Source organism: Panulirus ornatus, chromosome 56 (assembly GCF_036320965.1).
Source record: "Panulirus ornatus isolate Po-2019 chromosome 56, ASM3632096v1, whole genome shotgun sequence".
In the NCBI taxonomy this organism is placed as follows: Eukaryota; Metazoa; Arthropoda; class Malacostraca; order Decapoda; family Palinuridae; genus Panulirus; species Panulirus ornatus.
In genome coordinates this window covers 34430636-34565623 of record NC_092279.1, presented here as the reverse complement: position 1 = coordinate 34565623, position 134988 = coordinate 34430636, and the positions used below count along the sequence as shown (strand labels likewise).

The 134988-nt window shown below is 39.9% G+C and overlaps 1 protein-coding gene across 1 annotated transcript; it reads right to left on the bottom strand.

Annotated features, from left to right (window-relative positions):
- Nucleotides 1–17719: 17719 nt before the first annotated feature.
- Nucleotides 17720–106622, bottom strand: LOC139765807 (probable glutamate receptor). Its single transcript, XM_071693599.1, has 10 exons — nucleotides 106581–106622; nucleotides 87531–87634; nucleotides 86949–87039; nucleotides 71086–71244; nucleotides 70594–70741; nucleotides 69992–70209; nucleotides 54063–54214; nucleotides 53644–53754; nucleotides 24719–24879; nucleotides 17720–17787 (listed from the first exon to the last, which is right to left on the bottom strand). Exons 1-10 carry the CDS (start codon nucleotides 106620–106622, stop codon nucleotides 17720–17722), a joined length of 1254 nt encoding a protein of 417 aa, XP_071549700.1.
- Between the last annotated feature and the right edge of the window lie 28366 nt (nucleotides 106623–134988).

Here is a 134988-nt window from a genome sequence, read left to right as displayed (position 1 = left end):
GAGAAGGCATATGATAGAGTTCAAAGAGATGCTCTGTGGAAGGTATTAAGAATATATGGTGTGGGAGGCAAGTTGTTAGAAGCAATGAAAAGTTTTTATCGAGGATGTAGGGCATGTGTACGTGTAGTAAGAGAGGATATTGATTGGTTCTCAGTGAATGTAGGTTTGCGGCAGGGGTGTGTGATGTCTCCATGGTTGTTTAATTTGTTTATGGATGGGGTTGTTAGGGAGGTGAATGCAAGAGTTTTGGAAAGAGGGGCAAGTATGAAGTCTGTTGGGGATGAGAGAGCTTGGGAAGTGAGTCAGTTGTTGTTCGCTGATGATACAGCGCTGGTGGCTGATTCATGTGAGAAACTGCAGAAGCTGGTGACTGAGTTTGGTAAAGTATGTGAAAGAAGAAAGTTAAGAGTAAATGTGAATAAGAGCAAGGTTATTAGGTACAGTAGGGTTGAGGGTTAAGTCAATTGGGAGGTAAGTTTGAATGGAGAAAAACTGGAGGAAGTAAAGTGTTTTACATATCTGGGAGTGGATCTGGCAGCGGATGGAGCCTTGGAAGCGGAAGTGAATCATAGGGTGGGGGAGGGAGCGAAAGTTCTGGGAGCCTTGAAAAATGTGTGGAAGTCGAGAACATTATCTCGGAAAGCAAAAACGGGTATGTTTGAAGGATAGTGGTTCCAACAAAGTTGTATGGTTGCGAGGCGTGGGCTATGGATAGAGATGTTCGCAGGAGGGTGGATGTGCTGGAAATGAGATGTTTGAGGACAATGTGTGGTGTGTGGTGGTTTGATCAAGTAAGTAATGTAAGGGTAAGAGAGATGTGTGGAAATAAAAAGAGCGTGGTTGAGAGAGCAGAAGAGGGTGTTTTGAAATGGTTTTGGCACATGGAGAGAATGAGTGAGGAAAGATTGACCAAGAGGATATAAGTGTCGGAGGTGGAGGAACGAGGAGAAGTGGGAGACCAAACTGGAGGTGGAAAGATGGAGTGAAAAAGATTTTGAGTGATCGGGGCCTGAAAATGCAGGAGGGTGAATTTCGGGCAAGGAATAGAGTGAATTGGATCGATGTGGTATACCGGGGTTAACGTGCTGTCAGTGGATTGAATCAGGGCATGTGAAGCGTCTGGTGTAAACCATGGAAAGTTTTGTGGGGCCTGGATGTGCAAAGGGAGCTGTGGTTTCGGGCATTATTGCATGACAGCTGGAGACTGAGTGTGAACGAATGGGGCCTTTATTATCTTTTCCTAGCGCTACCTCGCACACATGAGGGAGGATGGGGATGGTATTCCATGTGTGGCGAGGTGGCGATAGGAATGAATAAAGGCAGACAGTGTGAATTGTGTGCATGGGTAGATATGTATGTGTCTGTGTGTGTATATATATGTTTACATTGAGATGTATAGGTATGTATATTTGCGTGTGTGGACGTGTGTGTATATACATGTGTATGGGGGTGGGTTGGGCCATTTCTTTCTTCTGTTTCCTTGCGCTACCTCGCAAATGCGGGAGACAGCGAAAAAGCAAAATAAACAAATAAATAAATAAATATATATATATATATATATATATATATATATATATATATATATATATATATATATATATATATATATATATATATATATATATATATATTGGAAGGGATCACAATTTTGCGCGTGATCAAGATATTCCTATGAGTCCACGGGGAAAATGAAACACGAAAAGTTCCCAAGTGCACTTTCGTGTAATAATCACATCATTAGGGGAGACACAAGAGAGAAATATATCAGTCAGTTGATATACATCGAAGCGAAGAAGCTAGGACGCCATTGGGTAAACATCTGATTCTCCAAAACATACAACGAGCGTTCATAAACTTATCATTTTACAAATCTTATCAACAGTAAAGTTATCTAATTTGTACAGACCATCACTAATATTAAGATTATAATTCTTTGTTTCTTTAATAATAGAAGATTCAATGATATTTCTCTTGGTAATAGAGTTAGAGTTAACAACTGAGATGGCGTTACTCCAGTCAGTAGAATGATCATAGTTTTTAACATGATTAAACAAGGCATTTGATTCTTGTCCCGTTCTTATACTATATTTATGTTGCTTAAGTCTAACAGAAAGATCCTTTCCAGTCTGACCAACATAAAATTTATCACAGTTTCCACAAGGAACTTTATAGATGCTATGAAGAGAATTTTCTGGTGAATTCCTGATTAAGATATTCTTTATAGTATTATTGTTGCTAAAGGGAACATTTATATTATAGGATTTAAGCAACATGGGAAGAAAGTGAAATTTTTATTAAAAGGGAGAACTAGAAGATTCTTGGTGTCAATGGAGGTTTGGGCTCAACTCTATAAAATGATTTCTTTTCTAACTTAAGGGATTTATCACTGAAAGATCTAGGGTACTTTAACTTAGATCCAATAGAATATATCTTCTCAAACTGATCATTAATAAACTCTGGACTACAAATATCTAATGTCCTTAGGAACATAGATTGAAATGATGATAATTTAACTCTGTCATGTTGAGATGAGTAATAATGGATGTATGAGCATATGAGCATACATTGGTGGGTTTTCTGTATATGCTAAACTTAAACTTGTTTCCTTGTCTATGGATCATGCAATCTAAAAATGGTAACATACCATCATTTTCATTTTCTACAGTAAATTCGATTAAAGGTACTAAATTGTTAAGGGGAGAAATATTTGTAAATTTTCATTTGTTGGCCAAACACAAAGTACATCATCTACATACCTAAACCAAATTGCATTAGAAGGTAAGATATCCTTTTGATTCAAAAAAATTCCATATAAAGATTACTTAGTACAGTTGAAAGAGTGTTACCCATTGCCATACCATATTTTTGAGCATAATAATCTCCATTAAATTGAAATACACAGTCTTTTATACACAATTTTATCAGTTCAATGAAATTATACTTTCAAACAGGTAAATGAATATCATCCAAGACATCAAATAAATATTCTAAAAGGTCATCAACTGGAACTTTAGTGAAAAGTGAGGGAACATCAAAGCTAACTAGTTTGAAATCAAAATTAATATTGATATTGTTTAGCTTGTTGACTAAATCTACATTGTTCATGATATTAGAATTTGATACCTTACCCAGTAAAGGGCTTAATAAGGAAACTAACCATTTTGAAAATTTATATGTGATGGAGCCTGCTGAACTCACTATAGGTCTAGCTGGAAAATTTTGTTTATGTGTTTTGATAAGTCCATACATATATGGCAATGAAGGGGATAAAGATGACAATTTTTTTATAAGAGAAATGTTACCTTTCAACAACAACTTCATTTCTTTATTGAAGTGAGAATTAACTGCTTCTAAGGGATTTTTACTAAGTTTAGAATATGTTGTGTTATCATTTAGAAGATCATTCATTTTAGATAAATAGTTACTTTTGTCTAAAATCACAACAGTGTTAGCCTTATCTGCTTTAGTAATATGTATATCCTTTTCTTCTTTTTTTAAGGTGTTAATAGCTCTTATGAGTCTTTTAGGGCAATTAGCTTCCACTGGTTTTGACGAACTGGCATACACTAAACCCTTGCAAATATTAACATCATCATTACTTAAATTACTGTATTTTTCTAAATTACAAAAAGACTTTGTGACATCAACACAGCTGGCTTCTCTGTTAGAGCACACAAAACTTAAACCATAGCCTAATGCACACAAGGAATCTTTAGCTAGTTGTTTGTTAGACAGGTTTACCACAAAAGATGGGTTTGTGTTCTTGGTCCAGTCGTTGTTTTCAATAAGATGGTCCAACTTACGATTTAGTGACACTTGTAGCCTATTGCGTTCTTTCCTTAATTCATCATAGCAATAGTTCAACATCCGGTTCTTCCAGTGTGTCGGTATTGTCATTTGAAAGGCACGTTTCTTCTCTCTTGAAATGCGAAAAGCCTCCTCCATTTCAAGTTTCTTTAATTCAATATTTTTCTTTAAAATAATATTTTGAAATTGGTCAAATGGTCGACCAGACAGCTGCAACAAACGTTGAGGTAGGACATATCTTGGCATCACTTGTTCATCAAGGCATTTCCTAAGGAATCCAAATCGAAACTTCAGTTGGTGAGCCTTGATTAGCGATTTGGAGAAAGCAGTAACGAAAGGAAAAAGTCCAGGACAGCTTGTAGAGAAGTAATAGAAGAGCCGTGTTGAATCCATGTTCGAAAGGATCACAATTTTGCTCGTGATCAAGATATTCCTATGAGTCCACGGGGAAAATGAAACACGAAAAGTTCCCAAGTGCACTTTCGTGTAATAATCACAACATCAGGGGAGACACAAGAGAGGAATATAACAGTCAGTTGATATACATCGAAGAGACGAAACTAGGACGCCATTTGGTAAACATGTGATTGTCCAAAACATACAATGAGCGTTCATAAACTTATCATTTTACAAACCTTTCAACAATAAAGTTATCTAATTTGTACAGACCATCACTAATATTAAGATTATAATTCTTTGTTTCTTTAATAATAGAAGATTCAATGATATTTCTCTTGGTAATAGAGTTAGAGTTAACAACTGAGATGGTGTTACTCCAGTCAATACAATGATCATAGTTTTTAACATGATTAAACAAGGCATTTGATTCTTGTCCCGTTCTTATACTATATTTATGTTGCTTAAGTCTAACAGAGAGATCCTTACCAGTCTGACCAACATAAAATTTATCACAGTTTCCACAAGGAACTTTATAGATGCAACCAAGAGAATTTTCTGGCGAATTCCTGATTAAGATAATCTTTATAGTATCATTGTTGCCAAAGGCAACATTTACATTAAAGGATTTAAGCAACATGGGAAGCAAAGTGAAATTATTATTAAAAGATCTGTCCTACCTCAACGTTTGTTGCAGCTGTCTGGTCGACCATTTGACCAATTTCAAAATATCATTTTAAAGAAAAATATTGAATTAAAGAAATGAAATGTAGGCCTACCTACACCCACCTACATACACATGTATATAACACATCCACACCCCTGCCGCAAACCTACATTCATTGAGAACCAATCACTTTCCTATCTTCCTACACGTACACATTGGTTACATTCTCGATAAAACCTTTTCACTGCTTGTAACAACTTGCTTCCCACACCATATATTCTTAATACATTTCACTAAGCATCTCTATCAACTCTATCCTATGCCTTCTCCAGATCCATAAATGCTACATACAAATCCATTTGCTTTTCTAAGTATTTCTCACATCCATTCTTCAAAGGAAACTCCTGATCCACACATCCTCTACCACTTCTGAAACCACACTGCTCTTCCCCAATCTGATGCTAAGTAAATGCCTTCATCCTCTCAATCAATACCGTCCGATATAATTTCCCAGAAATGCTCAACAAACTTACACTTCTGTAATTTGAGCACTTTGTACAATGGCAGTATGCAGGCATTCCGCCAATCATCAGGCACGTCACCATGAGTCATACATACATTAAATAACCTTACCAACCAGTAAACAATATAATCACCTGCTTGTATAATAAATTCAATTCTAATACCACCCAAACCTACTCTCTTACCGGCTTTCGTCTTCCGGAAAGCTTTTACTACCTCTTCTCTGTTTACCAAATCATTCTCCCTAACCCTCTCACTTTGCACACCGCCTCGACCAAAACATCCTATATTTGCCACTCTATCATCAAACACATTCAACAAACTTCAAAATCTCACTCCATCTTCTCACATCACCACTACTTGTTATCACCTCCCATTAGCCCCTTTCACTGAAGTTCCCATTTGTTCCCTTGTCTTACGGACTTTATTTACCTCCTTCAAAAACATCTTTTTATTTTCCCTAAAATTCAATGATACTCTCTCAACACAACACTCAGTTGCCCTCTTTTTCATCTCTTGCACCTTTTTCTTGACCTCATGACTCTGTCTTTACACATCTCCCAGTCATTTGCATTGAATCCCTGCAAAAATCGTCCAAATGCCTCTCTCTTTTCTTTAACTAATAATCTTAATCCTTCATCCCAGTACTCACTACCCTTTCTAATCTGCCCACCTCCCTCGCTTCTCATGCCACAAGCATCTCTTGCACAAGCCATCACTGCTTCCTTAAATACATCCCATTACTCTCCCACTCCCCTTCCGTCCTTTGCTCTCACCTTTTTGCATTCTGTATTCAGTCTCTCCTGGTACTTTCTCACACAAGTCTCCTTCCCAAGCTCACTTGCTCTCACCACTCTCTCCACACCAACATTCTCTCTTCTTTTCTGAAAACTCTACAAATCTTCACCTTCGCCTCCACAAGATAATGATCAGACATCCCTCCAGTTGCACCTCTCAGCACATTAACATCGAAAAGTCTTTCTTTCGCCCCCCTATCAATTAACACGTAATCCAATAACCTCTCTGGCCATCTTTCCCACTTACATGCGTACACTTATGTATATCTCTCTTTTTAAACCAGGTATTCCCAATCACCAGTCCTTTTTCAGCACATAAATCTACAAGCTCTTCACCATTTCCATTTACAACACTGAACACCCCATGTACACCAATTATTCCTTCAAGTGCCGCATTACTCACCTTTGCATTCAAATCGCCCATCAACATATCCAGGTCTCGTGCATCAAAACTACTAACACACTCACTCAGCTGCTCCCCAAACACTTGCCTCTCATGATGTTTCTTCTCATGCCTAGGCGCATTTGCACCAATAATCACACATCTCTCTCCATCCAATTTCAGTTTCACTCATATCAATACAGAGTTTACTTTCTTACACTCAATCACATACTCCCACCACTCCTGTTTAAAGAGTAGTGCTACTCCTTCCCTTGCTCTTGTCCTCTCACTAACCCCTGACTTTACTCCCAAGACATTCCCAAATTTCTCTTTCCCTTTACCCTTGAGCTTCGTTTCACTCATAGCCAAAACATCCAGGTTCCTTTCCTCAAACCTCCAATAGACAGGATCAGACCCGAGACCTCTGAGTAGCGGGCGGGAGCACTACAGTTAAGCTATGAGTACCCATATAAAAGGAAATGACTATTCGAATAGTGTGTAATCGAATACCTTTCGTCTCACGCTGGTGAACAACGGGGTCTCCATTGGTCATGTCCCATATGAGAGTAAAAGAGAGTTTAGGTTGCTAATGTTCTGAGAGGGGCAGGTGGAGGGATGTTTGATCATTATCTTGTGGTGTTATAGGTAAATATTTCTAGAGGTTTTCATAAAAGAAAGAAAGTGATTGGAAGAAGAAAGTGCTGACTATAAGTGAGGTTGGAAAGGAGACTTGTGTGAAGAGAAATTGAGTGTACAACGGTAAAAGGTGACAGCAAATGACTTGACTGGAGTGGTTGAGGAATGAGAGTTTTAGGGAAGCTGTGATGGCTTGTGCAGAAGATTCATGATGGGAAAGTTAGGCAGATTAGAAAGTGCAGTGAGTGGTGGGGTGAAGAAGTAACATTGTTGGAACCCTACTGTACCTAATAACCTTGATCTTATTCACATTTACTCTCAGCTTTCTTCTTTCACACCCTTTACCAAACTCAGTCACCAGCTTCTGCAGTTTCTCACACGAATCAGCCACCAACGCTGTATCATCAGCGAACAACAACTGACTCACTTCCCAAGCTCTCTCATCCACAACAGACTGCATACTTGCCCCTCTTTCCAAAACTCTTGCATTCACCTCCCTAACAACCCCATCCATGAACAAATTAAACAACCATGGAGACATCACACACCCCTGCCGCAAACCAACATTATCTGAGAACCAATCACTTTCCTCTTTCCCTACATGCACACATGCCTTACATCCTCGATGAAAACTTTTCACTGCCTCGAACAACCTGTGTCCCACACCATATATTCTTAATACCTTCCACCGAGCATCTCTATCAACTCTATCATATGCCTTCTCCAGATCCATAAATACTACATACAAATCCATTTGCTTTTCTAAGTATTCCTCAAATACATTTTTCAAAGCAAACACCTGATCCACACATCATCTATCACTTCTGAAACCACACTGCTCTTCCCCAATCTGATTCTTTATACATGCCTTCACCCACTTAATCATTACCCTCCCATATAATTTCCCAGGAATACTAAAAAAAGTTATACCTCTGTAATTTGAGGACTCACTTTTATCCCCTTTGCCTATGTACAATTCCATTATGCAAGAATTCCGCCAATCCTCAGGCAACTCACCATCAGTCATATATACATCAAATAACCTTACCAACCAGTCAACAATACAGTCATCCACTTTTTCAATAAATTCCACTGCAATACCATCCAAACCCCCTGTCTTGCCGGCTTTCATCTGCCGCAAACCTTTTACTACCTCTTCTCGGTTTACCAAATCATTCTCCCTAACCCTCTCACTTTGTACACCACTTCGACCAAAACACTCTATATCTTCCATTCTATCATCAAACAAATTCAACAAGCCTTCAAAATTCTCACTCCATCTCTTTTTCACATCACCACTGCTTTTTATCACCTCCCCATTTGCCCCCTTCACTGAAGTTCCCATTTGTTTCCTTGCCTTACTTACTCCATCCAAAACATCTTTTCATCCTCCCTAAAATTTAATGATATTCTCCATCCCAGTGCTCTTTTACCCTCTTTCTCAAATCTTGCACCTTTCTCTTGACCTCCTGCGTCATTCTTTTATACATCTCCGAGTCATTTGCATTATTTCCATGCAAAGTTCGTCAAAATGACTGTCGCTTCTCTTTCACTAATAATTTTACTTCATCCCATCACTCACGACCCTTTCTAATCTGCCCACCTCCCATGATTCTCATGCCACAAGCATCTTTTGCGCAAGCCATCACTGCCTCCCTGAATAAATCCAATTCCTCCCACACTGCCCTTACGTCCTTTGTTCTCACCTTTTTCCATTCTGTACTCATTCTTTCCTGGTACTTTCTCACACTTGTCTCCTTCCTAAGCTCACTTACTCTCACCACTCTCTTCATCCCAGCACTCTGTCTTCTTTTCTGAAAACCTCTACAAATGTTCACCTTCGCCACCAAAAGATTATGATCAGACGTCACTACAGTTGCACCTTACAGCACATTAACATTTAAAAGTGTCTCTTTCGCGCGCCTATCAATTAGCACGTAATCCAATAACGCTCTCTGGCCATCTCTCCTACTTGCATTAGTATACATATGTATATATATATATATATATATATATATATATATATATATATATATATATATATATATATATATATATATATATATATATATATATATATATATATATATATATATATATATATATTTTCCCTGGGGATAGGGGAGAAAGAATACTTCCCACGTATCCCCTGCGTGTCGTAGAAGGCGACTAAAAGGGAAGGGAGCGGGGGGCTGGAAATCCTCCCCTCTCGTTTTTTTTTTTTTTTTTTTTTTTTTTTTTTTTTTTTTTTTTTTTTTTTTTTTCCAAAAGAAGGAACAGAGAAGAGGGCCAGGTGAGGATATTCCCTCAAAGGCCCAGTCCTCTGTTCTTAACGCTACCTCGCTATCGCGGGAAATGGCGAATAGTATGAAAAAAAAAAAAAAAAAAAAATATATATATATATATATATATATATATATATATATATATATATATATATATATATATATATATATATATATATATATATATGTATATATATATATATATATATATATATATATATATATATATATATATATATATATATATATATATATATATATATATATATATATATTTTTTTTTTTTTTTTTTTATACTTTGTCGCTGTCTCCCGCGTTTGCGAGGTAGCGCAAGGAAACAGACGAAAGAAATGGCCCAACCCCCCCCCCCACATACACATGTACATACACACGTCCACACACGCAAATATACATACCTACACAGCTTTCCATGGTTTACCCCAGACGCTTCACATGCCTTGATTCAATCCACTGACAGCACGTCAACCCCTGTATACCACATGACTCCAATTCACTCTATTCCTTGCCCTCCTTTCACCCTCCTGCATGTTCAGGCCCCGATCACACAAAATCTTTTTCACTCCATCTTTCCACCTCCAATTTGGTCTCCCTCTTCTCCTCGTTCCCTCCACCTCCGACACATATATCCTCTTGGTCAATCTCTCCTCACTCATTCTCTCCATGTGCCCAAACCATTTCAAAACACCCTCTTCTGCTCTCTCAACCACGCTCTTTTTATTTCCACACATCTCTCTTACCCTTACGTTACTTACTCGATCAAACCACCTCACACCACACATTGTCCTCAAACATCTCATTTCCAGCACATCCATCCTCCTGCGCACATCTCTATCCATAGCCCACGCCTCGCAACCATACAACATTGTTGGAACCACTATTCCCTCAAACATACCCATTTTCGCTTTCCGAGATAATGTTCTCGACTTCCACACATTTTTCAAGGCTCCCAAAATTTTCGCCCCCTCCCCCACCCTATGATCCACTTCCGCTTCCATGGTTCCATCCGCTGACAGATCCACTCCCAGATATCTAAAACACTTCACTTCCTCCAGTTTTTCTCCATTCAAACTCACCTCCCAATTGACTTGACCCTCACCCCTACTGTACCTAATAACCTTGCTCTTATTCACATTTACTCTCAACTTTCTTCTTCCACACACTTTACCAAACTCAGTCACCAGCTTCTGCAGTTTCTCACATGAATCAGCCACCAGCGCTGTATCATCAGCGAACAACAACTGACTCACTTCCCAAGCTCTCTCATCCCCAACAGACTTCATACTTGCCCCTCTTTCCAGGACTCTTGCATTTACCTCCCTTACAACCCCATCCATAAACAAATTAAACAACCATGGAGACATCACACACCCCTGCCGCAAACCTACATTCACTGAGAACCAATCACTTTCCTCTCTTCCTACACGTACACATGCCTTACATCCTCGATAAAAACTTTTCACTGCTTCTAACAACTTGCCTCCCACACCATATATTCTTAATACCTTCCACAGAGCATCTCTATCAACTCTATCATATGCCTTCTCCAGATCCATAAATGCTACATACAAATCCATTTGCTTTTCTAAGTATTTCTCACATACATTCTTCAAAGCAAACACCTGATCCACACATCCTCTACCACTTCTGAAACCGCACTGCTCTTCCCCAATCTGATGCTCTGTACATGCCTTCACCCTCTCGATCAATACCCTCCCATATAATTTACCAGGAATACTCAACAAACTTATACCTCTGTAATTTGAGCACTCACTCTTATCCCCTTTGCCTTTGTACAATGGCACTATGCACGCATTCCGCCAATCCTCAAGCACCTCACCATGAGTCATACATACATTAAATAACCTTACCAACCAGTCAACAATACAGTCACCCCCTTTTTTAATAAATTCCACTGCAATACCATCCAAACCTGCTGCCTTGCCGGCTTTCATCTTCCGCAAAGCTTTTACTACCTCTTCTCTGTTTACCAAATCATTTTCCCTAACCCTCTCACTTTGCACACCACCTCGACCAAAACACCCTATATCTGCCACTCTGTCATCAGACACATTCAACAAACCTTCAAAATACTCATTCCATCTCCTTCTCACATCACCGCTACTTGTTATCACCTCCCCATTTGCGCCCTTCACTGAAGTTCCCATTTGCTCCCTTGTCTTACGCACCCTATTTACCTCCTTCCAGAACATCTTTTTATTCTCCCTAAAATTTACTGATAGTCTCTCACCCCAACTCTCATTTGCCCTTTTTTTCACCTCTTGCACCTTTCTCTTGACCTCCTGTCTCTTTCTTTTATACTTCTCCCACTCAATTGCATTTTTTTTTCCCTGCAAAAATCGTCCAAATGCCTCTCTCTTCTCTTTCACTAATACTCTTACTTCTTCATCCCACCACTCACTACCCTTTCTAAACAGCCCACCTCCCACTCTTCTCATGCCACAAGCATCTTTTGCGCAATCCATCACTGATTCCCTAAATACATCCCATTCCTCCCCCACTCCCCTTACTTCCATTGTTCTCACCTTTTTCCATTCTGTACACAGTCTCTCCTGGTACTTCCCCACACAGGTCTCCTTCCCAAGCTCACTTACTCTCACCACCTTCTTCACCCCAACATTCACTCCTCTTTTCTGAAAACCCATACTAATCTTCACCTTAGCCTCCACAAGATAATGATCAGACATCCCTCCAGTTGCACCTCTCAGCACATTAACATCCAAAAGTCTCTCTTTCGCGCGCCTGTCAATTAACACGTAATCCAATAACGCTCTCTGGCCATCTCTCCTACTTACATAAGTATACTTATGTATATCTCGCTTTTTAAACTAGGTATTCCCAATCATCAGTCCTTTTTCAGCACATAAATCTACAAGCTCTTCACCATATATATATATATATATATATATATATATATATATATATATATATATATATATATATATATATATATATATATATACTTCCCACGTATTCCCTGCGTGTCGTAGAAGGCGACTAAAAGGGGAGGGAGCGGGGGGCTGGAAATCCTCCCCTCTCACTTTTTTTTTTTTTTTTTTTTCCAAAAGAGGGAACAGAGAAGGGGCCCAGGTGAGGATATTCCCTCAAGGGCCCAGTCCTCTGTTCTCAACGCTACCTCGCTAATGCGGGAGATGGCGAATAGTATGAAAGAAAGAAAGAATATATATATATATATATATATATATATATATATATATATATATATATATATATATTTATTTATTTATTTTGCTTTGTCGCTGTTTCCCGCGTTTGCGAGGTAGCGCAAAGAAACAGACGCAAGAAATGGCCCAACCCACCCCCATACACACACATATACATACACGTCCACACCCGCAAATATACATGCCTATACATCTCAATGTACACATATATATACACAAACAGACATATACATATATACACATGTACATACTTCATACGTTCTGCCTTTATTTATTCTCATCGCCACCTCGCCACACATAGAATAAAATCCCCCTCCCCCATCCTGTGTGCGAGGTAGCGCTAGGAAAAGACAACAAAGGCCACATTCGTTCACTCTCAGTTTCTAGCTGTCATGTAATAGTGCCCGAAATCACAGCTCCCTTTCCACATCCAGGCCCGACAGAACATTCCATGGTTCACCCCAGACGCTTCAAATGCCCTGATTCAATCCATTGACAGCGCGTAGACCCCGGTATACGACATCGATCCAATTCACTCTCTTCCTTGCCCGCCTTTCACCCTCCTGCGTGTTCAGGCCCCGATCACTCAAAATCTTTTTCACTCCATCTTTCCACCTCCAATTTGGTCTCCCACTTCTCCTCGTTCCCTCCACCTCCGACACATATATCCTCTTGGTCAATCTTTCCTCACTCATTCTCTCCATATGCCCAAACCATTTCAAAACACCCTCTTCTGCTCTCTCAACCACGCTCTTTCTATTTCCACACATCTCTCTTACCCTTACATCACTTACTCGATCAAACCACCTCACACCATATATTGTCCTCAAACATCTCATTTCCAGCACATCCACCCTCCTGCGCACAACTCTATCCATAGGAACCACTATTCCTTCAAACATACCCAATTTTGCTTTCCGGGATAATGTTCTCGACTTCCAAACATTCTTCAAGGCTCCCAGAATTCTCGCACCCTCCCCCACCCTATCATTCACTTCCGCTTTCATGGTTCCATCCACTGCCAGAGCCACTCCCAGATATCTAAAACACTTTACTTCCTCCAGTTTTTCTCCATTCCAACTTACCTCCCAATTGACTTGACCCTCATCCCTACTGTAACTAATAACCTTGCTCTTATTCATATTTTCTCTCAAATTTTTTCTTTCACACCCTTTACCAAACTCAGTCACCAGCTTCTGCAGTTTCTCACATGAATCAACCACCAGCGATGTATCATCAGCGAACAACAACTGACTCACTTCCCAAGCTCTCTCATCCCCAACAGACTCCATACTTGCCCCTCTTTCCAAAACTCTTGCATTCACCTCCCTAACAACCCCATCCATAAACTAATTAAACAACCATGGAGACATCACATATCCCTGGAGCAAACCTACATTCACTGAGAACCAATCACTTTCCTCTCTTCCTACACGTACACATGCCTTACATCCACGATAAAAACTTTTCCTGCTTCTAACAACTTGCCTCCCACACCATATATTCTTAATACCTTCCACAGAGCATCTCTATCAACTCTATCATCTGCCTTTTCCAGATCCATAAATGCTACATACAAATCCATTTGCTTTTCTAAGTATTTCTCACATATATTCTTCAAAGGAAACACCTTATCCACACATCCTCAACCACTTCTGAACCACACTGCTCTTCCCCAACCTGATTCTCTGTACATGCCTTCACCCTCTCAATCAATACCCTCCCACATAATTTACCATGAATGTTCAACAAACTTATCCCTCTGTAATTTGAGCACTCACTCTTATCCCCTTTGCCTTTATACAAAGGCACTATGCAAGCATTCCGACAATCCTCAGGCACCTCACCATGTAACATACATACTTTGAATAACCTTACCAACCAGTCAACAGTACAGTCACCCCACTGCAATACCAACCAAACCTTCTGAATTGCCGGCTTTCATCTTCCGCAAAGCTTTTACTACCTCTTCTCTGTTTACCAAATCATTTCCTTTAACACTCTCACTTTGCACACCATCTCGACCAAAACACCCTATATCTGCTACTCATCAAACACATTCAACAAACCTTCAAAATACTCACTACATCTCTCTCACATCACCACTACTTGTTTTCACGTCCCAATTAGCCCCCTTCATTGAAGTTTTTCACCTCTTGCACCTTTCTCTTGTTTGAAGGAGTAGTAGTTCCAACAATGTTGTATGGCTGCAAGGCGTGGGCTATGGATTGAGTTATTGCGCAGGAAGGTAGATGTGCTGGAAATGAGATGTTTGAGGACAATATGTGGTGTGAGGTGGTTTGATCGAGTAAGTAATGTAAGGGTAAGAGACATGTGTGGAAACAAAAAAATTGTGGTTGAGAGAGCAGAAGAGGGTGTTTTGAAATGGTTTGTTCACATGGAGAGAATGAGTGAGAAAGATTGACCAAGAGGATATATGTGTCAGAGGTGGAGGGAACGAGAAGTGGGAGACCAAATTGGAGGTGGAAAGATGGAGTGAAAAAGATTTTGAGGGATCGGGTCCTGAACATGCAGGAGGGTGTAAGGCGTGCAAGGAATAGAGTGAATTGGAGCGATGTGGTATACCGGGGTCGACGTGCTGTTAATGGATTGAACCAGGGCATATGAAGCGTCTGGGGTAAACCATGGAAAGTTCTGTGGGGCCTCGATGTGGAAAGGGAGCTGTGGTTTCGTTGCATTATTACATGACAGCTAGAGACTGAGTGTGAACGAACGGGGCCTTTGTTGTCTTTTCCTAGCGCTACCTCGCACACAAGAGGGGGGCGGGGGCTGTTATTCCATGTGTTGCTAGGTGGCGATGGGAATAGATAAGGGCAGACAGTATGAATTATGTACATGTGTACATATGTATATGTCTGTGTGTGTATATATATGTATTCATTGGGACGTATAGGTATGTATATTTGCGTGTGTGGACGTGTATGTATATACATGTGTATGTGGGTGGGTTGGGCCATTCTTTCGTCTGTTTTTTTGTGTTACCTGGCTAACGCGGGAGACAGCGACAAAGCAAAATAAATGATATATATATATATATATATATATATATATATATATATATATATATATATATATATATATATATATATATATATATATATATATATATATATATATATATATATGTATTCCCTGGGGATAGGGGAGAAAGAATACTTCCCATGTATTCCCTACGTGTCGTAGAAGGCGACTAAAAGGGAAAGGAGCGGGGGGCTGGAAATCCTCCCCTCTCGTTTTTTTCTTTTAATTCTCCAAAAGAAGGAACGGAGAAGAGGTCCAGGTGAGGATATTCCCTCAAAGGCCCAGTCCTCGGTTCTTAACGCTACCTCGCTATCGCGGGAAATGGCGAATAGTATGAAAAAAAAAAAAATATATATATATATATATATATATATATATATATATATATATATATATATATATATATATATTTATATTTTTTATTATTATACTTTGTCGCTGTCTCCCGCGTTTGCGAGGAAGCGCAAGGAAACAGACGAAAGAAATGGCCCAACCCACCCCATACACATGTATATACATACGTCCACACACGCAAATATACATACCTACACAGCTTTCCATGGCTTACCCCAGACGCTTCACATGCCTTGATTCAATCCACTGACAGCACGTCAACCCCGGTTTACCACATCGCTCCAATTCACTCTATTCCTTGCCCTCCTTTCACCCTCCTGCATGTTCAGGCCCCGATCACACAAAATCTTTTTCACTCCATCTTTCCACCTCCAATTTGGTCTCCCTCTTCTCCTTGTTCCCTCCACCCCCGACACATATATCCTCTTGGTCAATCTTTCCTCACTCATCCTCTCCATGTGCCCAAACCACTTCAAAACACCCTCTTCTGCTCTCTCAACCACGCTCTTTTTATTTCCACACATCTCTCTTACCCTTACGTTACTCACTCCATCAAACCACCTCACACCACACATTGTCCTCAAACATCTCATTTCCAGCACATCCATCCTCCTGCGCACAACTCTATCCATAGCCCACGCCTCGCAACCATACAACATTGTTGGAACCACTATTCTTTCAAACATACCCATTTTTGCTTTCCGAGATAATGTTCTCGACTTCCACACATTCTTCAAGGCCCCCAGAATTTTCACCCCCTCCCCCACCCTATGATCCACTTCCGCTTCCATGGTTCCATCCGCTGCCAGATCCACTCCCAGATATCTAAAACACTTCACTTCCTCCAGTTTTTCTCCATTCAAACTCACCTCCCAATTGACTTGACCCTAAACCCTACTGTACCTAATAACCTTGCTCTTATTCACATTTACTCTTAACTTTCTTCTTCCACACACTTTACCAAACTCAGTCACCAGCTTCTGCAGTTTCTCACATGAATCAGCCACCAGCGCTGTATCATCAGCGAACAACAACTGACTCACTTCCCAAGTTCTCTCATCCCCAACAGACTTCATACTTGCCCCTCTTTCCAAAACTCTTGCATTTACCTCCCTAACAACCCCATCCATAAACAAATTAAACAACCATGGAGACATCACACACCCCTGCCGCAAACCTACATTCATATATATATATATATATATATATATATATATATATATATATATATATATATATATATATATATATATATATATATATATATATATATATATATATATATATATATATATATATATATATATATATATATATATATATATATATATATATATATATATATATATATATATATATATATATATATATATATATATATATATATATATATATATATATGTATATATATATATATATATATATATATATATATATATATATATATACATATATATATATATATATATATATATATATATATATATATATATATATATATATATATATATATATATATATATATGTATATATATATATATATATATATATATATATATAAGAGAGAGAGAGAGAGAGAGAGATGCAGTGAAAAAGATTTGACTATTCTAGTTACCTGTAGACATCCAGGACAACAGAAGCTCAACTAGGAAGATCAGTAAGCCTGCTACCATTCCTGGAAGACAAGGCATACGTAAGGTAATTTTTTGTTTGAGGAAAACTAAATTTATTATCACTGACAATGATATTATTCCACATGTTGTGATCATCACTCATGCTAATGTTATGACTATTCTTCCCTACTCTATCTAGTTCATTCAGCACTTTATCTTTTCGAAGTAGCATATCACTATTTTACTATCAGTTTTCATTTTCATTATGCAAAACCTTCTTTTACTACTACTACAATTACTTTCGTTGGTTGTCATTCCTCCCAGCTGTCAGACGTGCCTATATATACATATATATATATATATATATATGTATATATATATATATATATATATATATATATATATATATATATATATATATATATATATATATATATATATATATATATATATATATATATATGTATAGGTATGTGTGATGTCTCCATGGTTGTTTAATTTGTTTATGGATGGGGTTGTTTGGGAGGTGAATGCAAGAGTTTTAGAAAGAGGGGCAAGCAGGAAGTCTGTTGTGGATGAGGGAGCTTGGGAAGTGAGTCAGTTGTTGTTCGCTGATGATACAGCGCTAGTGACTGATTCATGTGAGAAACTGCAGAAGCTGGTGACTGAGTTTGGTAAAGTGTGTGAAAGAAGAAAGTTAAGAGTAAATGTGAATAAGAGCAAGGTTATTAGGTACAGTAGGGTTGAGGGTCAAGTCAATAGGGAGGTAAGTTTGAATGAAGAAAAAATGGAGGAAGTAAAGTGTTTTAGATATCTGGGAGTGGATCTGGCAGCGAATGGAACCATGGAAGCGGAAGTGAATCACAGGGTGGGGGAGGGGGCGAAAATCCTGGGAGCCTTGAAGAATGTGTGGAAGTCGAGAACATTATCTCGGAAAGCAAAAATGGGTATGTTTGAAGGAATAGTGGTTCCAACAATGTTGTATGGTTGCGAGGCGTGGGCTATAGATAGAGTTGTGCGCAGGAGGGTGGATGTGCTGGACTTGAGATGTTTGAGGACAATGTGTGGTGTGAGGTGGTTTGATCGAGTAAGTAATGTAAGGGTAAGAGAGATGTGTGGAAATAAAAAGAGCGTGGTTGAGAGAGCAGAGGAGGGTGTTTTGAAATGGTTTGGGCACATGGAGAGAATGAGTGAGGAAAGATTGACCAAGAGGATATATGTGTCGGAGGTGGAGGGAACGAAGAGAAGTGGGAGACCAAATTAGAGGTGGAAAGATGGAGTGAAAAAGATTTTATGTGATCGGGGCCTGAACATGCAGGAGGGTGAAAGGAGGGCAAGGAATAGAGTGAATTGGATCGATGTGGTATACCGGGGTTGACGTGCTGTCAGAGGATTGAATCAGGGCATGTGAAGCGTCTGGGGTAAACCATGGAAAGTTGTGTGGGGCCTGGATGTGGAAAGGGAGCTGTGGTTTCGAGCATTATTGCATGACAGCTAGAGACTGAGTGTGAACGAATGGGGCCTTTGTTTTCTTTTCCTAGAGCTACCCCGCACACATGAGGGGGGAGGGGATGGTAATTCCATGTGTGGCGAGGTTGCGATGGGAATGAATAAAGGCAGACAGTGTGAATTGTGTGCATGGTATATATGTATGTGTCTCAGTGTGTATATATATGTGTACATTGATATGTATATGTATGTATATTTGCGTGTGTGGACGTGTATGTATATATATTGTGTATGTATATACATACGTGTATGTATATACGTTGTTGGGCCATTTCTTTCGTCTGTTTCCTTGCGCTACCTCGCAAACGAGGGAGACAGCGACAAAGCAAAATAAAGAAAATAATAATGAATATATATATATATATATATATATATATATATATATATATATATATATATAGATATATATATATATATATATATATATATATATATATATATTTGTAGCACGCTAATCTAGACCTGATATGATATCCCTTTGTTGTGATTTTTCAGTGCTTTATCACTGGATTTTATGGAGATTTTAAGTGTTTAGATATTTGTGTATCATATTGCAGTGCTGATAATTGCTATGAATCTTGATGTAAAAGGAAGATAAAGATATTCAAACGCGTATGTTTAAGAAACATTGCGAGGATTTTCAGGGAACTTGGAAGTCTCTATGGCGTAACGTACACGGTAGTACTTTGTCTCTGATGTTATCACTCCATCTTTTGAAACTGAACTTTCCACCCTTTTTTTTTAAGATTTTAGTGTATTACCTTTTCATATTGAAAAGTGCTGTGTATTGTGACGTGAAAAATAGAAAAAGAAAGTATACATCTTTAGGCCACTTGAGCTGAGAGAACACGACACCGTAGAGGAAACACGGGATCCTGAAGCATAAGGAGCTTGGTCTGTGTTCATAAAGTCGAGGGTTCAGTGACCATATTTCAAAACTTTTACTAATCCTTATTTTAGTTTTCACAGAACGTTTGTTTACTGTTTCAGTAGTCCAGCAGTTCAATAAAGTTTTGAGTGTAGTGGAAGGTTTGGCTTTAATTTTACAATAATCTTGTGATGCCTTTTATTTGCAGGTTCTTCGTGGAATGACGGACCTAGTGGAAAAGCTGGCTGTATCTGTTGATACAACAACCTTTATAACCTCCAGGGTAGATATCTCTCAGGTATGTGCATCAGTGAGTGAGCCAGAACATCATGAAGCAGCTCTGTGGATGTTGAGACACCCTACAGTAATCCTTCTTCTGTCACCTAGGAAAGCCGATCCCTCCAGGAAGTGAGACGAAGTGCGTGAATCCACAGACATTGATCTTTGTTACCAATATTTACAAAAGAAGTGGTTTCAGGCCCTGGGTAATGATGAGGACCGCGAGTACGAAGTGAGGCTCATCGGCGAAGGAAATCTTTCCTAGGAACCTTTCACGTCGCAAAAGTTATTTTCCTCAGGGTTTGGGGTAGATAACGTGGCCAAAGCTGTAGAGGAGGTTTGTGGTGGCACTAATGATGATGCATTTGTTATTTGTCATGTAGGTACTTAAAATGTACTGACGAAAAGATCGGAGGAGCTGTTAGGGAAATACCTTAAACTTATTCGACGTTTTCGAGGTAAGATTTACATTATAGAATATTCTGTTCATCAAATAATAGATTGATGAACCTCTATTTCAGGAAGGAGCTGAGTACATACACTTGTGGCAAGCATTTCTACACGCGGTCTGAGATGTTTATGAAGGACCCATTACACCTGAATTGAAAGGGAGCTTCGCGCTTTGGTAGGCTCCTTAGTGAGTCAACATGTGCGTTTTGGTAAAAAAATAACGCAGCCCCTATAGAGCACTCATTCCCCTTCATAAGTGCCCTTCGAAATAGGCCTCAATACTATTCAAATATAATTTCATGTTAATGCTGGCAGTATATGCAAAAGAGAAAAAAAAAAGGTCAAAAGACAGGAGCACTAGAAGGATATTATGATGTGCGTGCTATTTCCGAATCTTGGTTAGATGTTGATAAACAGAGATTTCATTTCCGAATATGTAATTCCAGGTTTTACTTTGTTTAATAGAGGAATGATATAGTATATGGTTGTGTCATGGCTCTTTGTTAACACTCATTTTAATCCCGTACTGCAAATGTTGTCGCCGTTGACAATGCCAACTTCATTTTTATAGATATCAAAACGTAAACTCGTAAGGAAGGAAAACAATGACTTATTTATTGGCCCTCTGCACATATATCACGAATAAGTGAGAAAATTTTTAAGCAGTTTGTAGAAGTGTGCAATGCACAGGATTGTATCATAGGAGATTTTAACATACAGGTATCTTGTTAGCTCCGGGTACGATTCTACCTAAATCTACTTGATAGCGCCCTAATCCAATTAGTCAAGAGACTTGTTTGCGACGAGAAAATATGAGATTTAGTTCCGACTATAAATGAAGCTCTCTTTTACAATGCTGAAGGGGGACAAAAAACTTGGTACAATTGGCAAAACGGCAGTCACGTAAAATACCCACTTTCAAACCTGCAAATTTTAGATATCTTCGCATTCCTTTTGACAGGCAGTTCTGATATGATATGGTCAATGAGAACGACATGAACATGACTTGCAAGAGCTTCAGTAAGTTTTGTTTTCGCAGAACTTTCAGAGCAGTAGAAGAAAGGTATGTGTCAATGCTTAGTAGATGGTCTATTTCTATAACAAAGCCAAGGTGGAGGAGAGGTGAAATGAAGAAGTACCTTCTGTCGAAGGATGTAGTTCAAAAGAAACTCATCGAATTTACAAAAAAAATATGACTAAGTCATGGGAAAGTAAGATTGCTTGAACAACCTAAGTAATTGTCAGTATGAAGTTCCCAATGTAAAAAATAGCAAAGAAACCCTAAGGAGGTTTTTAGTTATGTAAGAAGGAAGAGAATCATTACCGAGTCAATTGGTACATCAGTTTTGGAAAGCGGTGATATGGTTGAACGGAAGGAAGCTATGGCGAAATTCTGAAATTACTTTTTGCCTCTGTATTACGACCGAAGATATAACTCGTCCTAAATCCAACTTCAGCAATAAACAAAATGAAAATGAACAAAACGACAAGCCCTGGAAAGCTATATCCGAGGACAATGAAATAAGTGAAAAATGAGATAGTTGATCCCTTGACTGCTCATTTCAATAAGTCACTTATGGGATAAGTTCCCGGTGTACGGAAATTTGCCAGTGCGACACCGACGTTCAAGAAAGATAATAATTCACTGCCTATAATTCTCGTTTGTTGTAGGAACGCTTAAACTAGACAAAATGTAAACTATTTAAAGGATCACTGCTTCATAAACGATTATCAGCATGGCTTTCATCACTTATGTGTGACAAATCGTCTTTACCTTTTTCTTTATGATAGAATTAGCATGTATGATGAAAATAAAGCAGTTGATGTCATCTATCAAGGTTTTTAAAAAGTATTCAATAAGGTTCCGTGTTAAAGGTACCAGCAAAATTGCCTCATTGTACTGATGGGGTCGTTCTTCCATGGATAGGAAATGGTTAACTGGCCGTAAAGTGTTGTGATCAATGCCAAGCCTCGAAATGATTAAACTTAAGAAGTGGTATACCACAAGAAATGGTCTTGGGACCATTTCCCTTTCTCATATATATTGATGATGTTTTTAGATATCAATATAGGGAGATGATTTCAAGCTGGGAAATAAATCTAGAAATCAACTTGAACGTCTGCAGCTTCAAAGTGACATATATACAAACTGATGGACTGGGCCAAAAAGTGGCAAATGAAGTCATTATCGAAAAGTGCAAAGTTTTACATATTGATAGTACAAACGAAAAGGTAAGCTACAGAATGAATTCAGTCGAACTGCAATAAATGAATGAGGATAAAGACTTGGGCATAATAATCTACGGTGACCTAAAACCAAGTAAGTAGTGAATGGAAGCAGCGAAAAGAGCAGACAAAAGCTGGCTTCATTGGTTCGTCCCCATCTAGAATATTATGCTCAGTTTTGGTTACCCTAGCTGAAGGAAGACACCGAGAGAATGTATAGGGTATGACGTCGAGGTACCAAAATGATTCCCAGGATAGTTAAAGGCTTTGATAATCTTCATTCAACAAACGATTTTACTCGTAATAATGGATACAAAGTCATGGGTATAGTACGTTTTCTTCATATGGAAAGTTTTACCAGTTCGAGTGGTAGAAAGTGCTATAGATACGTTTTGATAACAAATATGATTAATATTTCGCTCCTTAGTCACAGTGACAGTTTGCTGGTTATTCTCCTTTCAATATCAGTATATCAGACAAATTTTACCACAGTAATCTATGAGTTTCTAATATATCCCATTATCACTGGCAGCCTTGAAGGGACCCAGTGGCCTATTACTGTTCGAATTCCTTTATATATTAATACTACTGCTGCTGCTACTACTACTACTACTACTACTACTACTACTACTACTACTACTACTACTACTACTACTACTACTACTACTACTACTACTATTGTTGTCCTTACTCCTACGAATACTACTGCTAACACTACTGACAATATTAATATTACTACTAAGACTACTATTGCCACTAATACTAGTACGAGTACTACTACAACAACTTCTATTATTACCATTATTACCAGTGCTACCATTACTACGACTACTACTACCTACTACTACTACTTTAGATTAAACTACCATCTCTACCCTTGCTATTGAAAACACTACTAGCTACATCCTTACCATTTGTACCGAAATTGATTACATTCCAGACACTACAAGCAATCTTACTTTTGATATCAGTACTACTATATCTACAAGACAAACAACCACATTTTGAAAGCGCACTCTTACTAGAGTTGCTGATATCTTTACTGCTCGTACTATAGATTCTACCTCCATAACTACCACTCTTATCAATACGATCACTTGACTGTTGATACCAATATCAATATTAATACTCGCATTATTGCTACTAATACTACTACCATTATCAATACAGTAACAACTACTGGCATAACTACTTTCGCTGATACAGCTGTTAGTATTCTTAATATCATGACCAATGGTGCTGCTGTTACTGCTACTGTCAATTTACTGTCATGAATATTGTCACTTCGGTAATCATTACGTCAGCAGTCGCCAATGTCTGCGTTATCAATACAACTCCAAGTTATACTTGCAGTGACAATGGGTTTGGTCTTAGAATTACATCGATCACCTCAAGCTGTTCAAGTTTTGTCATTTGTCGTTACATCTTGACATTCATTGCCGTAATGACCCTTGAAGCCGCTTAACGTAAAGCCACGGTGCGCCACTCTTGGCAGAACTAATGAACTAACTGGAATAATAGTGATCTGTATATGTCATATATCTAACCACTGAATCTGAAAACATATTTGAAATTTTGATCATAACAAAAATTTGCTGCTCCTGTACAAGGAAAGTAAGCGTGACCCAGGAAGTCTGACATAAGACGCCGACTGTGCCTACCTCCTGCCAGCACCAGGAGTGGACCAGTCAAGGCCTCAGTGTTGAGAGGCGAGATGCCCTCCCTGCGGTCAGAGCTGGGAGGACGGAGACACTGGCTGGTGTTTGTGATTTGTGCCCTGATCCACTTGTCCAAAATGCCTGACTCTTTGACGATGCGGATGCTGGAAGATAATGGAGAGCACTGAGAGGTTAAAGTATCCACCGATATGGGAAGACAAGACAAAATGTTTTCAGAGGAAATCAAATTCTGTCTAATTTCGAGTGTTGGAACGGTGACTCTTTGGACTCGTCCTCTGATGATCATCATGAGTTTGTGGAAGATCATGATAATGATAATTCTTGTTCTTCCCTTAAAGAATCAATGAGTCATATTTCAATATCAAAATCAAGTGTTCGTCAAAAAAATTATTCATGACATAACAAGAATGGACACAAAATGTATGCACCGTACTTTCTATTGAATACAGAATATAATTTGGAAGTAGCGTTCAAAAGCGGAAATTAATGAGAAAAAAAAATATACATATATATATATATATATATATATATATATATATATATATATATATATATATATATATATATATATATATATATATATATATATATATATATATATGCTAGAGACTAAGTATGAACGAAGGTGGCCCTTTTTTTTTTTGTTTGTTTTCCTGGTGCTACCTCGCTGAAGCGGGGGGTGTGATGCTATTTACTGTGTGGCGGTGTAGCGAGAGGAATGGATGAAGGCAAGCAAGCATGAATATGTACAGGTATATGTATGTATATGTCTATGTATGTATATGTGCGTGTATGGACGTTTATATATATATATATATATATATATATATATATATATATATATATATATATATATATATATATATATATATATATATATATATATATATATATATATATATATATGTATATATATATATATATGTGTATATATATATATATATATATATATATATATATATATATATATATATATATATATATATATATATATATATATATATATATATATATATATAATGTTATCCCTGGGGATAGGGGAGAAAGAATACTTCCCACGTATTCCCTGCGTGTCGTAGAAGGCGACTAAAAGGGAAGGGAGCGGGGGGCTGGAAATCCTCCCCTCTCAATTTTTTTTAATTTTCCAAAAGAAGGAACAGAGAAGGGGGCCAAGTGAGGATATTCCCTCAATGGCCCAGTTCTCTGTTCTTAACGCTACCTCGCTGACGCGGGAAATGGCGAATAGTTTGAAAAAAAAAAAAAAAAAATATATATATATATATATATATATATATATATATATATATATATATATATATATATATATATATATATATATAGGGGATAGGGGATTAAGAATACTTCCCACGTATTCCCTGCGTGTCGTAGAAGGCGACTAAAAGGGGAGGGAGCGTGGGGCTGGAAATCCTCCCCTCTCGGATTTTTTTAAATTTTCCAAAAGAAGGAACAGAGAATTGGGCAAGGTGAGGGTATTCCCTCAAAGGCCCAGTCCTCTGGTCTTAACGCTACCTCGCTAATGCGGAAAATCGCTACCTCGCCACACATGGAATAACAACCCCCTCCCCCTTCAAGTGTGCGAGTTAGCGCTAGGAAAAGACAACAAAGGTCACATGCGTTCACATTCAGTCCCTAGCTGTCATGTAATAATGCACCGAAACCACAGCTCCCTTTCCACATCCAGCCCCCAGAGAACTTTCCATAGTTTACCCCAGACGCTTTACATGCCCTGGTTCAATCCATTGACACCACGTCGACCCCGGTATACCACATCGTTCCAATTCACTCTATTCCTTGCACGCTTTCCACCCTCCTGCATGTTCAGGACCCTATCACTCAAAATCTTTTTCACTCCAGCTTTCCACCTCCAATTTGGTCTCCCACTTCTCCTCTTACCCTCCATCTCTTACACATATATCCTCTTGGTCAATCTTTCCTCACTCATTCTCTCCATGTGACCAAACCATTTCAAAACACCCTCTTCTGCTCTCTCAAAAACACTCTTTTTATTTCCACCAAATATTGTCCTGAAACATCTCATTTCCAGCACATCCACCCTCCTGCGCATAAGTCTATCCATAGCCCAAGCCTCGCAACCATACACCATTCTTGGAACAACTATTCCTTCAAACAAACCCATTTTTGCTTTCCGAGATAATGTTCTCGAGCTTCCACACATTCTTCAAGGACCCTAGAATTTTCACCCCCTCCCCCACCCTATGATTCACTTCCGCTTCCATGGTTCAATCCGCTGCTAAATCCACTCCCAGATATCTAAAACACTTTACTTCCTCCAGTTTTTCTCCTTTCAAACTTACCTCCCAGTTGACTTGACCCTCAACCCTACTGTACCTAATAACCTTCCTCTTATTCACATTTACTCTCAACTTTCCTCTTTGACACACTTTGTCAAACTCAGTCACCAGCTTCTGCAGTTTCTCACATGAATCAGCCACCAGCGCTGTATCATCAGCGAACAACAACTGACTCACTTCCCAAGCTCTCTCATCCACAACAGACTGCATACTTGCCCCCCCCCCTTCCAAAACTCTTGCATTCACCTACCGAACAACCCCATCCATAAACAAATTAAACAACCATGGAGACATCACACACCCCTGCCGCAAACCTACATTCACTGAAAACTAATCACTTTCCTGTCTTCCTACACGTACACATAACTTACATCCTCGATAAAAACTTTTCACTGCTTCTATCAACATGCCTCCCACACCACATATTCTTAATACCTTCCACAGAGCATCTCTATCAATTCTATCATATGCATTCTCCAGATCCATAAATGCTACATACAAATCCATTTGCTTTTCTAAGTATTTCTCACATACATTCTTCAAAGCAAACACCTGATCCACACATCATCTTCCACTTCTGAAACCACACTGCTCTTCCCCGATCTGATGCTCTGTACATGCCTTCACCCTCTCGATCAATAGCCTCCCATATAATTTCCCAGGAATACTCAACAAACTTATGCCTCTGTAATTTGAGCACTCAATCTTGTCCCCTTTGCCTTTGTACAATGGCACTATGCAAGCATTCCCCCAGTCCTCAGGCACCTCACCATGAATCATACATACATTAAATAGCCTTACCAATCAGTCAACAGTAGAGTCACCCCCTTTTTTAATAAATTCCACTGCAGTACCATCCAAACCCGTTGCCTTACCGGCTTTCATCTTCCGCAAAGCTTTTACTACCTCTTCTCTGTTTACAAGATCATTTTCCCTAACCCTCTCACTTTGCACAACACCTCGACCAAAACACCTACATCTGCCACTCTATCATCAAACACATTCAACAGACCTTGAAAATACTCACTCCATCTCCCTCTCACATCACCACTACTTGTTTTCACCTCCCCATTTACCCCCTTCACTGAAGTTCCTATTTGCTCCCTTTTCTTACGCACTTTATCTACCTCCTTCGGAAACATTTTTTTTATTCTCCCTAAAACTTAATGATACTCTGTCACCCCAACTCTCATTTGCCCTCTTTTTCACCTCTTGCAGCTTTCTCTTGACCTCCTGCCTCTTTCTTTTATATATCTCCCACTCATTTGCATTATTTCCCTTTAAAAATCGTCCAAATGCCTCTCTCTTCTCTTTCACCAATTATCTTACTTCTTCATCCCACCACTCACCACCCTTTCTAATCACACCACCTCCCACGCTTTTCATGCCACAAGCATCTTTTGTGCAAGCCATCACTGCTTCCCTAAATACATCCCATTCCTCCCCCACTCCCCTTACGTCCTTTGTTCTCACCTTTTTCCATTCTGTACTTAGTCTCTCCTGGTACTTCCTGACACAAGTCTCCTTCCCAAGCTCAGTTACCCTCACCACTCTCTTCACCTCAACATTCTCTCTTCTTTTCTGAAAACCCCTACAAATCTTCACCTTCGCCTCCACAAGATTATGATCAGACATCCCTGCATTTGCACCTCTCAGCACATTAACATCCAAAAGTCTCTCTTTTGCGCGCCTATCAATTAACACGTAATCCAATAACGTTCTCTGGCCATCTCTCCTACTTACATACGTATACTTATGTATATCTCCCTTTTTAAACCAGGTATTCCCAATCACCAGTCCTTTTTCAGCACATAAATCTATAATCTCTTCACCATTTATATTCACAACACCGAACACCCCAATTATTCCCTCAACTGCCGCATTACTCATCTTTGCATTCAAATCACCCATCACTATAACCCGGTCTCGTGCATCAAAACCACTAACACACTCATTCAGCTGCTCCCAAAACACTTGCCTCTCATTATCTTTCTTCTCATGCTCAGGTGCATATGCACCAATGATCACCCATCTTTCTCCATCAACTTACAGTTTTACCCATATCAATCTAGAATTTACTTTCTTACACTCTATCACATCCTTCCACCACTCCTGTTTCAAGAGTAGTGCTACTCCTTCCCTTGCTCTTGTCCTCTCACTAACCCCTGACTTTACTCCCAAGACATTCCTAAGACATATATAAATACATATATATATATATATATATATATATATATATATATATGTTCTTAACGCTACCTCGCTGAGGCGGGAAATGGCGAATAGTATGAAAAAAAAAAAAAAAAATATATATATATATATATATATATATATATATATATATATATATATATATATATATATATATATATATATATATATATATATATATATATATATATATGTTGAATGAGAGTAGGGGTGAGAGAGTATCATTAAATTTTAGGGAGGATAGAAAGATGTTCTGGAAGGAGGTAAATAAAGTGCGTAAGACAAGGGAGGAAATGGGAACTTCAGTGAAGGGTACTAATGGGGAGGTTATAACAAGTAGTGGTGATGTGAGAAGGAGGTGGAGTGAGTATTTTGAAGGTTTGTTGAATGTGTTTGATGATAGAGTGGCAGATATAGGGTGTCTTGGTTGAGGTGGTGTGCAAAGTGAGAGGGTTAGGGAAAATGATTTTATAAACAGAGAAGAGGTAGCAAAATCTTTGCGGAAGATGAAAGCCTACAAGGCAGCAGGTTTGGATGGTATTGCAGTGGAATTATTAAAAAAGGTGGTGACTGTATTGTTGACTGGTTGGTAAGGTTATTTAATGTATGTATGACTCATGGTGAGGTGCCTGAGGATTGGCGGAACGCGTGCATAGTGCCATTGTACAAAGGCAAAGGGGATAAGAGTGAGTGCTCAAATTACAGAGGCATACGTTTGTTGAGTATTCCTGGTAAATTGTATGGGAGGGTATTGACTGAGAGGGTGAAAGCATGTACAGAGCATAATGTTGGGGAAGAGCAGTGTGATTTCAGAAGTGGTAGAGGATGTGTGGATCAGGTGTTTGCTTTGAAGAATGTATGTGAGAAATACTTAGAAAAGCAAATGGATTTGTATGTAGCATTTATGGATCTGAAGAAGGCATATGATAGAGTTGATAGAGATGCGCTGTGGAAGGTATTAAGAATATATGGTGTGGGAGGCAAGTTGTTAGAAGCAGTGAAAAGTTTTTATCGAGGATGTAAGGCATGTGTACGTGTAGGAAGAGAGGAAAGTGATTGGTTCTCAGTGAATGTAGGTTTGCGGCAGGGGTGTTTGATGTCTCCATGGTTGTTTAATTTGTTTATGGATAGGGTTGTTAGGGTGGTGAATGCAAGAGTTTTGGAGAGAGGGGCAAGTATGAAGTCTGATGGGGATGAGAGAGCTTGGGAAGTGAGTCAGTTGTTGTTCGCTGTTGATACAGCGCTGGTGGCTGGTTCATATGGGAAACTGCAGAAGCTGGTGACTGAGTTATTTGGTACAGTAGGGTTATTAGGTACAGTAGGGTTGAGGGTCAAGTCAACTGGGAGGTAAGTTTGAATGGAGAAAAACTGGAGGAAGTAAAGTGTGTTAGATATCTGGGAGTGGATCTGTCAGCGGATGGAACCATGGAAGCGGAAGTGAATCATAGGGTGGGGGAGGGGGCAAAAATCCTGGGAGCATTGAAGAATGTGTGGAAGTCGAGAACATTATCTCGGAAAGCAAAAATGGGTATGTTTGAAGGAATAGTCGTTCCAACAATGTTGTATGGTTGCGAGGCGTGGGCTATGGATGGAGTTGTGCGCAGGAGGGTGCATGCGCTGGAAATGAGATTTTTGAGGACAATGTGTGGTGTGAGGTGGTTTGATCGAGTAAGTTATGTAAGGGTAAGAGAGATGTGTGGCAATAAAAAGAACGTGGTTGAGAGAGCAGAAGAGGGTGTTTTGAAATGGTTTGGGCACATGGAGAGAATGAGTGAGGAAAGATTGACCAAGAGGATATATGTGTCGGAGGTGAAGGAACGAGGAGAAGTGGGAGACTAAATTGGAGGTGGAAAGATGGAGTGAAAAAGATTTTGAGTGATCGGGGCCTGAACATGCAGGAGGGTGAAAGGCGGGCAAGGAATAGAGTGAATTGGATCGATGTGGTATACCGGGGTTGACGTGCTGTCAGTGGATTGAATCAGGGCATGTGAAGCGTTTGGGTAAACCATGGAAAGTTGTGTGGGGCCTGGATGTGGAAAGGGAGCTGTGGTTTCGGGCATCATTGCATGACAGCTGGAGACTGAGTGTGAGCGAATGGTGCCTTTGTTATCTTTTCGTAGCGCTACCTCGCACACATGAAAGGGGAGGGGGATGGTATTCCATGTGTGGCGAGGTGGCGATAGGAATGAATAAAGGCAGACAGTGTGAATTGTGTGCATGGGTATATATGTATGTGTTTGTGTGTGTATATATATGTGTACATTGAGATGCATAGGTACGTATATATGCGTGTGTGGACGTGTGTGTATATACATGTGTATGGGGGTGGGTTGGGCCATTTCTTTCTTCTGTTTCCTTGCGTTACCTCGCAAATGTGGGAGACGGCGACAAAGCAAAATGAATTAATAAATAAATAAATATATAAATAAATAAATATATATATATATATGTATATATATATATATATATATATATATATATATATATATATATATATATATATATATATATATATATATATATATATATATATATATATATATATATATATACATTACCTCCCATTTCACTTGTTCCTCAACCCTACTCTACCTCATAACCTTGCTCTTATTAACATTTACTTTCAGGTTTCTTCTTTAACATACTTTACCAAACTCAGTCACCAGCTTCTGCAGTTTCTCACCCGAATCATCCACCAGCGCTGTATCATCAGCGAACAACAAATATCTTACCTCCCAAGCCCTCTTATCCACAACCGACTGCATGGTTGCCCATGTCTACAAAACTCTTTCATTCACCTCCCTGACAACCTAATCCATAAACAGATCAAACAATCATGGAGCCATCACGCACCCGTGCAGCAAACCAACATTCAATGAGAACCAGTCACTTTCCCTTCTTCCTACTCGTACACATGCCTTACATCCGCGATAAAAACTTTTCACTGCTCCTAACAACTTGCCTCCCACACCATATATTCTTAATACCTTCCACAGAGCATCTCTATCAGCTCTATCATATACCTTCTCCAGATTCAAGAATGTTACATACAAATTCATTTTTTCTTCTAAGTATTTGTCACATGCATTCTTCAAAGGAAACACTTGATCCACACATCCTCTACCACTTCTGAAACCACACTGTTCTTCCCCAGTCTGATGTTCTATTCATGCCTTCACCCTCTCAATCAATAGCCTTCCATACAATTTCCCAGGAATAATCAACAAACTTATACCTCTGTAATTTGAACACTCACCTTTATTCCCTTTGCCTTTGTACAGTGGCACTATGCACGCATTCCACCAATCCTCAGGCACTTCATCATGAGCCATACATACATTGAATATCCTAACCAACCAGTCAACAACACACACACACACACACACATATATGCATATATATATATATATATATATATATATATATATATATATATATATATATATATATATATATATATATATATATATATATATATATATATATATATATATATATATATATATGAAGTAAGATTGCTATTGAAACAGATGAGAGAGGCGTTTGGACGATTTTTGCAGGGAAATAGTGCAAATGACTGGGAGATGTATAAAAGAAAGAGGCAGGAGTTCAAGATAAAGGTGTATTAAGGGGAAAAGAGGGCAAGAGAGAGTTGGGGTGAGAAAGTATGGTAAATCTTAGGGAGAATAAAAAGTTGCTTTAAAAGGAGGTAAATAAAGTGCGTAAGACAAGAGAAGAAATGGGAACATCGGTGAAGAGGCTAATGGGTAGGTAATAACAAGCAGTGGTGAAGTGAGGAGATCGAGTGAGTATTTTGAAATCTTGTTGAATGTGTGTAATGATGGAGTGGTAGATATAGGGTGTTTTGGTCAAGGTTGTGTGCGAAGTGAGGGGGGGTCAGGGAGAATGGTTTGGTAAACAGAGAAGAGGTAGTGAAAGATTTGCGGAAGATAAAATCCGTCGAGGTAGCGAGTTTGGATAGTACTGCAATGGTATTCATTAGAAAAGGGGATGATTGTGTTGTTGACATTTTGGTGAGGATATTCAATGTATGTATGGCTCATGGTGAAGTGCCTGATGATCAGCGGAATGCGTGCATAGTGCCATTGTACAAGGGCAAAGCTGATAAAGGTGAGTGCTCAAATTACAGAATTATATGTTTGTTGAGTATTCCTGGCAAATTGTATGGGAGGGTATTGACTGAGAGGGTGAAAGCATGTACAGAGCATAATATTGGGGAAGAGCAGTGTGATTTCAGAAGTGGTGGAGGATGTGTGGATCAGGTGTTTGCTTTGAAGAATGTATGTGAGAAATACTTAGAAAAGCAAATGGATTTGTATGTAGCATTTATGGATCTGAAGAAGGCATATGATAGAGTTGATAGAGATGCGCTGTGGAAGGTATTAAGAATATATGGTGTGGGAGGCAAGTTGTTAGAAGCAGTGAAAAGTTTTTATCGAGGATGTAAGGCATGTGTACGTGTAGGAAGAGAGGAAAGTGATTGGTTCTCAGTGAATGTAGGTTTGCGGCAGGGGTGTTTGATGTCTCCATGGTTGTTTAATTTGTTTATGGATAGGGTTGTTAGGGTGGTGAATGCAAGAGTTTTGGAGAGAGGGGCAAGTATGAAGTCTGATGGGATGAGAGAGCTTGGGAAGTGAGTCAGTTGTTGTTCGCTGTTGATACAGCGCTGGTGGCTGGTTCATATGGGAAACTGCAGAAGCTGGTGACTGAGTTATTTGGTACAGTAGGGTTATTAGGTACAGTAGGGTTGAGGGTCAAGTCAATTGGGAGGTAAGTTTGAATGGAGAAAAACTGGAGGAAGTAAAGTGTGTTAGATATCTGGAGTGGATCTGTCAGCGGATGGAACCATGGAAGCGGAAGTGAATCATAGGGTGGGGGAGGGGGCAAAAATCCTGGGAGCATTGAAGAATGTGTGGAAGTCGAGAACATTATCTCGGAAAGCAAAAATGGGTATGTTTGAAGGAATAGTCGTTCCAACAATGTTGTATGGTTGCGAGGCGTGGGCTATGGATGGAGTTGTGCGCAGGAGGGTGCATGCGCTGGAAATGAGATTTTTGAGGACAATGTGTGGTGTGAGGTGGTTTGATCGAGTAAGTTATGTAAGGGTAAGAGAGATGTGTGGCAATAAAAAGAACGTGGTTGAGAGAGCAGAAGAGGGTGTTTTGAAATTGTTTGGGCACATGGAGAGAATGAGTGAGGAAAGATTGACCAAGAGGATATAATGTGTCGGAGGTGAAGGAACGAGGAGAAGTGGGAGACTAAATTGGAGGTGGAAAGATGGAGTGAAAAAGGTTTTGAGTGATCGGGCCTGAACATGCAGGAGGGTGAAAGGCGGGCAAGGAAAAGAGTGAATTGGATCGATGTGGTATACCGGGGTTGACGTGCTGTCAGTGGATTGAATCAGGGCATGTGAAGCGTTTGGGTAAACCATGGAAAGTTGTGTGGGGCCTGGATGTGGAAAGGGAGCTGTGGTTTCGGGCATCATTGCATGACAGCTGGAGACTGAGTGTGAGCGAATGGTGCCTTTGTTATCTTTTCGTAGCGCTACCTCGCACACATGAAAGGGGAGGGGGATGGTATTCCATGTGTGGCGAGGTGGCGATAGGAATGAATAAAGGCAGACAGTGTGAATTGTGTGCATGGGTATATATGTATGTGTTTGTGTGTGTATATATATGTGTACATTGAGATGCATAGGTACGTATATATGCGTGTGTGGACGTGTGTGTATATACATGTGTATGGGGTGGGTTGGGCCATTTCTTTCTTCTGTTTCCTTGCGTTACCTCGCAAATGTGGGAGACGGCGACAAAGCAAAATGAATTAATAAATAAATAAATATATAAATAAATAAATATATATATATATATGTATATATATATATATATATATATATATATATATATATATATATATATATATATATATATATATATATATATATATATATATATATATATATATATATATATATATATACATTACCTCCCATTTCACTTGTTCCTCAACCCTACTCTACCTCATAACCTTGCTCTTATTAACATTTACTTTCAGGTTTCTTCTTTAACATACTTTACCAAACTCAGTCACCAGCTTCTGCAGTTTCTCACCCGAATCATCCACCAGCGCTGTATCATCAGCGAACAACAAATATCTTACCTCCCAAGCCCTCTTATCCACAACCGACTGCATGGTTGCCCATGTCTACAAAACTCTTTCATTCACCTCCCTGACAACCTAATCCATAAACAGATCAAACAATCATGGAGCCATCACGCACCCGTGCAGCAAACCAACAGTCAATGAGAACCAGTCACTTTCCCTTCTTCCTACTCGTACACATGCCTTACATCCGCGATAAAAACTTTTCACTGCTCCTAACAACTTGCCTCCCACACCATATATTCTTAATACCTTCCACAGAGCATCTCTATCAGCTCTATCATATACCTTCTCCAGATTCAAGAATGTTACATACAAATTCATTTTTTCTTCTAAGTATTTGTCACATGCATTCTTCAAAGGAAACACTTGATCCACACATCCTCTACCACTTCTGAAACCACACTGTTCTTCCCCAGTCTGATGTTCTATTCATGCCTTCACCCTCTCAATCAATAGCCTTCCATACAATTTCCCAGGAATAATCAACAAACTTATACCTCTGTAATTTGAACACTCACCTTTATTCCCTTTGCCTTTGTACAGTGGCACTATGCACGCATTCCACCAATCCTCAGGCACTTCATCATGAGCCATACATACATTGAATATCCTAACCAACCAGTCAACAACACACACACACACACACATATATGCATATATATATATATATATATATATATATATATATATATATATATATATATATATATATATATATATATATATATATATATATATATATATATATATATATATATATATATATATGAAGTAAGATTGCTATTGAAACAGATGAGAGAGGCGTTTGGACGATTTTTGCAGGGAAATAGTGCAAATGACTGGGAGATGTATAAAAGAAAGAGGCAGGAGTTCAAGATAAAGGTGTATTAAGGGGAAAAGAGGGCAAGAGAGAGTTGGGGTGAGAAAGTATGGTAAATCTTAGGGAGAATAAAAAGTTGCTTTAGAAGGAGGTAAATAAAGTGCGTAAGACAAGAGAAGAAATGGGAACATCGGTGAAGAGGCTAATGGGTAGGTAATAACAAGCAGTGGTGAAGTGAGGAGATCGAGTGAGTATTTTGAAATCTTGTTGAATGTGTGTAATGATGGAGTGGTAGATATAGGGTGTTTTGGTCAAGGTTGTGTGCGAAGTGAGGGGGGTCAGGGAGAATGGTTTGGTAAACAGAGAAGAGAAAGTGAAAGATTTGCGGAAGATAAAATCCGTCGAGGTAGCGAGTTTGGATAGTATTGCAATGGTATTCATTAGAAAAGGGGATGATTGTGTTGTTGACATTTTGGTGAGGATATTCAATGTATGTATGGCTCATGGTGAAGTGCCTGATGATCAGCGGAATGCGTGCATAGTGCCATTGTACAAGGGCAAAGCTGATAAAGGTGAGTGCTCAAATTACAGAATTATATGTTTGTTGAGTATTCCTGGCAAATTGTATGAGAGGGTAGTGATTGAGAGGGTGAAGGTATGTACAGAGCATCAGATTTGGGAAAGTAGTGTGGTTTAAGAAGTTGTAGACGATGTATGGATCAGGTGTTTCATTTGAAAAATGTATCTGAGAAGTACTTAGAAAAACAGGTGGATTTGTATGCAGCATTTATGGATCTGGAGAAGGTATATGTTAGAGTTAATAGAGATGTTCTGTGTAAGGTATCAAGAGTATATGGTGTAGGAGGCAAGTTCCAACAAGTAGTAAAAAAATCTTGTCGAGGATTTAATGCATTTGTACGAGTATGGTAAGAGGAAAGTGATTGGTTCCCAGTGAATGTCAGTTTGTGGATGGGGTGGTTAGGTAGGTGAATGCAAATGTTTTGGAGAGAAGGGTAAGTATGCAGTCTGTTGTGGATGAGAGAGCTTGGGAATTGAGTCGGTCGTTGTTCGCTGATGATACAGCACTATTGGCTGATTCGGGTGAGAAACTGCAGAAGCTGGTTAATGAGTTTGGTAAATTATATGCAAGAAGAAAGCTGAGAGTAAATGTGAGTAAGAGCAAGGTTATTAGGTTCAGTAGAGTTGAAGGACAAGTAAATTGGGAGGTAAATTTGAACAGAAAAAAACTGGAGAAAGTGAAGTGTTTTAGAAACTTGGGAATGGATTTATCAGAAGATGGAATCAAGGAAGCGAAAGCGTGTCACAGGGACGGGGAGGGGGTGAAGGTTTTGGAAGCGTTGAAGAATTTGTGGAAGCCGAGACCGTTGTCTCGGAAAGCAAAAATAGGTATGTTTGAAGGAATAGTGGTTCAAACAGTGTTATATGGACGCGAGACATGGGATATAGGTAGGGTTGTGCGGAGGAGGGTGGATGTGTTGGAAACGAAATGTTTGAGGACAATATATGGGATGAGGTTTGATCAAGTAAATAATGAGAGGGTAAGAGAGATGTGTGGCAATATAAAGAGTGTTGTTGAGAGAGCAGAAGAGGGTGTATGGAAATTGTTTGTTCACATAGAAAGAATGAGTGAAGAAAATTTAACAAAGAGAATATATATATGTCAGAGGTGGAGGGAACGAGAAGTGGGAAACCAAATTGGAGGTGGAAAGATGGAGTGAAAATGGTTTTCAGCGATCGGGTCCTGAACATGCAGGAGGTTGGAAGGCGTGTCAGGAATAGAGTGAATTGGAATTATGTCGTACACCGGGATCGATGTGCAGTCAATGGACTGAACCAGGGCATGCAAAGCGTCTAGGGGTAAACTATGGAAATTATTTGGGTACCTAGGTGTGGAAAGGGAGGCGTGGGCGTGTATGTATGTACAACTGTATGTGGGTGTGTTAGGTCCATCATTTTATCTGTTTTCTTGCGCTACCTCACTATCGCAGGATATATTCATATATATATATACATATATTTTTTTTTCTTTTTTTTTTATACTTTGTCGCTGTCTCCCGCGTTTGCGAGGTAGCGCAAGGAAACAGACGAAAGAAATGGCCCAACCCCCCCCCCATACACATGTACATACACACGTCCACACACGCAAATATACATACCTACACAGCTTTCCATGGCTTACCCCAGACGCTTCACATGCCTTGATTCAATCCACTGACAGCACGTCAACCCCTGTATACCACATCGCTCCAATTTACTCTATTCCTTGCCCTCCTTTCACCCTCCTGCATGTTCAGGCCCCGATCACACAAAATCTTTTTCACTCCATCTTTCCACCTCCAATTTGGTCTCCCTCTTCTCCTCGTTCCCTCCACCTCCGACACATATATCCTCTTGGTCAATCTTTCCTCACTCATTCTCTCCATGTGCCCAAACCATTTCAAAACACCCTCTTCTGCTCTCTCAACCACGCTCTTTTTATTTCCACACATCTCTCTTACCCTTACGTTACTTACTCGATCAAACCACCTCACACCACACATTGTCCTCAAACATCTCATTTCCAGCACATCCATCCTCCTGCGCACAACTCTATCCATAGCCCACGCCTCGCAACCATACAGCATTGTTGGAACCACTATTCCTTCAAACATACCCATTTTTGCTTTCCGAGATAATGTTCTCGACTTCCACACATTTTTCAAGGCTCCCAAAATTTTCGCCCCCTCCCCCACCCTATGATCCACTTCCGCTTCCATGGTTCCATCCGCTGACAGATCCACTCCCAGATATCTAAAACACTTCACTTCCTCCAGTTTTTCTCCATTTAAACTCACCTCCCAATTGACTTGACCCTCAACCCTACTGTACCTAATAACCTTGCTCTTATTCACATTTACTCTTAACTTAAAGGTGAGTAATGTGGCAGTTGAGGGAATACTTGGTATGCATGGGGTGTTCAGTGTTGTAAATGGGAATGGTGAAGAGCTTGTAGATTTATGTGCTGAAAAAGGACTGATGATTGGGAATACCTGGTTTAAAAAGCGAGATATACATAAGTATACTTATGTAAGTAGGAGAGATGGCCAGAGAGCGTTATTGGATTACGTGTTAATTGACAGGCGTGCGAAAGAGAGACTTTTGGATGTTAATGTGCTGAGAGGTGCAACTGGAGGGATGTCTGATCATTATCTTCTGGAGGCTAAGGTGAAGATTAGTATGGGTTTTCAGAAAAGAGGAGTGAATGTTGGGGTGAAGAAGGTGGTGAGAGTAAGTGAGCTTGGGAAGGAGACCTGTGTGGGGAAGTACCAGGAGAGACTGTGTACAGAATGGAAAAAGGTGAGAACAATGGAAGTAAGGGGAGTGGGGGAGGAATGGGATGTGTTTAGGGAATCAGTGATGGATTGCGCAAAAGATGCTTGTGGCATGAGAAGAGTGGGAGGTGGGCTGTTTAGAAAGGGTAGTGAGTGGTGGGATGAAGAAGTAAGAGTATTAGTGAAAGAGAAGAGAGAGGCATTTGGACGATTTTTGCAGGGAAAAAATGCAATTGAGTGGGAGAAGTATAAAAGAAAGAGACAGGAGGTCAAGAGAAAGGTGCAAGAGGTGAAAAAAAGGGCAAATGAGAGTTGGGGTGAGAGACTATCAGTAAATTTTAGGGAGAATAAAAAGATGTTCTGGAAGGAGGTAAATAGGGTGCGTAAGACAAGGGAGCAAATGGGAACTTCAGTGAAGGGCGTAAATGGGGAGGTGATAACAAGTAGTGGTGATGTGAGAAGGAGATGGAATGAGTATTTTGAAGGTTTGTTGAATGTGTCTGATGACAGAGTGGCAGATATAGGGTGTTTTGGTCGAGGTGGTGTGCAAAGTGAGAGGGTTAGGGAAAATGATTTGGTAAACAGAGAAGAGGTAGTAAAAGCTTTGCGGAAGATGAAAGCCGGCAAGGCAGCAGGATTGGATGGTATTGCAGTGGAATTTATTAAAAAAGGGGGTGACTGTATTGTTGACTGGTTGGTAAGGTTATTTAATGTATGTATGACTCATGGTGAGGTGCCTGAGGATTGGCGGAATGCGTGCATAGTGCCATTGTACAAAGGCAAAGGGGATAAGAGTGAGTGCTCAAATTACAGAGGTATAAGTTTGTTGAGTATTCCTGGTAAATTATATGGGAGGGTATTGATTGAGAGGGTGAAGGCATGTACAGAGCATCAGATTGGGGAAGAGCAGTGCGGTTTCAGAAGTGGTAGAGGATGTGTGGATCAGGTGTTTGCTTTGAAGAATGTATGTGAGAAATACTTAGAAAAGCAAATGGATTTTTATGTAGCATTTATGGATCTGGAGAAGGCATATGATAGAGTTGATAGAGATGCTCTGTGGAAGGTATTAAGAATATATGGTGTGGGAGGCAAGTTGTTAGAAGCAGTGAAAAGTTTTTATCGAGGATGTAAGGCATGTGTACGTGTAGGAAGAGAGGAAAGTGATTGGTTCTCAGTGAATGTAGGTTTGCGGCAGGGGTGTGTGATGTCTCCATGGTTGTTTAATTTGTTTATGGATGGGGTTGTTAGGGAGGTAAATGCAAGAGTTTTGGAAAGAGGGGCAAGTATGAAGTCTGTTGGGGATGAGAGAGCTTGGGAAGTGAGTCAGTTGTTGTTCGCTGATGATACAGCGCTGGTGGCTGATTCATGTGAGAAACTGCAGAAGCTGGTGACTGAGTTTGGATATATATATATATATATATATATATATATATATATATATATATATATATATATATATATATATATATATATATATATATATATATATATATATATATATATATATATATATATCTATATATCTTTTCTTTTATACTATTAGCCACTTCTCGCATTAGCGTGGTAGCGTTAAGAACAGAGGAATGGACCTTTGAGGGAATATCCTCACCTGGCCTCCTTCTCTGTTCATTCTTTTGGAAAATTGAAAAAAAGAATGTTAGGAGAGGATTTCCAACCCCCCGCTCCCTTCCCTTTTAGTCGCCTTCTACGACACGCAGGGAATACGTTGGAAGTATTCCTTCTCCCCTTTCCCTATGGATAACATATGTATATATATATATATACATATATATATATATATATATATATATATATATATATATATATATATATATATATATATATATATATATATATATATGAGTAATGTGGCAGTTCAGGGAATAAATTGGTATACATGGGGTGTTCAGTGTTGTAAATGGAAATGGTGAAGAGCTTGTAGATTTATGTGCTGAGAAAGGACTGGTGATTGGGAATACCTGGTTTAAAAAACGAGACATACATAAGTATACGTATGTAAGTAGGAAAGATAGCCAGAGAGTGTTATTCGTTTACGTGTTAATTGACAGGCGCGCGAAAGAGAGACTTTTGGATGTTAATGTGCTGAGAGGTGCAACTGGAGGGATGTCTGATCATTATCTTGTGGAGGCTAAGGTGAAGATTTGTATGGGTTTTCAGAAAAGAAGAGTGAATGTTGGGGTGAAGAGTGTGGTGAGAGTAAGTGAGCTTGGGAAGGAGTGGGGGAGGAATAGGATGTATTTAGGGAATCAGTTATGTAGTGCGCAAAAGATGCTTGTGGCATGAGAAGCGTGGGAGGTGGGTTGATTAGAAAGGGTAGTGAGGGGTGGGATGAAGAAGTAAGATTATTAGTGAAAGAGAAGAGAGAGGCATTTGGACGATTTTTGCAGGGAAAAAATGCAATTGAGTGGACGATGTATAAAAGAAAGAGACAGGAGGTCAAGAGAAAGGTGCAAGAGGTGAAAAAGAGGGCAAATGAGAGTTGGGGTGAGAGAGTATCATTAAATTTTAGGGAGAATAAAAGATGTTCTTGAAGGAGGTAAATAAAGTGCGTAAGACAAGGGAGCAAATGGGAACTTCAGTAAAGGGGGCTAATGGGGAGGTGATAACAAGTAGTGGTGATGTGAGAAGGAGATGGAGTGAGTATTTTGAAGGTTTGTTGAATGTGTTTGATGATAGAGAGGCAGATATTGGGTGTTTTGGTCGACGTGGTGTGCAAAGTGAGAGGGTTAGGAAAAATGATTTGGTAAACAGAGAAGAGTTAGTAAAAGCTTTTCGGAAGATGAAAGCCGGCAAGGCAGCAGGTTTGGCGGATTGGCGGAATGCGTGCATAGTGCCATTGTACAAAGGCAAAGGGGATAAGCGTGAGTGCTCAAATTACAGAGGTATAAGTATGTTGAGTATTCCTGGTAAATTATATAGGAGGGTATTGATTGAGAGGGTGAAGGCATGTACAGAGCATCATATTGGGGAAGAGCAGTATGGTTTTAGAAGTGGTAGAGGATGTGTGGATCAGGTGTTTCCTTTGAGGAATGTATGTGAGAAATACTTAGAAAAGCAAATGGATTTGTATGAAGCATTTATGGATCTGGAGAAGGTATATGATAGAGTTGATAGAGATGCTCTGTGGAAGGTATTAAGAATATATGGTGTGGGAGGCAAGTTGTTAGAAGCAGTGAAAAGTTTTTATCGAGGATGTAAGGCATGTGTACGTGTAGGAAGAGAGGCAAGTGATTGGTTCTCAGTGAATGTAGGTTTGCGGCGGGTGTGTGTGATGTCTCCATGGTTGTTTACTTTGTTTATGGATGGGGTTGTTTATGAATGGGGTTGTTAGGGAGGTGAATGCAAGAGTTTTGGAAAGAGGGGCAAGTATGAAGTCTGCTGTGGATGAGAGAGCTTGGGATGTGAGTCAGTTGTTGTTCGCTGATGATACAGCGCTGGTGGCTGATTCATGTGAGAAACTGCAGAAGCTGGTGACTGAATTTGGTAAAGTGTGTGAAAGAAGAAAGTTAAGGGTAAATGTGAATAAGAGCAAGGGTATTATGTACCGTAAGGTTGAGGGTCAAGTCAATTGGGAGGTATGTTTGAATGGAGAAAAACTGGAGGAAGTAAATTGTTTTAGATATCTGGGAGTGGACCTGGCAGCGGATGGAACCATGGAAGCGGAAGTGAATCATAGGGTGGGGGAGGGGGCGAAAATCCTGGGAGCCTTGAAGAATGTGTGGAAGTCGAGAACATTATCTCGGAAAGCAAAATGGGTATGTTTGAAGGAATAGTGGTTCCAACAATGTTGTATGGTTGCGAGGCGTGGGCTATGGATAGAGTTGTGCGCAGGAAGATGGATGTGCTGGAAATGAGATGTTTGAGGACAATGTGTGGTGTGAGGTGCTTTGATCGAGTAAGTAATGTAAGGGTAAGAGAGATGTGTGGAAATAAAAAGAGCGTGGTTGAGAGAGCAGAGGAGGATGTTTTGAAATGGTTTGGGCACATGGAGAGAATGAGTGAGGAAAGATTGACCAAGAGGATATATGTGTCGGAGGTGGAGGGAACGAGGAGAAGTGGGAGACCAAATTCGAGGTGGAAAGATGGAGTGGAAAAGATTTTGAGTGATCGGGGCCTGAACATGCAGGAGGGTGAAAGGCGGGCAAGGAATAGAGTGACTTGGATCGATGTGTTATACCGGGGTTGACGTGCCGTCGGTGGATTGAATCAGGGCATGTGAAGCGTCTGGGGTAAACCATGGAAACTTGTGTGGGGCCTGGATGTGGAAAGGGAGCTGTGGTTTCGGGCATTATTGCATGACAGCTAGAGACAGTGTGAACGAATGGGGTCTTTGTTGTCTTTTCCTAGCGCTAACTCGCACACATGAGGGGGGAGGGGGATGGTATTCCATGTGTGGCGAGGTGGCGATGGAAATGAATAAAGGCAGACAGTGTGAATTGTGTGCATGGGTATATATGTATGTGTTTGTGTGTGTATATATATGTGTACATTGAGATGTATAGGTATGTATATTTGTGTGTGTGGACGTGTATGTATATAAATGTGTATGGGGGTGGGTTGGGGCCATTTCTTTCGTCTGTTCCCTTGCGCTACCTGGTAAACGCGGGAGACAGCGACAAAGCAAAATAAAAAAGAATTAAGAAATAAAATATATATATATATATATATATATATATATATATATATATATATATATATATATATATATATATATATATATATACAAGGTATATGTTATGGTATATATTAAGGTATTCTTTATAGTATTTTTGTTGCTAAAGGCAACATTTACGTTAAAGGATTTAAGGAACATGGGAAGCAAAGCGAAATTATTATTCAAAGGGAGAACTAAAAGAATCTTGGTGTCATTGGGAGGTTTGGGCTCAACTCTATAAACTGATTTCTTTGGTAACTTAAGATCTAAGATCTAAGATCTTAAGATCTAAGGTACTTGTACTTAGATCCAATAGAATATATCTTCTCAAACTCATCATCAATAAACTCTGGACTGCAAATATGTATTCCCCTAACGAACATGTATTGAAATGATGATGATTTAACTCTGTCATGTTGAGATGAGTAATAATGGATATATGAACATACATTTGTGGGGTTTCTGTATATGCTAAACTTAAACTTGTTTCCTTGTGTATGGATCATGCAATCTAAAAATGGTAACATACCATTATTTTCATTTTCTAAAGTAAATTTGATGGAAGGTACTAAATTGTTAAGTAAGGGGAGAAATATTTGTAAATTTTCATTTGTTTTCCAAACACAAAGAACATCATCTACATACCTAAACCAACTTGCATTAGAAGGTAAGACATCCTTTAGTAATTTTGTTTCAAAAATTTCCATGTAAAGATTACTTAGTATAGGTGAAAGAGTGGTACCCATTGCCATACGAAGTTTTTGAGCATAATAATCTGCTTTAAACTGAAATACACAGTCTTTTATGCACAATTTTATCAGTTCAATGAAATCAGACTTTGAAACAGGTAAATGAATATCATGCAAGACATCAAATAAATATTCTAAAAGGTCATCAACTGAAACTTTAGTGAAAAGTGAGGAAACATCAAAACTAACAAGTTTGAAATCAAAACTAACATTGATATTGTTTAGCTTGTTGACTAAATATAGATTGTTCATGATATTAAAATGTGATACCTCACCCACTAAAGGGCTTAATAAAGAAACTAGCCACTTTTACAATTTATATGTGATGGAGCCTACTGAACTCACTATAGGTCTTGCTGAGAAATTCTGTTTACGTGTTTTGATAAGTCCTTACATATATGGCAATGAAGGGGACAAAGATGACAAACATTTGATAAGAGAAATGTTACCTTTCAACAATGAATTTGTTGTTGAACGGTAAACCATAGAAAGTTCTGTAGGGCTTGGATGTGGAAAGGAAACTGTGGTTTCAGTGCATTATACATGACAGCTAGAGACTGAGTGTGAACGAATGTGGCCTTTTTTGTATTTTCCTAGGGCTACCTCGCGCACATGCGAGGGGAGGGGGCTGTTCTTTCATGTGTGGCGGGGTGGCGACGGAACAAATAAAGGCAGACAGTATGAATTATGTATTTGTGTATATATGCATATGTCTGTGTTTGTATATATATGTATCCGTTGAGATGTTTAGGTATGTATATTTGCGTGTGCGGACATGTATGTATATACATGTGTATGTGGGTGCGTTGGGCCATTCTTTCGTCTGCTTCCTTGCGCAACCTCGCTAACGCGGGAGACAGCGACAAATATATATATATTAGAAATATATATATATTTAAAAAGCGAGATATACATAAGTATACTTATGTAAGTAGGAGAGATGGCCAGAGAGCGTTATTGGATTACGTGTTAATTGACAGGCGTGCGAAAGAGAGACTTTTGGATGTTAATGTGCTGAGAGGTGCAACTGGAGGGATGTCTGATCATTATCTTGTGGAGGCTAAGGTGAAGATTTGTATGGGTTTTCAGAAAAGAAGAGTGAATGTTGGAGTGAAGAGGGTGGTGAGAGTAAGTGAGCTTGAGAAGGAGACCTGTGTGAGGAAGTACCAGGAGAGACTGAGTACAGAATGGAAAAAGGTGAGAACAATGGAAGTAAGGGGAGTGGGGGAGGAATGGGATGTATTTAGGGAATCAGTGATGGATTGCGCAAAAGATGCTTGTGGCATGAGAAGAGTGGGAGGTGGGTTGATTAGAAAGGGTAGTGAGTGGTGGGATGAAGAAGTAAGAGTATTAGTGAAAGAGAAGAGAGAGGCATTTGGACGATTTTTGCAGGGAAAAAATGCAATTGAGTGGGAGATGTATAAAAGAAAGAGACAGGAGGTCAAGAGAAAGGTGCAAGAGGTGAAAAAAAGGGCAAATGAGAGTTGGGGTGAGAGAGTATCATTAAATTTCAGAGAGAATAAAAAGATGTTCTAGAAGGAGGTAAATAAAGTGCGTAAGACAAGGGAGCAAATGGGAACTTCGGTGAAGGGCGCAAGTGGGGAGGTGATAACAAGTAGTGGTGATGTGAGAAGGAGATGGAGTAAGTATTTTGAAGGTTTGTTGAATGTGTTTGATGATAGAGTGGCAGATATAGGGTGTTTTGGTCGAGGTGGTGTGCAAAGTGAGAGGGTTAGGGAAAATGATTTGGTAAACAGAGAAGAGGTAGTGAAAGCTTTGCGGAAGATGAAAGCCGGCAAGGCAGCAGGTTTGGATGGTATTGCAGTGGAACTTATTAAAAAAGGGGGTGACTGTATTGTTGACTGGTTGGTAAGGTTATTTAATGTATGTATGACTCATGGTGAGGTGCCTGAGGATTGGCGGAATGCGTGCATAGTGCCATTGTACAAAGGCAAAGGGGATAAGAGTGAGTGCTCAAATTACAGAGGTATAAGTTTGTTGAGTATTCCTGGTAAATTATATGGGAGGGTATTGATTGAGAGGGAGAAGGCATGTACAGAGCATCAGATTGGGGAAGAGCAGTGTGGTTTCAGAAGTGGTAGAGGATGTGTGGATCAGGTGTTTGCTTTGAAGAATGTATGTGAGAAATACTTAGAAAAGCAAATGGATTTGTATGTAGCATTTATGGATCTGGAGAAGGCATATGATAGAGTTGATAGAGATGCTCTGTGGAAGGTATTAAGAATATATGGTGTGGGAGGAAAGTTGTTAGAAGCAGTGAAAAGTTTTTATCGAGGATGTAAGGCATGTGTACGTGTAGGAAGAGAGGAAAGTGATTGGTTCTCAGTGAATGTAGGTTTGCGTCAGGGGTGTGTGATGTCTCCATGGTTGTTTAATTTGTTTATGGATGGGGTTGTTAGGGAGGTAAATGCAAGAGTTTTGGAAAGAGGGGCAAGTATGAAGTCTGTTGGGGATGAGAGAGCTTGGGAAGTGAGTCAGTTGTTGTTCGCTGATGATACAGCGCTGGTGGCTGATTCATGTCAGAAACTGCAGAAGCTGGTGACTGAGTTTGGAAAAGTGTGTGGAAGAAGAAAGTTAAGAGTAAATGTGAATAAGAGCAAGGTTATTAGGTACAGTAGGGTTGAGGGTCAAGTCAATTGGGAGGTGAGTTTGAATGGAGAAAAACTGGAGGAAGTGAAGTGTTTTAGATATCTGGGAGTGGATCTGGCAGCGGATGGAACAATGGAAGCGGAAGTGGATCACAGGGTGGGGGAGGGGGCGAAAATCCTGGGGCCCTTGAAGAATGTGTGGAAGTCGAGAACATTATCTCGGAAAGCAAAAATGGGTATGTTTGAAGGAATAGTGGTTCCAACAATGTTGTATGGTTGCGAGGCTTTGGCTATGGATAGAGTTGTGCGCAGGAGGATGGATGTGCTGGAAATGAGATGTTTGAGGACAATGTGTGGTGTGAGGTGGTTTGATCGAGTGCGTAACGTAAGGGTAAGAGAGATGTGTGGAAATAAAAAGAGCGTGGTTGAGAGAGCAGAAGAGGGTGTTTTGAAGTGGTTTGGGCACATGGAGAGGATGAGTGAGGAAAGATTGACCAAGAGGATATATGTGTCGGAGGTGGAGGGAACAACGAGAAGAGGGAGACCAAATTGGAGGTGGAAAGATGAAGTGAAAAAGATTTTGTGTGATCGGGGCCTGAACATGCAGGAGGGTGAAAGGAGGGCAAGGAATAGAGTGAATTGGAGCAATGTGGTATACCGGGGTTGACGTGTTGTCAGTGGATTGAAGCAGGGCATGTGAAGCGTCTGGGGTAAACCATGGAAAGCTGTGTAGGTATGTATATTTGCGTGTGTGGACGTATGTATATACATGTGTATGGGGGTGGTTGGGCCATTTCTTTCGTCTGTTTCCTTGCGCTACCTCGCAAACGCGGGAGACAGCGACAAAGTATAAAAAGAAAAAAAAAAAAAAAAATATATATATATATATATATATATATATATATATATATATATATATATATATATATATATATATATATATATATATGTATACATATATTTATATTTATATTTATTTTGCTTTGTCGCTGTCTCCCGCGCCTGAGACGTAGCGCAAGGAAACAGACGAAAGAAATGGCCCAACCCACACCCACACTCATGCACACACACACACGTCCACACACGCAAACATACACACCCACACATCCCAACGTACACACATATATACATACACAGACACACACATATACACACATGCACACAATTCACACTGTCTGCCTCTACTCACCCCCATCGCCACACCGCCAAACACGGAATAACATCCCCCTCCCCCCTCACGTGCGCGAGGCAGCGCCAAGAAAAGACAACAAAGCCCCATTCGCTCACACTCAGTCTCCAGCTGTCATGGAATAATGCCCGAAACCACAGCTCCCTTTCCACATCCAGGCCCCAAACAACTTTCCATGGTTTACCACAGACGCGTCACATGCCCTGATTCAATCCATTGACAGCACGTCGACCCCGGTATACCACATCGATCCAATTCACTCTATTCCTTGGCTGCCTTTCACCCTCCTGCATGTTCAGGCCCCGATCACTCAAAATCTTTTTCACTCCAACTTTCCACCTCCAATTTGGTCTCCCACTTCTCCTCGTTCCCTCCACCTCCGACACATATATCCTCTTGGTCAATCTTTCCTCAGTCATTCTCTTCATGTTATCAAACCATTTCAAAACACCCTCTTTGCTCTCTCAACCACGCTCTTTTTATTACAACACATCTCTCTTACCCTATTATTACTTATTCGATCAAACCACCTCACACCACATATTGTCCTCAAACATATCATTTCCAGCACATCCATCCTCCTGCGCACAACTCTATCCATAGCCCACGCCTCGCAACCATACAAATTGTTGGAACCACTATTCCTTCAAACATATCCATTTTTGCTTTCCGGGATAATGTTCTCGACTTCCGCACATTCTTCAAGGCTCCCAGAATTTTCGCCCCCTCCCCGACCCTATAATTCGCTTCCGCTTCCATGGTTCCATCCGCTGCCAAATCCACTCACAGATATCTAAAACTCTTCACTTTCTCCAGTTTTTCTCCATTCAGACTTACCTCCCAACTGACTTGTACCTAATAACCTTGCTCTTATTCACATTTACTCTCAACTTTCTTCTTTCAAACACTTTACCAAACTCAGACACCAGCTTCTGCAGTTTCTCACATGAATCAGCCAAAGAGCTGTATCATCAGCGAACAACTGTCTTACTTCCCAAGCTCTCTCATCCTTAACAGACTGCATATTTGCCCCTCTTTCCAAAACCCCATCCATAAACAAACTGAATATAGATATAAGTATATGTATATTTTTTTTTTTTTGCTTTGTCGCTGTCTCCCACGTTTGCGAGGTAGCGCAAGGAAACAGACGAAAGAAATGGCCCAACCCACCCCCATACACATGTATATACATACACGTCCACACACGCAAATATACATACCTACACAGCTTTCCATGGTTTAACCCCAGACGCTTCATATGCCTTGATTCAATCCACTGACAGCACGTCAACCCCGGTATACCACATCGCTCCAATTCACTCTATTCCTTGCCCTCCTTTCACCCTCCTGCATGTTCAGGCCCCGATCACACAAAATCTTTTTCACTCCATCTTTCCACCTCCAATTTGGTCTCCCTCTTCTCCTCGTTCCCTCCACCTCCGACACATATATCCTCTTGGTCAATCTTTCCTCACTCATTCTCTCCATGTGCCCAAACCATTTCAAAACACCCTCTTCTGCTCTCTCAACCACGCTCTTTTTATTTCCACACATCTCTCTTACCCTTACGTTACTTACTCGATCAAACCACCTCACACCACACATTGTCCTCAAACATCTCATTTCCAGCACATCCATCCTCCTGCGCACAACTCTATCCATAGCCCACGCCTCGCAACCATACAACATTGTTGGAACCACTATTCCTTCAAACATACCCATTTTTGCTTTCCGAGATTATGTTCTCGACTTCCACACATTCTTCAAGGCTCCCAGAATTTTCGCCCCCTCCCCCACTCTATGATCCACTTCCGCTTCCATGGTTCCATCCGCAGCCAGATCCACTCCCAGATATCTAAAACACTTCACCTCCTCCAGTTTTTCTCCATTCAAACTCACCTCCCAATTGACTTGACCCTCAACCCTACTGTACCTAATAAACTTGCTCTTATTCACATTTACTCTTAACTTTCTTCTTTCACACACTTTACCAAACTCAGCTTCTATAGTTTCTCACATGAATCAGCCACCAGCGCTGTATCATCAGCGAACAGCAACTGACTCACTTCCCAAGCTCTCTCATCCCCAACAGACTTCATATTTGCCCCTCTTTCCAAAACTCTTGCATTCACCTCTCTAACAACCCCATCGATAAACAAATTAAACAACCATGGAGACATCACACACCCCTGCCGCAAACCTACATTCACTGAGAGCCAATCACTTTCCTCTCTTCCTACACGTACACATGCCTTACATCCTCGATAAAAACTTTTCACTGCTTCTAACAACTTGCCTCCCACACCATATATTCTTAATACCTTCCACAGAGCATCTCTATCAACTCTATCATATGCCTTCTTCAGATCCATAAATGCTACATACAAATCCATTTGCTTTTCTAAGTATTTCTCACATACATTCTTCAAAGCAAACACCTGATCCACACATCCTCTACCACTTCTGAAACCACACTGCTCTTCCCCAATCTGATACCCTGTACATGCCTTCACCCTCTCAATCAATACCCTCCCATATAATTTACCAGGAATACTCAACAAACTTATACCTCTGTAATTTGGGCACTCACTCTTATTCCCTTTGCCTTTGTACAGTGGCACTATGCACGCATTCCGCCAATCCTCAGGCACCTCACCATGAGTCATACATACATTAAATAACCTTACCAACCAGTCAACAATACAGTCACCCCCTTTTTTAATAAATTCCACTGCAATACCATCCAAACCCGCTGCCTTACCGGCTTTCATCTTCCGCAAAGCTTTTACTACCTCTTCTCTGTTTATAAAATCATTTTCCCTAACCCTCTCACTTTGCACACCACCTCGACCAAAACACCCTATATCTGCCACTCTATCATCAAACACATTCAACAAACCTTCAAAATACTCAATCCATCTCCTTCTCACATCACCACTACTTGTTATCACCTCCCCATTTGCGCCCTTCACTGAAGTTCCCATTTGCTCCCTTGTCTTACGCACTTTATTTACCTCCTTCCAGAACATCTTTTTATTCTCCCTAAAATTTACTGATAGTCTCTCACCCCAACTCTCATTTGCACTTTTATTCACCTCTTGCACCTTTCTCTTGACCTCCTGTCTCTTTCTTTTATACGTCTCCCACTCAATTGCATTTTTTCCCTGCAAAAATCGTCCAAATGCCTCTCTCTTCTCTTTCACTAATACTTTTACTTCTTCATCCCACCACTCACTACCCTTTCTAATCAACCCACCTCCCACTCTTCTCATGCCACAAGCATCCTTTGCGCAATCCATCACTGATTCCCTAAATACATCCCATTCCTCCCCCACTCCCCTTACTTCCATTGTTCTCACCTTTTTCCATTCTGTACTCAGTCTCTCCTGGTACTTCCTCACACAAGTCTCCTTCCCAAGCTCACTTACTCTCACCACCCTCTTCATCCCAACATTCACTCTTCTTTTCTGAGAACCCATACAAATCTTCACCTTAGCCTCCACAAGATAATGATCAGACATCCCTCCAGTTGCACCTCTCAGCACATTAGCATCCAAAAGTCTCTCTTTCGCGCGCCTGTCAATTAACACGTAATCCAATAACTCCAATAACGCTCTCTGGAGTTGTGGGAGTATGTGATAGAATGTAAGAAAGTAAATTCTCGATTAATATGGGTAAAACTGAAAGTTGATGGAGAGAGATGGGTGATTATTGGTGCATATGCACCTGGGCATGAGAAGAAAGATCATGAGAGGCAAGTTTTTTGGGAGCAGCTGAATGAGTGTGTTAGTGGTTTTGATGCACGAGACCGGGTTATAGTGATGGGTGATTTGAATGCAAAGTTGAGTAATGTGGCAGTTGAGGGAATAATTGGTATACATGGGGTGTTCAGTGTTGTAAATGGAAATGGTGAAGAGCTTGTGGATTTATGTGCTGAAAAAGGACTGATGATTGGGAATATCTGGTTTAAAAAGCGAGATATACATAAGTATACTTATGTAAGTAGGAGAGATGGCCAGAGAGCGTTATATATATATATATATATATATATATATATATATATATATATATATATATATATATTCTTTTTTTTTTCAAACTATTCGCCATTTCTCACGTTAGCGTGGTATCGTTAACAACAGACGACTGTTCCTTCTTACTTTTCTTTTCTTTTAATGTTTTCATTTAACCAGTAAGAGCCTTAGCAGATCGCACTGAAACATTGCTATGCCAACTGATCGTCTGTCAGCTGTCCGTTACGGGACTCCAGGACTTAGGTTTCCCCTGTTTAGGAAAAAAGATAGGGTCTTTTGTCGCAGCTCCCTCTGTGTCCCCTGAATGACCTCTTTACAGAACCAGCTCTGGAGCTGACTACTAGTCTTGTGGACCAGTAAGCGTAACCAATCTGGCTAGGATCATGCCTGGAAGCCTCCGTGCCATGGCCTGTCAACCAGGAATAAAAAAGTATGTCCTACCTTTCTGTTTCTCTCGAACTGAGGAACGATCGGTAATTTTAAGGGTAAATAAAGTAACTTATTTCAAGATGGTATGTGTATGTATGGCTTTTGTGTGTGTGTGTGTGTGTGTGTGAGTGTGTGTGTGTGTGTGTCAGAGAAAAAAATTTCAACAATTTTAAGAGATGATTACGGCATTGATGATTTATGTTATTCATTTATTCCAATAGAATCATTAGGGAGACATGAATTTGTCTGTACTAATGATCTAGTATGTTACTAAACAGCGAGAGAAAAACAGAAATAAACAGTCGCACCAGAGTAGGATGAAACTGGTCCAGAATCTTACATATGGTTAGCTTTGGAACGGTACGTCGAGTTGATCTTGAAGGCCATCGAAATGATAGCATTGCTGTAGACATTTTCACGGCTGATGTACAGATGACACTGGCCGCTTGTACTGAAAAGGATTTTGTATGTTGAGAGTGGATGAGATTACAATGAAAAAAATATTCGGTTGCAAGACAATAATGGGTTATTATCGTTTTAAATACATTAGAACCTTTGTTGATAACATTGTGCATAAACAAATTGAAAATTTTCCTATATCTCCTTTTTTAAAAATATCAAGAAGGATAGTAGATATGTAGTCATAGATGGGATCATTACGAAGGAAAAATATCATATAGGGGCAAAAGTTATACTTAGAAGATTGACAGAGGGAAACGTAAATTAAACATAAAGCCTAAATATATAGTAAGAAAATACCTAAAGTCCCAGGACATTGCCTTCTTCATGGTTGTCTTGTCACAGATGGCAGCAAATTCCCCATTAGCGATGCTCTCCCTGGATGCCCAGCAATCCTTGAAGGTGCCGGAGGAGCCAGTGAACACCTTTCTTCTCACTTCATCCTTGGAGTTCTGATAATAAGCGATGAGAGAAATTTAATGATTAAATGAGTAGCAGATGCTTTTTAATCTAAAGATATATTCCAGAAGACCATTTTCAAAATACATATCAAAATATATATATATATATATATATATATATATATATATATATATATATATATATATATATATATATATATTTTTTTTTTTTTATTATACTTTGTCGCTGTCTCCCGCGTTTGCGAGGTAGCGCAAGGAAACAGACGAAAGAAATGGCCCAACCCCCCCCATACACATGTATATACATACGTCCACACACGCAAATATACATACCTACACAGCTTTCCAAGGTTCACCCCAGACGCTTCACATGCCCTGATTCAATCCACCGACGGCACGTCAACCCCGGTATACCACATCGATCCAATTCACTCTATTCCTTGCCCTCCTTTCACCCTCCTGCATGTTCAGGCCCCGATCACACAAAATCTTCTTCACTCAATCTTTCCACCTCCAACATGGTCTCCCACTTCTCCTCGTTCCCTCCACCTCAGATACATATATCCTCTTGGTCAATCTTTCCTCACTCATTCTCTCCATGTTCCCAAACCATTTCAAAACACCCTCTTCTGCTCTCTCAACCACGCTCTTTCTATTTCCACACATGTCTCTTACCCTTACGTTACTCACTCGATCAAACCACCTCACACCACACATTGTCCTCAAACATCTCATTTCCAGCACATCCATCCTCCTGCGCACAACTCTATCCATAGCCCACGCCTCGCAACCATACAACATTGTTGGAACCACTATTCCTTCAAACATACCCATTTTTGCTTTCCGAGATAATGTTCTCGACTTCCATACATTCTTCAAGGCCCCCAGAATTTTCGCCCCCTCCCCCACCCTATGATCCACTTCCGCTTCCATGGTTCCATCCGCTGCCAGATCCACTCCCAGATATCTAAAACACTTCACTTCCTCCAGTTTTTCTCCATTCAAACTCACCTCCCAATTGACTTGACCCTCAACCCTACTGTACCTAATAACCTTGCTCTTATTCACATTTACTCTTAACTTTCTTCTTCCACACACTTTACCAAACTCAGTCACCAGCTTCTGCAGTTTCTCACATGAATCAGCCACCAGCGCTGTATCATCAGCGAACAACAACTGACTCACTTCCCAAGCTCTCTCATCCCCAACAGACTTCATACTTGCCCCTCTTTCCAAAACTCTTGCATTTACCTCCCTAACAACCCCATCCATAAACAAATTAAACAACCATGGAGACATCACACAACCCTGCCGCAAACCTACATTCACTGAGAACCAATCACTTTCCTCTCTTCCTACACGTACACATGCCTTACATCCTCGATAAAAACTTTTCACTGCTTCTAACAACTTTCCTCCCACACCATATATTCTTAATACCTTCCACAGAGCATCTCTATCAACTCTATCATATGCCTTCTCCAGATCCATAAATGCTACATACAAATCCATTTGCTTTTCTAAGTATTTCTCACATACATTCCTCAAAGCAAACACCTGATCCACATATCCTCTACCACTTCTGAAACCACACTGCTCTTCCCCAATCTGATGCTCTGTACATGCCTTCACCCTCTCTATCAATACCCTCCCATATAATTTACCAGGAATACTCAACAAACTTATACCTCTGTAATTTGAGCACTCACTCTTATCCCCTTATACAATGGCACTATGCACGCATTCCGCCAATCCTCAGGCACCTCACCATGAGTCATACATACATTAAATAACCTTACCAACCAGTCAATAATACAGTCACCCCCTTTTTTAATAAATTCCACTGCAATACCATCCAAACCTGCTGCCTTGCCGGCTTTCATCTTCCGGAAAGCTTTTACTACCTCTTCTCTGTTTACCAAATCATTTTCCCTAACCCTCTCACTTTGCACACCACCTCGACCAAAACACCTTATATCTGCCACTCTATCATCAAACCTATTCAACAAACCTTGAAAATACTCACTCCATCTCCTTCTCACATCACCACTACTTGCTATCACCTCCCCATTTGCGCCCTTCACTGAAGTTACCATTTGCTCCCTTGTCTTACGCAATTTATTTACCTCCTTCCACAACATCTTTTTATTCTCCCTAAACTTTAATGATACTCTCTCACCCCAACTCTCATTTGCCCTCTTTTTCACCTCTTGCACCTTTCTCTTGACCTCCTGTCTCTTTCTTTTATACATCTCACACTCAATTGCATTTTTTCTCTGCAAAAATCGTCCAAATGCCTCCCTCTTCTGTTTCACTAATAATCGTACTTCTTCATTCCACCACTCACTACCCTTTCTAATCAACCCACCTCTCACTGTTCTCATGCCACAAGCATCTTTTGCGCAATCCATCACTGATTCCCTAAATACATCCCATTCCTCCCCCACTCCCCTTACTTCCATTGTTCTTACCTTTTTCCATTCTGTACTCAGTCTCTCCTGGTAGTTCCTCACACAAGTCTCCTTCCCAAGCTCACTTACTCTCACCACCCTCTTCACCCCAACATTCACTCTTCTTTTCTGAGAACCCATAGAAATCTTCACCTTAGCCTCCACAAGATAATTATCAAACATCCCTCCAGTTGCACCTCTCAGCACATTAACATCCAAAAGTCTCTCTTTCGCGCGCCTGTCAATTAACACGTAATCCAATAACGCTCTCTGGCCATCTCTCCTACTTACATACGTATACCTAAGTATATCTCGCTTTTTAAACCAGGTATTCCAAATCGCCAGTCCTTTTTCAGCACATAAATCTACAAGCTCTTCACCATTTCCATTTACAACACTGAACACCCCAAAAACCTGGGGAGACACCAGAAGAAATAGCTGAAAGAGTACGGGAGGCACTGGATAAACTTATTCAGAAAAACCAGAAACTTCCAGGAGTGTGGCAGAAGAGAGCGAGGGTGGACGACCTGCTCCTGGCATAGTGACAAGATTACAAGCTGAAGCAGGATTTGGCCAGCAGGAGAAGAACCATCATAATGGAGAACCATCATAATGGAGTTGCACGGACTGTGATCCTTGCTGTGGTTACAAGAATGTTCTTCCGCCCACCAGTTATGCTACTACGTTTGTAAATCAAGAACCATTGCAACACAAACCTCGCCAGGTGGTAGAGTGTCCCGCAGTGTATCGAGACAGACTTCCCCAGAAGTAAATGTTTATAGTTGTGTTACTGGAGTGATAGTTTTCATACAAGGTGTTTTGACAAGAAAATAGTGAAATTGGAAAAAAAAAATGTAGCTCAGACACTGAAGCTTATTGATACAGTGGTTAAATTGATAAGAACTACTATTGACGTTTATGTAAATAAATTATACATTTCCCTTTTCCATAGCCAGAGGTTGAACCATTATGTGACATTCATTTTCTCATTTCATTTCAAGCTAGAAGTTTCAGTTTTCTAAATTATTTCTTACTTTTTTCATATGTATATATATGTATATGTGTGTGTGTGTGTGTGTGTGTGTGTATATGTGCGTGTGTGTGTGTATATGTATATATATGTATATTATCCCTGGGGATAGGGGTGAAAGAACACTTCCCACGCATTCCTCGCGTGTCGTAGAAGGCGACTAGAGGGGACGGGAGCGGGGGGCGAGAAATCCTCCCCTCCTTGTATTTCTTAACTTTCTAAAATAGGAAACAGAAGAAGGAGTTACGCGGGGAGTGCTCATCCTCCTCGAAGGCTCAGATTGGGGTGTCTAAATGTGTGTGGATGTAACCAAGATGTGAAAAAAGGAGAGATAGGTAGTATGTTTGAGGAAAGGAACCTGGATGTTTTGGCTCTGAGTGAAACGAAGCTCAAGGATAAAGGGGAAGAGTGGTTTGGGAATGTCTTGGGAGTAAAGTCAGGGGTTAGTGAGAGGACAAGAGCAAGGGAAGGAGTAGCAGTACTCCTGAAACAGGAGTTGTAGGAGTATGTGATAGAATGTAAGAAAGTAAATTCTCGATTAATATGGGTAAAACTGAAAGATGATGGAGAGAGATGGGTGATTATTGGTGCATATGCACCTGGGCATGAGAAGAAAGTTCATGAGAGGCAAGTGTTTTGGGAGCAGCTGAATGAGTGTGTTAGTGGTTTTGATGCACGAGACCGGGTTATAGTGATGGGTGATTTGAATGCAAAGGTGAGTAATGTGGCAGTTGAGGGAATAATTGGTAATTGGTATATATACATAAAAATATATATATATATATATATATATATATATATATATATATATATATATATATATATATATATATATATATATATATATATATATATATATATATATATATATTTATATATATATATGTTTATATATGTTGCGAGGCGTGGGCTATAAATAGAGTTGTGCGCAGGAGAGTGGATGTGCTGGAAATGAGATGTTTGATGACAATGTGTGGTGTGAGGTGGTTTGATCGAGTAAGTAATGTAAGGGTAAGAGAGATGTGTGGAAATTAAAAGAGCGTGGTTGAGGGAGCAGAAGAGAGTGTTTGGAAATGGTTGATGCACATGGAGAGAATGAGTGAAGAAAGATTGAACAAGAGGATATATGTGTCTGAGGTGGAGGGAATGAGGAGAAGTGGGAGAACAAATTGGCGGTGGAAAGATGGAGTGAAAAAGATTTTGAGTGATCGGGGCCTGAACATGCAGGAGGGTGAAAGACTGGCAAGGAATAGAGTGAATTGGATCGATATGGTATACCGGGGTCGACGTGCTATCAATGGATTGAATCAGGGCATGTGAAGCGTCTGAGGTAAACCATGGAAAGTTCTGTGGGGCCTGGATGTGGAAAGGGAGCTGTGGTTTCGGGCATTATTGCATGACAGCTAAAGACTGAGTGTGAACGAATGGGGCCTTTCTTGTCTTTTCCTAGCGCTTCCTCGCACACATGAGTGGAGAGGGGGATGTTATTCCATGTGTGGCGAGGTGGCGATGGGAATGAATAAAGGCAGACAGTGTGAAGTGTGTGCATGTCTATATATGTATGAGTCTGTGTGTGTATATATATATGTGTACATTGAGATGCATGGGTATGTATATTTGCGTGTGTGGACGTGTATGTATATACATGTGTATGGGGGTGGGTTGGGTCCATTTCTTTCGTCTATTTCCTTGCGCTACCTCGCAAACGCGGGAGACAGCGACAAAGCAAAATAATAATAAAAATATGCGTTAAGAACAGAGGACTGGGCCTCTGAGGGAATATCCTCAACTGGCCCCTTCTCTGCTCCTTCTTTTGGGAAATAGAAAAAAAAAAAAACGAGAGGGGAGGATTTCCAGCCTCCCGCTCCCTTCCCTTTTAGTCGCCTTCTACGACACTCAGGGAATACGTGGGAAGTATTCTTTCTCCCCATCCCCAGGGATAATATATATATGTATAAATATATATCTATATATATATTTTTATTTTATTATACTTTGTCGCTGTTTGCGAGGTAGCGCAAGGAAAAAGACGAAAGAAATGGCCCCCCCCCCATACACATGTATATACATACGTCCACACACGCAAATATACATACCTACACAGCTTTCCATGGTTTACCCCAGACGCTTCACATGCCTTGATTCAATCCACTGACAGCACGTCAACCCCGGTATACCACATCGCTCCAATTCACTCTATTCCTTGCCCTCCTTTCACCCTCCTGCATGTTCAGGCCCCGATCACACAAAATCTTTTTCACTCCATCTTTCCACCTCCAATTTGGTCTCCCTCTTCTCCTCGTTCCCTCCACCTCCGACACATATATCCTCTTGGTCAATCTTTCCTCACTCATTCTCTCCATGTGCCCAAACCACTTCAAAACTCCCTCTTCTGCTCTCTCAACCACGCTCTTTTTATTTCCACACATCTCTCTTACCCTTACGTTACTCACTCGATCAAACCACCTCACACCACACATTGTCCTCAAACATCTCATTTCCAGCACATCCATCCTCCTGCGCACAACTCTATCCATAGCCCACGCCTCGCAACCATACAACATTGTTGGAACCACTATTCCTTCAAACATACCCATTGTTGCTTTCCGAGATAATGTTCTCGACTTCCACACATTCTTCAAGGCCCCCAGAATTTTCGCCCCCTCCCCCACCCTATGATCCACTTCCGCTTCCATGGTTCCATCCGCTGCCAGATCCACTCCCAGATATCTAAAACACTTCACTTCCTCCAGTTTTTCTCCATTCAAACTCACCTCCCAATTGACTTGACCCTCAACCCTACTGTACCTAATAACCTTGCTCTTATTCACATTTACTCTTAACTTTCTTCTTCCACACACTTTACCAAACTCAGTCACCAGCTTCTGCAGTTTCTCACATGAATCAGCCACCAGCGCTGTATCATCAGCGAACAACAACTGACTCACTTCCCAAGCTCTCTCATCCCCAACAGACTTCATACTTGCCCCTCTTTCCAAAACTCTTGCATTTACCTCCCTAACAACCCCATCCATAAACAAATTAAACAACCATGGAGACATCACACACCCCTGCCGCAAACCTACATTCACTGAGAACCAATCACTTTCCTCTCTTCCTACACGTACACATGCCTTACATCCTCGATAAAAACTTTTCACTGCTTCTAACAACTTTCCTCCCACACCATATATTCTTAATACCTTCCACAGAGCATCTCTATCAACTCTATCATATGCCTTCTCCAGATCCATAAATGCTACATACAAATCCATTCGCTTTTCTAAGTATTTCTCACATACATTCTTCAAAGCAAACACCTGATCTACACATCCTCTACCACTTCTGAAACCACACTGCTCTTCCCCAATCTGATGCTCTGTACATGCCTTCACCCTCTCACTCAATACCCTACCATATAATTTACCAGGAATACTCAACAAACTTATACCTCTGTAATTTGAGCACTCACTCTTATCCCCTTTGCCTTTGTACAATGGCACTATGCACGCATTCCGCCAATCCTCAGGCACCTCACCATGAGTCATACATACATTAAATAACCTTACCAACCAGTCAACAATACAGTCACCCCCTTTTTTAATAAATTCCACTGCAATACCATCCAAACCTGCTGCCTTGCCGGCTTTCATCTTCCGCAAAGCTTTCACTACCTCTTCTCTGTTTACCAAATAATTTTCCCTAACCCTCTCACTTTGCACACCACCTCGACCAAAACACCCTATATCTGCCACTCTATCATCAAACACATTCAACAAACCTTCAAAATACTCACTCCATCTCCTTCTCACATCACCACTACTTGTTATCACCTCCCCATTTGCGCCCTTCACTGAAGATCCCATTTGCTCCCTTGTCTTACGCACTTTATTTACCTCCTTCCAGAACATCTTTTATTCTCCCTAAAATTTAATGATACTCTCTCAGCCCAACTCTCATTTGCCCTTTTTTTTCACCTCTTGCACCTTTCTCTTGACCTCCTGTCTCTTTCTTTTATACATCTCCCACTCAATTGCATTTTTTCCCTGCAAAATATATATATATATATATATATATATATATATATATATATATATATATATATATATATATATATATATATATATATATATATATATATATATATATATATATATATATATATATATATATATATATATACCTGAGGATAGGGGAGTAAAAATACTTCCCACGCATTCCTCACGTGTCGTAAAAGGAGACTAAAGGTGACGGGAGCGGGGGGCCAGAAACCCTCCCCTCCTTTTATTTTAACTTTCTAAAAGGGGAAACAGAAGAAGGAGTCACGCGAGGACTTCTCATCCTCCTCGAAGGCTCAGATTGGGGTGTCTAAATGTGTCAGGATGTAACGAAGATGAAGAAAAAGGAGAGATAGGTAGTATGTTTGAGGAAAGGAACCTGGATGTTTTGGCTCTGAGTGAAACGAAGTTCAAGGGTAAAGGAGAAGAGGTGTTTGGGAATGTCTTGGGAGTAAAGTCAGTGGTTAGTGAGAGGACAAGAGCAAGGGAGGGAGTAGCAGTACTCCTAAAACAGGAGTTGTGGGAGTATGTGATATTGTAAGAAAGTAAATTTTAGAATGATATGGGTAAAACTGAAAGTTGATGGAGAGAGATGGGTGATTATTGGTGCATACGCACCTAGGCATGAAAAGAAAGATCATAAGAGGCAAGTGTTTTGGGAGCAGATGAATGAGTGTGTTACTGGTTTTGGTGCACAAGACCGAGTTATAGTGATGGGTGATTTGAATGCAAAGTTGAGTAATGTGGCAGTTGAGGGAATAATTGGTATACGTGGGGTGTTCAGCGTTGTAAGTGGAAATGGTGAAGAGCTTGTAGATTTATGTGCTGAAAAAGGACTGGTGATTGGGAATACTTAGTTTAAAAAGGGAGATGTACATAAGTATACGTATGTAAGTAGGAGAGATGGCCAGAGAGCGTTAATGGATTGCATATGAATTGATAGGCGCGCGAAAGAGAGAATTTTGGACGTTAATGTGCTGAGAGGTGCAACTGGAGGGATGTATGATCATTATCTTGTGGAGGCAAATGGGAAGATTTGTAGGGGTTTTCAGAAAAGAAGAAAGAATGTTGGGGTTAAGAGAGTGGTGAGAGTAAGTGAGCTTGGGAAGGAGACTTGTGCGCGGAAGTACCAGAAGAGACTGAGTATAGAATGGAAAAAGGTGAGAACAAAGGAGGTAAGGGTAGTGGGGGAGGAATGGGATGTGTTTAGGGAAGCAGTGATGGTTTGCACAAAAGATGCTTAGGGCATCAGTAGCGTGGGGGGGGGGGGGGGGGGTTGATTAGAAAGGATAGTGAGTTGTGGGATTAAGAAGTAAGATTATTAGTAAAAGAGAGGAGAGAGGCATTTGGAAGATTTTTGCAGGAATAAAAATGCAAATGAGTGGGAGATGTATAAATGAATGAGGCAGAAGGTCAAGAGAAAGGTGCAAGAGGTGAAAAAGAGGACAAATGAGAGTTGGGGTCAGAGAGTATCATTAAATTTTAGGGAGAATAAAAAGGTGTTTTGGAAGGAGGTAAATAAAGTGCGTAACACAACGGAGCAAATGGGAACTTCAGTGAAGGGGGCTAATGGGGAGGTGATAACAAGTAGTGTTGGTTTGAGAGGGAGATGGAGTGAGTATTTTGAAGGTATGTTGAATGTGATTGATGATAGAGTGGCATATGTAGGATGTTTTGGTCGAGGTGGTGTGTAAAGTGAGAGGGTAAGGGAAAATGCTTGGTAAACAGACAAGATCTAGTAAAAGCTTTCCGGAAGATGAAAGACGGCAAGGCAGGAGGTTTGGATGGTATTGCAGTGGAATTTATTAAAAAAGGGGACGACTGTATTGTTGACTGGTTGATAAGGTTATTTAATGTATGTATGATTCATGGTGAGGTGCCTGAGTATTGGCAGAATGCTTGCATAGTGCCATTGTACAAAGGCAAAAAGGATAAAAGTGAGTGCGCAAATTACAGAGGTATAAGTTTGTTGAGTATTCCTGGGAAATTATATGGAAGGGTATTGATTAAGAAGGTGAAGGCATGTACAGAGCATCAGATTGGGGAAGAGTAGTGAGGTTTCAGAAGTGGTATAGGATGTGTGGACCAGGTGTTTGCTTTGAAGAATGTATGTGAGAAGTACTTAGAAAAGCAAATGGATTTGAATGTAGCATTTATGGATCTGGAGAAGGCATATGATGGAGTTAATAGAGATTCTCTGTGGAAGGTATCAAGAATATATGGTGTGGGAGGCAAATTTTTAAAAGCAGTGAAAAGTTTTTATCGAGGATGTAAGCCATATTTACGTGTAGGAAGAGAGGAAAGTGATTGGTTCTCAGTGAATGTAGGTTTGCGACAGGGGTGTGTGATGTGTCCATGGTTGTTTAATTTGTTTATGGATGGGGTTGTTAGGGAGGTGAATGCAAGAGTTTTGGAAAGAGGGGCAAGTATGCAGTCAGTTGGGGATGAGAGAGCTTGGGAAGTGAGTCAGTTGTTGTTCGCTGATGATACAGCACTGGTGGCTGATTCATGTGAGAAACTGCAGAAGCTGGTGACTGAGTTTGGTAAAGTGTGTGAAAGAAGAAAGCAGAGAGTAAATATCAATAAGAGCAAGGTTATTAGGTACAGTAGAGTTGATTGTCAAGTCAACTGGGAGGTAAGTTTGAATGGAGAAAACCTGGAGGAAGTAAAGTGTTTTAGATATCTGGGAGTGGATCTGGCAGCGGATGGAACCATGGAAGCGGAAGTGAATTATAGGGTGGGGGAGGGGGCGAAAATTCTGGGAGCCTTGAAGAATGTTTGGAAGTCGAGAACATTATCTCGGAAAGCAAAAATGGGTATGTTTGAAGGAATAATGGTTCCAACAATGTTGTATGGTTGCGAGGCGTGGGCTATGGATAGAGTTGTGCGCAGGAGGGTGGATGTGCTGGAAATGACATGTTTGAGGACACTATGTGGTGTGAGGTGGTTTGATCGAGTAAATAATGTAGGGGTAAGAGAGATGCGTGGAAATAAAAAGAGTTTGGTTGAGAGAGCAGAAGAGGGTGTTTTGAAATGGTTTGGTCACATAGAGAAAATGAGTGAGAAAGATTGACCAAGAGAATATATTTGTCAGAGGTGGAGGGAACGAGTAGAAGTGGGAGTCCAACTTGAAGGTGGAAAGATGGAGTGAAAAAGATTTTGAGTGATCGAGGCCTGAAAATGCAGGAGGTGAAAGTCGTGCAAGGAATAGAGTGAATTGGAACGATGTGGTATACCGGGGTCGACGTGCTGTCAATGGATTGAACCAGGGCATGTGAAGCGTCTGGGTTAAACCATTGAAAGTTGTTGGGGCCTGGATGTGGAATGGAAGCTGTGGTTTCGGTGCCTTATTACATGATAGATAGAGACAGAGTGTGAACGAATGGGGCCTTTGTTGGCTTTTCATAGTGCTACCTCGTGCACATGAGGGGGGAGGGGGCTGTTATTCCATGTGTGGCGGAGTGGCGATTTGAATAAATAAAGGCAGACAGTATCAATTATATACATGTGTATATATGTATATATCTGTGTGTGTATATATATATATATGTACATTGAAATGTATAGGTATGTATATTTGCGTGTGTGGACGTGTATGTATATACATGTGTATGTGGGTGGGTTGGGCCACTCTTTCTTCTGTTTCCTTGCGCTAACTCGCTAACGTGGGAGGCAGGGACAAAGCAAATAAACTAAAAAATAAATAAATGTATATATACTTATTCATTTATTTTTTTTTCATTTCATACTATTCGCCATTTCCCGCACTAGCGAGATAGCGTTAAGAACAGAAGACTGGACCTTTAAGGGAATACCTTCACCTAAAGCCATCCTCACTTCCTTCTTTTGGAAAATTATAAAAAAAAACGAGATGGGAGATTTTCCAGACCCCCGCTCCGTTCACTTTTAGTCGCCTTCTACGACGCGCAGGGAATACGTAGGAAGTATTCTTTCTCCCAAATCCCCTGGGATACATATATTTAGGGAAGCAATGATGACTTGCGCAAAAGATGTTTGTAGCATGAAAAGCGTGGGAGGTGGGCATTATTAGAAAGGGTAGTGACTGGTGGGATGAAGAAGTAAGATTATTAGTAAAAGAGAAGAGAGAGGCATTTACACGAGTTGGAGATGTATAAATGAGTGGGAGATGATTGGGAGATGTATAAATGAAAGAAGCAGGAGGTCAAGAGAAAGGTGCAAGAGGTGAAGAAGAGGGCAAATGAAAGTTGGGGTGTGAGAGTACCATTGAATTTTAGGGAGAATAAAAGGATGTTTGAAAGGAGTTAAATAAAGTGCGTAACACAAGGGAACAAATGGGAAATTCAGTGAAGGGGGCAAATGGGAAAGTGATAACAAGTAGTGGTGATGTGAGAAGGAGATGGAGTGAGTATTTTGAAGTTTTGTTGAATGTGTTTGATGATAGATTGGCAGATATAGGGTTTTTTGGTCGAGGTTGTGTGCGAAGTGAGAGGGATAGGGAAAATGATTTGGTAAACGGAGAAGAGGTAGTAAAAGCTTTGCGGAAGATGAAAGCCGGCAAGGCAGCGGGTTTGGATGGTATTGCCTTGGAATTTGTTAAAAAAGGGAGTGTCTGTATTGTTCACTGGTTCATAAGGTTATTTAGTGTATGTATGACTCAAGGTGAGGTGCCTTAGGATTGGCGAAATGCTTCCGTAGTGCCATTATACAAAGGCAAAGTGGATAAAAGTGAGTGCTCAATTTACAGAGGTATAAGTTTCTTGAGCATTCCTGGGATATTATATGGGAGTGTATTGATTGAGAGGGCGAAACCATATACAGAGCTTCAGACTGGAGAAGAGCAGTATGGTTTCAGAAATGGTAGAGGATGTGTGGATCAGGTGCTTGCTTTGAAGAATGTATGTGAGAAATACTTAGAAAAGAAAATGAATTTGTGTGTAGCATTTATGGATCTGGAGAAGGCATATGATAGAGTTGAAAGAGATGCTCTGTGGAAGGTATTAAGAATATATGGTGTGGGATACAAGTTGTTAGAAGCAGTGAACAGTTTTTATCGAGGATGTAAGGCATGTGTACGTGTAGGAAGAGAGGAAAGTGATTGGATCTCAGTGAATGTAGGTTTCCGGCAGGGGTGTGTGATGTCTCCGTGGTTGTTTGATTTGTTTATGGATAGGGTTGTTATGGAGGTGAATGCAAGAGTTTTGGAAAGAGGGTCAAGTATGCAGTCTGTTGGGGATGAGAGAGCTTGGGAAGTGAGTCAGTTGTTGTTCGCTGATGATACAGCGCTGGTGGCTGATTCGTGTGAGAAACTGCAAAAGCTGGTGACTGAGTTTGGTAAAGTGTGTGAAAGAAGAAAGCTGAGAATAAGTGTGAATAAAAACAAGGTTATTAGGCACAGTAGGTTGAGGGACAAGTCATTTAGGAGGTAAGTTTAAATGGAGAAAAACTGGAGGAAGTGAAGTGTTTTAGATATCTGGGAGTGGATTTGGCAGCGGGTGGATCCATGGAAGCGGAAGAAAATCATAGGGTGGGGGAGTGGGCGAAAGTTCTGGGAGCGTTGAAGAGTGTGTGGAATTCGAGAACAATATCTCGTAAAGCAAAAATGGGTATGTTTGAAGGAATAGTGGTTCCAATAATGTTATATAGTTGAGGGGCGTGGGCTATAGATAGAGTTGTGCGGAGGAGGGTGGATGTGCTGGAAATGAGATGTTTTAGGACAATATGTGGTGTGAGGTGATTTGATCGAGTAAGTAATGTAAGGGTAAGAGAGATGTGTGGAAATAAAAAGAGTGTGGTTGAGAGAGCAGAAGAGGGTGTTTTGAAATGGTTTGGCCACATGGAGAGAATGAGTGAGGAAAGATTGACCAAGAGGATATATGTGTCAGAGGTGGAGGGAACGAGTAGAAGTGGGAGACCAAATTGGAGGTGGAAAGATGGAGTGAAAAAGATTTACATATATATATATATATATATATATATATATATATATATATATATATATATATATATATATATATATATTATTATTTTTTTTATTATACTTTGTCGCTGTCTCCCGCGTTTGCGAGGTAGCGCAAGGAAACAGACGAAAGAATGGCCCAACCCACCCACATACACATGTATATACATACACGTCCACACACGCAAATACACATACCTATACATCTCAACATATACATATATATATACACACACGGACATATACATGTATACACGTGTACATAATTCATACTGTCTTCCTTTATTCATTCCCATCGCCACCTCGCCACACATAAAATAACAACCCCCTTCCCCCTCATATGTGCGAGGTAGCGCTAAGAAAAGACAACAAAGGCCACATTCTTTCACACTCAGTCTCTAGCTGCCATGTAATAATGCACCGAAACCACAGCTCCCTTTCCACATCCAGGCCCCACACAACTTTCCATGGTTTACCCCAGACGGTTCACATACCCTGGTTCAATCCATTGACAGCACGTCGACCCCGGTATACCACATCGTTCCAATGCACTCTATTCCTTGCACGCCTTTCACCCTCCTGCATGTTCAGGCCCCGATTACTCAAAATCTTTTTCACTCCATCTTTCCACCTCCAATTTGGTCTCCCACTTCTCCTCGTTCCCTCCACCTCTGAAACATATATCCTCTTGGGCAATCTTTCCGCACTCATTCTCTCCATGTGACCAAACCATTTCAAAACATCCTCTTCTGCTCTCTCAACCACACTCTTTTTATTTCCGCACATCCCTCTTACCCTATTATCACTTACTCGATCAAACCACGTCACAACACAACACCCTCCTGCGCACAACTCTATCCATAGCCCACGTCTCGCAACCATACAACATTGTTGGAACCACTGTTCCTTCAAACATACCCATTTTTGCATCCGAGATAATGTTCTTGAATACCACGCATTCTTCAACGCTCCCAGAATTTTCGCCCCCTCCCTCACCCTATGATTCACTTCCGCTTCCATAGTTCCATCCGCTGCCAGATCCACTCCCAGATATCTAAAACACTTTACTTCCTCCAGTTTTTCTCCATTCAAACTTACCTCCCAGTTGACTTGACCCTCAACCCTACTGTACCTAATAACTTTGCTCTTATTCACATTTACTCTCAACTTTCTTTTTTGACACACTTTACCAAACTCAGTCCCCAGCTTCTGCAGTTTCTCACATGAATCAGCCACCAGCGCTGTATCATCAGCGAACAACAACTGACTCACTTCCCAAGCTCTCTCATCCACAACAGACTGCATACTTGCTCCTCTTTCCAAAACTCTTGCATTCACCTCCCTAACAAACCCATCCATAAAGAAATTAAACAACTATGGAGACATCACACACCCCTGCCGCAAACCTACATTCACTGAGAACCAATGACTTTCCTCTATTTCTACACGTACACACACCTTGCATCCTCGATTAAAACTTTTCACTGCTTCTAACAACTTGCCTCCCACATCATATATTCTTAATACCTTCCACAGAGCATCTCTATCAATTCTATCATATGCCTTCTCCAGATAAATAAATGCTACATAGAAATCCATTTGCTTTTCTAAGTATTTCTCACATACATTCTTCAAAGAAACACCTGATCCACACATCCTCTACCACTTCTGAAACCATACTGCTCTTCCCCAATCTGATGCTCTGTACATGCCTTCACCCGCTCAATCAATACCCTCCCAAATAATTTACCAGGAATACTCAACAAATTTATACCTCTGTAATTTGAGCACTCACTCTTATCCCATTTGCCTTTGTACAATTGCACTATGCAAGCATTCCGCCAATCCTCTTGCACTATGCAAGCATTCCGCCAATTCTCAGGCACCTCGCCATGAATCAAACATACATTAAAAAACCTTACCAACCAGTTAACAATATAATCACCCCCTTTTTTATATGGTATACGTAGAATATATATATATAGAAAATATGCAGAAAATGGATGACCTTTTGTCATTTTAGTCAAGCAAATATATCATAAACGCACAATAGTTCATAGAAAATACACTCTATGATTGCTTCATTTTGAGTTACTTAATAAACAATTCAGTTCTGCGTACTGTGTGTTTGTTACGTAAGAGCTTCTCTTTTATAAAGGAACTTATCTGTTATAGATACTTACTCGCTTCAAAAGCAGTCTCACGATAGTGTGCACGGCTCATAATCTTTAAGGTACTCACCTCGTATACCATCTAATGACTACGTCTTGTGGGGTGCTTACGAGTGTAATAATTTACTGCGAGTTTTATCTTTATATAAGCTGATCTTACCTGGAAGTACTCAAACATCATTGAATCAACCTCAAGGCGCCATGGCAGGCTCGACTGAGACACCATGTCCTCCAGGGAGTCGATGGGGATGGTGACGCGAGGAACCGTCAACATGGCTGTCAGGATGCCGCTGTAGGAGGTCATGAACACTAGGGACGCCAGCAGCCACGTAGTCACTATGAGGCGACCCCCGTCCCCCTGGGGCAGCCACTCAGAAGCTGTGAGGTGGATGGAGGGTAAGCGCACCCGTGGGGACGTAGATGTCGGAGGACATTATGAATAAGGATGCTCGGTGATAACTCCTGGACAGCCATGCTCAGATTTTGGGGAGTTTATTAAGCTAATCATCTTTTTCGTTGATTATGAATCTGTTAATCTAATTAATCTTAAGACATCTCGAATTTGTTTCAGTTTTTGATATTCGAAGATCTTAGCTCTGCCTTCTCATCACACCACTCTGTTAGTATGGTCATAACATTCACTACATCTTGCTACATATTATGGCAACTCTACATCACTACAGGTGTTGACAAATGAATGTATGCGCCAGTACTTAATTCACACGGACCACTATGAGCTAGCAACATGTAATTCATATTTACTCTCTTGCGTGAGGGTTTGAAGGGCCCATAACACAGCCTTGCTGAAGATGTTCCTGGTGGGAAAGTGTTGCATTTTTCCTTCCATCCAAACAAGGAGAGTCATGGCCACAACTACACTCAGTAAACTCGCTAACGCCAGCAGCCACACCTCCACCACAAAAGAGTAATTACGCTTTAGAACCAGTGATGGGGAATGATTGTGACAACTGATGACAGTTTCCACTGCTTGCCGGTGTGAAAATAAAATCATGGTGCTATTTCCTATATGATGAAATCTAAAGAAACCGAATAAATCTGCATATCATATGTTAATTCGATCTAAGTATTTACTTTAAATGACTAGATGGTTTCACCCACAACATGATGAATGCTTGTATAACATTTATCATTGCCATTTACATTACTATGAAATTTTATTCATGTATCTCATGGTCCATCAACTCCTGCCATTGCCATGTAACTATCATATAGTTCCTGACCCATCAAACCTGCCTCCATCGTGAAAGGTTTGATAAATCCAGTGACGTCGCTTTGTAGAGTCGGCCTGACCATAAGGATGGCGTTATTCTCGCTGTAGATGGAATCAGAGAAGTCACAGACTGTCTCCCTCTGAGGCGTTACGCCGAAGGGACCAACGGCGAACTCCACCTCCTGTGAAACATAGAATGCCGACTGAATGTAGTGGTTTTAAGCTAATAAAAAGATTTTCTCACGTAAAAATCACAAATGTCGACCACTAAGAAAAATCAAAAAGACACCCTGTTGACATAAGACAGTAGAAGATATATGACCTGATAACATGAAAAACAAGAAAATAATATACTATTCTGCTAATGAAAAAGACAGAGAAACATTGTATCACCCTGATATTACAAGGGAAATGCACGTTATGTCACCCTGCTATTATAAAAGACAAAAGAAAAAAGAATTCCATGATGATATATAATATAATGTACATTATATCAACTTACAAATATAAAGCAAAAAATGTATGTATATCATCCTGCTATATAAAAGACAAAAATCAATATACCATCCTGCTGATATAAGAAAAAATAAACAATATATCAATCTGCCAATATATAACACAACAAACATTATATCACTGTACTAACATAATAAAAAAGATAATGAATATCATATCATCCTACTAACACATAAAAATATGAACATATCACCTGCTATTGTAAAATGAAATACACATCACCCCGGTAATATAAAAGGCAATCGACATTATATCATCTACTGATAGAAAAAATTAAAAAATAATATATCAACCTACTACTATAAAAGACAATATGGGTCATATCACCCTGAATACACAGAAAATATAAAAAGCAACATATCACCCTGCTAATAGATAAGACAATAAACACTACATCACCGTGGTAATTAACAGACAAGAAACTATACATCGACATGCTAATATGTAAGACAATAAACACTATATCACCGTGGTAATTAACAGAAAAGAAACAATATATCAACTTGTTAATATAAAAGGCAATAAAAATCATATAACCCTACTGATATAAAAGATGAAGAACAATATATCAACCACCTAATACATAAGACAATATCACACTATATCACCGTGGTAATTAACAGACAAGAAACAATATATCAACATGCTAATATATAAGACAATAAACACTGTATCACCGTGGTAATCAACAGAGAAGAAAAAATATATCCCCCGGCTAATATATGAGATAATAAACAATATATCACCGTGGTAATTAACAGACAAGAAACAAAATATCAACCTGCTAATATATAAGATGATAAAGACTATATCACTCTGGTAATTAACAGACATGAAACAATATATCAACCTGCTAATATAAAAGGCAATAAACATTATGTCACCCCACTGATTTAAGAGATAAAAAACAATATATCACCCTACTAATATATGAGAAAATAAACACTATATCACCGTGGTAATTAACAGACACGAAACAATATATCAACTTGCTGATATTTGAGACAATAAATACTATATCACCGTGGTAATTAACAGATAAGGAACAATATATCAACCTGGTGATATATAAGATATTAAACACTACATCACCGTTGTAATTAATAGACAAGAAACAATATATCAACCTGCTAGTATATAAGATAACAAACAATGTCCAGTGGTAATTAACAGACAAGAAACAATATATCAACCTGCTAACATATAAGATAAAAAACATTATATCACCATGGTGATTAACAGACAAGAAACAGTATATCAGTCTGCTAATATATAAGATGATAAACTATATCATCGTGGCAATTAACAGACAAGAAACAATATATCAACCAGTAAATATATAAGATAATAAACACTATATCACCGTGGTAATCAACAGACAAGAAACAATATATCAACCCGCTAATATATAAGATAATGAACATTATATCTGTTAATTATCACATTAACAGATAAGAAACACTACATGAATCTCCTAATATATAAGATAGTAAACAATATATAACCGTGGTAATTAACAGGTAAGACAAAATATATCAACCAGATAATATATAAGATAATAAACAATATATCACCGTGGAAATTAACAAACAAGAAACAATATATCACCGTGGTAATTAAAAAACAAGAAACAATATATCAACCTGCTGATATATAAGATAATAAACAATTTACCACCGTGGTCATTACCATACAAGAAACAATATATCAACCTGCTAATATATAAGATGATAAACAATATATCACCGTGGTGATTAACAGACAAGAAATATTATATTACCCTGCTAAAATATAAGATGATAAACAATATATCACTGTGGTAATTAACAGACAAGAAACAGTATATTAACCAGCTAATATAAAATATAATAAACAATTTATCACCGTGGTAATTAACAGACAAGAATCAATACATCACCGTGGTAATTAACAGCCTGCTAATGTAAAAGATAATAAACAGTATATAGATTAGGTAATATACATTACAATAATTGCTATAACACTCACTAATAAAAAAGGAAAATGAAAATGTATCATATGTTGATAAAAAAGACAAAAAAACAATATGTCACCTTGCTAATATATATGGCAAAAAAATCTATACTACCCAGATATACGAAAAAAAATCACCCTTCTAATATGAATGACAGAAAAACGAAATATGACCCAGCTAGTGAGAAAGACAAAAGAACAATATATTACCCTTCTAATAGAAAAAGAAAAAACATAATTCATACTGCAACATAACAAGAAAATTTATGTCAACCTGATAGTATAAAAAACAATAAACAATATACCAACCTACTAACCATGAAAGAAAAAACAAAATATCATTCTGGTAATATACAGGATAGAAAATATATCTGTTCACGTAAAAAAACAATGCACTATATTCCTACCAGATAATATGATAGATAAACAACATAGATCAGTCTTCTGATATAAAAGACAAAATACATTATTTCACCTTGCTAGAATATAAGTCAAATGAAAACTATATCACCATGCCAAAATTAAACAAAGTAAGGAATATGGTACCATGGTGATATGAAAAAAAATCACCCGGCTGATACAAGAGATAAGCAATATATCACCTTGCTACTAAAAGAGACAAAAAAATATGTATCATCCTCCTAATATACAAGGGAATATATATATATATATATATATATATATATATATATATATATATATATATATATATATATATTATTTTTTTTTTATTTTGCTTTGTCGCTGTCTCCCGCGTTACTAGAGGATATCTTACCTTCTAATGCAATTTGGTTTAGGTATGTAGATGATATTCTTTGTGTTTGGCTAACAAATTAGAATTTACAAATATTTCACCCCGTACTTAACAATTTGGTACCTTCCATCAAATTTACTGTAGATAATGAAAATAATGGTATGTTACAATTTTTAATTTTGCATGATCCATAGGCAAGGAAATAGTTTACCATATACTGAAAATCTATCAATGTATGCTCATATATCTGTTATTACTCATCTCAACATAACAGAGTTAAATTATCATCATTTCAATCAATGGTCCTTAGGGCATTACGTATTTGCAGTCCAGAATGTATTGATGATGATTTTGAGAAGATATATATCATTGGATCTAAGTTAAAGTACCCTAGATCTTTTTGCTAAATCTCTAAATTTAGCAAAGAAATCGTTTTATAGACTTAAGCCCAAACCTCCCAATGACACCAAGAATCTTTTAATTCACCCTTTTAATTATAATTTTACTTTATATCAAATGTTGTTTAAATCCTTTAATGTAGATGTTGCCTTCAGCAACATTAATAATATAAAGAATATCTTAATCACGAATTCATAAGAAAATCTTCCTGGGTGCATCTATAAAGTGCCATGTAGAAATTGTGATAAGTTATATGTTGGGCAGATTGGTAAGGATCTTTCTGTTAGACTTAAGCAACATAAATATAGTATAAGAATGGGACAAGAATCAAATGCCTTGTTTAATCACGTTAAAAATTATGATCATTGTATTGACTTGAGTAATGCCATCTTAGTTATCAACTCCAGCTCTATTACCACGAGAAATATCATTGAATCTTGTATTATTAGACACAAAAGAATTCTAATAACTTTATTGTTGATAAGATCTGTAAGATTTGTTTATGATACGCCCGCATGAAATGACAACATCCTCTCCCCAGCATGCAGGCGAGGTAGCGCTAGGAAAAGACAACAAAGAACACATTCGTTCTCACTCAGTCTCTAGCTGTCGTGTATAATGCACCGAAACCATAGCTCCCTTTCCACATCCAGGCCCCACAAAACTTTCCATGGTTTATCCCAAACGCTTCACATGCCCTGGTTCAATACATTGAAAACACGTCGACCCCGGTATACCACATCGTTCCAATTCACTCTATTCCTAGCACGCGTTCCACCCTCCTGCACGTTCAGGCTCCAGTCGCTCAAAATCTTTTTCATTCCATCCTTCCACCTCCAATGTGTTCTCCCACTTCTCGTTCCCTACAACTCTGACATATATATCATCTTTTCCAATCTTTCCTCACTCATTTTCTCCATGTGACCAAACCATATCAAAACACGCTCTTCTGCTCTCTCAACCACACCTTCTTTGTTACCATACATCTCTCTTACCCATTCATTACTTACTCGATCAAACCACCTTACACAACATATCTTCCTGAAACATCTCCTTTACAGCACATCCACCCTCCTCCGCACAACACTATCTATAGCCCACGCCTCGCAATCATATAACATTGTTGAAACCACTATTCCCTCAAACATACCCATTTTTGCTTTCCAAGATAAAGTCCTAGACTTCACACATTTTTCAACGCTCCCTAAACTTTCGCCCCCGCCCCCACCCTATGACTCACTTCCCCTTCCATGGATCAATCCACTGCCAAATCCACTCCCAGTATTCTAAAACACTTTACTTACTCCAGTTTTCCTCCATTCAAACTTACCTCCCAATTGACTTGACCCTCAACCCTAATTACTAATAACCTTGCTCTAATACGCATCAAGTCTCAGGATTCATCTTTCACACTCTACCAAACTCAGTCACCAGCTTCTGCAATTTCTTACCTGAATCAGCCATCTGCGCTGTATCATCAGCGAAGAACAACCGACTCACTTCCCAAACCCTCTCATCCACAACAGACTCCATGCTTGCCCCTTTCTCCAAAACTCTCGTATTCACCTCCCTAGCAACCCCATCCATGAATAAGTTAAAAAACCATGGAGACACCACACACCCCTGGGGCAAACCAACATTCACTGAGAACCATTCACTTTCCTCTCTTCATACTCGTACACATGCGTTACCTCCTCGATGAAAACTTTTCACTGCTTCTAGCAGCTTGCCTCCCACACCATATATTCTTGATACCTTCCACAAAGCATTTTTATCAACTCTATCATATGTCTCCTCCAGATCCATAAATGGTACCTACAAATCCAGTTACTTCTCTAAGTATTTCTCATATACATTCTTCAAAGTAAACAACCGATCCACACATCCTCTGAAACGTCTGAAACCACACTGCTCTTCCTCAATCTGATGCTCTGTACATGCCTTCACCCTCTCAATCAATACCTTCCCATATAGTTTCCCAGGAATGCTCAACAAACTTGTACCTATGTAATTTGAACACACACCTTTACATCCTTTGCCTTTGTACAATGCCACTATGCATGCATTCCATCAATCCTCAGGCATCTCATCATGTGTCATACATATGTTAAAGAAGTTGATAACAAGGTTACCCCCTTTTTTGATAAATTCCACTGCAATATCATCCTAACTCTATCACTTCGCATACCACCCGACCAAAACATCTTTACCTGCCATTCTATGATCTGTCACATTCAATAAACCTTCAAAATACTCACTCCATCTCCTTCTCACATCACCAGTACTTGTTATCACCTCCGCATTAGCCCCTTTCACCGATGTTCCCATTTGTTCTCTTGTCTTACGCACTATCTTTGCTTTCTTCCAAAACATCTTTTTGTTCTCCCTAAAATCTAACGATATCCTCTCCACTCCAACGCTCATTTGAACACTTTTTCACCTCTTTCACCTTTCTCTTGACGTCCATCCTCTTTCTTTTATACATCTCCCACTAATTTGCATCATTTCCCTACAAAAAACATCCAAATGCGTCTCTCTTCTCTTTCACTAAGATATTACCCTTCATCCTACCACTCACTACCCTTTCTAATCTACTCACCTGCCAAGCTTCTCATGCCACAAGCATCATTTGCGCAAGCCATCACTGCTTCCCTAAATACATCTCGTTCCACCCCAACTCCCCTAACGTCCTTTGTTTCTCACCTCTTTCCAATCTGCACTCAGTCTCTCCTGGTACTTCCTCCTAAAGTCTCCTTCCCAAGCTCACTTGCTTTCACCACTCTCTTCACCCCAACTTTCTCTCTTCTTTTCTGAAAACCTCTATAAACCTTAACCGTCGCCTCCACAAAATATTGATTAGACATCCCTCTATTTACACCTCTCAGCACTTTAACAGTCAAAAGAGTCTCTTTCAAGCGCCTATCAATTAACAGGTAATCAAATAATGCTCTATGGCCGTCTCTCCTACTTACAGAAGTATGTTTATGTATATCTCTTTTTAAACCAGATATTCTCAATTATCAGTCCTTTTTAAGCATACAAATCTACGAACTCATCATATTCTTATATATATATATATATATATATATATATATATATATATATATATATATATATATATATATATATTTTTTTTTTTTTTTTTTGCTTTCTCGCTGTCTCCCGCGTTTGCGAGGTAGCGCAAGGAAACATACGAAAGAAATGGCCCAACCCACCCCCATACACATGTATATACATACGTCCACACACGCAAATATACATACCTACACAGCTTTCCATGGTTTACCCCAGACGCTTCACATGCCCCGATTCAATCCACTGACAGCACGTCAACCCCGGTATACCACATCGCTCCAATTCACTCTATTCCTTGCCCTCCTTTCACCCTCCTGCATGTTCAGGCCCCGATCAGACAAAATCTTTTTCACTCCATCTTTCCACCTCCAATTTGGTCTCCCTCTTCTCCTCGTTCCCTCCACCTCCGACACATATATCCTCTTGGTCAATCTTTCCTCACTCATTCTCTCCATGTGCCCAAACCATTTCAAAACACCCTCTTCTGCTCTCTCAACCACGCTCTTTTTATTTCCACACATCTCTCTTACCCTTACGTTACTTACTCGATCAAACCACCTCACACCACACATTGTCCTCAAACATCTCATTTCCAGCACATCCATCCTCCTGCGCACACCTCTATCCATAGCCCACGCCTCGCAACCATACAACATTGTTGGAACCACTATTCCTTCAAACATACCCATTTTTGCTTTCCGAGATAATGTTCTCGACTTCCACACATTCTTCAAGGCTCCCAGAATTTTCGCCCCCTCCCCCACCCTATGATCCACTTCCGCTTCCATGGTTCCATCCGCTGCCAGATCCACTCCCAGATATCTAAAACACTTCACTTCCTCCAGTTTTTCTCCATTCAAACTCACCTCCCAATTGACTTGACCCTCAACCCTACTGTACCTAATAACCTTGCTCTTATTCACATTTACTCTTAACTTTCTTCTTTCACACACTTTACCAAACTCAGTCACCAGCTTCTGCAGTTTCTCACATGAATCAGCCACCAGCGCTGTATCATCAGCGAACAACAACTGACTCACTTCCCAAGCTCTCTCATCCCCAACAGACTTCATACTTGCCCCTCTTTCCAAAACTCTTGCATTCACCTCCCTAACAACCCCATCCATAAACAAATTAAACAACCATGGAGACAGCACACACCCCTGCCGCAAACCTACATTCACTGAGAACCAATCACTTTCCTCTCTTCCTACGCGTACACATGCCTTACATCCTCGATAAAAACTTTTCACTGCTTCTAACAACTTTCCTCCCACACCATATATTCTTAATACCTTCCACAGAGCATCTCTATCAACTCTATCATATGCCTTCTCCAGATCCATAAATGCTACATACAAATCCATTTGCTTTTCTAAGTCTTTCTCACATACTTTCTTCAAAGCAAACACCTGATCCACACATCCTCTACCACTTCTGAAACCACACTGCTCTTCCCCAATCTGATGCTCTGTACATGCCTTCAACCTCTCAATCAATACCCTCCCATATAATTTACCAGGAATACTCAACAAACTTATACCTCTGTAATTTGAGCACTCACTCTTATCCCCTTTGCCTTTGTACAATGGCACTATGCACGCATTTCGCCAATCCTCAGGCACCTCACCGTGTCATACATACATTAAATAACCTTACCAACCAGTCAACAATACAGTCACCCCCTTTTTTTAATAAATTCCACTGCAATACCATCCAAACCTGCTGCCTTGCCGGCTTTCATCTTCCGCAAAGCTTTTACTACCTCTTATCTGTGTACCAAATCATTTCCCTAACCCTCTCACTTTGCACACCCTCGACCAAAACACCCTATATCTGCCACTCTATCATCAAACACATTCAACAAACCTTCAAAATACTCACTCCATCTCCTCACATCACTACTACTTGTTATCACCTCCCCATTTGCGCCCTTCATTGAAGTTCCCATTTGCTCCCTTGTCTTACGCACTTTATTTACCTCTTTCCAGAACATCTTTTTATTCTCCCTAAAATTTAATGATACTCTCTCACCCCAACTCTCATTTGCCCTCTTTTTCACCTCTTGCACCTTTCTCTTGACCTCCTGCCTCTTTCTTTTATACGTCTCCCACTCAACTGCATTTTTTCCCTGCAAAAATCGTCCAAATGCCTCTCTCTTCTCTTTCACTAATACTCTTACTTCTTCATCCCACCACTCACTACCCTTTCTAATCAACCCACCTCCCACTCTTCTCATGCCACAGGCATCTTTTGCGCAATCCATCACTGATTCCCTAAATACATCCCATTCCTCCCCCACTCACATTACTTCCATTGTTCTCACCTTTTTCCATTCTGTACTCAGTCTCTCCTGGTACTTCCTCACACAAGTCTCCTTCCCAAGCTCATTTACTCTCACCACCCTCTTCACCCCAACATTCACTCTTCTTTTCTGAAAACCCATACAAATCTTCACCTTAGCCTCCACAAGATAATGATCAGACATCCCTCCAGTTGCACCTCTCAGCACATTAACATCCAAAAGTCTCTCTTTCGCGCGCCTGTCAATTAACACGTAATCCAATAACGCTCTCTGGCCATCTCTCCTACTTACATAAGTATACTTATGTATATCTCGCTTTTTAAACCAGGTACTCCCAATCATCAGTCCTTTTTCAGCACATAAATCTACAAGCTCTTCACCATTTCCATTTACAAATCTGAACACCCCATGTATACCAATTATTCCCTCAACTGCCACATTACTCACCTTTGCATTCAAATCACCCATCACTATAACTCGGTCCCGTGCATCAAAACCACTAACACACTCATTCAGCTGCTCCCAGAACACTTGCCTCTTATGATCTTTCTTCTCATGCCCAGGTGCATATGCACCAATAATCACCCATCTCTCTCCATCAACTTTCAGTTTTACCCATATTAATCGAGAATTTACTTTCTTACATTCTATCACGTACTCCCACAACTCCTGTTTCAGGAGTACTGCTACTCCTTCCCTTGCTCTTGTCCTCTCACTAACCCCTGACTTTACTCCCAAGACATTCCCAAACCACTCTTCCCCTTCACCCTTGAGCTTCGTTTCACTCAGAGCCAAAACATCCAGGTTCCTTTCCTCAAACATACTACCTATCTCTCCTTTTTTCACATCTTGGTTACATCCACACACATTTAGGCACCTCAATCTGAGCCTTCGGGGAGTATGAGCACTCTCCGCGTGACTCCTTCTTCTGTTTCCCATTTCAGAAAGTTAAAAAAATTCAAGGAGGGGAGGATTTCTGGCCCCCCGCTTCCGTCCCCTCTAGTCGCTTTCTACGACACGCGAGGAATGCGTGGGAAGTATTCTTTCACCCCTATCCCCAGGGATAATATACATATATATATATACACATACACACAAATACACACACACACGCACATATACACACACACACACATACATATATATATACATATGAAAAATGTAAGAAACAATTTAGAAAACTGAAACTTCTAGCTTGAAATGAAAAGAAAAAAATGAATGTCACATAATGGTTCAACCTCTGGCTATGGAAAAAGGAAATGTTTAATTTATTTACACAAAAGTCAGTAGTAGTTCTCATCAATTTAACCATTGTATCAATAAGCTTCAATGTCTAAGCTACATTTTTTCCAATTTCACTATTTTCTTGTCAAAGCACCATGTATGAAAACTATCACTCCAGTAACACAACTATAAACATTTACTTCCCCTTTATATATATATATATATATATATATATATATATATATATATATATATATATATATATATATATATATATATATATATATATTCTTTCTTTCTTTCAAATTATTCGCCATTTCCCGCATTAGCGAGGTAGCGTTAAGAACAGAGGACTGGGCCTTTGAGGGAATACCCTCACCTGGCCGAATTCTCTGTTCCCTCTTTTGGAAAATTAAAAAAAAAAAAAAACGAGAGGGGAGGATTTCCAGCCCCCCGCTCCCTCCCCTTTTAGTCGCCTTCTACGACACGCAGGGAATACGTGGGAAGTATTCTTTCTCCCCTATTCCCAGGGATAATATATATATATATATATATATATATATATATATATATATATATATATATATATATATATATATATATATATATATGTATATATATATATACATATATATATATATATATATATATATATATATATATATATATATATATATATATATATATATTTGATATTTATATATATATATATATATATATATATATATATATTTTTTTTTTTTGTTTTGTTTTGTCGCTGTCTCCCGCGTTTGCGAGGTAGCGCAAGGAAACAGACGAAAGAATGGCCCAACTCACCCACATACACATGTATATACATACACGTCCACACAAGCAAATATACATACCTATACATCTCAATGTATACATATATATACACACACAGACATATACATATATACACATGTGCATAATTCATACTATCTGCCCTTATTCATTTCCAACGCCACCCCGCCATATATGAAATAACAACCCACTCCCCCCTTATATGTGTGAGGTAGCGCTAGGAAAAGACAACAAAGGCCACATTCGTTCACACTCAGTCTCTAGCTGTCATGTAATAATGCACCGAAACCACAGCTCCTTTTCCACATCCAGGCCCCACACAACTTTCCATGGTTTACCCCAGACGCTTCACATGCCCTGGTTCAATCCATCGACAGCACGTCGACCCCGGTATACCACATCGTTCCAATTCCCTCCATTCCTTGCAAGCCTTTACCCTCCTGCATGCTCAGGCCCCGATCAATCAAAATCTCTTTCACTCCATCTTTCCACCTCCAATTTGGTCTCTCACTTCTCCTCGTTCCCTCCACCTCTGACACATATATCCTCTTGGTCAGTCTTTCCTCACTCATTCTCTCCATATGACCAAACCATTTCAAAACACCCTCTTCTGCTCTCTCAACCACACTCTTTTTATGACCATATATCTCTCTTACCCTTACATTACTTACTCGATCAAACCACCTCACACCACATATTGTCTTCAAACATCTCATTTCCAGCACATCCACCCTCCTGCGCACACCTCTATCCATAGCCCATGCCTCGCAACCGTAAAACATTGTTGGAGCCACTATTCCTTCAAACACCCATTTTTGCTTTCCGAGATAATGTTCTCGACTTCCAGATATTCTTCAAGGCTGCCAGAATTTTCTCCCCCTCCCCATCCTATGATTCACTTCCACTACCATGGTTCCTTCCGCTGCCAAATCCACTTCCAGATATCTAAAGCACTTCACTTCCTCCAGTTTTTCTCCATTCAAACTTACCTCCCAGTTGACTTGACCCTCAACCCTACTGTACCTAATAACCTTGCTCTTATTCACATTTTCTCTCAACTTTCTTCTTTCACACACTTTACCAAACTCAGTCACCAGCTTCTGCAGTTTCTCACATGAATCAGCCACCAGCTCTGTATCATCAGCGAACATATGTATATGCACATATGTATATGTGCGTTATACAACCCCCCTCCCCCCCATTTCCTTTCTAGCGAGGTCTCTAGATGTCATGTACCATGCACCGAAACTACGCCTCCCTTTCCACATCCAGGTCCCACAGACGTTTCTATGGTTTACCCCAGACGCTTCATAAGCCCTCGTTCAAATCACTGAAAGCACGTCAACCCCGGTATATCACATACTTCCAATTCACTCTATTCCTTGCACGCCTTTCACCCTCCTGTATGATCTGGCTCCGATCGCTCAAAATCATTTTCACTCCATCCTTCGAACTCTAATTTGGTCTTCCGCTTCTCTTTGCACATTCCATCTCAGACACATATATCCTCTTTGCCAATCTTTTCTCACTCATTCTCTCCATGTGTGTAAACCATTTCAATGCACATTCCTTCGGCTCTCTCAACCACACTCTTTTCCTTACCACAATTCTCTCTTAAGCTTTCATTACTTACTCGACCAAATCACCTCACACCACATATTGTCCTCATACATTTCATTTACAACACATCGAACATCCTCCGCACAACTATCTATAGCCCCACGCCTAGCAACTATATAGCTTTGTTAGAACTACTATTCCTTCAATCATTCCCATTTTTGCTACGAGATAACGTTCTCGCCTTCCACACATTCTTCAATGCTCACAGAACCTTTTCTCTTCCCCCACTCTGTGACTGACTTCCTTTTCCATTGTTCTATCCGCTGCTAAGTCCACTTCCAGATATCTAAAACACTTCCCTTCCTCCAGTTTTTCTCCGTTCAAAATTAGCTCCGAGTTAACTTGTCCTTCATCCTACTGAACCTAATAACCTTGCTCTAATTCATAGTTACTCTTAAATTTCTCCTTTTGCACACTTTACCAAACACAGTCACCAACTTCTGCAGTTTCTCATCCAAATCAGCCACCTGTGCTGTATCATCAGCGAACAACAACTGACTCACTTCCCAAACCCTCTCATCCACAACAAAGTGCATAGTTACCCCTTTCTACAAAATTTGCTGAAATTCTTCAAGATTATTTATCCGAATCTGAACGAATTTGTACTGTCTGATGTAGTATACATAGATATCCAAAAGGCTTTCGATAAAATACTTCACAAGAGATTTTTACATAAGCTCAAAGCACACGGAATCGGTAAAGAACTCTGTGCTTGGGTCATGGACTTGCTTACCTGACAAAAGCAGTTGCAATATTAAACGGCGAAGCCCTAGATTGGCTAGAAGTAACGAGTGATGTGCCACAGGGGTCGGTCCTACGCACAGTTCTTTTCATGAATTATATTAATGACCTAGGACTCGGCCTCATGTCTAAGATCTCCAAATCTGCTGACGATACTAAACTAAGAGGTAGAGCTATAAACAGGCGGGATTGCGAAATGATTGAAAGAAATATTAATTTACTAGCAGAGTGGTCAGACAGATGGCAAATGAAGTTTAATGTAGACAAGTGTAAAGTTATGCACTATGGAGACATGAATATACATTACGACTACTAACTATTCGGAAACACTCTAACTAAAGTAAATGATGAGCTGGACCTTGACGTTTTCATCAGTAACAATCTGAAATACACTAAACAGTGTCGAGTAGCAAGTAGAAAAAAAAAAAGGCTACCAAATGTTAGGTTTCATAAAGAGGGACATAGATCACAAGACACCAGAAACAGTTCTCACACTTTATAATTCTCTTGCAAGACTACACGATGAATATGTAGTCCAGTTTTGGTCCTTAAACAATGAGAAAGACGAGGAATAATTATAGTAAGAAGAAAGACGCGCAACAAAATTGATCCTATTCCTTAGAAATCCGGCATACAGAGATGCTAAAACAATTGGATCTCTTCTCCCTTAAATAACGTAGGCTGCCCGGCGACTTCATCCAAGTGTTCAAAATTCTGAACAAGTTCGATAAGGTAAACCACGAGCATTATTTCGAAATACGAGAAAATACGGTTACCAAGACAAATGGAGAAAAATTCAAAGCAGAGATGTAGCACTGACATGGGAAAAAGTTTCTTTCCCTAAAGGTGCGTTGAGCATTGGAATAAGTTTGCGTCAAACGCAGTGAATGTTAAGACTATACTTCAAAAGTGGCTTAGACAAATATTTCATAGAATCAAGTATATTCTGAGGAAAAAGAAATAAAAAGAAACTGTATAAACGACAGTGGTAACGGAGATTGTAAAAGGCTAACGTGCAGCAGCTGGAGTCGCTGATAGCTTCAACATTTGTCACATTTCCATGATCAATTCACTTCCGAAACATTAGTTTATCAATATGGATACCTAACGTATCCCTCCCAAATAACCTCGCTTACTATATAGTGTTTGTATGAAGTGCTTACCTTAAGGACCCAATTTTCTCGATAGTTTCCAAAAGATATGTAACTTTTCTTCGAGATATTAAACCACATACTTTTACCAAACTGATCTGATATATATTAGTGATAACCAGCATCATCTCTGCCATAAGAAAGTGATATTTAACACTTCTGCATCACTTAGTAGGTAAGCACCGTATTTATGTAATCTGGGGTCATCTTTTTCATTCCGTGGATCTTTATGAACTTTACAGTTTTATTAGAATTAGGTACGTACATCAATACTACTCTGGACTAGGATCTTATGGCATACAACGACACACGCTAGTGGACTGTGTGACGAGGCTGGCCAGCGTGTCCTGAACTAGAGTTTAGCCCGGCTTTCACCTGGGCACAGCTGTCAACACCTCACCAAGTGTTTGAGCGAACGGCCGCCTCTTCCTTGTATCGGCTACAGGTCCGCTTCACATGTTACACAAGATTGAATAATGCCTTGTGCTTGGTTCTTATAGACTAAGCAGTGAGCCAGTGAATATATTCCATGTAATGCAACTACATATGCACAACTCATAGTGAAATGATAAAGCTAGATACCTAATGAAAAAATAACGATATACAGCACGTGTATATATTACATGTGTATTGAGGACAGCAGTCTACTGAACATATTATAGCGTCTTGGTTTGCAGATGTTTGGTTTCTGTGCATCAAGGGTTTTAAACTATTCATTATTACTATTTTCAAATTTGTTAAGAATGAGCTTGTCTTCTCCTTGAATACACTACTAAATTTGTTATTGTGAGACAAACTTCTTAAACTCTAATAATGTGTCTGAAACATGAAGTTATTCTTCGTAATCTTTATGTAGGGCTAAGTCATATAAAGATCAGTAGCTATAAATCGAAGACCAAATTTTCAAACGGTGATCCTGTGAATTTGATGGTCTAACAGTATTTGACCCTGCAAAAGCGGATGGTCGAAGGAAGCATCCTTATCTTCTTCTTATATAGTATGACGAAGGCCTCATGAAGCACAAAAAACATCCTTTTTATGTTCTTTTATATTTTGACCAAGGCCTCATGAGAAGCAAAAAACAGTAGAGCGTATATTATATATATATGCAGGAATTTTCAGTCCGTACTTAGATATCTGAGCCTAATGTGGATTGCTTATGGGAACTTCACCTAGGGGTCCACTGACCTACCTTTCTACGTGATCGGATTGGTAATCTAAGACTTGCTTCGAATGAGGGGATTATTACATGTTGGGAAATACCTATTGGGTTACACGTTATGGGACCCGACTCTCGGTACCTACCTGTCTCTGAAGCATCCCCAGCATTCCAGTCCAGGACCCGTTGGCTGAGGGTCCGCCCCACACATGGTCTGACGGCTGCACCAACTCGTAGCTGCGCACACCAAGTAAATCCAATATTACTATCATTCCTATATTTGGTGTTTATTCACCTGTATTTCTATCTAATTCACCCTCTCCTTTTCTTCTTTTCCGTCAACTATGTACTTTCCCCCTCCTTCTCCTATAATATTAATCTCCACCCAGCTACTTTTCCCTATTCATCTTTTTCTCTCATTACTCTTATTTTCCCTATATTCAACTCATGGTGCATATGCATCAGTACAGTATTTCACGATGACATGTCTAGCATCATGCATAGATTCCTTCCTTTGCCTGTAAATGTTTTCAGCTCATAAAATGTACCTAGAAACCACGTATGGAAAATACTGAACACAAAATTAAAGAAGAATTTGCAGTAAATGAGAGGCTGTCAATATCATATATATGAAAAATAAGTTAATCATGATGTGAGAATTTCTTGCAATGAGTTGAATTTCATTAAGGTAAAATCAATTCTCCTCACAAATTTGTGTTCTTACTCACTCGAAGTTTGCCCTTTCTGCCAGGATGTCAAGGAGGTTGGCCATGGGTCCTTGGATCATGATGTGTCCGTCCTCCTGCCTGTCAATCTTAGTCCATGGTACCCACTGCGAGGGAAACAACGCTAAAGAAAAGCTCCAACAGACAAAGAAAAAACACAAGGAATGAGAAAGGCTTGAAGAACCATACATTAAGCACGAGTAGAAAACTCTGAAAATTGAATAACAAGACCTATATATTCTGGTGGATCCTTTTCACACTATTTTTATATTCATATGCGGGTAGTGCAGAAAAGTTGTGAATCCATGAGAAACAATTCTGCAAAAAAATATAGGTTCTCTGCGCCCACATCTTTAACGCCCTAAAGGAGCTCAAAAACTGAAAAATACGGTATCAAAAAAGCGCATTTAAAGAATAAAACTAAACCTGAAAATATGTTTGGTTTGAAGTGGGGTAGGTTTAATTTCATAGAAATTCACTTAGATGAAATATTTCTGAAATCTGAAAGTAACTGAAAAACTTCTTGAGCCCCCCAAAGGAAAGTAGAAATATATCATTTTTGCTAAGAATACCACCTGCTTTTGAAAAATCGCTAAAAATCTAATTGCAATATTTTTCAGCCATAGGTGCTATGATAGTGGTCTTGAATGCAATTGAAATATATAAACAACATTAGCTAAGAATGACATCTTCTTTATTACAGAAATATTAGATTCGTAAATAGATGCCATTGATTTTGTATGTCATATAAGTATTAATATGAAATGGAATTTGAAGTTTACTGTGTGGTTTTCCTTTAAGCTATAACAAGTAGTCTATTGTATACAGCTCTTCTTATTTCTGAAGTTCTGTACCTCAGAAATGTGAAGTATAGTATTTCAGAAATAACCCAGAACTCACGACGTGGACCCGCGTGGCTGCACTGTGAGGTCCACTCTAACTCCCTCATAACCACACAAACACATAAGCAGCTCTGTCTTTTTAAGTCATGAATTCTTTTTTTGAGTCAGATTTTGGCAGAGCCTTTCTGCTTTAAGGAGTTGTTCTAGTGTACCCATCTCTACTTATCTGACCACACATTTCAGTTGATGCTTCTGTAATTAGTTTTTTATGGCGTTTTACTGCCTGCGTGTGGCATGACATATTGAAATGATAATTTCCAATGGGAATGCCACTCTTGATGATGTTCGAGAACTGTATTTTCAGCAGTGCCATCGCGTCCAATTGCTCTCCTTTATGTTAGATCAACATCTGATGAAATAAGAAAACCTCGCATTTCTTTTATAATATCACTGCCGTTACCTCAATTCGGAGTAACATTAGTGATAAATTTTGATCCCGGCGCTTCTAGAAGACAATTATGCTTGTCATTTACAACGAATTTTGATAATTCCCTGCCTTTTTGTTCTCTGACAATAGTTTCATCCTTGCATCCATCAGAGTAAATGGCAGAAGGATTAGTTCTGTACCTCTCACTGACTTTCACTGCGTGCATTTTGCCTTTCACGGCGAGTTTTGTTTCTGTCAATAATCAGATTGGCATTGCTTTCATCAGTGTCACCTGCATCCTGCAGTAGTGAACTGGAGATAGTAACAGCATCCCTGTCTGATACGCCTGGTCTGTCACAAGCGCCTGCTGCGGCTGAGAAGTTAGAAGTCAAATGTTTTTTATTGAAATCTCTCTTGGCACTCGGAGGAGGTAACTGTCTGATGGTTCATATGAGCTTATCTCTGATTCTGAAGATGAAGGAAGAACTATAAAAGATAAAGATGAATGACCTAATTCAGTATCTTGTTTATGTATCCGTGTTTTTGTGTTCAGACTTTTTTCCAATACTCTAACTTTCTTGACGGTCTACACCATCAATTGTCATCTTTCTCTCTGACATTTGATCCATCAAAAATTCATGTTCATTTCTAGGAACTATATAGCTGGACAATTACAAGAATACATATGTAAACAATTACAAGCAGCAATATCAAGGAGAGCTTTTGCATGATCCTGAAATTCAATGAGCTTCATTTGATACGAGGCCATATCTTTTCTAGTGATATAAAAGTCTCTTATATTTTGTGTGATGATTATCGATCATATCTTCAATATTATTTTTTGATACAATAGGAATTGATGTTGTCTGCCAGATTTCCATGAAGTTAATAACTATGTCACAAATACCTGAAAATGCTGATTGCTTTGAAGTAGAGAATGACAATATATTTTGCTCCAGCTGGCATGCTTTCATCAAATCTTTATATGTTAGAAAAACAGCTTGTTTCAGTTGATCTGGTTGACCAAATATATGGCACTTAGTAGCTTGCCTAGTACTGTGGCTTACAATTTCACTGATGAAAATAAACATTAGACACCATTCCTCTAGGAACACTTAAATGCGACAGAGTGATGAGTTATCCTGTTGTTTGTTCCAATGAAATCCGAGCAAACACGAACTTATTACGTGATTGACAGGTGGCATGCAGATAAAGAGCACAAAATTGCCTAGTTTCTATGAAGAAATAATGTTTTGTGCTTGAATGACGTTAATTATGACCATTTAACGGGAAACTACTTCAGTTGGGGTAAATACTAGATTCTGCGCTTTATGGATTAAATTAATTGTTGAAATATTTGTCATAAACTTTTCACAATCTTTACATATATCTAAAACATCATTATTATAACAACTATGGCTAAAATATATTGCTATTAGATTTCTAGCACTTTTTTTCATCTAGGTGTTAATTTTAGCAAAAATGCTATATTTTCAATTTCCTTGGGGTGGGCGGGTGGAGGGATGCTGAAGTTGTTTGTTACTTCTACATTTCAGACATATTCTATTCAAGAGTATTCTTATAAGATTATCCCTACCCCACTTAAGAGGAAACTCATCTCAGCTTTAGATTTATTCTATGAATGCACTTTTTCACTACCATATTTTTCAATTTATGAGCCGATAAGATGTTAGTGCAGAGAAACCATATATTTTCTAGATTCTTTTCTCATGGATTCGCAAGATTTGGTAACTGAGTTTGGAGAAATGTGTAAAAAGAGAAAATTTCAAAATGAATATGAATAAGAGCAAGGTTGTTAGGTTTAGTAGGGTTGAGGAACAAGTTTGTTAGGATGTAGATTTGAGAGGAGATATTTGGAGGAAGTGAAGCATTGTATATATTTGGGAGTGGACTTAGAAACGAATAGAACCATGGAAACGGAAGTGAGTCACAAGGTGGGGGGAAGGGGCCAAGGTTCTGGGAGCGATAAAGAATGTGTGGAAAGAGAAAACGTTATCTCGTAGAGCAAAAATGGTTATGAGTGGAGGAATAGCAGTTCCAACAGTTTTATGGTTCCGGGATATGGGCTATAGATAGCCTTGTGCGGAGGAGGGTGGGTGTGTTGGAAATGAAATGTTTGAGGACAGTATGTGGTGTGACGTGGTTTGATCGAGTAAGTAATGAAAGGGTAAGAGAGATGAGTGGAAATAAAAAGAGTGTGGTTGAGAAAGCTGAATAGGGTTTCTTGAAATGTTTTGCATATATGAAGAGAATGAATAAAGGAAGATTGACAAAGAGGATATGTGTGTCACAAAAAGAGGTAACGAGAAGTGGGTGACCACATTAGAGGTGGAGGATGAATGCGGAAAACATTTTGAGCGATCAGGACCTAAACACAGAGTAGGATGAAAGGCGTCGTGGAAAGAATACACTGAATAAGAACAATGTGGTATACCGAGGACGACGTGCTGTCATTGAATGAGCCGGAGCATGTGAAGCGTCTGGGGTAAACCATGGAAGGATAGGTGGGGCCTGGATGTGGATAAGGAGTTGTGGTTTCGGTGCATTACACATGACAGCTAGAGACTGAGTGTGAACGAATAATCATATATATATATATATATATATATATATATATATATATATATATATATATATATATATATATATATATATTTTTTTTTTTTTTATACTTTGTCGCTGTCTCCCGCGTTTGCGAGGTAGCGCAAGGAAACAGACGAAAGAAATGGCCTAACACACCCCCATACACAATGTACACACACACACGTCCACACACGCAAATATACATACCTATACATCTCAATGTACACATATATATACATACACAGACACATACATATATACCCATGCACACAATTCACACTGTCTACCCCCATTCACTCCCATCACCACCTCGCCACACATGGAATACCTTCCCCCTCCCCCATCATGTGTGCGAGGTAGCACTAGGAAAAGACAACAAAGGCCCCATTTGTTCACACTCAATCTCCAGCTGCCACGCAATAATGCCCAAAACCACAGCTCCCTTTCCACATCCAGGCCCCACACAACTTTCCATGGTTTACCCCAGACGCTTCACATGCCCTGATTCAATCCACTGACAGCACTTCAACCCTGGTATAACACATCTATCCAATTCACTTTATTCCTTGCCCTCCTTTCACCCTCCTGCATGTTCAGGCCCCGATCAGACAAAATCTTTTTCACTTCATCTTTCCACCTCCAATTTGGTCTCCCACTTCTCCTCGTTCCCTCCACCTCCGACATATATATCCTCTTGGTCAATCTTTCCTCACTCATTCTCTCCATGTGCCCAAACCATTTCAAAACACCCTCTTCTGCTCTCTCAACCACGCTCTTTTTATTTCCACACATCTCTCTTACCCTTACATTACTTACTCGATCAAACAACCTCACACCACACATTGTCCTCAAATATCTCATTTCCAGCACATCCACCCTCCTGCGCACAACTCAATCCATAGCCCACGCCTCGCAACCATACAACATTGTTGGAACCACTATTCCTTCAAACATACCCATTTTTGCTTTCCGAGATAATGTTCTCGACTTCCACACATTCTTCAAGGCTCCCAGGATTCTCGCCCCCTCCCCCACCCTATGATTCACTTCCGCTTCCATGGTTCCATCCGCTGCCAGATCAACTCCCAGATATCTAAAACACTTTACTTCCTCCAGTTTTTCTCCATTCAAACTTACCTCCCAATTGACTTGACCCTCAACCCTACTGTACCTATATATATATATATATATATATATATATATATATATATATATATATATATATATATATATCTTTTTTCAAACTATTCGCCATTTCCCGCGTTAGCAAGGTAGCGTTCAGAACAGAGGACTGGGCCTCTGAGGGAATATCCTCACCTGGCCTCCTTCCCTGTACCTTCTTTTGGAAAAATAAAAAAAAAAAAAAAAACGAGAGGGGAGGATTTCCAGCCCCCCGCTCCCTCCGCTCCCTCCCCTTTTAGTCGCCTTTTACGACACGCAGGGAATACGTGGGAAGTATTCTTTCTCACGTATCCCCAGGGATATATATATATATATATATATATATATATATATATATATATATATATATATATATATATATATATATATATATATATATATATATATATATATATATGGATTTGTATGTAGCATTTATGGATCTGGAGAAGGCATATGATAGAGTTGATAGAGATGCTCTGTGGAAGGTATTAAGAATATATGGTGTGGGAGGCAAGTTGTTAGAAGCAGTGAAAAGTTTTTATCGAGGATGTAAGGCATGTGTACGTGTAGGAAGAGAGGAAAGTGATTGGTTCTCAGTGAATGTAGGTTTGAAGGTAGGGGTGTGTGATGTCTCCATGGTTGTTTAATTTGTTTATGGATGGGGTTGTTAGGGAGGTAAATGCAAGAGTTTTGGAAGGAGGGGCAAGTATGAAGTCTGTTGGGGATGAGAGAGCTTGGGAAGTGAGCCAGTTGTTGTTCGCTGATGATAGAGCGCTGGTGGCTGATTCATGTGAGAAACTGCAGAAGCTGGCAACTGAGTTTGGTAAAGTGTGTGAAAGAAGAAAGTTAAGAGTAAATGTGAATAAGAGCAAGGTTATTAGGTACAATAGGGTTGATTGTCAAGTCAATTGGGAGGTGAGTTTGAATGGAGAAAAACTGGAGGAAGTGAAGTGTTTTAGATATCTGGGAGTGGATCTGGAAGCGGATGGAACCATGGAAGCGGAAGTGGATCATTGGGTGGGGGAGGGGGCGAAAATTCTGGGAGCCTTGAAGAATGTGTGGAAGTCGAGAACATTATCTCGGAAAGCAAAAATGGGTATGTTTGAAGGAATAGTGGTTCCAACAATGTTGTATGGTTGCGAGGCGTGGGCTATGGATAGAGTTGTGCGCAGGAGGATGGATGTGCTGGAAATGAGATGTCTGAGGACAATATGTGGTGTGAGGTGGTTTGATCGAGTAAGTAACGTAAGGGAAAGAGAGATGTGTGGAAATAAAAAGAGCGTGGTTAAGAGAACAGAAGAGGGTGTTTTGAAATGGTTTGGGCACATGAAGAGAATGAGTGAGGAAAGATTGACCAAGAGGATATATGTGTCGGAGGTGGAGGGAACGAGGAGAAGAGGGAGACCAAATTGGAGGTGGAAAGATGGAGTGAAAAAGATTTTGTCTGATCGGGGCCTGAACATGCAGGAGGGTGAAAGGAGTGCAAGGAATAGAGTGAATTGGAGCGATGTGGTATACCGGGGTTGACGTGCTGTCAGTGGATTGAATCAAGGCATATGAAGCGTCTGGGGTAAACCATGGAAAGCTGTGTAGGTATGTATATTTGCGTGTGTGGACCTATGTATATGCATGTGTATGGGGGTGTGTTAGGCCATTTCTTTCGTCTGTTTCCTTGCTCTACCTCGCAAACGCGGGAGACAGAGACAAAGCAAAAAAAAAAAAAAAATAAAAATATAAATACATATATCTTTTTCTTTCTTTCAAACTATTCGCCATTTCCCGCATTAGCGAGGTAGCGTTAAGAACAGAGGACTGGGCCTTTGAGGGAATACCCTCACCTGGCCCAATTCTCTGTTCCTTCTTTTGGAAAATTGAAAAAAAAAAAAGAAAAAAAAAAAAAACAATGTTGTAAATGAAAATATTGAAGAGCTTATAGATTTATTTGCTGAAAAAGGACTGGTGATTGGGAATACCTGGATTAAAAAGCGAGATATACATATGTAAGTATGAGAGATGGCCAGAGAGCGTTATTGTATTATGGTAACTGATATACGCGCAAAAGAGAAACTTTTGGATGTTAATGTGCTGAGAGGTGCAACTGGAGGGATGTCTGATCATTATCTTATGGAGGCGAAGGTGAAGATTTGTAGGGGTTTTCAGAAAAGAAGAGAGAATCTTGGGGTGAAGGGAGTGGTGAGAGTAAGTGAGCTTGGGAAAGAGACTTATGTGAAGAAGTACCAGGTGAGACTGACTACAGAATGGAAAAAGGTAAGAACAAAAGAAGTAAGGGGAGTGGGGGAGAAATGGGATGTATTTAGGGAAGCAGTGATGGCTTGTGCAAAAGAAGCTTGTGGCATGGGAAGCGTGGGAGGTGGGTTGATTAGAAAGGGAAGTGAGGGGTGGGATGAAGAAGTAAGATAATTAGTGAAAGAGAAGAGAGAGGCATTTGGACGATTTTTACAGGGAAAATGCAAATGAGTGGATATTTAAAAGGAAGAGGCAGGGGTTCAAGAGAAAGGTGCAAGAGGTGAAAAAGAGTGCAAATGAGAGTTGGGGTGAGAGAGTATCAGTAAATCTTAGGGAGAATAAAAAGATGTTTGGAAGGAGGTAAATAAAGTGCGTAAGACAAGGGAACAAATGGGAGCTTCAGTGAAGGGGGCTAGGGGGCTAATGGGGAGGTGATAACAAGTGGTGGTGATGTGAGAAGGAGGTGGATTGAGTATTCTGAAGGTTTGTTGAATTTGTTTGATGATAGAGTGGCAGATATAGGTTGTTTTGGTTGAGGTGGTGTGCAAAGTGAGAGGGTTAGGGAAAATGATTTGGTAAACAGAGAAGAGGTAGTATAAGCTTTGCGAAAGATGAAAGCCGGGAAGGCAGCAGGTTTGGATGGTATTGCCGTGGAATTTATTGAAAAAGTTGGTGACTGTATTGTTGACTGGTTGGTAAGGTTATATAATGTATACATGATTCATCGTGAGGTGCCTGAGGATTGGCGGAATCCTTGCATATTGCCATTGTACAAAGGCAAAGGGGATAAAAGTGAGTGTTCAGAGTACAGAGGTATAAGTTTGTTGAGTATTCCTGGTAAATTATATGGGAGGGTATAGATTGAGAGGGTGAAGGCATGTACAGATCATCAGATTGGGGAACAGCAGTGTGGTTTTGGAAGTGGTAGAGAATGTGCTGATCAGGTGTTTCCTTTGAAGAATGTATGTGAGAAATACTTAGAAAAGCAAATGGATTTTTATGTAGCATTTATGGATCTGGAGAAGGCATATGATAGAGTTGATAGACATGCTCTGTGGAAAGTATTAAGAATATATGATGTGGGAGGCAAGTTGCTAGAAGCAGTGAAAGGTTTTATCGATTATGTAAGGCACGTGTTCGTGTAGGAAGAGAGGAAAGTGATTGGTTCTCAGTGAATGTAGGTTTGCGGCAGGGGTGTGTGTTGTCTCCATGGTTTTTTAATTTGTTTATGGATAGGGTTGTTAGGGAGGTGAATGCAAGAGTTTTGGAAAGAGGGGCAATTATGTAGTCTGTTGTGGATGAGAGAGCTTGGGAAGTGAGTCAGTTGTTGATCGCTGATCATAGGGCGTTGGTGGCTGATTTGTGTGAGAAACTGCAGAACCTGGTGACTGAGTTTGGTAAAGTGTGTGAAAAAAGAAAGTTGAGAGTAAATATGAATAAGAGCAAGGTTATTAGGTACAGTAGGGTTGAGGGTCAAGTCAACTGGGAGGTAAGTTTGAATGGAGAAAAACTGGAGGAAATAAAGTGTGCTAGATTTCTGGGAGTGGATCTGGCAGCGGATGTAACCATGGAAGCGGAAGTGAATCATTGGGTGGGGGAGGGGGCGAAAATTTTGGGAGCCTTGAAGAATGTTTGGAGGTCGAAAATATTATCTCGTAAACCAAAAATGGGTATGTGTGAAGGAATAGTTTTTCCGACAATGTTGTATGGCTGCGAGGTGTGGGCTATGGATAGAGTTGTGCGCAGGAGGGTGGATGTGCTAGAAATGAGATGTTTGAGGACAATATGTGGTGTGAGGTGGTTTGATCGTGTAAGAAATGTAATGGTAAGAGAGATGTATCAAAATAAAAACAATGTGGTTGAGAGAGCAGAATAGGGTGTTTTGAAATGGTTTGGTCACATGGAGAGAATGAGTGAGGAAAGATTGACCAAGAGGATATATGTGTCAGAGGTGGAGGGAACGAGGAGAAGTGGGAGACCAAATTGGAGGTGGAAAGATGGAGTGAAAAAGATTTTGAGTGATCGGGGCCTGATAATGGAGGCGTGCAAGGAAAAGAGTGAATTGGAAAGATGTTGTATACCGGGGTCGACCTGCTGTCAATGGATTGAACAAGGGCATGTGAAGCGTCATGGGTAAACCATGGAAAGTTGTGTGGGGCCTGGATGTGGAAAGGGAGCGGTGGTTTCGGTGCATTATTACATGACAGCTAGAGTCTGAGTGTAAGCGAATGGGGCCTCTGTTGTCTTTTCCTAGCGCTTCCTCGCACACCTGAGGGGGGAGGGGGTTGTTATTCCATGTGTGGCAGGGTGGCGATGGGAATGAATAAAGGCAGACAGTATGAATTATGTACATGTGTATATATGTATATGTCTGTGTGAGTACATATATGTGTACATTGAGATGTATAGGCATGTATATTTGCGTGTGTGGACGTGTATGCATATACATGTGTATGTGGGTGGGTTGGGCCATTCTTTCGTCTGTTTCCTTGCTCTACCTCGCTAACGAGTAAATAATATATATATACATATATATATATATATATATATATATATATATATATATATATATATATATATATATATATATATATATATATGTATATGGTAAAGTGTGTGAAAGAAGAAAGTTAAGAGTAAATGTGAATAAGAGCAAGGTTATTAGGTACAATAGGGTTAAGGGTCAAGTCAATTGGGAGGTAAGTTTGAATGGAGAAAAACTGGAGGAAGTAAAGTGTTTTAGATATCTGGGAGTGGATCTGGCAGCGGATGGAACATTGGAAAGGGAAGTGGATCATAGTGTGGGGGAGGGGGCGAAAATTCTGGGAGCCTTGAAGAATGTGTGGAAGTCGAGAACATAATCTCGGAAAGCAAAAATGGGTATGTTTGAAGGAATAGTGGTTCCAACAATGTTGTATGGTTGCGAGTCGTGGGCTATGGATAAAGTTGTGCGCAGGAGGATGGATGTGCTGGAAATGAGATGTTTGAGGACAATATGTGTTGTGAGGTGGTTTGATCGAGTAAGTAACGCAAGGGTAAGAGAGATGTGTGGAAATAAAAAGAGCGTGGTTGAGAGAACAGATGACGGTGTTTTGAAATGGTTTGGGCACATGGAGAGAATGAGTGAGGAAAGATTGACCAAGAGGATATATGTGTCGGAGGTGGAGGGAACGAGGAGAAGTGGTAGACCAAATTGGAGGTGGAAAGATGGAGTGAAAAAGATTTTGTCTGATCTGAGCCTGAACATGCAGGAGGGTGAAAGGAGGGCAAGGAATAGAGTGAATTGGATCGATGTGGTATACCGGGGTTGACGTGCTGTCAGTGGATTGAATCAGGGCATGTGAAGCGTCAGGGGTAAACCATGGAAAGCTGTGTAGGTATGTGTATTTGCGTGTGCGGACGTATGTATATACATGTGTATGGTTTTGGGTTGGGCCATTTCTTTCGTCTGTTTCCTTGCGCTACCTGGCAAACGCGGGAGACAGCGACAAAGAAAAAAAAATATATGTACATATATATATATATATATATATATATATATATATATATATATATATATATATATATATATATATATATATACATATATATATATATATATATATATATATATATATATATATATATATATATATATATATATATATATATACATATATATATATATTTTTTTTTTTATACTAATCGCCATTTCCCGCATTAGCGAGGTAGCGTTAAGAACAGAGGATAAGGACTGGGCCTTTGAGGGAATATCCTCACCTGGCCCCTTTCTCTGTTTCTTCTTTTGGAAAAAAAAAAAAAAAATGAGGGGAGGATTTCCAGCCTCCCGCTCCCTTCCCTTTTAGTCGCCTTCAACGACACGCAGGGAATACGTGGGAAGTATTCTTTCTCCCCTATATATATATATATATATATATATATATATATATATATATATATATATATATATATATATATATATATGGAGTGGGAGAAGTATAAAAGAAAGAGACAGGAGGTCAAGAGAAAGGTGCAAGAGGTGAAAAAAAGGGCAAATGAGAGTTGGGGTGAGAGACTATCAGTAAATTTTAGGGAGAATAAAAAGATGTTCTGGAAGGAGGTAAATAGGGTGCGTAAGACAAGGGAGCAAATGGGAGCTTCGGTGAAGGGCGTAAATGGGGAGGTGATAACAAGTAGCGGTGATGTGAGAAGGAGATGGAATGAGTATTTTGAAGGTTTGTTGAATGTGTCTGATGACAGAGTGGCAGATATAGGGTGTTTTGGTCGAGGTGGTGTGCAAAGTGAGAGGGTTAGGGAAAATGATTTGGTAAACAGAGAAGAGGTAGTAAAAGCTTTGCGGAAGATGAAAGCCGGCAAGGCAGCAGGTTTGGATGGTATTGCAGTGGAATTTATTAAGAAAGGGGGTGACTGTATTGTTGACTGGTTGGTAAGGTTATTTAATGTATGTATGACTCATGGTGAGGTGCCTGAGGATTGGCGGAATGCGTGCATAGTGCCATTGTACAAAGGCAAAGGGGATAAGGGTGAGTGCTCAAATTACAGAGGTATAAGTTTGTTGAGTATTCCTGGTAAATTATATGGGAGGGTATTGATTGAGAGGGTGAAGGCATGTACAGAGCATCAGATTGGGGAAGAGCAGTGCGGTTTCAGAAGTGGTAGAGGATGTGTGGATCAGGTGTTTGCTTTGAAGAATGTATGTGAGAAATACTTAGAAAAGCAAATGGATTTGTATGTAGCATTTATGGATCTGGAGAAGGCATATGATAGAGTTGATAGAGATGCTCTGTGGAAGGTATTAAGAATATATGGTGTGGGAGGCAAGTTGTTAGAAGCAGTGAAAAGTTTTTATCGAGGATGTAAGGCATGTGTACGTGTAGGAAGAGAGGAAAGTGATTGGTTCTCAGTGAATGTAGGTTTGCGGCAGGGGTGTGTGATGTCTCCATGGTTGTTTAATTTGTTTATGGATGGGGTTGTAAAGGAGGTAAATGCAAGAGTCCTGGAAAGAGGGGCAAGTATGAAGTCTGTTGGGGATGAGAGAGCTTGGGAAGTGAGTCAATTGTTGTTCGCTGATGATACAGCGCTGGTGGCTGATTCATGTGAGAAACTGCAGAAGCTGGTGACTGAGTTTGGTAAAGTGTGTGGAAGAAGAAAGTTGAGAGTAAATGTGAATAAGAGCAAGGTTATTAGGTACAGTAGGGGTGAGGGTCAAGTCAATTGGGAGGTGAGTTTGAATGGAGAAAAACTGGAGGAAGTGAAGTGTTTTAGATATCTGGGAGTGGATCTGTCAGCGGATGGAACCATGGAAGCGGAAGTGGATCATAGGGTGGGGGAGGGGGCGAAAATTTTGGGAGCCTTGAAAAATGTGTGGAAGTCGAGAACATTATCTCGGAAAGCAAAAATGGGTATGTTTGAGGGAATAGTGGTTCCAACAATGCTGTATGGTTGCGAGGCGTGGGCTATGGATAGAGATGTGCGCAGGAGGATGGATGTGCTGGAAATGAGATGTTTGAGGACAATGTGTGGTGTGAGGTGGTTTGATCGAGTAAGTAACGTAAGGGTAAGAGAGATGTGTGGAAATAAAAAGAGCGTGGTCGAGAGAGCAGAAGAGGGTGTTTTGAAATGGTTTGGGCACATGGAGAGAATGAGTGAGGAGAGATTGACCAAGAGGATATATGTGTCGGAGGTGGAGGGAACGAGGAGAAGAGGGAGACCAAATTGGAGGTGGAAAGATGGAGTGAAAAAGATTTTGTGTGATCGGGGCCTGAACATGCAGGAGGGTGAACGGAGGGCAAGAAATAGAGTGAATTGGAGTCATGTGGTATACAGGGGTTGACGTGCTGTCAGTGGATTGAAGCAAGGCATGTGAAGCGTCTGGGGTAAACCATGGAAAGCTGTGTAGGTATGTATATTTGCGTGTCTGGACGTGTGTATGTACATGTGTATGGGGGGGGGGGTTGGGCCATTTCTTTCGTCTGTTTCCTTGCGCTACCTCGCAAACGCGGGAGACAGCGACAAAGTATAAAAAAAAAAAAAAAAAAAAAAAAAAAAAATATATATGTATGTATATTTTCATTATATATTTTGATTTGTCGCTGTCTCCCGCGTTAGCGAGGTAGCACAAGGAAACAGACCAAAGAAATGGCCCTAACCACCCACATACACATGTATATACATACACGTCCATACACGCAAATATGTATACCTATACATCTCAACGTATACATATATATGCACACAGAGACATATACATATATACACATGTATATAATTCATACTGTCTGCCTTTATTCATTCTCGTCGCCACCCCGTCGCTCATGAAATAACGACCCCCTCCCCCCAAATGTGCGTGAGGTACCGCTAGGAAAATATAACAAAGGGCACATTCCTCCACACTCAGTCTCTAGCTATCATGTAATAGTGCACCGAAGCCATAGCTCCATTTCCACATCCAGGCCCCACAGAACTTTCTATGGTTTACCGCAGATGCTTCATATGCACTGGTTCTATCCACTGACATCACGTCGACCCCGGTATACCACATCGTTCCAATTCAGTCTATTTCTTGCACGCCTTTCACCCTCCTGCATGTACAGGCCCCGATCACTAAAAATCTTTTTCACTCCATCTTTCCACCTCTAATTAGATCTCCCACTTCTCCTCGTCCCCTCCATCTCTGACACATATACCCTCTTGGTCAATCTTTTCTCATTCATTTTCTCCATGTGACCAAATCATTTCAAAACACCCTCTTCTGCTCTCTCAACCACACTCTTTTTATTACCACACAGCTCTCTTACCCTATTATTACTTTTTCGATCAAACCATCTCACACGATATATTGTCCTCAAATATCTCATTTCCAGCACATCCACCCTCTTCTGCACAACTCGATCCATAGCCCACGCCTCACAACCATATAACATTGTTGGAACCACTATTCCTTCAAACATACCCATTTTTGCTTTCCGAGATAATGTTTTCGACTTCCACATATTTTTCAACGCCTCCAGATCTTTCGCCCCCTCCCCCACCACATGATTCTCTTCCGCTTACATGGTTCCATCAGCTGCCAAATCCACTCCCAGATATCTATAACACTTCCTCCAGTTTATCTCCATTCAAACTTACCTCCCAATTGACTTGTCCCTCAACCCTACTGTACCTAATAACCTTGCTCTTATTCATATTTACTTTCAACTTTCTTCTTTCACACACTTTTCCAAACTCAGTCACCAGCTTTTGCAGTTTGTCACACGAATAAGCCACCAGCGCTGTATCATCAGCGAACAACAACTGACTCACTTCCCAAGCTCTCTCATCCACAACAGACTGCATACTTGCCCCTCTTTCCAAAACTCTTGCATTAACTTCACTAACAACCCAATCCATAAACAACCTTTGAGACATTACACACCCCTGCCGCAACGTACATTCACTAAGAACCAATGACTTTCCTGTCTTCCTACACGAACACATGCCTTACATCTTCGATAAAAACTTTTCACTGCTTCTAACAACCTGCTTCCCACACCATATATTCTTAATACCCTCCACAGAGCATCTCTATCAACTCTATCATATGCCTTCTCCAGATCTGTAAATGCTACATACAAATCCATTTCCTTTTCTAAGTATTTCTCACATACATTCTTCCAAGCAAATACCTGATCCACACATCCTCTACCACTTTCGAAACTACACTGCTCTTCCCCAATCTGAAGCTCTGTGCATGCCGTCACCCTCTCAATTAATACCCTCCCATATAATTTCCCAGGAGTACTCAACAAACTTATACCTTTGTAATTTGAGCACAAACTTTTATCCCCTTTGCTTTTGTACCATGGCACTTTGTATGCATTCCGCCAATCCTCAGGTGCCTCACCATAAGACATACATACATCAAATAACCTCAACAACCAGTCAACAATACAGTCACCCCCTTTTTTAATGAATTCTTCTGCCACACCATCCAAAACTGCCGCCATGTCTGCTTTCATCTTCCGCGATGCTTTATATATATACATATATATATATATATATATATATATATATATATATATATATATATATATATATATATATATATATATATATATATATATATATATATATATATATATATATATATATATATATATATATATATATATATATATATATATATATATATATATATATATATATATATATATATATATATATATATATATATATATATATATATATATATATATATATATATATATATATATATATATATATATATATATATATATATATATATATATATATATATATATATATATATATATATATATATATATATATATATATATATATATATATATATATATATATATATATATATATATATATATATATATATATATATATATATATATATATATGGCTCTTTCTTTTATACATCTCCCACTCAATTGCATTTTTTCCCTGCAAAAATCGTCCAAATGCCTCTCTCTTCTCTTTCACCAATAATCTTACTTATTCATCCCACCAATCACTACCCTTTCTAATCAACCCACCTCCCACTATTCTCATGCCACAAGCATCTTTTGCGCAATCCATCACTGATTCCCTAAATACATCCCATTCCTCTCCCACTCCCCTTACTTCCATTGTTCTCACCTTTTTCCATTCTGTACTCAGTCCCTCCTGGTACTTCCTCACACAAGTCTCCTTCCCAAGCTCACTTACTCTCACCACCCTCTTCACCCCAACATTAACTCTTCTTTTCTGAAAACCCATACAAATCTTCACCTTAGCCTCCACAAGATAATGATCAGACAACCCTCCAGTTGCACCTCTCAGCACATTAACATCCAAAAGTCTCTCTTTCGCGCGCATGTCAATTAACACGTAATCCAATAACGCTCTCTGGCCATCTCTCCTACTTACATACGAATACTTATGTATATCTCGCTTTTTAAACCAGGTATTCCCAATTGAGTGGGAGATGTATAAAAGAAAGAGACAGGAGGTGAAGAGAAAGGTGCAAGAGGTGAAAAGGAGGGCAAAGGAGAGTTGGGGTGAGAGAGTATAATTAAATCTTAGGTCGAATAAAAAGATGTTCTGGAAGGAGGTAAATAAAGTGCGTAAGACAAGGGAGCAAATGGGAACTTTAGTGAAGGGCGCAAATGGGTTGGTGATAACAAGTAGTGGTGATGTGAGAAGGAGATGGAGTGAGTATTTTGAAGGTTTGTCGAATGTGTTTGATGATAGAGTGGCAGATATAGGGTGTTTTGGTCGAGGTGGTGTGCAAAGTGAGAGGGTTAGAGAAAATGATTTGGCAAACAGAGAAGAGGTAGTAAAAGCTTTGCGGAAGATGAAAGCCGGCAAGGCAACAGGTTTGGATGGTATTGCAGTGGAATTTATTAAAAAAGGGGGTGACTGTATTATTGAATGGTTGGTAAGGTTATTTAATGTATGTATGACTCATGGTGAGGTGCCTGAGGATTGGCGGAATGCGTGCATAGTGCCATTGTACAAAGGCAAAGGGTATAAGAGTGAGTGCTCAAATTACAGAGGTATAAGTTTGTTGAGTATTCCTGGTAAATGATATGGGAGGGTATTGATTCAGAGAGTGAAGGCATGTACAGAGCATCAGATTGGGGAAGAGCAGTGAGGTTTCAGAAGTGGTAGAGGATGTGTGGATCAGGTGTTTGCTTTGAAGAATATATGTGAGAAATACTTAGAAAAGCAAATGGATTTGTATGTAGCATTTATGGATCTGGAGAAGGCATATGATAGAGTTGATAGAGATGCTCTGTGGAAAGTATTAAGAATATATGGTGTGGGAGGCAAGTTGTTAGAAGCAGTGAAAAGTTTTTATCGAGGATGTAAGGCTTGTGTACGTGTAGGAAGAGAGGAAAGTGATTCGTTCTAAGTGAATGTAGGTTTGCGGCAGGGGTGTGTGATGTCTCCATGGTTGTTTAATTTGTTTATGGATGGGTTTGGGTTATTAGGGAGGTAAATGTAAGAGTTTTGGAAAGAGGGGCAAGTATGAAGTCTGTTGGGGATGAGAGAGCTTGGGAAGTGAGTCAGTTGTTGTTCGCTGATGATACAGCGCTGTTGGCAGATTCATGTGAGAAACTGCAGAAGCTGGTGACTGAGTTTGGTAAAGTGTGTGAAAGAAGAAAGTTAAGAGTAAATATGAATAAGAGCAAGGTTATTAGGTACAGTAGAGTTGAGGGTCAAGTCAATTGGGAGGTAAGTTTGAATGGAGAAAAACTGGAGGAAGTAAAGTGTTTTAGATATCTGGGAGTGGATCTGGCAGCGGATGGAACCATGGAAGCGGAAGTGGATCATAGGGTGGGGAAGGGGGCGATAATCCTGGGAGCCTTGAAGAATGTGTGGAAGTCGAGAACATCATCTCGGAAAGCAAAAATGGGCATGTTTGAAGGAATAGTGGTTCCAACAATGTTGTATGGTTGCGAGGCGTGGGCTATGGATAGAGTTTTGCGAGGGAGGATGGATGTGCTGGAAGTGAGATGTTTGAGGACAATGTGTGGTGTGAGGTGGTTTGATCGAGTAAGTAACGTAAGGGCAAGAGAGATGTGTGGAAATGAAAAGAGCGTGGTTGAGAGAGCAGAAGAGGGTATTTTGAAATGGTTTGGTCACATGGAGAGAATGAGTGAGGAAAGATTGACCAAGAGGATATATGTGTCGGAGGTGGAGGGAACGAGGAGAAGTGGGAGACCAAATTAGAGGTGGAAAGATGGAGTGAAAAAGATTTTGTGTGATCGGGGCCCGAACTTGCAGGAGGGTGAAAGGAGGGCAAGGAATAAAGTGAATTGGATCGATGTGGTATACCGGGGTTGACGTGCTGTCAGTGGATTGAATCAGGGCATGTGGAGCGTCTGGGGTAAACCATGGAAAGCTGTGTAGGTATGTATATTTGTGTGTGTGGACGTGTGTATATACATGTGTATGGGGGTGGGTGGGCCATTTCTTTCGTGTTTCCTTGCGCTACCTCGCAAACGCGGGAGACGGCGACAAAGCAAAAAAAAAAAAAAAAAATATATATATATATATATATATATATATATATATATATATATATATATATATATATATATATATATATATATATATATATAAGCCGAGAGAGTACTTATTTACTTACGCACGAGTACTTACGACCAGAATCTGCCAATAGGCAGAGCTAACGACTCACTGCAGGAAAGTACAGGTTACCACGAACGAGTCGCGTGAGTCATTCGTTCGTAAGTGTTATTTCTGTGATGGAGAGATTGTGTGTTTGTGGAATGAAAGCCATCAGCTACAGTATTGGTTTGGTAGAAAGAAAATACAGCCATGTGGGCTAAAGGAATGATAACGGACAGCCAATGAAATTCATAGGCTTTCAGTACCGGCATTGCTTCCCTCTGGTCAGTGGCTGCCTACTGCTTACCAGAGAGAGCAAGGGAGAAGACAGGAGAGGAGTTGCAGGGGGGATAAGAAGAAAGGGAAAAGAGAAAGAGAAAGAAAAAATGAAGGAGAAGATAAAAAGGGAAAAATGGAAAGGAAGGACGAATGAATAATGGAAGTTGTCAGCGGAAAACCAGGAGGATTGTGTATAATGCTCCACCCACAGTTTATTAGTTAGGTGACTGTGTCAATAGGAGAGCTATGCATATCCAGACAAACGGATATGTTTGAACGGTGACAAAATATAATGGGAGAAAAATGTTCATGGAATCAATATTACCTGATATTATGAAGCAAGTCACCTGGGACTGTGTGACTTACCTCCTCAGCAGCTATCCTGAGGAAGGATCTGGGGGATGACATAACACCGCTCATACTTCTTCCCCTTTCTTGTTCCCTTGATTTTTCATTAGTTTTTGTTCTTCTCTTGATCCTCGTCTTGCTCACCTACTCTTTTTTATGGTCAGTCCATCAACAGCTGTTGAAATATATGTATAGTTATTGAAGCGTTACACAGTTCGTTATAGAAGCAAGAAAATTGTTTTTGCACGGTGTATTACTCGTGTCCTAGGACACTGCTGAGGTATATGAACATACTTGTGTCCTTGATACTGCTGATGGTATCACGTTAACAGATCCATCAGGAATAACTAGCAAACATCAAACTTACCTCCCAATCGACTTATCCCTCAACCCTACTGGACCTAATAACCTTGCTCTTATTCACATTTACTCTCAGTTTTCTTCTTTCATATACTTTACCAAACTCAGACACCAACTTCTGCAGTTTCTTACATGAATCAGCCACCAGCGCTGTATCATCAGCGAACAACAACCGACTCACTTCCAAAGCTCTCTCATCTACTACAGACTGCATACTTGCCCCTCTTTCCAAAACTCTTGCATTCACCTCCCTAACAACCCCATCCATAAACAAATTAAACAACCATGGAGTCATCACGCACTCCTGCTTCAAACCAACATTCACTGAGAACCAAACACTTTCCTCTATTCGTACACGTACACATTCCTTACAGCCTCGATAATAGCTTTTTACTGCTTCTAACAACTTGCTTCCCACACCATATATTCTTAATACCCTCCACAGAACATCTCTATCATCTCTATCAAATGCCTTCTCCAGATCTATAAATGCTGCATGCAAATCCATTTGCTTTTCTAAGTATTTGTCACATACATTCTTCAAAGCAAACACCTGATCCACACATCCTCTACCACTTCTGAAACCACACTGCTCTTCCCCAGACTGATGCTCTGTACATGCCTTCACCCTCTCAATCAATACCCTCTCATATAATTTCCCAGGAATACTCAACAAACTTATACTTCAGTAATTTGAGCACTCACTTTTATCGCCTTTGCCTTGGTACAATGGCACTATGCAAGCATTTCGCCAATCCTCTGGCACCTCACCATGAGTCATACATACATTAAATAACCTTACCAACCAGTCCACAGTACAGTCACCCCCTTTGTTAATAAATTCCACAGCAATACTATCCAAACCGGCTGTCTTGCCTGCTTTCATCTTCCGCAAAGCTTTTACTACCTCTTCTCTGTTTGCCAAATTATTCTCCCTAACCCTCTCACTTTGCATACCATCTCCAAGAAAACACCCTATATCTGCCACCCTATCATCAAACACATTTAACAAACCTTCAAAATACTCATTTTATCTCCTTCTCACATCACCACTTCTTGTTATCACCTCCCCATTGGCCCCCTTCTCTGATGTTTCCATTTGTTCCCTTGTTTTACGCACTTTATTTACCTCCTTCCAAAACATCTTTTTATCATCCCTAAAATTTAATGTTACCCTCTCACCCCAACTCTCATTTGCCCTCTTTTTCATCTCTTGCACCTTTCTCTTGACCTCCTGCCTCTTTCATTTATACATCTCCCAGTCATTTGCATTATTTCCCTGCAAAAATCGTTCAAATGCTTCTCTCATCTCTTTCACTAACAATCTTATTTCTTCATCCCAACACTCGCTACCCCTTCTAATCTACCCACCTCCAACGCTTCTTATCCCACAAGCATCTTTTGCACAAGCCATCACTGCTTCCCTAAATACATCCCATTACTCCCCCACTCCCCTTACCTCCTTTGTGCTCACCTTTTTCCATTCTGTACTCAATTTTTCCTGGTTTTTACTCACACAAGTGTCCTTCTCAAGCTCACTTTCTCTCACCACTCTCTTCACCCAAACATTCTCCATTCTATTTTGAAAACCTCTACAAATCTTCACCTTCGCCTCCACAAAATAATGATCAGACATCTCTCCATTTGCACCTCTCAGCACATTAAAATCCAAAAGCCTCCCTTTCGCGCGCCACAAGTAATCCATGAACACTATCTGGCCATATCTCCTACTTACATACGTATACTTATGTATATCTCTCTTTTTAAACCAGGTATTCCCAATCAACAGTCTTTTTTCAGCACATAAATCTACAAGCTCTTCACCATTTCCATTTACAACACTGAACACCCTATGTACACCAATAATTCCCTCAACTGCCACATTACTCACCTTTGCATTCAAATCACACATCACTATAACCCGGTCTCGTGCATCAAAATTACAAACACCCTCATTCAGCTGCTCCCAAAACACTTGCCTCTCGTGATCTTTCTTCTTATGCCCAAGTGCATATTGCGGCAAAAATCACCCATCTCTCTCCATTCACTTTCAATTTTACCCATATCAATCTAAAGTTTACTTTCTTCCACTCTATCACATAATCCTACCACTCCTGTTCCAGAAGTCGTGCTACTCCTTCCCTTGCTCTCGTCCTCTTACTAGCCCCTGACTTTACTCCCAAGACATTCCAAAACCACTTTTCTCCTTTACCCTTGAGCTTCCTTTCACTCAGAGCCAAAACCTCCAGGTTCCTTTCCTCAAATATACTACCTATCTCTCCTTTTTTTCTCATCTTGGTTACATCTACACACATTTAGACACCACAATCTGAGCCTTCGAGGAGGATGAACACTCTCTGCGTTACTCCTTCTGTTTCCCCTTTTAGAAAATTAAATATAAGGAGGTGAGGGATATATATATATAAATATATATATATATATATATATATATATATATATATATATATATATATATATATACATATATATATATATATATATATATATATATATATATATATATATATATATATATATATATATATATATATATATATATATATATATATATATATATATATATATATATATACATATATATATATATATATATATATATATATATATATATATATATATATATATATATATATATATATATATATATATATATATATATATATATATTTATTTATTTATTTATTTTGTTTTGTCGCTGTCTCCAGCGTTTGCGAGTTAGCGCAAAGAAACAGACGAAAGAAATGGCCCACCCCACCCCCATACACATGTATATACATACACGTCCACACACGGAAATATACACACCTATACATCTCAGTGCACACATATATATACACTCACAGACATACACACATATACACATGTACATAATTCACATTGTCTGCCTTTATTTATTCCCATCGCCACCTCGCCACACATGGAATAACATCCCCTCCCCCCTCATGTGTGCGAGGTAGCGCTAGGAAAAGACAACAGAGGCCACATTCATTCACACTCACAGTCTCTAGCTGTCATGTAATAATGCCCGAAACCACGGCTCCCTTTCCACATTCAGGCCCCACACAACTTTCCATGGCCTACTCCAGACGCTTCACATGCCCTGATTCAATCCATTGACAGCACGTCGACCCCGGTATACCACATCGATCCAATTCACTCTATTCCTTGCACGCCTTTCACCCTCCTGCATGTTCAGGCCCCGATCACTCGAAATCTTTTTCACTCCATCTTTCCACCTCCAATTTGGTCTCCCACTTCTCCTCGTTCCCTCCACCTTCGACACATACATCCTCTGTGTCAATCTTTCCTCACTCATTCTCTCCATGAGACCAAACCACTTATACACACCCTCTTCTGCTCTCTCAACCACGCTCTTTTTATTTCCACACATCTCTCTTACCCCTACATTACTTACGCGATCAAACCACCTCACACCATATATTGTCCTCAAACATCTCATTTCCAGCACATCCACCCTCCTGCGCAGAACGCTAACCATAGCCCACGCCTCGCAACCATACAACATTGTTGGAAACACTATTCCTTCAAACATACCCGTTTTTGCTTTCCGAGATAATGTTCTCGACTTCCAAACATTCTTCAAGGTTTCCAGGATTATCGCCCCCTCCCCCATCCTATGATTCACTTCCGCTTTCATGGTTCTATCCACTGCTAGATCCACTTCTAGATATCTAAAACACTTCACTTCCTCCAGTTTTTCTCCATTCGAACTTACCTCCCAATTGACTTGACCCTCAACCCTACTGTAACTAATAACCTTGCTCTTATTCACATTTACTATTAATTTTCTTCTTTCACACACTTTACCAAATTCAGTCACCAGCTTCTGCAGTTTCTTACATGAATCAGCCACCAGCGCTGTATCATCAGCAAACAACAACTGACTCACTTCCCAAGCTCTCTCATCCACAACAGACTGCATACTTGCCCCTCTTTCCATATATATCTAAGTGACCAAACTATTTTAAACACTCACTTTTGCTTTCTGAGTCGCACTATTTTTATTACCACACGTCTCTCCTACCCTTTTATTACTTACTCGATCAAACCACCTCACACCACATGTCCTGAAAAACATCTTATTTCTAGCACATCCACCCTCCTCTGTAAAACTCTATATCCAACGCCTAGCAACAATATAACATTGTCGGAACCATTATTTCTTCAAACATATCCATTTTAATTACCGAAATAACGTTCTCACCTTCCACGCATCTTTCAACGCTCCCAAAACTTTCGCCCCCTCCCCCATCCTATAACTCACTTCCTCTTCCCTGGTTGCATCCACTGCCAAATCCAATCCAAGAAAACTAAAACACTTCCCTTCCTCCAGTTTTCCTCCACAGACGAAAGAATGGCCCAACCCACCCACATACACATGTATATACATACACGTCCACATACACAAAGATACATACCTATACATCTCAACGTATACATATATATACACACACAGACATATATATATATATATATATATATATATATATATATATATATATATATATATATATATATATATATATATATATATATATATATATGTTTTTTTTTTTTTTTATACTATTCGCTATTTCCCGCGATATATATATATATATATATATATATATATATATATATATATATATATATATATATATATATATATATATATATATATATATATATGATATATATATATATATATATATATATATATATATATATATATATATATATATATATATATATATATATATATATATATATATATATATATATATATATTTTTTTTTCTCTTTTTTTTTTCATACTATTCGCCATCTCCCGCGATAGCGAGACAGCGTTAAGAGCAGAGGACTGTGCCTTTGAGGGAATATCTTCTCCTGGCCCCATTCTCTGTTCCTTCTTTTGGAGAATTAAAAAAAAAAAAAAACGAGAGGGGAGGATTTCCAGCCCCCCGCTCCTTCCCTTTTCGTCGCCTTCTACGACACTCAGGGAATACGTGGGAAGTATTCGTATTCCCTGCGTGTCGCATATATATATATATATATATATATATATATATATATATATATATATATATATATATATATATATATATATATATATATATATATATATATATATATATATATATATATAATCCTCCCCTCTCGCTTTTTTTTTTTTTAATTTTCCAAAAGAGGGAATAGAGAAGGGGGCCAGGTGAGGATATTCCCTCAAAGGCCCAGTCCTCTGTTCTCAACGCTACCTCGCTAATGCGGGAAATGGCGAATAGTATGAAATGAAATAAAATAGAAATATATATATATATATATATATATATATATATATATATATATATATATATATATATATATATGCAATTGAGTGGGAGATGTATGAAAGAAAGAGACAGGAGGTCAAGAGAAAGGTGCAAGAGGTGAAAAAAAGGGCAAATGAGAGTTGGGGTGAGAGAGTATCATTAAATTTTAGGGAGAATAAAAAGATGTTCTGGAAGGAGGTAAATAAAGTGCGTAAGACAAGGGAGCAAATGGGAACTTCAGTGAAGGGCGCAAATGGGGAGGTGATAACAAGTAGTGGTGATGTGAGAAGGAGATGGAGTGAGTATTTTGAAGGTTTGTTGAATGTGTTTGATGATAGAGTGGCAGATATAGGGTGTTTTGGTCGAGGTGGTGTGCAAAGTGAGAGGGTTAGGGAAAATGATTTGGTAAACAGAGAAGAGGTAGTGAAAGCTTTGCGGAAGATGAAAGCCGGCAAGGCAGCAGGTTTGGATGGTATTGCAGTGGAATTTATTAAAAAAGGGGGTGACTGTATTGTTGACTGGTTGGTAAGGTTATTTAATGTATGTATGACTCATGGTGAGGTGCCTGAGGATTGGCGGAATGCGTGCATAGTGCCATTGTACAAAGGCAAAGGGGATAAGAGTGAGTGCTCAAATTACAGAGGTATAAGTTTGTTGAGTATTCCTGGTAAATTATATGGGAGGGTATTGATTGAGAGGGTGAAGGCATGTACAGAGCATCAGATTGGGGAAGAGCAGTGTGGTTTCAGAAGTGGTAGAGGATGTGTGGATCAGGTGTTTGCTTTGAAGAATGTATGTGAGAAATACTTAGAAAAGCAAATGGATTTGTATGTAGCATTTATGGATCTGGAGAAGGCATATGATAGAGTTGATAGAGATGCTCTGTGGAAGGTATTAAGAATATATGGTGTGGGAGGAAAGTTGTTAGAAGCAGTGAAAAGTTTTTATCGAGGATGTAAGGCATGTGTACGTGTAGGAAGAGAGGAAAGTGATTGGGTCTCAGTGAATGTAGGTTTGCGGCAGGGGTGTGTGATGTCTCCATGGTTGTTTAATTTGTTTATGGATGGGGTTGTAAGGGAGGTAAATGCAAGAGTTTTGGAAAGAGGGGCAAGTATGAAGTCTGTTGGGGATGAGAGAGCTTGGGAAGTGAGTCAGTTGTTGTTCGCTGATGATACAGCGCTGGTGGCTGATTCATGTGAGAAACTGCAGAAGCTGGTGACTGAGTTTGGTAAAGTGTGTGGAAGAAGAAAGTTAAGAGTAAATGTGAATAAGAGCAAGGTTATTAGGTACAGTAGGGTTGAGGGTCAAGTCATTTGGGAGGTGAGTTTGAATGGAGAAAAACTGGAGGAAGTGAAGTGTTTTAGATATCTGGGAGTGGATCTGGCAGCGGATGGAACCATGGAAGCGGAAGTGGATCATAGGGTGGGGGAGGGGGCGAAAATTCTGGGGGCCTTGAAGAATGTGTGGAAGTCGAGAACATTATCTCGGAGAGCAAAAATGGGTATGTTTGAAGGAATAGTGGTTCCAACAATGTTGTATGGTTGCGAGGCGTGGGCTATGGATAGAGTTGTGCGCAGGAGGATGGATGTGCTGGAAATGAGATGTTTGAGGACAATGTGTGGTGTGAGGTGGTTTGATCGAGTGAGTAACGTAAGGGTAAGAGAGATGTGTGGAAATAAAAAGAGCGTGGTTGAGAGAGCAGAAGAGGGTGTTTTGAAGTGGTTTGGGCACATGGAGAGAATGAGTGAGGAAAGATTGACCAAGAGGATATATGTGTCGGAGGTGGAGGGAACGAGGAGAAGAGGGAGACCAAATTGGAGGTGGAAAGATGGAGTGAAAAAGATTTTGTGTGATCGGGGCCTGAACATGCAGGAGGGTGAAAGGAGGGCAAGGAATAGAGTGAATTGGAGCGATGTGGTATACCGGTGTTGACGTGCTGTCAGTGGATTGAATCAAGGCATGTGAAGCGTCTGGGGTAAACCATGGAAAGCTGTGTAGGTATGTATATTTGCGTGTGTGGATGTATGTATATACATGTGTATGGGGGGGGGGGGGTTTGGGCCATTTCTTTCGTCTGTTTCCTTGCGCTACCTCGCAAACGCGGGAGACAGTGACAAAGTATAAAAAAAAGAAAAAAAAAAAAAATATATATATATATATATATATATATATATATATATATATATATATATATATATATATATATATATATATATATATATTTTCTGAGTGCTGAGGACTTGAAATATACAGCAGGGTGAAAGGGTTGCACAGGAAAGAGTGAATTGGAGTGATGTGTGCATATAAAGCAACTGGAAGAAACCATGGAAAGGTGTGAAGGCATTAGTTGTGGATAAGAGGCTGTGATTTTGGTGCAATACATATGACAGCTGGAGAACAGTTCACAACAACGCTTTTTCTTTGACTTTAGCTTTGCCTTGCTAACACATGAAACTGCGAATAAGTATGAGAAAATAGAAATATTCCCCTCATTTTTCCCATCATACATCCAATATTTCATCCATAATCTTCTCACTCAACACCAAATCATTTTTCTGAAATACTTTTTCCTAGCGGCCGGAAATATACATCCTGCTGAGGAAATGGATGAATTATTGGGAGTTCTGTTTGGGGTTAGTCATCAGTTATCTGGCAATTTTCTTGGGATGTCCACAGAGAGAAAACAGACATGACTGGCTTTATGTGGTTTGAAATATAGTATGTTTTCCCATCATCCAGAAATTTTTACCCTACTATAGAAATGTGTGAATTCTTGAGAGCTGTGTATAGGGTTTAGTCATTGTACTTCTTACCCCTGGGGATAGGGGAGAAAGAATACTTCCCACGTATTCCCTGTGTCGTAGAAGGCGACTAAAAGGGGAGGGAGCGGGTGGCTGGAAATCCTCCCCTATTGTTTTTTCATTTAATTTTCCAAAAGAAAGAACAGAGAAGGGGGCCAGGTGAGGATATTCCCTTGAAGGCCCAGTCCTCTGTTCATAACGCTACCTTGCTAACACGGAAAATGGCGAATAGTTTGAAATAAAAACAAAAGATATATATATATATATATATATATATATATATATATATATATATATATATATATATATATATATATATATATATATATGAAGTCTGTTGGGGATGAGAGAGCTTGGGAAGTGAGTCAGTTGTTGTTCGCTGATGATACAGCGCTGGTGGCTGATTCATGTGAGAAACTGCAGAAGCTGGTGACTGAGTTTGGTAAAGTGTGTGAAAGAAGAAAGTTAAGAGTAAATGTGAATAAGAGCAAGGTTATTAGGTACAGTAGGGTTGAGGGTCAATTCAATTGGGAGGTGAGTTTGAATGGAGAAAAACTGGAGGAAGTGAAGTGTTTTAGATATCTGGGAGTGGATCTGGCAGCGGATGGAACCATGGAAGCGGAAGTGGATCATAGGGTGGGGGAGGGGGCGAAAATTCTGGGAGCCTTGAAAAATGTGTGGAAGTCGAGAACATTATCTCGGAAAGCAAAAATGGGTATGTTTGAAGGAATAGTGGTTCCAACAATGTTGTATGGTTGCGAGGCATGGACTATGGATAGAGTTGTGCGCAGGAGGATGGATGTGCTGGAAATGAGATGTTTGAGGACAATGTGTGGTGTGAGGTAGTTTGATCGATTAAGTAACGTAAGGGTAAGAGAGATGTGTAGAAATAAAAAGAGCGTGGTTGAGAGAGCAGAAGAGGGTGTTTTGAAATAGTTTGGTCACATGGAGAGAATGAGTGAGGAAAGATTGACCAAGAGGATATATATGTCGGAGGTGGAGGGAACGAGGAGAAGAGGGAGACCAAATTGGAGGTGGAAAGATGGAGTGAAAAAGATTTTGTGTGATCGGGGCCTGAACATGCAGGAGGGTGAAAGGAGGGTAAAGAATAGAGTGAATTGGAGCGATGTGGTATACCGGGGTTGACGTGCTGTCAGTGGATTGAATCAAGGCATGTGTACGGGGTGGGTTGGGCCATTTCTTTCGTCTGTTTCCTTGCGCTACCTGGCAAACGTATATATATATATATATACGTATATATATATATATATATATATATATATATATATATATATATATATATATATATATATATATATATATATATATATATATATATATATATATATATTTTTTTTTCATACTATTCGCCATTTCCCACATCAGCGAGGTAGCGTCAAGAACAGAGGACCGGGCCTTTGAGGGAACATCCTCATATGGCCCCCTTCTCTGTTCCTTCTTTTGGAAAATTTAAAAAAGAAAAAAAATGAGAGGGGAGGATTTCCAGCCCCCCGCTCAATATATATATATATATATATATATATATATATATATATATATATATATATATATATATATATATATATATATATATATATATATATATATATATATATATATATATATATACATATATATTTTTTTTTTTTTATACCTCGTCGCTGTCTCCCGCGTTTGCGAGGTAGCGCAAGGAAACAGACGAAAGAAATGGCCCAACCCCCCCCATACACATGTACATACATACGTCCACACACGCAAATATACATACCTACACAGCTTTCCATGGTTTACCCCGGACGCTTCACATGCCCTGATTCAATCCACTGACAGCACGTCAACCCCTGTATACCACATCGCTCCAATTCACTCTATTCCTTGCCCTCCTTTCACCCTCCTGCATGTTCAGGCCCTGATCACACAAAATCCTTTTCACTCCATCTTTCCACCTCCAATTTGGTCTCCCTCTTCTCCTCGTTCCCTCCACCTCCGACATATATCCTCTTGGTCAATCTTTCCTCACTCATTCTCTCCATGTGCCCAAACCACTTCAAAACACCCTCTTCTGCTCTCTCAACCACGCTCTTTTTATTTCCACACATCTCTCTTACCCTTACGTTACTTACTCGATCAAACCACCTCACACCACACATTGTCCTCAAACATCTCATTTCCAGCACATCCATCCTCCTGCGCACAACTCTATCCATAGCCCACGCCTCGCAACCATACAACATTGTTGGAACCACTATTCCTTCAAACATACCCATTTTTGCTTTCCGGGATAATGTTCTCGACTTCCACACATTTTTCAAGGCTCCCAAAATTTTTGCCCCCTCCCCCACCCTATGATCCACTTCCGCTTCCATGGTTCCATCCGCTGACAGATCCACTCCCAGATATCTAAAACACTTCACTTCCTCCAGTTTTTCTCCATTCAAACTCACCTCCCAATTGACTTGACCCTAACCCCTACTGTACCTATTAACCTTGCTCTTATTCACATTTACTCTCAACTTTCTTCTTCCACACACTTTACCAAACTCAGTCACCAGCTTCTGCAGTTTCTCACATGAATCAGCCACCAGCGCTGTATCATCAGCGAACAACAACTGACTCACTTCCCAAGCTCTCTCATCCCCAACAGACTTCATACTTGCCCCTCTTTCCAGGACTCTTGCATTTACCTCCCTTACAACCCCATCCATAAACAAATTAAACAACCATGGAGACATCACACACCCCTGCCGCAAACCTACATTCACTGAGAACCAATCACTTTCCTCTCTTCCTACACGTACACATGCCTTACATCCTCGATAAAAACTTTTCACTGCTTCTAACAACTTGCCTCCCACACCATATATTCTTAATACCTTCCACAGAGCATCTCTATCAACTCTATCATATGCCTTCTCCAGATCCATAAATGCTACATACAAATCCATTTGCTTTTCTAAGTATTTCTCACATACATTCTTCAAAGCAAACACCTGATCCACACATCCTCTACCACTTCTGAAACCGCACTGCTCTTCCCCAATCTGATGCTCTGTACCTGCCTTCACCCTCTCAATCAATACCCTCCCATATAATTTACCAGGAATACTCAACAAACTTATACCTCTGTAATTTGAGCACTCACTCTTATCCCCTTTGCCTTTGTACAATGGCACTATGCACGCATTCCGCCAATCCTCAGGCACCTCACCATGAGTCATACATACATTAAATAACCTTACCAACCAGTCAACAATACAGTCACCCCCTTTTTTAATAAATTCCACTGCAATACCATCCAAACCTGCTGCCTTGCCGGCTTTCATCTTCCGCAAAGCTTTTACTACCTCTTCTCTGTTTACCAAATCATTTTCCCTAACCCTCTCACTTTGCACACCACCTCGACCAAAACACCCTATATCTGCCACTCTGTCATCAGACACATTCAACAAACCTTCAAAATACTCATTCCATCTCCTTCTCACATCACCGCTACTTGTTATCACCTCCCCATTTGCGCCCTTCACTGAAGTTCCCATTTGCTCCCTTGTCTTACGCACCCTATTTACCTCCTTCCAGAACATCTTTTTATTCTCCCTAAAATTTACTGATAGTCTCTCACCCCAACTCTCATTTGCCCTTTTTTTCACCTCTTGCACCTTTCTCTTGACCTCCTGTCTCTTTCTTTTATACTTCTCCCACTCAATTGCATTTTTTCCCTGCAAAAATCGTCCAAATGCCTCTCTCTTCTCTTTCACTAATACTCTTACTTCTTCATCCCACCACTCACTACCCTTTCTAAACAGCCCACCTCCCACTCTTCTCATGCCACAAGCATCTTTTGCGCAATCCATCACTGATTCCCTAAATACATCCCATTCCTCCCCCACTCCCCTTACTTCCATTGTTCTCACCTTTTTCCATTCTGTACACAGTCTCTCCTGGTACTTCCCCACACAGGTCTCCTTCCCAAGCTCACTTACTCTCACCACCTTCTTCACCCCAACATTCACTCCTCTTTTCTGAAAACCCATACTAATCTTCACCTTAGCCTCCACAAGATAATGATCAGACATCCCTCCAGTTGCACCTCTCAGCACATTAACATCCAAAAGTCTCTCTTTCGCGCGCCTGTCAATTAACACGTAATCCAATAACGCTCTCTGGCCATCTCTCCTACTTACATAAGTATACTTATGTATATCTCGCTTTTTAAACCAGGTATTCCCAATCATCAGTCCTTTTTCAGCACATAAATCTACGAGCTCTTCACCATTTCCATTTACAACACTGAACACCCCATGCATACCAAAATTATTCCCTCAACTGCCACATTACTCACCTTTGCATTCAAATCACCCATCACTACAACCCGGTCTCGTGCATCAAAACCGCTAACACACTCATTTAGCTGCTCCCAAAACACTTGCCTCTCATGATCTTTCTTCTCATGCCCAGGTGCATATGCACCAATAATCACCCACCTCTCTCCATCAACTTTCAGTTTTACCCATATTAATCGAGAATTTACTTTCTTACATTCTATCACATATATATATATATATATATATATATATATATATATATATATATATATATATATATATATATATATATATATATATATATATATATATACATATATATATATATATATATATATATATATATATATATATATATATATATATATATATATATATATATATATATATATATATATATATATATATGTATATATATATATATATATATATATATATATATATATATATATATATATATATATATATATATATATATATATATATATATATATATATATATATATATATATATATATATATATATATATATATATATATATATATATATATATATATATATATATATATATATATATATGCATATATATATATATATATATATATATATATATATATTTTTTTTTTTTTTTTTTTTTTATACTTTGTCGCTGTCTCCCGCGTTTGCGAGGTAGCGCAAGGAAACAGACGAAAGAAATGGCCCAGCCCCCCCCCCCATACACATGTACATACACACGTCCACACACGCAAATATACATACCTACACAGCTTTCCATGGTTTACCCCAGACGCTTCACATGCCTTGATTCAATCCACTGACAGCACGTCAACCCCTGTATACCACATCGCTCCAATTCACTCTATTCCTTGCCCTCCTTTCACCCTCCTGCATGTTCAGGCCCCGATCACACAAAATCTTTTTCACTCCATCTTTCCACCTCCAATTTGGTCTCCCTCTTCTCCTCGTTCCCTCCACCTCCGACACATATATCCTCTTGGTCAATCTTTCCTCACTCATTCTCTCCATGTGCCCAAACCATTTCAAAACACCCTCTTCTGCTCTCTCAACCACGCTCTTTTTATTTCCACACATCTCTCTTACCCTTACGTTACTTACTCGATCAAACCACCTCACACCACACATTTTCCTCAAACATCTCATTTCCAGCACATCCATCCTCCTGCGCACATCTCTATCCATAGCCCACGCCTCGCAACCATACAACATTGTTGGTACCACTATTCCTTCAAACATACCCATTTTTGCTTTCCGAGATAATGTTCTCGACTTCCACACATTTTTCAAGGCTCCCAAAATTTTCGCCCCCTCCCCCACCCTATGATCCACTTCCGCTTCCATGGTTCCATCCGCTGACAGATCCACTCCCAGATTTCTAAAACACTTCACTTCCTCCAGTTTTTCTCCATTCAAACTCACCTCCCAATTGACTTGACCCTCAACCCTACTGTACCTAATAACCTTGCTCTTATTCACATTTACTCTTAACTTTCTTCTTCCACACACTTTACCAAACTCAGTCACCAGCTTCTGCAGTTTCTCACATGAATCAGCCACCAGCGCTGTATCATCAGCGAACAACAACTGACTCACTTCCCAAGCTCTCTCATCCCCAACAGACTTCATACTTGCCCCTCTTTCCAGGACTCTTGCATTTACCTCCCTAACAACCCCATCCATAAACAAATTAAACAACCATGGAGACATCACACACCCCTGCCGCAAACCTACATTCACTGAGAACCAATCACTTTCCTCTCTTCCTACACGTACACATGCCTTACATCCTCGATAAAAACTTTTCACTGCTTCTAACAACTTGCCTCCCACACCATATATTCTTAATACCTTCCACAGAGCATCTCTATCAACTCTATCATATGCCTTCTCCAGATCCATAAATGCTACATACAAATCCATTTGCTTTTCTAAGTATTTCTCACATACATTCTTCAAAGCAAACACCTGATCCACACATCCTCTACCACTTCTGAAACCGCACTGCTCTTCCCCAATCTGATGCTCTGTACATGCCTTCACCCTCTCAATCAATACCCTCCCATATAATTTACCAGGAATACTCAACAAACTTATACCTCTGTAATTTGAGCACTCACTCTTATCCCCTTTGCCTTTGTACAATGGCACTATGCACGCATTTCGCCAATCCTCAGGCACCTCACCATGAGTCATACATACATTAAATAACCTTACCAACCAGTCAACAATACAGTCACCCCCTTTTTTAATAAATTCCACTGCAATACCATCCAAACCTGCTGCCTTGCCGGCTTTCATATATATATATATATATATATATATATATATATATATATATATATATATATATATATATATATATATATATATATATATATATATATATATGTATATATATATATTTTTTTTTTTTTTGCTTTGTCGCTTTCTCCCGCGTTCGCAAGGTAGCGCAAGGAAACAGACGAAAGAATTGGCCCAACCCACCCCCATACACATGTATATACATACGTCCACACACGCAAATATACATACCTACACAGCTTTCCATGGTTTACCCCAGACGCTTCACATGCCCTGACTTAATCCACTGACAGCGCGTCAACCCCGGTATAACACATCGATCTAATTCACTCTATTCCCTCCACGCCTTTCACCCTCCTGCATGTTCAGGCCCCGATCACACAAAATCGTTTTCATTCCATCTTTCCACCTCCAATTTGGTCTCCCACTTCTCCTCGTTCCCTCCACCTCCGACACATATATCCTCTTGGTCAATCTTTCCTCACTCATTCTCTCCATGTGCCCAAACCATTTCAAAACACCCTCTTCTGCTCTCTCAACCACGCTCTTTTTATTTCCAAACATCTCTCTTACCCTTACGTTACTTACTCGATCAAACCACCTCACACCACACATTGTCCTCAAACATCTCATTTCCAGCAAATCCATCCTCCTGCGCACAACTCTATCCATAGCCCACGCCTCTCAACCAAAAAACATTGTTGGAACCACTATTCCTTCAAACATACCCATTTTTGCTTTCCGGGATAATGTTCTCGACTTCCACACATTCTTCAAGGCTCCCAGGATTTTCGCCCCCTCCCCCACCCTATGATCCACTTCCGCTTCCAGGGTTCCATCCACTGCCAGATCCACTCCCAGATATCTAAAACACTTTACTTCCTCCAGTTTTGCTCCATTCAAACTTACCTCCCAATTGACTTGACCCTCAACCCTACTGTACCTAATAACCTTGCTCTTATTCACATTTACTCTTAACTTTCTTCTTTCACACACTTTACCAAACTCAGTCACCAGCTTCTGCAGTTTCTCACATGAATCAGCCACCAACGCTCTATCATCAGCGAACAACAACTGACTCACTTCCCAAGCTCTCTCATCCCCAACAGACTTCATACTTGCCCCTCTTTCCAAAACTCTTGCATTCACCTCCCTAAAATCACCATCCATAAAGAAATCAAACAACCATGGAGACATCACACACCCCTGCCGCAATCCTACATTCACTGAGAACGAATCACTTTCCTCTCTTCCTACACGTACATATGCCTTACACCCTCGATAAAATTTTTCACTGCTTCTAACAACTTGTCTCCCACACCAAATATTCTTAATACCTTCCACAGAGCATCTCTATCAACTCTATCATATGCCTTCTCCAGATCCATAAATGCTACATACAAATCCATTTGCTTTTCTAAGTATTTCTCACATACATTCTTCAAAGCAAACACCTGATAGACACATCCTCTACCACTTCTGAAACCACACTGCTCTTCCCTAATCTGATGATCTGTACATGCCTTCACCCTCTCAATCAATACCCTCCCATATAATTTACCAGGAATACTCAACAAACTTATACCTCTGTAATTTGAGCACTCACTCCTATCCCACTCTTATATATATATATATATATATATATATATATATATATATATATATATATATATATATATATATATATATATATATATATATATATATATATATATTTTTTTTTTTTTTTTTTTGCTTTGTCGCTGTCTCCCGCGTTTCCGAGGTAGCGCAAGGAAACAGATGAAAGAAATGGCCCAACCTACCCCCATACACATGTATATACATACGTCCACACACGTAAATATACATACCTACACAGCTTTCCATGATTTACCCTAGACGCTTCACATGCCCTGATTCAATCCACTGACAGCACGTCAACCCCGGTATACCACATCGATCCAATTCACTCTATTCCTTGCCCTCCTTTCACCCTCCTGCATGCTCAGGCCCCGATAACAAAAAATCTTTTTCACTCCATCTTTCCAACTCCAATTTGGTCTCCCACTTCTCCTCGTTCCCTCCACCTCCGACACATATATCCTCTTGGTCAATCTTTCCTCACTCATTCTCTCCATGTGCCCAAACCATTTCAAAACACCCTCTTCTGCTCTCTCAACCACGCTCTTTTTATTTCCACACATCTCTCTTACCCTTACGTTACTTACTCGATCAAACCACCTCACACCACACGTTGTCCTGGGGATAGGGGAGAAAGAATACTTCCCACGCATTCCTGACGTGTCGTATAAGGCGACTAAAGGGGACAGGAACGGGGGGCCAGAAACCCTCACCTCCTTGTATTTTAACTTTCTATTAGGGGAAACAGAAGAAGGAGTCACGCGAGGAGTGCTCATCCTCCTCGAAAGCTCAGATTGGGGTGTCTAAATGTGTGTGGATGTAACGAAGATGAGAAAAAAGGAGAGATACGTAGTATGTTTGAGGAAAGGAACCTGGATGTTTTGGCTCTGAGTGAAACGAAGCTCAAGTGTAAAGGGGAAAAGTGGTTTGAGAATGTCTTGGGAGTAAAGTCAGGGGTTAGCGAGAGGACAAGAGCAAGGGAAGTAGTAGAACTACTCCTGAATCAGGAGTTGTGAGAGTATGTGATAGAGTGTAAGAAAGTAAATTCTAGATTGATATGGGTAAAACTGAAAATTGATGGAGAGAGATGGGTGATTATTGGTGCATATGCACCTGGGCATGAGAAGAAAGATTATGAGAGGCAAGTGTTTTGGGAGCAGCTGAATGAGTGTGTTAGTGGTTTTGATGCACAAGACCGGGTTATAGTGATGGGTGATTTGAATGCAAAGGTGAGTAATGTGGCAGTTGAACGAATAATTGGTATACATGGAGTGTTCAGTGTTGTAAATGGATATGGTGAAGAGCTTGTAGATTTATGTGCTGAAAAAGGACTGGTTATTGGGAATACCTGGATTAAAAAGCGAGATATACATAAGTATACGTATGTAAGTAGGAGAGATAGCCAGAGAGCGTTATTGGATTACGTGTTAATTGATAGACTCACGAAAGAGAGACTTTTGGATGTTAATGTGCTGAGAGGTGCAACTGGAGGGATGTCTGATCATTATCTTTTGGAGGCGAAGGTGAAGATTTGTGGGTGTTTTCAGAAAAGAAGAGAGAATGTTGGGGTGAAGAGCCTGGTGAGAGTAAGTGAGCTTGGGAAGAAGACTTGTGTGAGGAAGTACCAAGAGAGACTGAGTATAGAATGGAAAAAGGTGAGAACAAAGGAGGTAAGGGGAGTGGGGGAGGAATGGGATGTATTTAGGGAATCAGTGATGGATTGCGCAAAAGATGCTTGTGGCATGAGAAGAGTAGGAGGTGGGTTGATTATAAAATGTAGTGAGTGGTAGGATGAAGAAGTAAGATTATTAGTGAAAGAGAAGAGAGAGGCATTTGGACGATTTTTGCAGGGAAAAAATGCAAATGAGTGGGAGATGTATAAAAGAAAGAGGCAGGAGGTTAAGAGAAAGGTACAAGAGTTGAAAAAGAGGGCGAATGAGAGTTGGGGTGAGAGAGTATCATTAAGTTTCAGGGAGAATAAAAAGATGGTTTGGAAGGAGGTAAATAAAGTGCGTAAGACAAGGGAGCAAATGGGAACACTTAGTGAAGGGTGCTAATGGGGAGGTGATAACAAGTAGTGGTGATGTGAGAAGGAGATGGAGTGAGTATTTTGAAGGTTTGTTGAATGTTTTTGATGATAGAGTGGCAGATATAGGGTGTTTTGGTAGAGGTGGTGTGCAAAGTGTGAGGGTTAGGGAAAATGATTTGGTAAATAGAGAAGAGGTAGTAAAAGCTTTACGGATGAGGAAAGCTGGCAAGGCAGCAGGTTTGGATGGTATTGCATTGGAATTTATTAAAAAAGGGGTGAGTGTATTGTTGACTGGTGCAACGCCTAGCGGTTAGCATGCCTGCCTCTCGCACAGGGGTCCCGGGTTCGATCCTGGCTGTTGGAGGTTTGTATGTTCTATGAAGGTGCGCTTTCATATGCACTTTATTCGTATTCATATATCTCCGCGTTGTAATGTTAGGTCCGGTAAAACGCTATCAGCTGGCTATGTGCATCTGTTCGGAAATAACCGTTATAGACCCCGTTGCTCACCACTGTGAGACGAAGGGTATTCGAGTACTTAGTATTTCGAATAGTTGTTTCATATTATACAGTACCATAGCCTAGCGGTTAGCATGCCTGCCTCTTGCACAGGGGTCCCGGGTTCGATCCTGGCTGTTGGAGGTTTGTATGCTCTATGAAGGTGCGCGTTCATATGCACTTTATTCGTATATGTATGTATATATATATATATATTATATATATATATATATATATATATATATATATATATATATATATATATATATATATATATATATATATATATATATTCATATATATATAAGAGTGAGTGCTCAAATTACAGAGGTATAAGTTTGTTGAGTATTCCTGGTAAATTATATGGGAGGGTATTGATTGAGAGGGTGAAGGCATGTACAGAGCATCAGATTGGGAAAGAGCAGTGTGGTTTCAGAAGGGGTAGAGGATGTGTGGATCAGGTGTTTGCTTTGAAGAATGTATGTGAGAGATACTTAGAAAAGCAAATGGATTTGTATGTAGCATCTATGGATCTGGAGAAGGCATATGATAGAGTTGATAGAGATGCTCTGTGGAAGGTATTAAGAATATATGGTGTGGGAGGCAAGTTCTTAGAAGCAGTGAAAAGTTTTTATCGAGGATGTAAGGCATGTGTACGTGTAGGAAGAGAGGAAAGTGATTGGTTCTCAGTGAATGTAGGTTTGCGGCGGGGGTGTGTGATGTCTTCATGGTTGTTTAATTTGTTTATGGATGGGGTTGTTAGGGAGGTGAATGCAAGAGTTTTGGAAAGAGGGGCAAGTATGAAGTCTGTTGGGAATGAGAGAGCTTGGGAAGTGAGTCAGTTGTTGTTCGCTGATGATACAGCGCTGGTGGCTGATTCATGTGAGAAACTGCAGAAGCTGGTGACTGAGTTTGGTAAAGTGTGTGGAAGAAGAAAATTAAGAGTAAATGTGAATAAGAGCAAGGTTATTAGGTACAGTAGGGTTGAGGGTCAAGTCAATTGGGAGGTGAGTCTGAATGGAGAAAAACTGGAGGAAGTGAAGTGTTTTAGATATCTGGGAGTGGATTTGGCAGCGGATGGAACCATGGAAGCGGAAGTGGATCATAGGGTGGGGGAGGGGGCTAAAATTCTTGGAGCCTTGAAGAATGTGTGGAAGTCGAGAACATTCTCTCGGAAAGAAAAAATGGTTATGTTTGAAGGAATAGTGGTTCCAACAATGTTGTATGGTTGCGAGGCGTGGGCTATGGATAGAGTTGTGCGCAGGAGGATGGATGTGCTGGAAATGAGACGTTTGAGGACAATGTGTGGTGTGAGGTGGTTTCATCGAATAAGTAACGTAAGGGTAAGAGAGATGTGTGGAAATAAAAGGAGCGTGGTTGAGAGAGCAGAAAAGGGTGTTTTGAAATGGTTTGGGCACATGGAGAGAATGAGTGAGGAAAGATTGACCAAGAGGATATATATGTCGGAGGTGGAGGGAACGAGGAGAAGAGGGAGACCAAATTGGAGGTGGAAGGATGGAGTGAAAAAGATTTTGTGTGATCGGGGCCTGAACATGCAGGAGGGTGAAAGGAGGGCAAGGAATAGAGTGAATTGGAGCGATGTGGTATACCGGGGTTGACGTGCTGTCAGTGGATTGAATCAAGGTATGTGAAGCGTCTGGGGTAAACCATGGAAAGCTGTGGAGGTATGTATATTTGCGTGTGTGGACGTATGTATATACATGTGTATGGTTTTGGGTGGGCCATTTCTTTCGTCTGTTTCCTTGCGCTACCTCGCAAACGCGGGAGACAGCGACAAAGCAAAAAAAAAAAAAAAAAAGAAATATATAAGTATATATATATATATATATATATATATATATATATATATATATATATATATATATATATATATATATATATATATATATATATATATATATATATATAAATAAATATATATATATATACATATATATATATATATATATATATATATATATATATATATATATATATATATATATATATATATATATATATATATATATATATATATATATATATATATATATATATATATATATATATATATATATATATATACATATATATGGAGAAAAACTGGAGGAAGGAAAGTGTTTTAGATATTTGGGAGTGGATCTGGCAGCGGATGGAACCATGGAAGCGGAAGTGGATCATAGGATGGGGGAGGGGGCGAAAATTCTGGGAGCCTTGAAGAATGTGTGGAAGTCGAGAACATTATCTCGGAAAGCAAAAATGGGTATGTTTGAAGGAATAGTGGTTCCAACGATGTTGTATGGTTGCGAGGCGTGGGCTATGGATAGAGTTGTGCGCTGGAGGATGGATGTGCTGGAAATGAGATGTTTGAGGACAATGTGTAGTGTGTGGTGGTTTGATCGAATAAGTAACGTAAGGGTAAGAGAGATGTGTGGAAATAAAAAGAGCGTGGTTGAGAGAGCAGAAGAGGGTGTTTTGAAATGGTTTGGTCACATGGAAAGAATGAGTGAGGAAAGATTGACCAAGAGGATATATGTGTCGGAGGTGGAGGGAACGAGGAGAAAAGGGAGACCAAATTGGAGGTGGAAATATGGAGTGAAAAAGATTTTTTGTGATCGGGGCCTGAACATGCAGGAGGGTGAAAGGAGGGCAAGGAATAGATTGAATTGGAGCGATGTGGTATACCGGGGTTGACCTGCTGTCAGTGGATTGAATCAAGGCATGTGAAGCGTCTGGGGTAAACCATGGAAAGCTGTGTCGGTATGTATATTTGCGTGTGTTGACGTATGTATATACATGTGTATGGGGGTGGGTTGGGCCATTTCTTTCGTCTGTTTCCTTGCGCTACCTCGCAAACGCGGGAGACAGCGACAAAGCAAAAAAAAAAAAAAAAAGTATATATATATATATATATATATGTATATATATATATATATATATATATATATATATATATATATATATATATATATATATATATATATATATATATATATATATATATACATGACAAGAAAGATCAAGAGAGGCAAGTGTTTTGGGAGCAGCTGAATGAGTGTGTTAGTGGTTTTGATGCACGAGACCGGGTTATAGTGATGGGTGATTTGAATGCAAAGGTGAGTAATGTGGCAGCTGAGGAAATAATTGGTACACATGGGGTGTTCAGTGTTGTAAATGGAAATGGTGAAGAGCTTGTAGATGTATGTGCTGAAAAAGGACTGATGATTGGGAATACCTGGTTTAAAAAGCGAGATATACATAAGTATACTTATGTAAGTAGGAGAGATGGCCAGAGAGCATTATTGGATTACGTGTTAATTGACAGGCGTGCGAAAGAGAGACTTTTGGATGTTAATGTGCTGAGAGGTGCAACTGGAGGGATGTCTGATCATTATCTTGTGGAGGTTAAGGTGAAGATTTGTATGGGTTTTCAGAAAAGAAGAGTGAATGTTGGGGTGAAGAGGATGGTGAGAGTAAGTGAGCTTGAGAAGGAGACCTGTGTGAGGAAGTACAAGGAGAGACTGAGTACAGAATGGAAAAAGGTGAGAACAATGGAAGTAAGGGGAGTGGGGGAAGAATGGGATGTATTTAGGGAATCAGTGATAGATTGCGCAAAAGATGCTTGTGGCATGAGAAGAGTGGGAGGTGGGTTGATTAGAAAGGGTAGTGAGTGGTGGGATGAAGAAGTAAGAGTATTAGTGAAAGAGAAGAGAGAGGCATTTGGACGATTTTTGCAGGGAAAAAATGCAATTGAGTGGGAGATGTATAAAAAAAGTGACAGGAGGTCAAGAGAAAGGTGCAAGAGGTGAAAAAAAGGGCAAATGAGAGTTGGGGTGAGAGAGTATCATTAAATTTTAGGGAGAATAAAAAGATGTTCTGGAAGGAGGTAAATAAAGTGCGTAAGACAAGGGAGCAAATGGGAACTTCAGTGAAGGGTGCAAGTGGGGAGGTGATAACAAGTAGTGGTGATGTGAGAAGGAGATGGAGTGAGTATTTTGAAGGTTTGTTGAATGTGTTTGATGATAGAGTGGCATATATAGGGTGTTTTCGTCGAGGTCGTGCGCAAAGTGAGAGGGTTAGGGAAAATGATTTGGTAAACAGAGAAGAGGTAGTGAAAGCTTTGCGGAAGATGAAAGCCGGCAAGGCAGCAGGTTTGGATGCTATTGCAGTGGAATTTATTAAAAAAGGGGGTGACTGTATTGTTGACTGGTTGGTAAGGTTATTTAATGTATGTATGACTCATGGTGAGGTGCCTGAGGATTGGCGGAATGCGTGCATAGTGCCATTGTACAAAGGCAAAGGGGATAAGAGTGAGTGCTCAAATTACAGAGGTATAAGTTTGTTGAGTATTCCTGGTAAATTATATGGGAGGGTATTGATTGAGAGGGTGAAGGCATGTACAGAGCATCAGATTGGGGAAGAGCAGTGTGGTTTCAGAAGTGGTAGAGGATGTGTGGATCAGGTGTTTGCTTTGAAGAATGTATGTGAGAAATACTTAGAAAAGCAAATGGATTTGTATGTAGCATTTATTGATCTGGAGAAGGCAAATGATAGAGTTGATAGAGATGCTCTGTGGAAGGTATTAAGAATATATGGTGTGGGAGGCAAGTTGTTAGAAGCAGTGAAAAGTTTTTATCGAGGATGTAAGGCATGTGTACGTGTAGGAAGAGAGGAAAGTGATTGGGTCTCAGTGAATGTAGGTTTGCAGCAGGGGTGTGTGATGTCTCCATGGTTGTTTAATTTGTTTATGGATGGGGTTGTTAGGGAGGTAAATGCAAGATTTTTGGAAAGAGGGGCAAGTATGAAGTCTGTTGGGGATGAGAGAGCTTGGGAAGTGAGTCAGTTGTTGTTCGCTGATGATACAGCGCTGGTGGCTGATTCATGTGAGAAACTGCAGAAGCTGGTGACTGAGTTTGGTAAAGTGTGTGGAAGAAGAAAGTTAAGAGTAAATGTGAATAAGAGCAAGGTTATTAGGTACAGTAGGGTTGAGGGTCAAGTCAATTGGGAGGTGAGTTTGAATGGAGAAAAACTGGAGGAAGTGAAGTGTTTTAGATATCTGGGAGTGGATCTGGCAGCGGATGGAACCATGGAAGCGGAAGTGGATCATAGGGTGGGGGAGGGGGCGAAAATTCTGGGGGCCTTGAAGAATGTGTGGAAGTCGAGAACATTATCTCGGAAAGCAAAAATGGGTATGTTTGAAGGAATAGTGGTTCCAACAATGTTGTATGGTTGCGAGGCGTGGGCTATGGATAGAGTTGTGCGCAGGAGGATAGATGTGCTGGAAATGAGATGTTTGAGGACAATGTGTGGTGTGAGGTGGTTTGATCGAGTGAGTAACGTAAGGGTAAGAGAGATGTGTGGAAATAAAAAGAGCGTGGTTGAGAGAGCAGAAGAGGGTGTTTTGAAGTGGTTTGGGCACATGGAGAGGATGAGTGAGGAAAGATTGACCAAGAGGATATATGTGTCGGAGGTGGAGGGAACAAGGAGAAGAGGGAGACCAAATTGGAGGTGGAAAGATGGAGTGAAAAAGATTTTGTGTGATTGGGGCCTGAACATGCAGGAGGGTGAAAGGAGGGCAAGGAATAGAGTGAATTGGAGCGATGTGGTATACCGGGGTTGACGTGCTGTCAGTGGATTGAATCAAGGTATGTGAAGCGTCTGGGGTAAACCAAGGAAAGTTGTGTAGGTATGTATATTTGCGTGTGTGGACGTATGTATATACATGTGTATGGGGGGGGGTTGGGCCATTTCTTTCGTCTGTTTTCTTGCGCTACCTCGCAAACGCGGGAGACAGCGACAAAGTATAATAAATATAAATAAATATACAAGGCTCAGATTGGGGTGTCTAAATGTGTGTGGATGTAACCAAGATGATAAAAAAGGAGAGATAGGTAGTATGTTTGAGGAAAGGAACCTAGATGTTTTGGCTCTGATTGAAACAAAGCTCAAGGGTAAAGGGGAAGAGTGGTTTGGGAATGTCTTTGGAGTAAAGTCAGGGGTTAGTCAGAGGATAAGAGCAAGGGAAGGAGTAGCACTACTTCTGAAACAGGAGTTGTGGGAGTATGTGATAGAGTGTAAGAAAGTAAATTCTAGATTGATATGGGCAAAACTAAAAGTTGATGGAGAGAGATGGGTGATTATTGGTGCATATGCACCTGGGCATGAGAAGAAAGATCATGAAAGGCGAGTGTTTTGGGAGCAGCTGAATGAGTGTGTTAGTGGTTTTGATGCACAAGACCGGGTTATAGTGATGGGAGATTTGAATGCAAAGGTGAGTAATATGGCAGTTGAGGGAATAATTGGTATACATGGAGTGTTCAGTTTTGTAAATGGAAATGGTGAAGAGCTGGTAGATTTATGTGCTGAAAATGGACTGGTGATTGGGAATACCTGGTTTAAAAAGCGAGATATACATAAGTATACGTATGTAAGTTGGGGAGATGGCCAGAGAGCGTTATTGGATTACGTGTTAATTGATAGACGCACGAAAGAGAGACTTTTGGATGTTAATGTGCTGAGAGGTGCAACTGGAGGGATGTCTGATCATTATCTTGTGGAGGCGAAAGTCAAGATTTGTGGGTGTTTTCAGAGAAGAAGAGAGAATGTTGGGGTGCAGAGAGTGGTGAGAATAAGTGAGCTTGGGAAGGAGATTTGTGTGAGGAAATACCAGGAGAGACTGAGTACAGAATAGAAAAAGGTGAGAACAAAGGAGGTAAGGAGAGTTGAGGATGAATGGGAAGTATTTAGGGAAGCAGTGATGGCTTACGCAAAAGATGCTTGTGGAACGAGAAACGTGGGAGGTGGGTTGATTAGAAAATGTAGTGAGTGGTAGGATGAAGAAGTAGGATTATTAGTGAAAGAGAAGAGAGAGGCATTTGGACGATTTTTGCAGGGAAAAATGCAAATGAGTGGGAGAGGTATAAAAGAAAGAGGCAGGAGGTCAAGAGAAAGGTGCAAGAGGTGAAAAAGAGTGCAAATGAGAGTTAGGGTTAGAGAGTATCATTAAATTTCAGGGAGAACAAAAAGATGTTTTTGAAGGAGGTAAATAAAGTGCGTAAGATAAGGGAGCAAATGGGAACTTCAGTGAAAGGGGCTAATGGGGAGGTGATGATAAGTAGTGGTGATGTGAGAAGGAGATGGAGTGAGTATTTTGAAGGTTTGTTGAATGTGTTTGATGATAGAGTGGTAGATATAGGGTGTATTGGTAGAGGTGGTGTGCAAAGTGACATGGTTAGGGAAAATGGTTTGGTATATAGAGAAGAGGTAGTAAAAGCTTTACGGAATATGAAAGCCGGCAAGGCAGCAGGTTTGGATGGTATTGCAGTGGAATTTATTAAAAAAGGGGATGACTGTATTGTTGACTGGTTGGTAAGGTTATTTAATGTATGTATGATTCATGGTGAGGTGCCTGAGGATTGGCGGAATGCGTGCATAGTGCCATTGTACAAAGGCAAAAGGGATAAGACTGAGTGGTGAAATTACAGAGGTATAAGTTTGTTGAGGGTTTCTGGTAAATTATATGGGAGTGTATTGATTGAGAGGGTGAAGGCATGTACAGAGCATCAGATTGGGGAAGAGCAGTGTGGTTTCAGAAGTGGTAGAGGATGTGTGGATCAAGTGTTTGCTTTGAAGAATGTATGCGAAAATACTTAGAAAAACAAATGGATTTGTATGTAGCATTTATGGATCTGGAGAAGGCATATGATAGAGTTGATAGAGATGCTCTGTGGAAGGTTTGCCTCCCACACCATATAGAAGAATATATGGTGTGGGAGGCAAGTTGTTAGAAGCAGTGAAATGTTTTATCGAGGATGTAAGGCATATGTATGTGTAGGAAGAGAGGAAAGTGATTGGTTCTCAGCGAATGTATATTTGCGGCAGGTGTGTGTGATGTCTCCGTGGTTGTTTAATTTGTTTATGAATGGAGTTGTTAGGGAGGTGAATGCAAGGGTTTTGGAAAGAAGGGCAAGTATGCAGTCTGTTGTGGATGAGAGAGCTTGGGAAGTGAGTCAGTTGTTGTTCGCTGATGATACAGCGCTTGTGGCTGATTCATGTAAGAAACTGCAGAAGCTGGTGACTGAGTTTGGTAAAGTGTGTGAAAGAAGAAAGTTAAGAGTAAATGTGAATAAGAGCAAGGTTATTAGGTATACCACATATATACCGGTATAACACATTGTTCTAATTCACTCTATTCCTTGCACGCCTTTCACCCTCCTGCATGTTCACGCCCCGATCACCCAAAATCTTTTTCACTCCATCTTTCCACCTAAAATTTGGTCTCCAACTTCTACTCGTTCCCTCCACCTCTGACACATATATCCTCTTTGTCAATCTTTCCTCACTCATTCTCTCCATGTGACCAAACCATTTCAAAACACCCTCCTCTGCTCTCTCAACCACACTCTTTTTATTACCCCACATCTCTCTTACCCTTACATTACTCACTCGATCAAAACACCTCGCACCACATACTGTCCTCAAACATGTCATTTCCAGCACATCCACCCTCCTGCGCACAACTCTATCCGTAGCCCACGCCTCGCAACCATACAACATTGTTGGAACCACTATTCCTTCAAACATACCCATTTTTGCTTTCCGAGATAATGTTCTCGACTTCCAAACATTCTTCAAGGCTCCCAGGATTCTCGCCCCCTCCCCCACCCTATGATTCACTTCCGCTTCCATGGTTCTATCCGCTGCCAGATCCACTCCCAGATACCTAAAACAATTTACTTCCTCCAGTTTTTCTCCATTCAAACTTACCTCTCAATTGACTTGACCCTCAACCCTACTGTACCTAAAAACCTTGCTCTTATTCACATTTAGTCTTAACTTTCTTCTTTCACACACTTTACCAAACTTAGTCACAAGCTTCTGCAGTTTCTTACATGAATCAGCCACCAGCGCTGTATCATCAGCGAACAACAACTGACTCACTTCACAAGCTCTCTCATCCACAACAGACTGCATACTTGCCCCTCTTTCCAAAACTCTTGCATTCACCTCCCTAACAGCCCCATCCATAAATAAATTAAACAAACATGGAGACATCACACACCCCTGCCGCAAACCTACATTCACTGAGAACCAATCACTTTCCTCTCTTCGTACACGTACACATACCTTACATCTTCGATAAAAACT

What these genes read in the sequence shown, in the direction of transcription:
- LOC139765807 (XM_071693599.1), bottom strand. Translation starts at nt 106,622, where the DNA reads ATGTCATCCCCCAGATCCTTCCTCAGGATAGCTGCTGAGGAG. An exon ending in TGGGGATGCTTCAGAGACAG is followed by an intron (nt 71,245 to 86,948) that starts GTAGGTACCGAG and finishes TATGTTTCACAG; the next exon opens with GAGGTGGAGTTCGCCGTTGG. An exon ending in TCAAACCTTTCACGATGGAG is followed by an intron (nt 70,742 to 71,085) that starts GCAGGTTTGATG and finishes TTTGTGGTGGAG; the next exon opens with GTGTGGCTGCTGGCGTTAGC.